This window comes from Hippoglossus hippoglossus, chromosome 20 (genome assembly GCF_009819705.1).
Source record: "Hippoglossus hippoglossus isolate fHipHip1 chromosome 20, fHipHip1.pri, whole genome shotgun sequence".
NCBI classification, from domain to species: Eukaryota; Metazoa; Chordata; class Actinopteri; order Pleuronectiformes; family Pleuronectidae; genus Hippoglossus; species Hippoglossus hippoglossus.
Genome location: NC_047170.1, coordinates 7,947,305 through 8,091,483, shown reverse-complemented (window position 1 = coordinate 8,091,483; position 144,179 = coordinate 7,947,305). Strand labels below are relative to the sequence as shown.

The 144,179-nt window shown below is 42.2% G+C and overlaps 2 protein-coding genes across 2 annotated transcripts; both read left to right on the top strand.

Annotated features, from left to right (window-relative positions):
• Positions 1-24,322: 24,322 nt before the first annotated feature.
• LOC117754157 lies at positions 24,323-42,581 on the top strand. The gene is made up of 7 exons (XM_034572895.1): positions 24,323-24,388; positions 27,773-28,015; positions 31,948-32,096; positions 32,303-32,417; positions 33,189-33,501; positions 40,384-40,478; positions 42,406-42,581. Exons 1-7 carry the CDS (start codon positions 24,338-24,340, stop codon positions 42,553-42,555), a joined length of 1,116 nt encoding a protein of 371 aa, XP_034428786.1. The 5' UTR covers positions 24,323-24,337; the 3' UTR covers positions 42,556-42,581.
• A 13,499-nt stretch (positions 42,582-56,080) lies between these two features.
• On the top strand, positions 56,081-97,433 carry ofcc1 (orofacial cleft 1 candidate 1). Its single transcript, XM_034572896.1, has 8 exons — positions 56,081-56,207; positions 58,625-58,877; positions 59,610-59,773; positions 66,218-66,377; positions 88,617-88,817; positions 94,393-94,531; positions 94,682-94,795; positions 96,869-97,433. The coding sequence occupies exons 1-7, from the start codon at positions 56,113-56,115 to the stop codon at positions 94,753-94,755; spliced, it is 1,086 nt and encodes a 361-aa protein (XP_034428787.1). The 5' UTR covers positions 56,081-56,112; the 3' UTR covers positions 94,756-94,795; positions 96,869-97,433.
• The last annotated feature ends 46,746 nt before the right edge of the window (positions 97,434-144,179 follow it).

Here is a 144,179-nt window from a genome sequence, read left to right as displayed (position 1 = left end):
GAAGGCATTTACATTTCAAACGCTCTCACAGATATTCAGACAGATGCGTGGCTTAGCTTAGTGACCTGGGAGCTCAGGGTCGACTCATTTCAGGTGAGCAGCTGCTGTTGCAGCAGGAGTTTGACAAACTAGTTCCTGGTATTTTATTCAAACAGGCTCACAACCTTATGAGCCACCAACAAAGGAACTTTTCGAGCTCACAAAGCTGTTCTATGAGGACTCAAGTTTGTTTATCCTTTATTCTACATGAGCTGAAACTTTGAATCTTGTTGAACAAACCAATAGTAGAATTTACACTGTAGCTGAGGCTCTACCCCTGCTGCAATGAACAAGCGTTTTACAGAAAAGTAAACTAAAAAAGCTTATCAATAATTGACGTGAAGATGATGTTGATGTTCTTTGCTGTTGGCAATGTCAAATGTTTTGTAGCCAGAAAACAAGTGCGGAGAGTGACATGAAGTGCAAGGGCGAGATGTATTGACACAAAGCTAATTTTTTAATGTAGGAAATCACAACGTTAGCATCTCGGTTGACAGTTTGGACTTTGAGAGGCACAAGAGGAGTGAAGTGAGTTTACCAGTGGCTGTGCACTGGCAAAAACACACCATTATTTTGGCAAGCAATAGCAGGTTAATGATTACTTAAAAATATATTCAGAAATGGTCAGATTGAAACGAGAGAGTGAAAGAATAGTTCTGGATCTATGTGGTTCTATGGCACAAGCTTGTTTGTATAGAAATGTAAAATGAGAAGTTATTAACAACTGCTAAGGTTTATGTTAAATCCATATTGAGGCTTTATTGCTTCTGTTTTATTTTGGTGGTCCAAATAAGATAACAATTATCCATAGATATCATATAAACCAGATCTGCCAATACTCAATATCCTCAACAATATCACCCAGTTCTACATATTCCTCTTCATTATCGTGATTCATTAACGTATGTCTCCCGCCAGATACATCTCAGACTGTATTTCCTGTCATATGCTTCTCTGGCACGGGCCCACCACCGCCTGTGGCCTCTTGATCTTTAAAAGAGAGCTGAGGACCTCCGCCGTGCAAATGACATCACCCCATCTTCGAACGAATGACAAAGAAAGGAAACAATTTGTCTGTAGCGCAAAAGTTTCATCCCGGCGCTCGTCTAATTCCCTCAAGTGTTTCTGTGCGTGAACTCACAGTGCGCTCATCAACGGGGAAGATTCACCGCCTGTCAAAAGTCGCATTATACATCTTTGTCAGAGCGACGTAAGTAGCATGCGAGATACCCATGTTGGTCAGCAAGATGTTTCTGAGACACTCCCCCCTTTTGCTCTCAATTTCTCTGAGATCATGCCCTAATGATGACCCTAGGCCAACTTTTAATCACTATTTGCATTGCCCTTTAAACAATTATTCCACTCCTCTGCACAATTTTAACTCCGGAAGCATGAGATGGATCCCTGCGATTGTTAACCGCCTTATAGACTCGGCCTTTCGGGGCCACGTCAGACATGAATCCGTTCAAAGGAAATGTTGAAAAATTTAGTGGTAGTGTCGCCTATGACTTTTCCCTCTATGTACTGTATTACTTATGCTGTATAATGCAAGGCGAGCTCACTTGCAAAGCATTTGTTCTCAAGTATCATTGAAGCGAAGTTGAGGCTTCACATATACGCCTTCTAAAAAAAATATTCACATGAGAGAAAAAGACAAAATATGAGCGGAATAACTCGATTTTGAGAACTAAAAAAGAATCCAAGTCTCTGTAAATGACACTCTGACCAAAATACTCCTGTTTCTGTAAACAGACGCAACACATTCAAAGTTATGGCCAATAGTTTTAATGATGTGCAAATTGCTGATTGTGATCTCGGAAAGCAGCAAAAAAAAAAAAGAGCAGACAAAGAATATTTGTGTAAATCAGATGACTTTTCATTGTAGGAGCAGTTTGACCTTTGCCCTTTTCAAATTGAAATTAAAAAACACAAAGCATGAACTCTGCGATGGGAGATTTCAGAGTTCAGATCTAAGAAAGAGCTTTCTTGTGCTGCCGCGCCACGTTCGTGTTTGAGTAATCTATATGTGAATAATAAAGCAGCCTTCAAGGTTTATGTATTTTCCCTTCACAGGCAGCGTTATTTATAGCCTCATCTTTCTTGTTGCCTTAAATACGGAATGAAATATTTTGACGTGTTGATAACGGAGGGAGGGAGGTCCAGGCCAAATAAACATTTGTTTTAATTAATCATAATTTTGAATCAAAGATAGCTTTACAGCGCACCGGCCTCTCGCTGTAGCTCTGACATCATCTCAAGTCAAAAGGTCCACTGTTGCTCCTGTAATTCACATCTGTATCTATTTAGGGAAAAATCTTTACAGAGATGAATTATTTTTGAGCAGTGAAGGATGAATATGTTTTCTGTGACCTTGTGAGCAAACTACAAAAAGGGGAGCAATTGATCGCAACCCTCTGAAGATGCAACAACACTGTTTTGGAATTAACAGCGGGGAAAAAAAAGAAAAACAGAAGTCAAGCCAGATGAACAGCTGTATTGAGATAAACCGTCACCCCATATGCTGAGGGAAAACAATCTCTGCACATTACGGAGACTGAAGACGGAAAAAAAAATACACTTAATCAACTAACATTGATATTACTTCTGGCAATTAGGAGCATGCTGGTAATGATATGAGTTTTCAGCTGTAAATAATTATGCTGCCTGCGGGCCATACTTTAATTCTCGGCTGTATCTATAAACAATAATCAAACCAACAGCAGAAGGCTAAAAGTTAGAGATTTGTGGTTTGCAGAGCAGCGGTTGAGGAGCAGCTTATTGGAGCCCTGTGGTGATGCCAGTAGTCAGGGTCACCTTCAGGTGCTCTCTCATCTGTGCACTAGTGTGCTTATGCACAGCCATATTGATCAGCCTGTGCACATCAACACACACACACACACACATGCATGCACACACACACACACACACACACACACACACACACACACACACACACACACACACACACACATGCAGGTGCAAATAAGACAGAAATGAGCTTATATCTTAAAGCTCATGCATTGACATGGGGTTACATGTATGTAGATTAAATGTAGGCCCCTACACATACAGTTTGTTGTTTACATACACTTAACATCAGACAAGGATAATGAGACGCTTTGGCCAATGCTGCATAGTAAACATGGACATCAAAGGTAATTGGTATTTCAATATATATCCAGATATTATACATTGTGTACTTATGCATTGACATTGAAATACACACATATATATATATATATATATATAGAGTTATCTGTTTTGATATTAGTTTAAAAATGTAAGCATGTAATCTGATTGTCAGCGCCTGATTTTCTAACTACTCTAGTGTACATGTAATGGTTTATGCTACTGGTTTTCGTAATTGGCAGATTGCTATTGACGGATACATTAACATAAGGTGACTTAATGCTCATTTATGCGGCTTTTATGTACGAAAACAGATACGTCTGTTTCAAACGATTTTACAATTACTGCCCACATCGCTTCCGTGCGTCCTTTACGTTGACGTGGCTGTCAAGTAATGCATCCACCAGAGGGCAGCGCAAAGATAGCTGCATTGTAAACGGTGTGGGGTCCAACTTCCCAACTTGTAAAGTCTCTATTGAAAAAGTTCCAACAGTGTTGAAATGTTTTTCTTTGTCTCCTGTGGTCGTCTTGCTTGAGCTTTTGGCAACACTGCCCCCCCACGATTCCCAGTGGTACTGATCCATTTTGCCTGTCTCGTGCCTAACCGTAAGCTTTCTGAAGACATGCACGAATACGGATAGAGTATGGACAGAAGGCTCAGTATAGTTGAGCATAAATGAGCCTTTAAGGTGCTTAACATGCATGTTTGCTTCGCTGCTGCTGGAAAACAAAGAGCTAAGAAAGGGGATAAAAAGGAGTGAGACAAGACAGCTAACTTTTACTCACTGTCAAACAGGAAGTGGCAGCCTGCTGATGTGTAGGAACTAAGATGAAGTGCATAATTAAGGATACATATGAAAGCCGGCACTGGGCCTGAGATTAATTAGGTGCGTGTCAATACCCTCATCAATATCCGATTAACTAATGACACATGGCCCAATGAGGGCTATTGATCTGCTGCAAGTCTGCTGTGTTAATAGGTTGAAGCCATCACTCAATGGGGAAGCTGACAGAACACAGAGAGAATAGTTTCACAGCAGCCACTGAACGCAAAAGGCCCTCGAATGCGGCACAATCTGAAATGTCCCCTCAGTCATAAGCAGTCAAATCACATCCGTGTAATGTGCTCTCATGGGATTCCGTTGATTGCTGTGACCACAACTGAACTTATTGGGCTTTGCTAGGATTCCCATCCTTTTAGTGATAATTAAAAATGACCCCAAGGATTCCCCTCCCCTAAAAGAAGAAAAAAAGAGGACTCAATCTAGATTAATGGTGGTGGAATGGCCAACATCATAAGTTAGCCCCTTTATGATAATGATTGTAATGATAATAATGAACGCTCGGATGAGGGATGAACAATCCCCTGTCCTGGAGTTGAATCCCTATACAGGTTAATTAGGTAAGATAACATCATTAGCCACTCTCATGCCTGCACAGAGAATTAATTGGATAAGATGGAGATTTAGGTCTAAATTTAATCGCATAAATGATCAACGACAGCTTAGACAAGAAGTAGGAGGTCCACATCGGTGGGCATCTTATTTGGATCAAATTTAACCAGCCTAATGAGCAAAAAGGATCCCAGTGGTTTCTGACGTAGGTGCGGCAGAAATCCTGTTTGCATGAGCTGCATTGATTAAAATGAGCAATAACGATGTATTATTGTGCATAGTTAACTTCTGATTGTTTGCAGTATTGTGGGATAATCATGGAGAGATTGCAACATGGATGAACAGAGGAGAGTCCACTAGCAGCCAAGATATACTTTAGATAAAACACAACATTCACCGCTCCGTATTGACAAAACAAATGAGGACTATTCATTGCGGATACATATGAGCAATCTCTCTTCCTCAGTTGAAAAGGCCACCAATGGCCTGATGGCTTCGCAGTCATAAGTAAAGCACAGTGTGACTGTTGGTTCCGAGGGAATCATTAGCTGTAGTTCATGATCTGTTCTGAGGGGGACATTAGTGCTAATATGCCTTATTCCAAACGTGAGCAAACGTGTCCGTAGGGCGCTGTGTACCTATTCTTCACAGCTGCCGTAAAAGCTCTCTGGGTTGTCTTTGGCTTAGAAACACGTTCGTCTGGAGTCCCCTCTAAATAATGCATGGGGGGAACTTTGTAGGAATTGTCATATGCTACATAATGGATGTTTACAAAGCACTATGAGCTCCTTGCTTTTTGTTTGAGGGAGTTTTATTGTTATTGGCACTGAAAAGTGACAAAGCAGCCTGTTTTACCACTTATATCTCTGTTCTAGACTGTATGCCACGCTCAATATTAATAATGAAACATCATTTAATACACAAACAGTAAGGCCATATGGTAAATAATGTCCCACAATTGAAACTTTCCCTTGACACAACTCAGTTTACACCAAAATGTGAGATTAAAATACCCCCCCGACACCCATGGGACGCTTTGGCCTTGGTATGATTCAGATGTTATGGTGTTAAATAACACACAGTTCCTACTTCAATTCATGTGTAGTTTAATGAAATTAATAATGCACAGCACATGCAACAATTAGTGTAAACTATCTCTAGTGAGAATTAATTGGATACATCCAATAGAATTTAATCCAGACTCTCTGTTGAACCTATTGTTTCAGTGAGTGAAAGTGAACATGAGTAGGTTACCTGAGAATATGTGTGTGTGTGTGTGTGTGTGTGTGTGTGTGTGTGTGTTTTCAGGGCCTGCGTCATCATCGCCTTGACGACTGCGGTGTAGCTGACCACGGAGAGGAAGAATTCGGGCTGCACAAGGTAACATACCTCTTAATCCTAAACAATAACAATACCTTTACTCCCATAATGTGGCAGTTATTTGCATTAGATTTGCTTAATAATCCAGTGAGATCAAATAACATATTTTAGTTGAAAAAGTACTAACAAAGGTATTACCTGATTGAAATTTAACCGAGACGGTGCAGTTTTTTACGAAACACATGTAGCCGAAACTCGCATGAATTCACTCAAATATACGAGACAACAATGTGCTGCTGTGGACTTCTCAATGCAGATGTATACGCTGCTGCAAGCGGAGTTCAAAGTGCAAAGAGTAGATTTAGAGTAAATGTGCATGTAAAATGTCTCCATTGCCCAGCGACGAAGAAAAACTGCCCTTTTTCTACCCCGACTGTCGGCTGTGCTAACTCTATGACTTGAGGGAGACATGGTTGTTGTCAAACACGAAAAAAAAGGCCTCTGTCCACAAGCAAATAAAATATTCTTTGGTGCACGGTGCCCAGTCCCTCGGTGACTATTGGATTACATCCCTTATCTGTGTTCAGGGGGGGAAAAAGAATGTCAAACGAAGATTTCAGGTCGCATGCCATTGAAAAGGGGAGGTGCCCCTTTCTAGTGCAACACAGGCCGCACTGTCATAGTGGATTAGGCGTTGATTGAGCTTAGGTGAGTAGATGACAGAGGAGATGGTCATTCTCAGGGCAGGAGAGGGAGTAGGGGGAAAAACAGGTTGTACTTCGGATGTAGAACCGTGTCGTAGCAGATGTCAATGTAAATACTTCCTTTAAGTATTATTGTGTGATATAAGCGGTATGGGCCAGTGAGTGGTTCATTGCTGTATGTTTGTACCTTTAGTCAATGTAGTTTAGGATAATAACACACAACCTCCTTATTCATCATTAAAATTATTCAAATATATAAAATGTATTTCAACAATCAAAAAATATTAGTAGGATTTTGGGTCTGAGAGAAGGCCATGAGAAAGATGTTATTTATTAATTATATATTAGCAGCGTTACCTCTTTGCTGTTTAACTCTGAACAGAATTTGGTAAGTCCAGACATTTTACTACAGTGGCGGATCTAGGATTTTTCTAAACCGGGGGCCACAATTTACACAGAGGGGCCAATTATAAGTCCAACATCCATGCAAAATTTCTGATTTAGCAGGGTCGCACATTTAAGTCATTCCTTTGGTTATACATTGTGTAATTCAAAAAAAGCTTAGAAATGAAAAATTCTTGAGAAGTTGTCATATTTATTGTTAGTATTGTTAGTAAGTGACTAACTTTTGTAAACACTACTGACAGAACAGGGGCACTTTAGGGGCCAGCGTCCCCCTGGCCCCACCCCTGGATTTACCCCTGTGTTGTTGTGATTTAACAAGGAAACAGTGTTGTGGCGCATGGATTTAAAACCTCTGTGTCTGGATCATTTGCTGGCAGGTGTTGGCAGTGCGTGTTCGAATGAATGTGTTGTTTAGTAAGCACATGAGATAATTTGATATAGCAGTGAAGTCAAACATAGCTTTTTGGACATTTGCTAACTCCGGCGAGTGCTTTACACTGGTAGGACTTCAGGGATTTTCATGCACATACTGTAAGATATTCACATGTGGCTTTTGACAGAGAGCTTGAACCCAAAGTGGAAAAGTGAATCAGTAATTTATGTGGTTAACAATAGGGCTGGCACTCTCATTGGTTAGGGAGCCAGTATTTGGCAGGAGGCTTGCAGTTTTAACAACTAATGGATGTATTTTTCTCACAACATCACAATTTTTACAGCCCGTATAAAACATTTACACAGACACGCACACACACACACACACACACACCCATATCAGTAATTCACACAAACAGCTCAGCAAATTAAAAACAGCAATGTTGGGGTGTCTTGAAATCAATAAAATACAAATGTAGAGGAAATGCAGCAGAGCACCTCTTTGTCTGAACATATTGTCCTTCCGTTGTGTAGTTGCTGATAAGTGCCATTGGACACAAATAGACACAGCTGGAACCATAGCCCAAGAGTTTTATTCCCCTCACTTACACAATCAAGTTGTTTTTTTTGTTTGTTTTTTCGTGGGCCACGATAAGGTGCATGGATATCCTGTGGTCTTTGCCTAGTTAATGTGCACGGACCGCACACTGGCTCTACTTTCACTGAGTTATTACACCGGGTGTAATTTGAAACAATTACAAAAACATTGGCCCACTTGTTACAACACTCATTTTCCCTCACATAGACAAACCACAGATTCAATAGCTTTACATGTTTTTCAATCACACCCAGTGGAGCAGTGTTCAGTGTGAAAAAGTATAGCATTTCATCCTAGCTCGCATGGTATGGGATAATCTTTCACATTTTGCCTGGGGTTTGTTTTGCTATTTCAGCAGAAACTTGTGCAAGCCATGTGAATTACCATAGGAAAAGATGATAAAAAACCAAACGCTATTGTATCAGATATAAATGAATAAGCTATTTGAATAATCAGGGCAAATAATTTGTCAGTGATAATAAACAGTGTTTATTGTCCTTTATTCTCCGAGATGCATTGCAGAGATAACACTTTTAAACACACAAAGCAGGGGAGAGATAATGTAACACTGCTCGGAATGAGGGAACGAAGCTAAGGACCTCTTCTGCAAATTTTAGCTTGAATAACTCAAACAAAATTTCAATTTGTAGGCATATTTAAAACAGCGCTTAAAATGTATATACACATTGTCTTCATGTGCAGTTCAGATTCTTGAAAAGGTTTTACATTGTTCTTGTTTTCACAGATTTCTCATCATATTTTCCTGCACCATGTTCTTCAGTCCTCGCCGTTGATCCGAGATCGCGGTCGCCCGGGCGATGATCTTTTGCTGTTTATGGACATGGACACCTTTGGCACCGTGAGTACAATTTCACTCCTGGCCCCTCTAAGCAGCGTATAGTCGAACACAAAGAGACCAGGCCATGCAGGCTACACCTCCATCTCGCTCTCTCTGAAGGTGCTGGTGCAGTCTGACCATTGACATTTAGCATTCCTCAGCGCTGCCTCTGGGTTCTCAATGGGGGATTGAGGGGTGCAGAGGCCAGAGCCTGGTTCTCAAGGGTAAAAACAAAAAGGCTCTTGAAAATCCCAAAGAGTTCCCATGATCCCAGGAAAGACCTTGATCCGACCTGTGTTGGATTTCCATTTCTCGCATTAGGGCACACAGAAAGTACATATTTGGCTGATTTATTTTGTCTTGTGTGCTGGATGTTTGGAGGGTGGATTGCAATGGTTTACTTGACAGGCCCAGAAATATTTGGCATGGTGGTTTGGCAATAATGACAAATTGTTAAAGTTTGGCAGTTTAGTCGAGGAAGTTTTTTTTTCTTTCTCATAATTATTCAGCATTCGTGGTCTTCACAGACATTTCTGAGTCGGTGCAGGAGCCTGTAGTGACATTTTATGGAGGAAAGTTTTCAAAGTCATTTTTCAAGGTTTTTTCCCCAGTAACATACATAATCTGTTAGCATCAAAGGAGCACACATGCATAAATAATTGAGTAATTCACTTAAAGGGGGCCAGCGTAGATTAATTAAGCTTGAATACTAATTATGTTTTCTGTCTACACCAACTGACGCCGTTGTTGTTTAATAAGAAACCGTTTGGTGGGTCAGAATTACTGTGCATATATAAGGCTGCTCCATGAATTCGCATGGTTTCACATTTTAGTTTTTTTTTTTTCATGCCTTTGAAACAAAGCGCTACCTTATCTTTCATTTTCAACATAAAGATTCTTTGTAGACGTTCATGTGACATTTTATCGAGACGGACATTCTTAATTATGTTGCAAGATAAAAAATGACACTTAAAAAACATTAAAAAAAACAAAATCTACGTTTACGTCTTTGTTGATTTGAAGACATTCAGTCCCCATCTTTATCATGTCTGACATTATATCATCACAGCCCATCAAGATACACTGTATATTTACACACACAGCATATTTATATTAAGAAATTATTTAATTCCACTATCAATACATGTACAATCGTTCACATTGCCATGATTAGGATCAAAATCACGGAGTAACAGAATAACATGATGTCGTGATTTTTTAAGTAAGACACAAGGCATATGCAGTTGTCTCTGTGTAAAGCTCTTAAGACCCTTGTCATTTCCAGAAGCACTCTTGCCCTTGAATCCTCTGCCTTTGCTTTCCGGGAAATGGGTAGCTCCAAGTAGCTCTGTGAAGACGTGGTTGTCTGCACTCCCCTGGCAAGCAGCGCGCACAGGGACAGAGGATGACAGCTCAAAGCCGGGGCCTTGTTTACAGCAGCGCGGGGAAGAAAACAGGCAGACGTAAATGAGGGTTGACGGTTTCATGAAGCACAATTGGTTGATGGCAGATTCAATGTGACTGGGCTGAACTGGGCGATGATCCGTACAGTATGCAAAATTCACTTTCTAGCTTGTCTGTGCCCACCAGCCCCTAGCAGCGAGCGGTCTTCCCCAAGCCCTTCTAGCTATGCCTGTGAATGCAGCAAGAAGTGAACAAGGGTCTGTTGTGTTCAATTCTTTTTGACAACAGTCAAAAAAAAATGTCATGGATTTTTTTTTTTTTTGTCACCAGCTATAAATGATTTTTTTTTTTTTCTTTTTCTCATGTTCGCTGCAAAGTAGGCATATTGTTTGCTACACAGTGGAATGAAGAAAGCAGTGAGGAGGTTTACACTGAGAGATGACAGGAGAATAAACAGATGCTATTGCATTGTGTTACTTTTATATGATTGTTATACTGAACCCAAATTTCTAAGCATGTGACTTTGATGCAGCACCATGTGTTTAATAGATGCATGTGCAGTGGGACAGGCAAGGCGTAAGAAATCTAATCCTGCACTGAGTCCATTTACATTTCTGCTATATCATACTTCTTAGGTATTAAATTGCAATTTCTACATCAGAAGATCCACTTTATTTCAGGAACCTCTATGATACCTTTTCCCCCCGGGATTGAATTGTTGTTTATCGTTTCAGAAATGCAACATCTGCTGTTCCATCCAGTTATGGCACATTAAACAACAGTCCTTTTATTACAAAGAGCATGCTGTCAATGTCAGTGGGGCCCAGGGAGCGAGATGAGAACCAGGCATTTTTCTTAGCTTTCTCCAGACAGAGACGCTTACATGGGACCGTGTGTGGATTAGATTTTTTGTGACAATGACCTAAAGCATTAGGCCCGGGGAGTATGTACTGTACTCCTTCTGTGTACTTTCGCTGGTGTGTTTACTAAGTGTTTTTTTTTCTTCACGGAACTTAAGGCGATAATACATTCACAGTAATCAGAGGAGTTATTGACATTTACAGGACATGGAGCTAATGCACTTTGCATAGCGCCAGAAATCGCCACTGTTAGACAAGAGAAGAACTACGGGGGAATATATACAAAAAATAAATACTTTACAATATTTCTAAGTAAAAAAAAACTCAAGTAATAGTCTTAAAATGTTATGACAGATGTTATATGATACTGTCTGTATTATGTGTGTGCATTAAAGGCAGTTGAAGAAGATGATATTCTGGATTATTCGATGCAGCAATGTGGGTGATAAACAAAATAAATTTGTTTAGCCTCAGATAAAACTTAATGGAATTTCTTCATTGGTCTTTTGAAAATGTCTTAAAGGCCCTAAAGGCAAACAGGAATAAAGGAGTGTTATTTTTCCATCATTCTAATTTGATGATTAATTACATTAGCAAACAAACTATCAACCCCGACAATAACTTTCATGGTGTCTGTTGTTAAATGACTGAAGAACAATTTTCAAGTGTCAAGTAAAAAAATAGGATTTACTGTCGAGGCACATTATTCCAAATAGGGTTTCAGAAATGACTTTAAGGATCCAATAACAATCAAAAATTCAATACCATATAATGGATGTAAATATCATGAAGCTAATTTAAATGACTGCTTTAGTTTACAACACAATTTTGTGTTAAGTGTCCTGCTACAACACAAAACTAATGGTGATTGTTTGCAATTATTTTTATTGAGCGAAATGACCTGATTAATTTTCCTGTAATTGTGTCAGGGAGATTCCCAATTTGCGCACTGTACGCGCCCAAACAATATGTAACCTGCAGAAAGGTGTGTAAAGCGTGTGACCAAAAATGAATATAGAAGAAAAAACACAGCACACAGCCACAGTCACCAGTGATGCAGCATTTGCCAGTCTCAAACGCCGCCGCATGTGAAATTCAGAAAAAAAAACTGATTGGTACCCAGTCGAAAAAGAAAATGGTTTTTAAATAAGTTACAATTAGATAAGCATTAATCTCAGTGGTATAAATGAATGTCTTGCTGTAGGGCTTGTTGAATGTAAAAACAGATTTACAAAAACTCCTCTTACCAGATTGGTCTGGAAGTAGTCCCCCTCTATTTTAATTGCTCTGTCATTTAGAGTCGAAATAAGCCCCCCCACCCTCTCTGTCCCTTGATTTTGTCTTTGAAATTAAATATTGTATACAAATACATGCTGTTCATGGGCATGAGCACAGTTCATCATTGAAATCTGCATAAAATGATGCTTAAAAAGCTCCATACGCTTTGAGCAATGGAGCCCTTTTATATGGTGCATTCTTATGTAAACATATCCATAACGAAAACAACTACTTATGTCTTTTTCCTCAGCTTTCTTATTGTTGTGCTTGTCCGCAGAAATGGGAGAAATGTGGGACTGCGGAGTTTGTTCCACATGCAGTTGATTTCAAAGAAACCCACACTTTGCTTTCATATATCATTTTTTATTTTCTTTCTGGTGTAGACCACCTACAACACTATACAGCATCATATACAGTGGTATAGTGGTATATATGTACAACTGAGCCTATTTTTCTCTCTCCTTCTCGACTTTGGTTTGAGGTCACGTGAATGAAAATAATGAGAAATGTGTCTGGATTTCCATATTTATTTACATGTACAAGTCTATGCCGACTCATGCAGCCTGTGCAATAATGCATAATTTTTCCAGGAGAGAGTGTTGGTGCCCATTCAGTTCAGAAACAAGGAGGAAGTATTTTAATGTGACCTTCATTACACATTCATGTCAACTTTTCTTATCTATTTATGATTACATTTTTTTCCACTCCTGTTGTTCAATTAGTGCTTGACCCCTTTAGCGGCGATGTAAATTAAATGACATTTCAGTGTCATCCCATATTTAAAATACTGTGTTAGTTGCGGATCATAAATGATGATCTTCACTCTGCAGCTAATTTATTCATTTAACAATTTCCCTCCAGAAGTTAAAGCAGAAGGCTCTGAAGCAACCTAAGCAGAAGAAATCCAAGTCGGCTGAATTTCTGATGGGTGAGTCCTGCTTGATGAGTTATTGCTCATAATTTGTGTAAGGATTAATTAACTAATTACAGACAAATGGCTTTGGGCTAAATTTTGCTCTTGCTTGTCAGGGCGCAATTTGTAATTATTTTAATCATTTCTTCTTCTTCTCTTTTTTCTCCTCCTCCTGCAAGATTCTGATTTAATTTTAACCTAAATGTGTTTTAGTGTAATTTTGAGTGGGATGAACTTGAACATTTTAAGACAGAAATCACCAACAGAAAAATATTGCTGCTATTAAAAATGCATTTTTGAATAAGTCACTTTGACTTAACTATTGTATTGGCCTCTTATGTCACTATTTGTATTTTTTTTAAATATGTTTCTACTTATGTGATCAGGGGAAGAGGAGAGAGACGCAGTGGTAGGCATAGAAAACCCAGCTTTTAATGGAGGAAGAAGTGCCAAGCCTTCTGTTCCTCTGGTTTGGTTGGGAAGAGAAATTCGAGGTGACAGGCCGGATAGCACCCTTGCAGCTCACCCAAAAAAAATGGAGCTGCAAGCCCCTGCCAAAGAAAGAGGTGAAGCTTCATTCTTCATTAGCCTCAAATTTGTTGACAGTAGATGTGTTCCTGATCTAACCTTTCTCTCACTCTCTCTTCTCTCTCTCTCTCTCTCTCTCTCTCTCTCTCTCTCTCTCTCTCTCTCTCTCTCTCTCTCTCTCTCTCTCTCCATTCGAGAGGCTCTTGGTCCCTGCATTCCAAAGCTAGCGTGTCCTAACAAGCAACTCTCGTATAAGTTCTTCCTTTGCCGGAGAACGCAGCAGTAGTGGGTGTTCTATCTCTATCTAGAAGTACCCTCGACACAATCAGCCTTAACTCCCACTCTCGGCTACATGCCTTGTGGTGGGCTAGAGTCATAGGAGAGTGCATTTACATATGCTACTACGCTACCACGCCGATCCACTGTCTGTGGTGTACTCAGAACGCCCCCGAAACACGGCTTAAGGCCAATCAGGCATACGAATATGCCGCCTTATAATTCAGTATGTCAGGGAGAACTCTTGAGGAATGGGATGGTAAATTAGGATGCGTTCAAGGCTGCAAGCGTGCCAGTTTTCTCAGGGATGAGTCACGTTAGATCCTTGATTTAATGTGGTATAGTTTTGTTTTTGCTGTACATGGCAAGTAATTATTAGCAATTATTTGCATTATGTTTCATGCACAAAAGGTATGATCATACTTGGTGTATTGAATCAGCGGATGAACACAAATTAAAACAATGAACTAGCATGAATGAATAATGTTGAATCTAAACAAGGGAGCATTTTTTTCACCGTTATATTATCATTTATTTTGGTGTTGAAAACAATGATAACATGGTCACTGTCCTGTACATAATGAAGGTCAGATTGCAAATATAAGAGAGAGAGGACTTCTGTTATATCTGGCTGTCTGGTTTAAGGAGTCTGAAGATGAACTTTCTTAACTATAACTGAGAATAATAGAAGAACAAAAATTGCTCATGTGGCAAAATTTGCCGTTATGATTGTTGCTTGAAGATCCACCAAGCAAAGATTAAATGGCTGGTAGGAGCTGGTGTTTAATCTGGTGAGTTGCAAACTCAAGCTAAGAGGAGATGGATCAAATGGCCCAAGCTACAATTACAGTCATTGTCAACAATGGCAGTTGAACAGTCCAGGTAGGAGGAGGGACATATCATCCATCCAGTGAACCTGCATCTTGTTAGATAGATGGTTGAAATCCATGGACATGTTTGGTCTACCAGAGAAGTTTAAAACCAGTGTGTATCAGGATTCTTCGTCCAAACCCAGGGAGGAGTGGCACGATCAGGAGCGGAAGACCATCGCTGAGGCCGTCAGCGCAGGAGTTGGATGGAGTTGTAAAGCAAGAAGGCCATCACCTGCCGGGGAGCAGTCAAAACCTGCGAAAAAGAACATCTGCAGACATCTTGACCTCAGCCAGGGATTAGCAGCTGTTGATGGGCCCCAAACAGCAGCTGAAGTTCACCAACCACATTGTAGCTACCACCCTGTGACAAGATGTTGTCATTATGTCCTGCTGGAACTTAAAGGCTCCACTGGAAAATGTAGACAACACTGATTGACAATTGTCAGCCGGCTGCAGGGGCAGTTAGGTGTCTCCCATTGGAGGTTAGATGTAGGGCATTGGCATCAGAAAGGGACATCAAGGGTGAAAGGAAAAGAAGAGCCATCTACAGTCTCACCAATGCAGCACAGAAGACAAGGTTCATTTCATTGGTTAGTACGTAACCAACCTGGGGTCACAAGCTGGGGTCTGATAATCCCCGTCACCTGGAGGCAGGTATCAAAAAGTTACTTGTCTTTAAAGCATAGAAAATGACCTTTTGGTACTTTATTAATTTTACAACCTAAACGTATGTATACAGTTCATATCTATTACTTATTTGCTCTTGACAGTGCTGTGTAATGTCCAGTTGCAGCCGCACATGTGGAATCCACTGGGCATTATTTTTCTCTCTCACTATTTGTTTTATATATTTTAACGTCATTTATTATTGGTTATTGCACCGAGTATAATAGTTGCATAAACAAACAATAAATCGAAAGTAACCAAATTCGGCGCACAAAACAATCAACTCTTTTATTGGGTCGTGCGAATGTGCACTTTAGTTCAGCGCCTTTATTGGAAGATCACAAAGATTGTTCCTCGTGTGTGACACTTCGGTTTGGCCTTTACCAAAGTCATCTCTCATCCTCCGCTAACTGTAACTCCGGCTGGCAAGAAGTGCCCAGTTATTGATATTACACATGTAGGAAGAGACAATTGATATTTTCATTAGAGAGATGAACTGGAGGACAGCCAGACTATTGAGGTAAATCACAGATATGATTCAAAAGGCGATCCAGGAAGCTCGTGCCATTATGCAAATTTGTGTTTGAAGAAAGGGTTTCATAACCTCTGAGCTATTTGCGTGGAAATTGTTCAAACTCCCTGTTAACGGTGTAGAGGGATTTAGCATGCGAATTTCAGTCAATTTATGATGCCACTGAGGAGTCATACGGCTGCTCCTTGTTTAATAAGTATTTCAGTCGGACTGTTCAACCAAGAGTAAGGACAGAGTGTAACCCCCCCCCCCACCTCATTTCATGTGAGCACAAAGAAATCTGAGTGAGCTTTCTTTGGTCTGCGGCCTAGTGGGCCAGTGGTGCTCCAACGCAAACACGCAGAGATTTTTGATGTGTCCAAGTACCAATACCCTCAGCCTTCTGTAAAAGCAATCCTTGTGTGGAATATGTAACATGATTTAATACACCATGCATATTTTTGCCCCACAACCTGAGAAATACAAGTAAAGCAATTTAGATTTCAGTGAAATATTCAAGGTCTGTAATGAGAATGATTTGGGGTTAAGAAAGCTGCTTGGTGGCCCCGCAGCCATTTGGATTCCCATAAACTCCGTGGAGCAGCTTGATACCCATAGGTCAGTGATTGCTAATAAGAAGTCAATGAGACATGGGCTCGGGTTATTTTCCTTTGGATCTGCACCTCCAAACTTCCCCAGTCCTCTAGGCCACTGACCTTGGAGTATTTAGAAGGTATTGTCTTTGAAATTCCAGGTACTTTTGAGCTTGTAGACTTTCTCATTAGTTCCTTTTGAACATGGCAAACATATGGCGGTCGTATTTAAGAGATTGCCTGCCGTGACCTTTTGCAGCATGCTAATTAGGCCCCAGAGCACCGCAGGCCATGGAGAGGTGCACGGAGAAACCCAGCAGTCTCTCTCCCAGCTCCCTCTCCCTCCCTGCCCGTGTGCTCCTGTCTTATCTGGTAGCAGCCGCTGCCCCTGCCCTTCGACAGTGTGGGTTTCAAAATTAACATTTCACTTCATGTGCTTCTAATAACCACTAACCTGAACCTGTACAACTCCCCTCTTCCCTTCATCACAACACCGATCCCCCCTCCCCACCAACTCCCCACCCCTTTTCTCTCATTCTCTCCCCTCTCACACTTTACACAGGAGATGAACATGCCCAAAATTACTTTGACCCATCGTCGGCAGCGCAGACGGACCCAAGACATTGCAGGATGGCCGGGGCCAGCGCTGAAGATGAGCTGGAATTAAGTATGCCATTCTCAGTGATAATAGTTCTCCTCGGTTCATTAAAGTGAGGTGAGAGAGATCACTGGCAGCAGACTGCCATTTGAGACGACAGGACCGTCTATGTAAATACACCAAATGATGGCATCGCTAGATTGGATACCCAACTTGGTGTCATTGGTGAAGGTCACGTATCTTTGGTCAGTTTTCATTTCAGCGTGGCGCTTTCTCCCCCCCCCCCCCCCCCCCCCCACCCTGTCAAGTGACACACGTAGAGCCATATCAATAGTTTGCAGCCCCCCTCCTAAAGTAGGCCTATTAAAAGCGAGCTCTTGGGAGCCAAGTAATATGCATGTTATAATGAAACATGGCTATTAATGGAGAAGCCATTTCACCTGTATCTTTTGGATATCATTGCCGTGTAATATCAAAGGATTCGCCAAACCAAATCTCATCACATGATGACAGGCTGGCTAACAGGCATGTTAATGCTCCTATTTCATTACTCCTCTGCATACACTTGATTTCCACCCCTCTGCAGCCACGGCTAATATCTCTAGATGTGGTCTAGATTGACTTGTATGATAAGCAGGATGTCATTTCGACACACACACACAAATACATGTCATTTTCTCGCACCATTGCGAGTGTAGTCATTTTATAATTGTTTTAACTTGCACCATTATTAAATGCAGATGAAAACAGACTGTATCAGACAATGGCCGCACTGTTGGATGAGGACGACACCTTCATAGACATACCTGGTAGGTATCCCCTTATTACTGTATTACTGTATCTTGATAAAGCAGCTGATGTGTTGGCTGTAATCAAAATAGTACATTTACTCTTTTTACATTATGTTAATTTTGAATTATTATAATGTTATTCTAACAATATATAATCTTCTTTTAATAATTTGACTATAACTGATATGTCCTGATATTTCTTTAGAGATGTGTATTAATCAGTTACAGATACATATTTGATATGAAGTAACATTTTTTGCAATTCCGGTCACAGGAATAACTTTTGTTTCTCAGGTACATTGGATTTGTAAGAGGCTTCTGTCTCCAGTCAAAGACAGATACTTTAATGTGTAAAGATATAGAAAGATATAAGCAATAAAATAAAAACAGCAAACTTGTTATAGCATAAAAACAGTAATGACATTAACATAAATAACTATATACAGAGAATAAATAAGGCATATTTACAAATCCGATGGTGGTTTTATTGATAAAAATGTTTTATCACTATCAAACCAAATGACCAAAGTTGCCAAATCCAAAACAGTTGCCACACTAGTGCCACTGAGGACTCCAGTTTTTTAGGTACATTATCTGGAAGAGAAGCTCAGACAGTGAAATCATAAACCACCCAGACAAAAACAAGATGCTACATCTTCCTCTTAACACTGGAAGCAGCGCGAACATGGAACAAAGACTAGGACTAGAAACGAACCCTCGCAGAAGTCGCTGCTTTCTAAGCACTGCCATTGTTTGGCAGTAGGCGTGTCTTTTCTCATTAGCTCAGTTTCATTTAAAATATGTTGCCAGCCAGGCAACATTGAGGTGGTTTAAGCTTTGCATTGTTCTGGGTGAAGACAGTCGCACCAGATCCTGTTGACATAACGTACATTTCCCTTGTAATTCCAGTGCACAAGTGATGGGTTTAGGCCCGCTTCAACGCAATGGAATTTAGCAGACTCGTATTATTTGCCATTGTCTCGGATTTAGCTGTACCACCGAGATTAGCAGCCCCATCCATTGTCCTGGAATGTTCATGAAATCCCACAGAAAAAGTAAAGAGGATCTTGGATTAGCGGTTCCTCCATGCAATAGGCTGAGCGACAGGGAAGGAAAGAGAGAGCTCTTACTTCTGTACTGTTGGATTCCAACTGCGGCGACTGCCAGTTAGCACTTCACCGAGCTACAACGGAACACAAGACAATCACCTTACGCCGTTGTATGGATGCCTCCCACTGGTGTAGGCTGCAAGTCTTTGCAAGTGAAGAACCAGCTCAGTGCATGTCAGTATTGATTCTGACATCTTGTGACTGCTTCTCAGGCTTTTGTCTTTGCTTTTACAGCCTGTCACAAAGCACCTTACACGTTTCGCAAGAAAAGAGCATGAATAAGACAAAGTATTAATGAAATGGACAGTGGCCAGTGCTGTAGACGTGTTCTCAGAAAGAAAATCCTGGAGAAATCCCTTGTCTGTCTGTCTAAGATCTTCAGTTCCTCCTTTTTATCTCAATAAATTCTATTGCCTTGGCTTGGAGATGAAAGACCACAGAACTGGCATTCTGTTCATTCTAGTTCTCTGTAAGGCATTAGGCGCTGATATCATCTTCGCTGTGAAAAGCATTAGGCAGTGATAACAGATTTGGCTGTTACACATTTTGGACTGCACACGATGAATACGCAGATCCTCAAAGAATAGGCTACCTAAATACTTTCTACCGACACGGCAGCACGGCGTAACTGTTGAGACACGCAGCGAGCGCGTTAGCTCCAGCAGACGATGCTTCTCTGCCTTCAGTGAATGAATTCTAGGTTACTAAAGTAGAAAGTAGTTCACACACCACGCAGAGGGAAACTTTCTTATAGGCTGGTGTGTGGAGCTGGTGTTTGTGTACAAAATCCGAGGGGGAGGCTGGTCAGTAAAAATAAAACATTTGTTCAAATACAAATTTTCTCTTATATAATTTTTTTTTTTTTTATATAACGTAAACATTGCCTAAAGCCATAACCACTTCAAAGAAAGTTATAATATAGTCTTGCAACATTAGGCTGTCAGTCAATTTTCTATAATCAGTTGAGGAGGATATCTTAATTATCTTTTTTATTTGTTTTGACTAATGTTTCTTTATATAGTAATATTAATATGATGTTTTCAGTAATTACAACTAAAGATATTTGGTGTTGGAGTTAAGTTGTACAGAAGCAAAATATTTAGGAGATATTACATCTTCCTGTGATTCCTTGCATATCAGTATTTCATCCTTAGTTGCTTGTCCTTATTTTCTACCATATATTGTATCCAATGGTGTAATGCATGTGTGGAGAGTTGGGGGCCATCAAAGGCCTCAAGTCTGTGTCTGTGTCCATTTGTGGATGTGGTAAATATACACATCCTTGTGCATGCGTCTTCCTAATGTTTATGTGTGCTGATTCGTGTGTGTGTGTGTGTGTGTGTCTCTCTCTCTCTCTCTGGTTGTGTGTTTGTGCTTGCCCACTGATGCGTATCACTCCAGGTACACTGCAAGCCTCCGGGGATGAGGAGGTGTTGGAGGTGAAGTCAGGTGATCCGGTGCTTCAGCGGCGACTGATGCTCCACAGTGGTGGTCGTGCCTTGGGCTCCGGGCCCTCCCAGCCCCACGCCACTGCCAGGACCCAGTTTGAGACTGGTGCTGGGCTGGAAGTGGAAGCTGGACCCGAAGCGGGGAGGATGGTAATGGGCAGCGAGAGCACTGTAAAAAGTAATGCTATCTTTTATTTGTTTTTTGCATTTTCTTTCCTATGCGGAGAGGCATTGTGTTAGTATAGCATTACACTATTATACGACTATACTACAGTAGAGTAAAATGTATTTTCTTTGGGCAAACATGATACATGAAACATGCATAATGTTTTTTGTCTCTGTACAGTATTTTCTTCCGATAAAGTTAATTTGTGAATTGACAAAAAAAGTACGCTTAGTGCTTGCAGTCATTGTTGTTGTGTTTTATATATAATATGTGAACATGTCCACTGCTTCTTGCAGTGAGGATAGCTGAGGAGGTGATCCCCCACTACACCCAGCAGCTGAGGGAGCGTGTGCAGCCTGACATGATCACGCTTGGCAGCCTTTCACTGCAGCAGGTCAGGGCCACAAAGAGGAATATCTGTGTCATCATCCCATACTCACCAACACATCAGCCATGTCCATTATGCTGTGTATCAGTGGCCCGGGCTAATGGACATGGAGCGTGTGCATGTGTGCACGTACATGTATCTGTTTTTTTCCGTCTGGTTGTAGAAGCCTGTGTGTAGTGTACATGCGCGTGTCACTTCATAATTTTCTTTCTCTTTTGTTCTATGTTTGTCTATTTGCTCTACTTTTCACTTTTCTTCTTTACCTTTATAGAAGTCCCGCATTTCATTTTAAATTCACATCGCAGCTGAATAAACTGAAGCTGAATGAAATTATTTATTTTTGTGGAACATATATTTCAGAGGTTATATCATCACTCATTCATTCTCGGTTTAAAATCCATGCATGGATTTCAACTTCTTAATCTACGCTGTGATCTCCTCACATAATTAATTTATTTGTGCAGACACTATTTTTTTTCTGTCTTTGAACTTTGTTTTGCATCATTATGCATATTTGTTCCTGAATTACCTTATGGTCTTTTCAGGAAAAAATAGAGCGTGACTACTTTATTTTTCCCAGCTGGGGAGGAGGGATTTTGTGAACTAGCGCTAAGATATAAAGCTTCTTTCAAATCAAGTGTTTGTATTTCAAGATACGAGAAAAATGGGGGTTTCCATTGTGCTGGCAAATCTAGATGCAATGAAACCCAAACATTAACGCATATGTAAACAGAATAAGGAACTTCTATCCACTGTATTTTTAGTTATAATCTCACTTGAAAGGAGAGTAGGAGTATCAAATTATATGAATAGAAAGTAAATGTAATTTGTGCAATAGAAAAAAAGGTTCAACAATGTCTTCCCATCAGTTGGAAGCCACAGCAACAGTTGACTCATCCTCCCATACTGGATAATCAGTGGCATGGTGCACTGTATCAGTATTGGGATCAGCGTTATCTTATTCTGCCACAATATGTGTGCGCTCTCCTACTGTTTCCACACCCACCTCCCATTGAAAACACATTATCCACCAGAGATTTCACATCTATTTTAAAATAATAGTGTTTTTCTTCGCTCTCTATTCTGCCGCACAAAGCCTCTACAGAGCGAGACGCTGTCACTTAGCAGTGTCGATGCGTCTGAATGGGCGAGAGTGAATGTGCTGACTGAATGAAAAAAAAAAAACGGCAGAAGTACTCATCAAACGCTCCATGTCTTTAGGGTCTGGCTCGGTGTAGATCGCCTGCAGATTGCAGTTGCTCCCTGCGCTTAATTCTGCCATTATGGTGCACTGCACTGTTTCGTAAAGCGGCAGCCAAAGGAAGTGTGCATGTGTGTTTACATGTATTTCCAGCAAGTGGCTCAGAAGGGACCAGTGAAGAGTAGAGAGTGGGCAACGAGAAGGAAGAAACTAATAGCCTTCCTCACTGGGAATATGAAGGTAAACATCCATAAACTACATGAAGATGTATTGTTTTTAAAGTTATCGGTATAACATTAACATTTCATGAGCAAAAGTCATTAATCCCAATTCTTAATCGCTGCATTTGTCCATAACGACAAATCTGGGATGCTTACAAACTTCGCTTGTAAATATGTATTCACAGTCAGCCGCAGAAATGAATAACCAACATTATAATTTAGAGTGATGCCATTTAAATTGAAACTGTCAATTAGCTGCTAATGTGAATCACAGTTAACGCATTAACTCTATCTGTTAATACATCCCCTTTAATATTTCAAAGGAGCCCCATTCACAAAGCGACGAAGCGGGAGGGGAAGCGCCGCAACCCGGGCTGAACACGCTGCTCCAGTGGTACGTTCCGCCCATTTCATATTTCTCTCCATATGTACAATTTATGTCACATGACTGTAATCATTACTTGTGTGAAAACCATTTGTATTCCCGCTGACACTCGGGAAGGAATGTAATTCATACAGTATATCCTCTGCATGGTTTCTCCTGTCGGCGGGAATTGCATTGTGGGTAGTCTGGCTCGGGGGCACGGAAATCTGTCCATGTCATTGGGCTTGGAGGCGCATCAATTCTTGGTCCATCCACTTTAGAGATCACACATCACATCTCGCGAGCGCAAAGCCCCGCGGGCGATTCGCTTAGCATGTTTAAGTTTTTAGTAATTACGGACTACCATGCCGGCTGACATGATAAAATCAAGAAACTACTGTACACATCAGTATCTCCTCTTGTGTTTGGTTGCTTTATGGGTGGGTGGTTGTCAGACACCAGCCCTGTCAGATGAATGTGGTTCGGAGTTTGGCGAGATGACCTCCTCTCGACAGCCTTGAACCCTGCAAATTCCTTCTGATATCAATGGTGGGTGGCTATTAGACATGGGAGACTTTCTATGCATCACCTAGGGCTACATTTGCCTGAAATTGAATGAGAAATTATTTCACTTTTTCTCTCCACAAGCCTTGCGAAAGAGAGAGAGAGAGAGAGAGAGAGAGAGAGAGAGAGAGAGAGAGAGAGAGGAAAAATAAATAAAGACGAGAGACGCGGAGCTGACTTGTAGTTTTGTAACAAATGTGTAATTCATTTGTTTCCACTGTTTCTGATTTAATGGAGGTCGAGTAATTGCATTAGGAAGCACACTGTGCCTTGTTGTGAACTGATGAAAGCACATGTAATATTTTTGATAGGCGAACACAGAGGAGGGAGAAAAGGGAAAGAAAGAGCCAGCGCCCGCCTTTGATGCCGAGCATTTATTTGCTGAATTATCCTTCCTTTTACAAGCATCTTATCCCCAGTCACAGGCAGGCCGGGGCCCCTGTGATATTGCTTTATTTTGAGGAATTAAGAGAGGTGGCGAGGAGACAGAGCGAAGCAACCGCTTATTACATTACCGCTGATAAGATTGAAAGGCCGAGAAAGAGAGAGAGAGAGGGGGGTTGGTGGTGTGAGGATGGGGGGGGCTAGGTGGGTTGTTGTGGTGTTTATTAGATTGAGTTGATACAGATTGGAACAACAGAGGGGTCCAAAATGCAGGTGGCTGTTAAAAGGGTTTCCTGTGTGTGTGTGTGTGTGTGTGTGTGTGTGTAGCGGCAGAATCACCGAAAGCCCGTCGCTCCGAGTGCTGGGGGAAGGCCAAGAGGAGGCGATGGCCAAATTTGAGCAGATGACGGAGCTCCCGGGATCCTCCTCTTCGGCGTCACGGCCCATGTGGCAGGTAAGGTGTGACTGTGGACTGGGAGACGCACAAATAGGAAGTGACACGTTCCCTAATCTCCACACGGGAGGATTCGCAGGCGGAGACGTTGGTTCTTAAGTGTTTACGAATCTCGGAAGAAGGGTTGTTTGTACAAAAACAGCCCAATGATGAAATTATGTGAAATGCTGTGATGAATGGGACATGTTAGAAAATGAGAAATTATCTTCCCCACTATCTAGGATTTCTATTCCTTCATTCCTTTCATGACAGGAGCGGGTACTGTATGTGCACGCCGACACAAAGGCACACACTGTCACGAGGAAGCACTCTTCAACAACTGAGCAGAAGGCTTGCTGATACCTATTCAATCCCATTATTTTTATACGGCATATAAAGATTTTTTTTGTGTGCGTGTTTGTAGTTTTCTGCATCTAAGTAGGAGGAAAAAAGGGAGTTTTTTGGAGAGGAAAAAGGGGAAAAACTGGGAGAGACTGAGGAGAGAAAAGAGAATCAAGTGGGAAAGAGGGAAGCTGCAGCTTTAGCGGTAGCGTCTCCAGCTGTGGGAGGAGTGTGTTGTTGTGCTGCATCTGGGGATGAGGCTGCCATGCCACCGTGCTGGCTTAAAGATGTAATGAATCTTCAGTCGGGGGCTTTCCTTCCAGGGTGACAACTGGCTTTGAGGAAGGTTGTAAATGCAGGGGAGATTGTGGTATAATTCCTCAGACTGGCATTTGTGCCCCCCAGTCACCATTCGATTATCTCCCAAATTGCTGTGTTTCACTGAGATAAAGATTTTTTATGGCTTGCTGACTTGAAACAACCGGCGCAGGCAGAATAAGGGGCAAAGGAGGGAGAGGGAACGGGAGAAAGGGAGAGAGAGAGAGAAACCAATGGCCAAACCTGCCACGCATAGTAATTTCCTTTGGTAAATGACAAAATCTTTGTTTATATGACATTTCCCTAAAATTACTGCAGCGAGATGAATCTGAAATATAAAATGTCACATTTGGCATGCAAAACTATGAAAATATATTTCTGTGCAAAATTCATGAAGGCATTTAATTTAGAATGTGTTTAATAACTAAGGCAGCCTGCATCAGTAATCCTGCCTGGAGGTCCCAAAAAGATTGTCATATTTATTCTCTCCTTTCTTCACCCCCCCTCCTTCATTCCGAAGCCAAAAAATTTTAAGGGTAAATGTTCATTGTTAATTAAGATTTACTAATTAAAATGAAAATAATTAACGAGAAAGCTTAATCTCTGAATATTAGCCCATACTTAGAAAGAAAGGAAGTTTTTGTATGTGGCATTTCCTGTCTCTATTAAGAGCACATTTTGTGTGATCAGTCAATGTGTGGAAAGCCCTGAAAAGATGTTTCAGCGAGAGGACGGCCGCTTGCCAGCAAAAACCACGGAGGATCCCTCGCTCGAGCCTTTGATCTCATCTGTAGGAGTGCTGTAATGTTATGGCACTTTAGGCACAACTCAGGCTCGGGGCAAACAAACCACCTCTGATATGGAAAATTGGCTCACTTCACCTTTTACCGTTGCCTTGACGTCTTGACTGTCTCTCACGATGCCTATGCAAGCGCGCTGGCAAGATAATAACAATACCTCTTGAAATCACACAGAGTGCAAATTGTGATGTTATTTTTTATTTCTTTGCTTCTTTCTTCTCCTGCCTCCTCCTCCTCCCCCTCCCCCTTTTTTTCCTCCAGTCTGCATGCACACATCTCTTTCCAGCGAGAGGGTTTGACGGCCTGCGTCACCTCCTTCCAAATGTGAGATGTGTGGGCTAAACTGCTTTGCCACCAGTTTCACTAATTTCACTTTTGCTTAAAATGTTGTGGTGGTTTTTGGCATGCGAGGATGCTCACAGTTGGGAGATTGAGGGCAATCCTGCAGGGCTTAGCACACACCTTCCCCCCCCTCACTGACTGCTGAAAGTATCGGGCACCGCAAGCTGCTGCTAGGCAAATGTGTGTGAGGTGTGTCTGCAACACGGGTAAGAGAACTCTAAGGTTGCAAAACTCTACTGTACAACAAACATTAGACGTGGGTTTGTTTTGGTTCAGCAGAGACTGACGTCAATACACATCAGGACACGTGTCACTGTAGCCTGAAAACCCAACTTAAATACACTATTAAACGTTATTAAACTTTTTATGGTGACTTTTGCATTTTCAGCACTTTAATCATTTGGTCTGACGCGGATAAATAAATTGGTTGGCTTGTTTGCCTGTTAGTCAGCAGGATTATGCAAAAACTACTACAGATTTCCATGAAACTTGGTGAAAGGATGGGAACATGTGCCAAGAAAGAACATAAAGTTTTGACGCAGATCTGCGCAAAGTGGCAGATTTATGAATCTTTCTCGGCTTCCTTAACATTTCACCGATTCCCTAGAGAACAATTTATGGATAGTGATGGCATTTATTTGGGGGACTGATATTTATGAGTGTGTGCAACTAGCTGCAGATCCAAATACAAATCTGGATCGAGTGAATTTAGTTGTTGTTGCATAAGGGGACAGTTAGGCCTTGGTGGTGGTACGTGCCCCACTGAGCGCCATTCTTTCTGCTGTAGTTTAGATGTATATGAATGTAGGGAGACAGGGTTGAATTTGAAGGTCAGTGAGTTGCGTGCTTGAGCCAGGCACTTAGCCCCTAAACGGCTGAATGGAGATCAGTGGATGGAAGCCTGGAGCTGCACTGGTCAAGTCTTATAAACAGTACATGACTGTGCAGCTGGACAAAGGAAACATACCTTAGGTTAAAGAAGATGACTACCAAAAAGTGAGGGATTATATCATCAGATTTTTCTGGGTAAAAATGAATTATTTAGAGGTTGTGAGATGATGGAAGAGCCAAGTTACTGCATATAAACAGTAACACAGAAAAACTGTCTACCCAACAAAACCTTACTCCCAATGTGCAATTCTTTTGTTTTTTGTTTTCATTGTATGGCCAACATACAATGTTGGAAAAGTGGGGGGAAATGATAAAGTAACTAGTGGTGTAAGTGTATGTGCGTGTGTGTGTGTGTGTGTGTGTGTGTGTGTGTGTGTGTGTGTGTGTGTGTGTGTGTGTGTGTGTGCGTGTGTGTGTGGTGGGAGTTGGGAGTTGGGAGTTGGGATTGTAGATTGTAGATTGTAGATTGTAGATTAGATAACATGACAGTTCTAAATACATCATCCTTACATTTGTTTGTCTTCGAGACAGGTGAGCTGTTTACCTTAGGTGTGTGATGCAGTAGTTGGAACGATCTACCAACAGCTTTAGCTCAATTCATCTGATTTGCACTTGCACCGTTTTTACAGTGTATTGACGTATTGGTCTTACTCTCGCTTAAAGGGTATGAAAAATAGTTAATGGGATATTACAATCAAATCTTGTGTTTCAGATGAACCAGAGCACAACTCCCCAGCCTGTGGAGGTGTGTGTGTGCTGCCTAAGAGCCGCCAGAGACAAACTACCCAGGGGCCTCTACGCTGTCAGCGTGTCCCTGTACAGTCGTCTCGGGGGTTCAGCTCTGGCTTGGCGCAGGGAGAAGGAGGAGCAACAATGGGCTGTGACCACCGAGCCGGTCGAGCATCGGGGCCGCTTCTACGACACCAACCTGCACATTAACCAGAACCTGTTCACGGTGAGGAGGGAGATCGTTGATTGGTTAACGATGTCACATCGTAGCGTTGTTGGTTCAAACCCCAGATCAGGGAGTAAGTGTGTTTTCCACAAGTTTGGTTAATTTGTGATTCTGAACTCCCCGGTGGTATAAATGTGAGTGTGAATGGTTGTTGGTGTCTATGTGTCCGTCCTGTGATAGACCAGGGATCTGGGATTGGTTCCGGCCCGCACACAACCTTAAAGCTAGGGTAGGTAATCCTAGAAAAGCTAGCAAGAGCAGGCTACACTTTGAAAAATGGCGACTGATACATCCCACCTCCTCCAATCAACCCTCTTGTCAAAGCTAGGCCCCAAAATACATGAACGTGTACTGTGACCACTGCTAGAAGCCGACTTTTCCGTGACTTGCTCACTAACTTCTGTTTATCATCTCTACTTCAGCGGGGTAAGGACTCTGGTCATAGCCTACACAGGCAGACAGTTAGTGACAGACAGGTACGCCAGCCACTCATTTCTTTTGGTCCGAATGTTGGTTGAGTTTATTACAGTACTGTGAGAGCCACCTGTGTTTTTCTTTTTTCTCTTACATGACTTAATTTGTCGATGGCTATCGGGAAGTGAAGAAGATTTCAACAAATAAGATCAAAAGTGTTTCAAGGAACAACTTAGCACCTTTAAAAGACAACAATATGTAGCTGATGTAGCCAATGGGTAGAGGTGGGACTGTAAGAATCTCAAGTATTTTTCCACAAGACATTACCAATTTTGAATTTTTATTAGATACTTAAAATTTTGAGATTGATGAAGGAGTAACAGCTTCAGTGTGACAAAGCGTGGATAATTCAAGATTATTAACATAATTTAAAAATCAAATAATTCTGAGCTCACGTCCACTATTACGATTTTTGACAGACAATATGGTTTGAGTCAACAAGGGAAGAACAGAATCAGGTTGTGATTTGTGACTGAATAAAAAAACCCTTTATATGTTGCTTGGAGAAGCTGCTTTGACTAGTGGGCTTTTTTTCTCTTTCAACCCCCCAAAAAATTTGAATAAATATAAACATGTCATCTGAAAGCAATTTTGCCATTTAGGGACGCCGAATTAAAACACACTGACTTACAATGACATGCTTGAAGCCTTTCATATGAAATTCAATGGAAAGTTTTTGAAAAATCGTAACAAAAAAATGAAAAAAACAGTCCCTTCGGATAAAAGCAAACAATAAAACATACTGTGCTGATATGACAAAACCACATTATTTCCAAACACCTCTTCCTCTTTCTGTTTCCCATGGTTTCATCAGTTGCGGCGGAGACGGAGCAGATTCTAGATTGAAAGGGGTTATGAGAAGTTATATTGCCGTAAAAGACGGCATATGAAAATATGCCACACGCAGCCTCTAGGTTTTTGTGTCTTTCTTTCTTTTTTTTTTCTCTCCAGGAATCTCCATATGAATAAAACAACAACTTTTCAAACGTGACATTTAATCCATGCATGTAAATCAAACCCGGGATCAATTATTCATTTATATAAGAAAGTAGTGTTTTATTGGAATGAAAATGAAGTACAAATGCAGTGAAAAATTTAGTGTCGCCTCTACGTGTCTTTGAGCATCTGTAACTTAGCTGAGCTGGATCGTGGCTAGGGGTATGGAGTTGGGGGTGGGGGGGGGACAAAAAGAGAATATGTTATAGAAGAATTGTATGGAAGTAAAAGTAAAGTAAAAGTCCCAACCTATTTTTCCAAGGCAAAAATAAATAAATAAACAACTTCAAGAAGCAACGTAATTGAAATATGTGCACATTTCCCCACCTCCTTCCTAAACCTCCTCGTATGAAGGAAAAACATCCTCTATAGAATCTGCGGAAAGAAAAAAAAAAAAAACCTACAAATTCTGGATGGTTGAAATTGACCAGTGGATTAGAAATCTTTGTCTGGGTTTATTCATTCATGTGTGCCGCGTGGTACAAAAGAATCCATGAAACAGAAGCCACTTAATCCACTGTCCCTCCTGATCCCATAGAGTTTTGTTCAGGCTCAGCGAGGGCTCCGCCGCTGTTCTGATGGCAACTCGAAAAAGGCCTTAGCAGGAGCATTTTAGCACATATGGACAACTGTCAATGCGCTGGTGGGCGTATTCACCGAGCCAGAGCATCCAGATAATATTGTCTCCGGCTCCCGTCAAACATAAAGGACGGGGTAAAACCCTGGCATAAACTGAATGCGGACCTGGGATCTGATTCAGGGGTAAAAAAAACAAACCAAAAAAAGGGTTTAAGTGCGGCGTGGTAAAAGCCTCATGTCACTCTTACTTTGCTCCTTCCCTCCACAGACGCTCAGGCGCACTTTACAGAACAAACCTGTTGTTGTCGTCCTCATTGACAGTAGTGGAGACGCTGATCAGATTTGTCTGAGACTATCAGGATTGGCCCGGATGCTTTCTCTCCCCCCTTGCCCACACTGTGGCGTGTGATTTCAGGAGTGCTCGCTGTGCCTTTGAGGAGGAAATGAGGAATTATTGATGGTAGGAGGAAGCCAGGAGCTTATTTTCCTTTCCTCCCTCTCTTTCACTCTCTGTCGCTCTTTTCTTTTTTTTTTTCATTCACCCTTTGTTTGTCTGGGTTTTTGGATTTAGACAGAAACAGTGCGGTTCAGTTGGAGATGTCTTGGATATGCCGGCAAAGGGGTGGGGGTGGCAACGAGGGGTGGGAGTAGACTCAAGAATAGTTGGGCTGCAGTTTTTTTTTTTTTTTTACACCAAATGCAAAGATATGATTCCAAATGGAGATGGTATAGGAGGAAGAAGAAGAAGGAGCGAGGGGGGGGGGTACAAATTACGATCCGCGAGGAAGTGCGTTTTGTGTCTTGTCTTTCCACGTTCGACAAAGCATTTCGCCATCTTTCACAATGATTGCCATATTTTTCCTCCCTCATTTTTGCCGACAAATCCACTTTTAGCGAAAAAATAGAGAACACAGCCTGTTTTGCATTAAACAGGACATTTCTAATGATTTAAGACGTTCCTCCAGCAGTGAGAAAACCCTCTGATTCCCATGATCCAGTCTAACAAACCCTGCACCATACACATGCCAACGTCTACATGCAGGCACTTCATACATATGCACCCGTACACGCACACAAATCACTATTTATGCAGGTCATATTTCTCACAGTAAATGAATAATATGAAATATCCTCAATATCCATAATCCGTGATATTATGCCATAAATTTGTGTCCTGAGTCATATGCGACTACCCATCATTTCTCAGGTGCACACCAGCAGCAGATTAGCACGGGGGCGGGAGGGACACACATGATTTATGTGTTAAAACAAATCCTCTGCTTTTTTCCATTACAACTAATAAAGGGATAAAATATTTCCACCCGGTGATGAATGGAGTGGCATCCGCCTCACTGTCAGTTCATTTTTAAGCGAAGCCTCCACTCTCTGGGTAAATAAGAGTGTTTGCCATCCAGTGCTATAACCACTAACACTTTTTGCTTCGTGCGAGATACTTTTAATATCATCAGTTTGATTTATGGCGTCCTCGCTCCATCACAAATCCAGTAAACGGTAAACCCCACAGACTGCAACGGCACTCTCAGGTTCTCCTGCGCCCTGTGTTTGCCCGACGACAGTATTTATCACTCGCAACATCTCCTTTATGGCAATTTGTTTAGTTGGACGGCTGACAATGGCGGTTGTGAAAGCTCTTAAAAAGAACATGGAAAGAAGTTGAAAGAGGATTCAAGTCTAGGATGTAATTAAGTGGCTCCCTGAGGGCTACCGTCCTGTTAGTTACCCTCCGTGTTTCTGTTTTTCATTGGCTTCTGGCATTGCGAGCAAGTCTTTGCATGTTAAAGACACTCCATGTCTGGCGTCGATGTCTCTGCGTATGCGCGCGGACGCTGAATGACTTCTCGCCTTTTTCTATGTTTGTGCAGATTTTACCTGCAGCCCGTGAGGTGGTCCCCTCCATGGTGCTGATGTTCCAACTGATCGCTCTGCCGGGAGCCAGCGACCACGTCAGCTCAGTGGTGGCGTGGGGGGCATTTCCCGTTTGCGGCCCAAGCCTCGGCCTCGTGCAGGGCAGGTGAGCTGTTGCACCTCAGGGGTATTTCAGTTCACTTAAGCACTATGATTTCAAGCAGGAAATTACACTAAATTATCATTAATTATCAGATTAAATGCTTGAAGTTTTACAAGAAAAAAAAAGCAAGCACAACTTGTTGGACTAAACGTTTTAGTCATGCATCAGGTTGTGAGGTGACAACTACTGGTTGTGTGTCATCAAACCAGGTTCAAGACGCCTCTTCTCAGGGGGGAGCCCAACGCACAACTGGACCAGTTTAAAAAAATTGAAGGCCTCCTCTCGTCTGATCTCGACCACTGGCTGTGCAACATGTACTTTCGGGTGTGTGTGTGTGTGTGTGTGTGTGTGTGTGTCTGTGTGTGTGTGTGTGTGTGTGTGTGTGTGTGTGTGTGTGTGTGTTTTTACCCCAACTCTGACCCTAACCCGTTTATTCAGGAGGCAGGGTGGTGGGTCTGGGGGGGGGTTTGGGATTTTCTATGATACAAAGCCTTCACGGAGAAATTGGAAATTGGTCCCAGAGAGCAAACGGCAAACAAAGAGCAAACAAGAACCACATCTTTTTAGCCATGCAATCCTGGATGCATTTGACCGGATGCAATGATTAGATTAGTAAACATCTTAATCAAATTAAAAGCCAGAACAAAGCTCTGTGTCTTGGGGTTTGTCTCTTTATTTGTCCCTCTGACTGTGACATGTTGTTTGTATTATCATCACTGTTGTGTACAGTTGCTTTGATTTCTGATGGATGTAAACAGCCGTACTTTTGAACATCTTTGCCGAGTGAAGGGCATGTACGACATTCGTACTCGTCACAATTAGGCTCTTAATTGAATTCTTTTATGACATTATGACACACTATGACAGCCACTAATAGTTGGCAATGGCTGCAGGTTGATCACTAACACCTGCAGTGTAATTATGCACACATGCTGTTTCCCCGCAAACGGCCGTGATGCAATGGAATATTATGAACATAACTACTGATGGCATTAACATGAAGAGGTTATATTAATCTTCACTGAACCCATATGTTGCCCTGTAACACGCAGAGACGCACAAACATACCGCCCCTTCTTGTTTGTTGTGTTCCAGGTCAAAAGGCTCCCATCTAGGGGGCCGGAGCACGGCACCACTGCACTGATCCCCCCTGCTAACCCCCCAGTGGTGCCCCAACCCGACGCCCAACGTGACCCACTCCAGAGCCAGCTTCCACTGCAGCCCCAGCCCTCGTCCCAGCCCCAGCTTTGTACCCAGTCCATTCATCCTCAGTCCCTCTTATACCCCCAGCAGCAGCCACACGCGGGCCCCAGCAGCGGAGCAGGAGAGCCCGCTGCGGCGTACTCTCACCGGGGGTCTCCTCTCCACCTGTCAGCTGATTCCGCGTGCTCCTCCTCGTCTCTGCCAGGTAGGGATCCACCGCGTGAACCCCCAACTATGACACAGTGGGGAGAAAATGTCACCCTAATGTCACCAGCGTTGGGATGAGGAGAATGGCAGGTGTCACTTAAAGAGCGGCACTGCGCCGAGGTGCTGCAGGGTAGGGTTGGTTTCGAGACAGTAGGTCAAGCTTGACAGGCGGAGGTAACATAAAACAAAGGATGTTTTCTCAGTTAGAAGATATGTAAAAATCCGACAGATACACTGTAGCATTAGTGCTGGTTCAGGCAAATATTTGAACAGCGAGCACAAACACTGATAGATGCAGCTGATGGATCTGTGACATATTCAGATGAGGCTCCTTAGTAATACCAACAACACGGCCCCGCTTCAAACGAACCTGCTGCAGTACAAAGACATGGAAAACGCATTATGGAAGCTAATAAACTGGCAAACTATTGAATTTAAATGTTCTCATTATACTGTTAACATAGTGGTGAAAATAAGGATAATGGATAATGGATACATGGCTCTGCTCCAAACAGTCATCGAACTATAAAAAAAAAAAAAAAGAATATGTAAATTGGCAGTAGGTTCTATAATTGACAGGTAATTAATTTTGTCTTGGACAAATACTAGGCCTCTTACATACACAAACAGGACAATGCAGTTCACCAAATCTACTGAATAAGCAAAATAAAGTAAAAATATTTTTGACTGCAAATTATTATTATATATCTTCATACTGTGACGGAGTGTTAGGGCCATATTGAAGAACAAAATCGTTTTTTAGGAAACAACCAGCTAAAGCTAAAGTTGAGCTGAGCAAGATGCTCCACTTTCCTCATTTTAACGCATGCGACAGGCTGATCTGACATTTTCCCTCTAAAATAGTCCTAAAACTACGAGTTTATTCAGGTAATATTATGACCATATTCACAAATCTCTGTTTATTTTTCCGGGGCCCTATTACTCACTAATATCAAGCAGATCCGTTTCAGTCTGGTTCTTCTAGTTGACTAACATCCCCTCTCTGCAGTTCAGTGAGTGATGCGCAGTAATCCATCACGTTATCATGATTACTGTCTTGAAGTTGTAATCTGTCCAATTATCCAGTAAGAACATTCAAGTTTCAAATGTAATCTGATTACCCTAAATTCTTATCCTGGAACAGATGATGAAATTATTTTTAAATAGCAAAAAAATGCCGACTGCAGCGACTACAGTGGGTTAGTTGATGGTGCTCCATCAGAAATAAAAATAGTCTGGGGCTTTCCTGAATATATATGAAGTTGAAGCTCCAGAGGCTTTGACGTGGTGAACAGAGAGATGACAACATTACACTCAGGTTGCATGCAGCATTGTAGCACTTGGAGGGAACGCTAAGCTTTTAGTTTAGTTTTAGTTTTCAGGTCATTTGCCAAACATGTTGTAATGTGTCAGTTTCTTTGGGCGGATCTGGCCTTAAACATTTCGGGGTCATCTTCACAAACTTTGAAATTATCCTGACATGTGACTTCTTTCTAGCATTGTTAAATTTTGGGCTGTCACGTAATGTTGTATAACTCTTTATTATTTCATGAGCTATTGGGATTTTAATAATTATAATAATAATAATAATCGTTATAATAATAATAACTTTATTTGTATAGCAAAATTTGTATTTCAAAACAGCCGTTACAAAGTGCTTCACAAAGAGGACAAAAAGAAGAATACAGCAAAGGCAACAAGTTAAAATTGCATCTAGAATAGAAGACAGTAAATTATAATATACAAAATCTTAAAATAATGGCAAAGGAAGATGGTATGTGGAGGAACCTTTTTGTGGTAATGCACAGAAATAAAAATGCTAAACTGATTTGGACATCACGGCAGAAGTGTACGTCTCGAAGCATTCGGCCCTAGAATGGTCTTTATGTTTTGGAGCTTGTGTGTTTCCCCTGCGTTTTTTAAACTTTTCCTCAGAGTGCTCTGGTTTCATCCGACGGCCCAAAGACGCAGAGGTCGGGTTGGTTTGAAAACTCACATTCCCAGGTGTGAATCTGATTAGGTTACAATGTGTTATAGTCTTATAGTCTTATAATCTTGTGATGGACTTTTTGCTAGGATAAGCTCCAACGTGACCGTGAACCAGTCCATCAGTTGTGCAGAGGAATGATCCTGGCGCAGTTGTCCCTCTTATCTGGTGGTCCGCAGAAGGTCACACCACAATTGTAACCACATCTGGAGGAGGCTAATGACTTCTGTTAATAGTAATTGTATCCACTTCCTTCTTTTGAAAACACACTTTTCTTGTTTCCCACCTAGTTCCAAGTCGTCCAGCATCCTGGCCAGAAATCAGATCCAGCCTCATTTGGTATTGATCTACTACAAAGACGACTGGCTAGCTTCTTTGTTATTAATACATCTCCCCCTCTTTTTCCTTTCCTTTCCTTTCTTTTTTTTCTTCCTGCATGCACAGCTCATCTTTATTTAACAGTCCTCAAAAGTTTCTGGGGTGCTCTGCTTTAAACATCACACAGGCTTTTTAATTACAAATGAGTTGTGACAGGTCTGCTGGGTAGCACCCTGGCCCATTTTAAACATGATGCCGGCTGACAGCTTGGCAGTGTTCTCCCAGCACTGAAACATGTGGAAGAAATTGGTCTTTTACATTTCACAGCTTGTCGCTTCCTCCGCCGGCTGACCTGTGACCCCCCATAGAGATCCTAACGCCCACAAGGGAAGTGTCCCCAACAAACCGGCCGCCTTTCCAGAGAGAGAGAGAGAGCGAGGGAGGGAGCCGCTCACGATGGGAGATTTATGTTCTGCCACACAAGGAAAAAAAAGGCACCTCTTTAACACACACTGCTGCAGACCCCGGCTTACACGCAGCCTCGGTCGTCATGGACACACATCATCGCTGCCAGGTGAGGAGGTTGCTTGGGAAGTGAACCCAATCCCTAAGTGAAATACTGGATCAAAAGGTGTCCCGCGCAACACCTCATCCACGCCGTTCCCCATAAGCCAACCTGACGTCTGCGTCTCATTTGCATACAGATCCGTTCGTGTTGCATTACTTCTGGAGTGAATTATGGCATTCAGATGACGAGATTCCGAGGAGGTTGAAGGGAGCGATTGGACAGACAACTTCAACCGAGCCAAAAATGGAAATCCAATTCAGCGAGGAAAAGAGGAGCAAATTATCCCCTGTTCCTCTGTCAAGTCTGAGGGTTTCAGGCATTTCCTTCCCATTTCATGCCCCTCTGTTTCTAATGTGCGCCGCGCCGCGACCGCTTTCTCCGTGCATGTGACGGCAGGATTTTTCGTCACTACCCATTTGTCTCAGAATTCGGGACAAGTACACGGAGACCTCTTGTCAGTGCAATAACGTGCACACAGCAGAGAGTTTGACAGTAACACTGGAAGTTTGCGTTCCTGAGGCCTGAAGTTAATTAATCCCCATTGAAAAATCGCAGTGAATGCTGAGGTGTCTATTACAGAGCGAAATCTGACATCCCAATCCGAGATAATAACTGGCAGCTTTTCATTTGGTTTGATGGGTGTTTTTTTTTTTTTGGTTTCACATTAACTTGCCATGGGACGGTAATAATTCAGAATTACCTGAGTTGACTCGTCCGAGCATGCTAGAGTGTATCTGGCTTCTTAACACTGAAATTAGCTAGAGGCCCACTGGGTTAAGTGACCTTTTACATTAACTGCATGATCCAGTTACATTGGGTTTGTATGAACCCAAATGACTAATTAGATTAGCGTCTCGTTTCATGATCGCCTTTAGTGGATCCCTATGAGCACGCAGAGGATTCTGCCACGCATGTATCGCTGCCTCATTTCTCTGCCTTTTTTTTTTTTTTGGTTTCTTAAAAAATACATGGTAACATCCATCCCTTTGGGCACAGATGGGCGATTTCGAGGATTCCTCATCTGACGTCTGCTTTGGAGCACTGCCCTGCACTTTCAGGATGTCATCCCCTCCAGGCTGGTCCCAGTCATCAGGGTTTTCAAACCACAACGTGACATCATAGCCTCTCAATCAGTCGCACTCTGCATCCCGCCAATTAATTCAACAATGTCCGGATTCCAAGCCAATGGACTCAACCTTTGAAGCCGGTTTGCAGAGATGCACATGTGATCCCTCACAGTGGTTTGCAGTAAACAAGGCAGAAGGACAAATACATAACATGCAGGACTAGTACATGCACAAGTGAGAGCTTCTTGCCTCCAAAATGCAAGTGAGGCCAGTTTTGGTTCACTCACAATGATGGAGACTTTTGATTTTAAAGCGCGACAGACTTTTCCAGTGAGTGAAAATACAGCTGTCAAATATACATATCAGTATGGATTGCGTGTCTGCTATTGTCATTGAAATGCAGAGGCTCATAAGAAGAAAAAAAACGCTCTTGTGTTTAGCCAAACCAAGTCCTCGCTGGGATCATAACAACCTTAACACAAGATCCAAACACCAGATATGGACTCAGGGGTAATCCGTGAGTCACTGACCTCTGATTCCTCTGTAACTTTGGACCAGTCATCAGGCAATTAGGGGCCTAGGTGAGCGAGGGAACCGCCATCGCCGGCTTGGTTGCATCTATCCAGCAACACGGTGATGGGATCTCGACAGTGTTACAGCCCTCGGGCCTCTCTCCTTCCTCGGCCTGTTCCTGTGTGTGAGGCGGGAGGAAAAAAAGAGGTGTGTTGAGCTGTTGAGTTATGCATTTGTGAGGTACACGCTACGCTCACTTTCTACCCTGGAAAATGTTTGTGCATGTATGCAATATTAATATTTTTGTTTGTATGCCTTTTCTGTGTGTGGGTGCATGTGTACGCACTGGATGAGTTTGTGTGTGCCGGTTTTAACACAGCTCAGAGCGCAAGGGGATAACAAGGAGTTTGTTGTTGGCCTTGAGTGCCCGGAGAGGCTGGAGTTGTGGCAGCTCCAGCGCTCTTAGTTCATGGACGTAGCCCTTAGCTGTCGAAGCTGTCGATGCTGCCTCCGCGCTCATTCTGGTTCCACAGCGTTCTGCCCATTAGCAAGTGGGGCCTTGTGTAATGAGTGTGTGTGTGTGTGTGTGTGTGTGTGTGTGTGTGTGTGTGTGTGTGTGTGTGTGTGTGTGTGTGTGTGTGTGTGTGTGTGTGTGTGTGTGTGCCGGTACAGTCTAAGAAAGCTTTCTAATCCATGGTGGTCCGAGTCTGTGAGTTGTTGTTGCTAATAGAAGCTGAGGTGTGTGTGTGTGTGTGTGTGTGTGTGTGTGTGTGTGTGTGTGTGTGTGTGTGTGTGTGTGTGTGTGTGTGTGTGTGTGTGTGTGTGTGTGTGTGTTGTGTGTGTGCAGCTGGCAAAGGGCTGTTTTGCTGTGGCTCTGACTGTCTGCAAAGAAACACACGTCAACTTTGTAATGTAATATTCGCTCAAGTGCACTTTAACTCGAAGAATTTAAGCCATAAACTAATAAAACAGTGCACTTCAACTTGAATGAAAAAAGTGATTTCGTATTATTTTAAAAGTTAGAAGCACCGAGTCCGATACATTTTATTTCAGGAAGAACTGAAAGGATCATGTTTTCATATTTCATAAGTAGTTTTTGTTAAGCACTTTAAAAGATTTATTAAACAGAAGCTATGTTTACACTCCACTTGATACACAATAATTATTGGAATCTTAACAATGACATAAAAATTATTTCTGCTATGCAATTATTATGAGAAAAAAAAAGAAATAATAAAAAAAATTGTATATTGTAAATAGAAAAAAACACAATACTTCAAATGTTTATGAGCAATGTGGTAGTAAATAAAAACTATATCTGTGCCAGAATAAAATCTGATTTAGTGAGCAGGCTTCTGTCATTCAAGAAGATTTCAGCTGTCAAAGAGATTTCTGCGTTGCCGATGTTGAAATTATTATTGCTAATAAATTAAATCCCAGAGCAAGGGGATAAATTATATCATCGCAGAGGTTTCCATATGTATTATATAGATGTGACTTGTTCCACAGGGGGAAACAAAGTTTCTCACAGTGAGATTTTTACATGTATCAAGCTAAGGTTTACTTAATTACAACCTCCAGGCGACACAGGAACCCTTTTTTAAATTCTGCGAATGTTAATATGCTAAATAATGCAGATCTCTGACTCGTCAAGCATGAGACACACATCTGGCCGCTTACCATTTAAATTACAGCAAAATAAGAAAGAAGTGAGACAGATAGAGGGGGGGGGGGGTGAAAGAAAAAGAGGGTGAGGATTAAACAAAAAAACACTTCAAAAGTAATTTTCCAAAGCAGAGAAGAATGGGTAAATGTATGACAACCAGATTTAATTTCTTTTTCATTTTCATCATTTCAAATTGCGTACATTAAAGGGCTGAGGCTGGGAAGGTTCACCTCTGAGATAGAGGGATGACTGTGCAGTGGGACATCCCTACGTTTACACTACTACTTCTCTCTGGACAAAATAAAACCAGATTTTTATAAACTATTTTTATTTTGCAAGTTTCCAGATTCATCCTCAATACCTGTTTCAGAATAGAAGAACAGACAAACACAACATGATTTTAAGTTCTTCTTTATTTATTCTGCTATTTTAAGCTTTGATTTTTAGTTTTATATTTTGCTAAATTAAATGTAAGTATATTATTCTAAGTAATTATGTTATGTCCATATTACAAAATGTATTTCCATCATTGTATTCATGGTTATTTATTTATTTATGGTTATTGTGTTTTTTTTCCTTTATTTTATCGACTGCACACGAGTTCAGATGTTTGAATACAAATATTACTCAGCCACTCCTGATCCTCTTCATAATTACCAGATGTGGTTTGTGAATGAAAACAAACACAAACCTCTCTGTCTTCGTGCACACTCGCTGCTCATCACTTCCTCGTTTGTTTTGTATTTTTTTGGGGGACGCAGGGAAGAATTCCTCATCCGGAGCCATTTCTGGGAACACAGGCGAGAAGGGTGATCCGTGCGGCAGGGTGAAGGCAGAGGGCGGAATCCACTACAAGGTAACACTGTGATTTAAGGGGAAGTGCTCCCGCCCTCGAAATAACGCGTTCACCCTTTTCCCCTTCCCCTCTGGAGCCCCCCCCCCCCCCCCCCCCCCCCCCCCCCCCCCCCCCCCCCGCCCTGCGCGCACACCTCCCTGGCTTATTATCTAAGATTTGTCAAAATACATTTCACACTAACAGGTACTTTTCAGGCCTTCAAAGCCCGTTTTGATGTGCTTGTCAAGCCAAAGCAGCTCAAATTCTATGAAATCCGCGATGCCAGCAGGCCCCTCTCTCTCTTAAGTCACTCTGAACACGCCTCTTCCTGTGCTACAGACGACTTAAGCTAAATTAATCAAAGCCTGCATGTTACCTGCCGTACTTTGAAGTAGTTAGAGCAAAATGACTCTGTGTGCAGATCTGACATATCGCTGCCTCCTCGCCTGCCCCTGCCATTGTCCTTCCTCTCTGGCCTTTTGTTGTGGTGTGGCTACCAGCAGCATCAAATCTTACACACACACACACACACACACACACACACAGTCGCCAGCCCGGCTCAGCCCGACTGCCCATGGATACTGCTCCATCTCTCTTCCCTCCAGTCACAGGCGCACACACACACACACACACACACACACACACACACACACACACACACACACACACACACACGCACACACACACGCACACACACTCCGTCCCTTCAAGTCTTTATTCTCACTAACCTCCTACTACTGATGTACGAGGCTCTTCAGACCGCCATTAATCAGCGATGTCCTGTTAAATAAATGAGTTTGTTGATATGAGCTTTTATTTCTCTGCAGCCCCTGTAGACCGTGGTTTTTTTCTCGCCCTATCTTTTAAACCTTGCTAAATCTGTCAAATGTCGTGGCGTGGAACCCAGTTGTCTAATGATTAAGTGGTGTGATCTCCAACCTGCCCCAGCCTGGGAGTGCTAGGGATCAGATTTCAACCCTTCAACCTGCAGTGCAGGCCTAATTAAAATGAATTTTCTCCAGGCGACCACTTTGCCCACAGGGCAGGAATCCAGCTATATACAGAATCTGTTCTTAAGGTATTGCATTAAATTTATTGTGGGGAGACACCAGAGAACTTTGCGGTTTATATATCTCGGGCATTTTTTCTCTCCTGCCTTCTTTCCCCTTTCCTTTCCACCTTTTTATTGTGATCATCACTCTGGAATCCAAGCTTGCTTTGGCAAAGATTGCCCTATGAAAACTGATGGAGCCTTTATGGAGCCCTGCCCATTTACTACTTCTGAGGCCTAGTTTATCTCCGAGAGAGGAGAGAGAGAGAGGAGGTGGAGAGGAAAAAGATGAAAAAAATAAATAAATGAGAGAATTAGAGTTAGAGTGAGACAGGGGTGGAAGAAAGAGAGAGGTTGCTTATTCCAACTGTGGATCTCATTAACATACATCAGTGAGTATTTCACAACTTCAAGCAGAAAGGCACTAAGCCCACCCAAGGGCAACACAGGCGGGACTGACAGGGCCAGGGAAAGCAAGCCGTTAACATGTTGGCGGCTTAACAAATAATATCTGCTCCCAAGTACCTTGGTGAAATATTTAAAACCCCACTTCCTAACTCCATTTGACTGTGTTTATAACGATGACAGTAAACGACTTGTGTGGGGGAAAAAACAGTGCCAGCTGCTCAAATATCACATATTTAACGCCACCGTCACTGTACACACATTTCCCAAATGAACTCAGCTTGAATGATGGCGTGCCGTATGTGATTTCGCCGTCATCCTTGTCTCGTGTCAATTGAGGCGCGGCTGAGATATAGGAGAGGCTCCAAAGTGCCACGCACACTGTCACTGTCACCGTGTGCATCCCCCAAGATAAATTCCGAGGCCCGTTTCCTGCTTTGATTACAAATGACATCCGCATGTGTTTCCCCCCCCGATTTCTGCCCTTCACAGAAGAAGCCAATCAAGAAGACAAATAGCTGCGGCCCCAGCATGAGCAGCGGCAGCGCGCCGCCTCGGCAGGCAGGCAAACAGAGGATGCGGCATTCAGTGGAGAACCTCTCCACGGAGGAGATGGAGGAGTATACATTCTCCCTACAGTAAGTCTCACCACTCATTATCCCGCCTCAGCCTCGCAACATTCGAAACATGAGGAAAAAAAACAGAAACATGGGCGACAACTGGTTACTGTGCCTCTCAGACAGTGATGTGCATGGCATCGACCAGACAGACGCTGACAACACAATGTGCCCAGAACACGTCACCAACGCATGGAGATGCACCCGTCACAATGCGCTCAGGGGAAATCCAGATTGATTCAGCTCGAGCTTTAAACTTATAGTGTTGATATGTTCGCCTAAAAAGTCACAGGCAAAGTCGGCAAAGCCTCTTGGTCTCGTCTAGACTAAAAAATGAAGTCAAACAAAGTCACAATTTGTAGGAAAGTCAATAAATTCTTTAGTCCATAATTCTTTGATAGTTAAAAAAAGTTACTCTCCAGTTTAGCCACTTGATCTGCATTTGTATTAATACGGACTTAAATGTCTATAAGACATTTTAAAAAGGGAATTTGTATTTAATTTATAGTTCTAAAAAGAAAATTATTCTATTAAATCATATTCAAACTAATTTGTTTTGTCACAATAGTGAATTTGAAGCCAAACCAAACGCATGCTGTCACCATGTGTTTCAGTTGTTTCTTTCTCTGCGCAACAAAACTCAGAAAGGAAGCGGGTTTGTTAATTTTTTTCTTTTCCCCCCTTTTCATCGTGGCTCACAGCATTTGATTTTAATGAGAAAACAGGGACGTATGAAATATAAACAGAGAATTCTATACACCTTGGCTCAAATTTGTTAAAAGCATAAAAAAAAAGCAACAATATGTGTGTCTACCCGTGTGGAGCGTTGGAATAAAATAGGCTGAGAGCAAAATTGCTTATTTCAACAAAAAAAAGAGAAGAAGAAAGTCACAGGTTTGTTTTTATTTGGAAATCAACTAAATTAAGGAGGAGGGGACTGGCCACACACACACACACACACACATACTACACGGGGGGAGGGTGTGTGTGTGTGTGTGAGGGAGAGAGAGAGAGAGAGAGAGAGAGAGAGAGAGAGAGAGAGAGAGAGAGAGAGAGCTCCCCGGAGACTTAAAAAGAACCCATGTTTCCTCATTTCTGGGAGTTGGTAATTTATAGCTGCTGGTCACATATTAAACAAGATCAGAGACTACTCCCTGACATCTTCTGAACATACTTGGGGAATTCAAATGATTACCAGCGTATCCTGCCAATAACTGACGACACAGGGACTATCTGGAGGGAAAGCGAATACGAATACAAAAAAAAAAAAGAGAATGAACACAGAACCCCATGCAGGCTGCGCACAAAAGGGACACAATTAAATGGTTTTCACGATTATTCATACTGCTGCTTTTTTTTTTTTACTTCTGGGCAGTCACCGGGTTCAGTGAGATGAGACATTTCTGTCAGTTTTAGGTTGTGAGGATTGCTCTGAGTCGGAGCCCTAATGCCCCTGCCACTGACTGCATCCGTATAAGCACACACGTTACAGCATCTCCGAGCTGAAGGCTAAACGCTTCCATGCCCTCACCTAATCGGAGAGGAATCATTAGAGAGATATGGTGCCGGGGTTTGGCTTCAACAATTAAGACCCTCACCCATCTCCCCCCACTGTTGTGTGTGTGACTTTCTTCTGGGCTCCTGTGGTATTTTTAGAGCTCTCTTTGTGTTTGTGTTGCATCTGTGCACGTGCTTGACTGTGTGTGTGTGTCTGTGGGATGACTATTCATACTGCAGTGATTGGGGGATATTACTGCCATCTATTGAGCCACCGGAGACGGAGCTCATTGGGATTTTTACGGGGCGCTCCGACACAAACGTGCAAATCAGATGCTCGTGCATTATTGAGCAAGCGCTCGGGAGCAGGGAGGTTTCGCGGGGATCGTCAGAGAATCGTGCAAAAAGGTTCATCTCTCGCACGTCACCGTCGAGGGCACTTTACTCACCCTGTCAAATAAATGCACAGGAATGTATTGGAAAGGTGTTGCAGAGGTTATGAGATGTATAAATGTCACGCTGAGTACAGAACATACTTGTAATATTTGCTTTTCAGGCGCTGGCAGCAGGTGCGATTTGACAACTTCAGTCGACTAAATATAGACGATGGTATTGTTTGAGGTAGGGCCAATAACAATATACCCCCTGCATGAGTGCATATAATGAAGATATCACTCACACAACAGTTTGCACAATGCAAAGTCATGTAACACGTGAGTACAACTTTCTGAAAGCACTACAGTGTGTTCAGGATTTTTATTTTGATTATAACTATATTTTCCATCTTTAAATTATTTTATTTAAATTATTTTGATAGGGCCAGAATCAACTTCTGTTCATGTCTGTGATTTTCTGTAATTTTTACGTTGACTTTAATTTTTTACTTTTGAACTTTTTCATCCACAACCTCAGAAGAACAAAAAAAAACATAACACATGGTATGTACGGTATCATAATAACTGCAAACCATATTACAATTTATAGCTTAACATAAATTTTACTGCAAGTATTGACAACTGCGAGTACATTTTCTGTAAATTAAAAAAGATCATGAAAACACGCCAGGAATGATTCTTCTCCTTCTTCTTTTTTTCTCTCGCTCTGTTTTTTTTCTTCTTTTTTCTCACAGAGTTCCAATGCTGCTGCCGTCTGTTTGAACACGCATGAAAGTCTCTCGCCGACCTTCCAGCTTATTTGATGTCTATGTAATCTTAACCACCTTTTATTTTTTTTTCTCACAGAGCAGCGCCGAGCTAAAATCAAAGCACCTGATTCAATACGGCTGTTGTAATTCGATAGGGCCAATTTAATGCTTTCGGAATCGCGTGGCAACTTCTAGCAAAGGTAAACACGCTCAAACTGAATTAATTTTACACTAAAGAGGGGACTTTAACTGCGCTCTGCACTAAGTTACTGTTACTAACTTGCATTTACGCATTCACCACGGAGAGAATTATTTTTTCCGAAAGAGCAGCTCGTCGCGTGCGCTGTGCCACATACTGCTTGTGATTTTCATGCATCCTCGATCCTCGTCAATCAGCCTCGGCGTCGCGTCCCATCAATGTCACCTAAGTATTTTCTCCTCGTCTGATTTTGAAGAGAGAAAACTGTTTTAATCAAAGTCATTCTCACACGGCAATTAGACCTAATTAGTGCAATTATCAAGATTCTAATTACATCGAAATATACCCCCTAAATCTCATATCAATTATACTATGTTTGACTTGTCCTGGTCGGGAGACGAGAGCGAGAGGGAGAGACAGAGTTAAGACAAAGCGTTGTAGGGGAGAAGAATAAGAAGAAGAGTGTATCCTGATCGTCCTCAGGAGGCCGAGTCGCAGCAGAACTGACTCCATCTGTCCCCGAAGCTTTTACTCCTGAAGACTGGTCGGGCCATGTGGGGATTCACGTCAGTTAACCTTCTACTCATTTGTTTCACATTCAGAACGACTTTGTTATTGATTATGATGTTACATTATGATTAGTTACATCCTAGTGATGAGGCGAGTGATGTGTCAAAACAAACAGCACGACTCCTGAGTCTGGATTGAAGCTGTAGGAGGCGACTGCAGTGGAAAGTATTATCACCTCTATTGCAATCAGGCCCGAACATGGACATGGGAAGCATTGTAGACAAACACAAACAAGCACAGACACGCACAGTATGTTGATGTAGTGGTGCAGTGTGGCAGTGGAGGTGCACCGGCAAAACACACACACACATACACACACAGACACACACACACACACAGACAGACACGCGCACAGCCTGTTCTTGCTGCGGAGTCAGTGGGAACACACTGACCTAATTTCCCCCAGTTAGCTCGCCTCGTTGGGGACCAACGTTCCTCTGCACCCATTTCCCCCAGCCAAGCCTATCAGAGCACTCACCCACTGTGTGCCTCTGTGTCTCCATCTTTCTGTGCCCTCCATCTGTTTCTGCCTGTGTACATGCTCAAGTGAGATTAGCAGGAGAATGTACAGTTGTGTCGTTCAAGGCTGCTCATCTGCACCGGTCTATATGCCGCTAATTACACAGGATCATCTGGATAATGCATTGATACCGCGCACCCCGCAGTGTCGTTCCCCTGCTAAAGAGGAACCATTAACTGTCGGGGAGAGAAAGAGAGATCGGCCCCGCAGAAAAGAAAAGACAGAGAGAGGGAGAGAGAGAGAGAGAGAGAGAAAAGCACCTGAAATAACAGCTAGTTCCAGGCTGTCAATCCCCTGCACACTGCGGCTCCGAATCACAACTCAGAGCAAGGGTCAATCAATTCTGATGTAATGCTGGTAGGAGAGGTGGGTGGAGATGGCAGCGCTGGTCACCCCGTGGTCTCCAGTGCCTTCCAGGGCTCTTTTCCTGTTCGGAGGGAGAAGGAATGTGTCTGCGTGCGTGCATGCGTCAGTGCGTGCATGTGTGAAAGAGAGGCCCCTGGCTACCGCAACCGAGTGCACATGTTAGGGTTTTGTGCGGCCAGACGCGCCCTAGGTCACTTTGGATCTCACACACACACACACACACAGACACACACACATGCACAATCAACGTGTTGCTTCCTTTATGGAAATCAGAGCTGTCAGTTCCCTGACAGGCAAACGTTGCAATATGACTGGTTAATCTGCGGTGATGTGGGTGTCAGTCAGAGCTGACTGCGGTCCCATTGGTGGTCTGGGTCAAATGAATGTCTTTCCCACCCCAATGTGTCGTTAGAGAGGGGAGGTTCAGATCGAGGAGGGGAAAAAACTAACAGGAACTAAGTGTGAGAACATATAGCAGATCCGTGCATGAGAGATTGTGTGTGTGTGTGTGTGTGTGTGTGTGTGTGTGTGTGTGTGTGTGTGTGTGTGTGTGTGTGTGTGTGTGTGTGTGTGTGCGAGAGACAGAGTGAGGCCAGAGGTGCCGCTTCCCTCTCGCTCCTCTTTTTTCATCTGTAATCACTGTGACATAAACATCTGAAAAAGACGACAAAAGTCAACAAACAACTGCCTGAGAATTCAAAAGTCGCTCTTTACATGCAGATATATATTAGCTAATGCACTGTAGTACAAACATCCACTAATGCACCGTGCCCTGTGCAAATAAATATGAACTTTTTAGGAAAACATCCCTGACAGACGGCTCTAATAATACTACCGACGAGTTGTAGATGTCGATGTAATCACGATCTGATGCGCGGTGCAATGTTTGTGTATGCATGACTTTGATGTGATCCACAGTACATTTTTATTGCTGTAGCCATGACAACGAAGGTAACCCAAAGGATGTGCTTATTTCAACAGGACAGAGTTGTAAACATATCCAAACTGTTCCTCTGTTCTCTTGTCCTGTGTTAAAGCTCTGGAGCGACTTCAGAATTATCCCTTGTCATTAGTGAGTCCTCCTCAAACAGTTCTGCAATATACTGTCACTTTTTATTGTTTGAGTGCTGGACGTTGTGTGCAGAGCTTTTTATAAACAGTCTATGGTGCAGAGTGAAGTTAGACAACTTTGCATCCTACCTGGTTTATATGCAATGAAGATTTTAAAGTCAATGTTTCTCATAAAATGAAACTGAATTTACTTCATTACTGTTGGTGTCTGTGGTTTTTATATATACGTTTGAATGATTTACTGCTGTTAAGTTTACAACTCTTCAAAATAACAGCGCTGTAATTTAGCTTGATATGAAACATTGCAGCCACAAAAGAAACATGCTGTTACTTTGAAGAGTAATTGCTAAAGAGGAAGTGATTATATGACTGTTACCATATAGACTGTGAATGTCTGTGTCCGTCCGATATGGTGAAATAACCCCCACCCTGAAATAATCAAAATGATTTGGCGGCGATTTAGACCTGCAGTTTAACAGTGAGGCACACTTAACTCTAATTATAAATGATATTAAATGATATCGAACATATCGTGGGTCCAATGTTACCATGACAACAATCATCTAGTATTCCTGCCTCTTATAATATCCAGTGTAAGTGACTTACATGGTAATTTAGGTTGTTGTGATGCAACTTCCAGGGCCTCAAACACTGTTGTTGATGAAAGTTTGAATCGGTGACGGGAGTTATAATACACTAGGAATACAGGAAAGCAATATCATGGGAGAATTTTTATCTGAGTACAACATTCAGAATATGTTATTGCGTATCGGGCAGTGGTTCTTCCTGTTTCAGGCCCATTTTATTCTGCACTTGCTGGCGGTAGAGAAAAAGAAAAAAGATTCCAGGTGTTCTCTGTGACACTGGATGATGTTTCAGGTCATGTCTCTGCACAGAAAAACTTTTTTTTTACCTGGCTCCTTTTATTTCTACGTCCATCACTCACTTAATTGCTCTCTACAGCTCGTCTCTTTGGCTCATAATTACTCCCTCTCCGCCCTCCTGTTAATTCTGTCTTATCGCACTTTCTCTGCGTTTAATTTCCTCCATCTTTCTCTTTCCATCCCCTCCTCATTCTCCCTGCGTCTCTATCTCTCTGGTGACAATGTCCTGCAGTAATGAGGCAAGGTCAGAGAAGTGAAATCCATTTAAATACTGATGCAACTCTCTGGAGGCCCATGCTCAGCCTCTGCAGCTCTCCTCCCTCTACGCCTCACCCAAATTGATGAATTGATACATTTCAAGTTACATTACAAGTTTACTTGCACTATATTGTGTGTGTGTTTTCCTTTATTCCCTGAAAAGAAAGTTTATAGAGTAGAAAAACAACCTGTTCTCTTCTGTAAAGACCTATGGTGGTTGGAGTAACGAGTGCCTGGGAAGTCCCTGTGTGTTTGCCGATCCCAGGTGCATGTGCATTTGAAATGTTTCCACCCCGGTTTATGGTGCACCAAGGGACCTGCCATTTCCATGTTTTAATCCCCTCTTGTGCTCAGTCAGGCGCTCCATAAAAAACACCACATGTTGCACGGCAGTGAAACGGCTACCTCATGTATGCAGGCAAACTATTCCAAGGTGTGCGAGGAGGCCAAAACTTGTATTTATTTATTTATTTGTATTTTATTGGAGGAGGGATTTGTTTGGCCGGTGCAACGCTGGAGTGTTGCTCATCGAATTATTGTTCTGGAATGCTGCTTTGGCCGATAGCTTCAGAGGCCTGCCAGTGAAACAAGGACATAATTGGAGAAATAGCCACATCAATATGAAAATGATCTTGTCATAGTGTAGTATTACAGTTTAGTGATAACTTTTTCTGCTTGTTAAAATAGAAAGAGGCAGGGCTTGTTGCGCCACACTTGAAATTGTTCATGTATTTATAGTGTGTTAAAGGGATAAATCAACATCGTCACTTGCTGAGGGTCTGATTAGAAAATCTATAACATCCTCACCTTGGTGCAGTAAATGTAAAGCCACAGTCAGCAGCTGATTAGTTAAACTAGGAAACAAAAAGAAAAACAAGGAATGACACATTATAGTTTTTACACAGCAGGGCGGGCTTGTATTATTTTATTGTATCAGTGTTAAAGAAATGGTAACTGATCAGTTTGATGGTCCAGCCTCCATTCATCTTATCTCATCTATCTAATAACTCCACAAACATCTGTCTGTCTGTCTGTCTGTCTGTGTGTGTGTGGCCTGCTTATCCTGAGAACCGTTCATCTTGTTAACTTCACATTTGGCACAGGTATTGTTAAGGGCCCAAAAGAAGTGCAGTTTCCAATTTGGTGCGATTTGGACACAGGATTGATTCAAATCTGAATAAACAGGCGACCAGCCATGAGGTATAGGAGTCATCAACATATAGATCCTGTGGTCTATCATGACAAGAACATGTTGACTACAAGTGATTCTGCAGCTCGTGGTTCTGCAGGCTGAGTTTATCTTCACCGCTCTTTGAATAAAGAGGTGAACAACTCTTTGTGCAGCAGCAGGTGGAGAACAGGCTGTACCATTCCTCACCTTCACGTTTCTTGCCAATCTGCACCTTCCTCTCTCCTTGAATCTTATATAGTCATTGCTTCACTTCTATCAGGTTGAGACTCCATGCACCCATTGCATCTCACGCACTGCGAGCTGATCAACAACAGAGAGCACTTGTGGCCTTTTCCGCCCTGTGCTTGCCTGTACGTGAGAACCTCTCTCGCATTGTAAAAACCAGCAGCCAACTATTAGTCAAGCATGGATTCCTAATTAAGTGGAACATAGGTTTTTTTTTCCCGCTGCCTCTGATTATGCTCTCCTCCACGTCCCTGTCAGCAAATAATTCTGATAATTTGGCCGTGCATCGTTATACTATTTTAATTACATAGTGATGGACTCTCGTTTTTGCAGCTGAGTCACACTTCCATAATTCTCTTTTAACTACACCCCAAATACCTGCCACCGTACTCCCATACTGTCAATGAAACTCAAGTTTATGTGTGTTCTTGCTTTGCCAGGGTCTCCGTAAACAACGGGGCCTATAAAGCCCTCAAATGGTGAAGTAATTGCTCTTGGAACAACTAAGATTTAGAAAAGAAATAAGGGAGAGAGTAAAAGTTAGCGCACAATGATGACATTTTGTGGACTTTTTGGAGCAAAGATTTCAGTGGGAAGAAAACTTCTTACAAGTGGGATTTAAAAACTACTACATTTTCTAAAAGCAGGCAAAAAGCACTGCTCTGTTCAACCTGTTGACCAGCGCGATGATCAATAATTATCATTTCATACTTTTGGTGGAGCAGGTTTCTTTGTGTTTCCCACTATGAGAAGTTTTCCTGCCTTATTTCTCTCCCACCTGTGCAAAGTCATTTCAGAGGTGTTTCTGCGTGAATGCAATTAATTGGCAGTTAAAGCTAAAGGTTTGTATCGTGGGAATGGAAAGCATCTGTACTTGTATATGTGGATTGGTGTGCACTCTGCAACATAGTGTTACCACTTGTAGAAAACATGTATCTTGTGTCTGTAAATGTATGGAAATGCATACACACAAGCAATCACAGCACAGGACGTTATCTAAGCACACAACTATTCACAGTAACAACTCTCCACAATGGTAATGGTAGAATGCTGGATTTGGTAATTGTGAGCAGGTCTGTAAAGGTCATTCGCTCTGTGCACGTGAACATGTGTGTGTTCATGCATCAGTGCACTGGATTCATGTGGAGCATCTTATTGCTTCATCACAAAGTGCTTCACAGGCTCAAATATAACTTGCTGTAGACTAACCCTTGAGGTAACTTGTAAAAAAAAATTCCTGATTAGTGCATATGTCATTATAATGGTGGTATTCTTCATTTTATATCGACATAAACCTCCATGGTCATTTACAATAAATCTAAACTCTCATGCAAAATCTCATCTGTGATTAAATTACTTTAATGAATGTGTGAGTCATGAATGGCATCATCCAAGGCATCCTGTAAACTACAGAAACAGAAACGCTTTGGTTTTAGAGCTAGATATTTTTCTCATGATGTTTATTATTGGGTTTGGTTTGATGGACAATTCAAGAGAGAACAACGTGACAGCTCCCTTGATGCATGGAACAGTACAGGTCATAAATCCTGCCTCCTCCATGTTAATGGATGGGGCATGGGCCAAACTAAGAACATAAACTTTGTTCTTAAGGATGGTTTCTGTCATTGTAGATATTTCCTATCACACTAAAACTTCTAAACTTTTTCTTTCTTTTTAAAAAAAAATTAGCATTACAATTCCCAAGTTGTTTTTAGATCATGAGAAATAGTTTTAAATGTTCACATGCACATTCGTTTACAAGTTACAAAGTTTCACCCAAAGTGCCTCGACTTGACCTAATAACACCTCAGACAGGAAATGGCTGCACAACCCCCAGAAGACGGATGACAAACCACAATCCCAAAAAACAAACGCATTAACAGCACTCATCCCAAAAAAATGACGTGTAAACAAAGCTGCAGTATCTTCACCTCCATCTCTCGACACCTAAGATAATCAAACTTGCATAATCACCACAACGCTTGTGCATCTGGGCCACGAAGGAAACAATCATGTTATCTGTCAATCTTTTAAGTCTATTTTCACACTGTAGGTTTTTTTTTTTTCTTTTCTCTTTTCTTTCTCTATTTCCCCAACAGCAAACCATTCTTCGACTATGCGAGGGAAACGATGTGTGGTTTTTTTGGTACATTTATAAACAATGCCGGTGGCCCAAATAAGAAAGTGACAGAAAATAATCCTCTAAATAAAAGGGATAAGTCCAATACTTAAAGTGGCCTCAGACTGGAGGGTTTAAGCCATTAGGGCTGTGTGGAGGGATTCAGAGAGTTACCTTCACTCTCCTCGGCCCCGGAGCCTTCTCACACTAAATCTGCTATTTAAAATGTAACACCCCACAGTACCCGTCTCCTCCCCCGGCCCCTGCATCTCTCATTACCCATGCCATCTTAAAGGTTTAATACTGATCTGTACTTGCTGTTCACTTGGTGCTATTTTTAACGGCGCAGCTATTTGTTTGTCATGGCGTACGACACACAGGGAAACAGTCTGGGGGAAACCAGTCCAGGATGATGGTTCTTGCTCCAATGGCTGACAGATACACGCGAGTTAAATCTGATTTATAGGCCTTGGCACACTCGGGAAAGGTTTAGAGAGGATGATGAGTCCTTTTGCGATGTGCTTTGATGACATGGGAATGAGCAACAAACATATCACAACTAGGATAATGAGGAAGCAGCTTCTGGCCTGGATTTCACAAAAATCACATAAACTCCAGTTAAAATACAGTATTATGTGCCAATGCATGCCCGTTGAAATGGTTGGTTTAATCTCCGGGCCGCTATGCCACATGCTATCAGTCGAGGCTGAGACGAGCTGTGATATTGGAATGAAATATCCTCCTTTCCTGCAAGAGAAAAAGCCCACACCTCCACCCCCTGCCTTCCCCTCTTCTTTTCTGCGCTGTACCTTTGTAATTGGAGGTGCCATAATGAAATCAAATCAGTGGCGATAACAGATTTCACATCATGTTACTTCGGAAGAGGCCACCGCATGAGGAAATCTAAAAATATTCCTCTTTCATGCATCATCAATATCTTCATTACATGAGAGATGGGCATCAGGTTGCATTTGCTGTTTTCTTTTAATGCCACTTGACAGGGCAGCATCTTGCCTGTGTCTGTGACACACTGTGAGCTTTTTGCCTACTCTGTAATTCCACTTTTGCAGACATGTGGGCAGCAGTTTTTTATCACACAATGAATCAGGTCGGGATGAAGCTTGGAACAGAGCAGACGTACCTTGGTCACAATGATAACAGAGAAGCAGAGGCACGTTTGTGCATTATCATCGCTCAAACACACTTGACGCTGGAACTATTTCCTTTTCAAAAACGCAGCAAAATGTTTTATTTGTGCAGTAACTCAAGTGCTGTATAGCAGGTTTCCCCCCAAAGTAGCGGTGCCAGACACTCAGGACACAATGACATGTTGTGATATATTCTATGGTGAGATAAATGACCCTTCTGGAACTGATGATACATATATACAGAAGTAGTAGATCCGAAGATCACGACGCCATAACCAATCCGGCTTGGGTTAACCCCGCCTACCTCATTAGCATGTGGACACAGAAAAACATAAAAGCTTAGTTGAGTTGACTTTAGTTCATTCATTTCAGTATTATCCAAAACTATTCTGCAAAACAAAATAATGCACCTGATGCATCATTACATTTTCCATTCCAAAGTAAAAATGTATAAATGAATGAATGAATGTAGAAATAGATAAATCAATGTAGGAATACAGAAATAACTTGTTAACTGAAAAACAATTTAATCATGTATTTGATTATTTATTTCTGCATTATTTGTTTATTTATTTATTTGTACTGTCAATCATATATTTATGATAATTCCATTTTTTTGTCCATAATGCTATGACTAATCAGTCATATTAACCTCAGGGCTCATGTAGGGACAAAGAAAACCACTAGGTTGATATTTATAAGATACCTTTATTAGCAGTGTTGTTGATTAACAGTGTTGTTATCACATACTGCTGTTAATAGTAGCTTTAAATAGTAGCTTTAAATATCATAAATCAGTGCCCTCAGACAATTTAACGTGAAATTAAGAATCAACAGATGCAATGTAATTCCTATGATCATCTCACTGACCTCACGCAGGATATATTGAGAACACATGCAGTGAAAAACCAGCTGCGCTATTAAAATCTCAACCACACAACTGACCAGTAACTGACTTCTCATCACAGATCTTTATCTCCCTCTGCCTGAGTGTATTTCAGCCAAGCTATGAATGTTTATCAGTCTGAATTGACTGTCTGACCTCAGGATGAATCCTCTGAGCTCTCCCACATGTTACCGCTACACCCTACAGTGCCATGTGCGCGCAATAAGAAAACTTGACAACTTCAAATAATTGAACACTTCAGAGATTGAGCCCACCTCACAGGGAGAGCAAAGATTATCTCTTTTTGTTTTGTTTTAAATGCAACTGTGGGACTGTTTGTGTTTCAGCAGCAATACAAGCAGGGCAGGAGAAAAAAAACACACAAAACGCAACGCTGCATTTTGATGTAAGTCTAGCCCTAATTATTTGTAGAGAGGAGGAGAAAGCAATACAACTGATTTTTTTTCTTTTCTCTTTCTGTCTTTAGGCAGTGTGTGATTTTCCCTAGATACACACTACAAAGTGAATTCCAACTTTGTTCTGGGACACAGTGGTAAGACACAGGGATGTCCACAGGCAAAGGCCTGAAGTCACACTCTGTGATTCGCACCATATCTCTACTGTACACACCTATTTTAGCCTTGGTCTAATTACTGTCAGCCAGAGGATAGGGGTCAGCGGTGTCAGCCTTTGTGGACATGTGTAAACTATATCATGCATCTATGCCGGGCTACGCACATTGCAAGGGTACACATTCATTTACTTCACACGTTTTACTGCCCCATACAGTCATGTGTGTAGTATGTGAATTTTTGGGATATTGTAATTTCTTTCCTTTTACTCTCCTCTCCTCCTCTGCTCCATCTGTACCCTCCATATGAAAGGGAATAGTTGAGCAGGCCTGACAAAGGGCGGCACAGAGGAGGCAGAGGTGCTGGGGGAAGCCGAGCACTGCTGGAAGGGATTCCTATCTGTGTCTGTGTGTGTGTGTGTGTGTGTAGTACATTTGTGTGCATGTGTGTCAGTTTTAATGCTACATTTCCCTACCTTTAATGTGTATCTGATGATGGTAAAAATTCATTTGAATATTTTCCGCGATGCAAAGATTTGCTCTGTAAATCCCAGCAAATTTAAGGTCGCGAGATCAAGGGTAGTAACTCAATGCAAATGTTTTTTATTCAAATAATCATTTCTGATGCTGTCGCCCATGTACAGGAGCTACTTAATCATCCTGTGTTATGGTTTGATGTGTACGGTATCCATTTGAGTTATATTGTTAATATTATAAGGAAGCAAAACATTAAGTTAAGCTTTAAGTTGTCAATCACGGTGTGTCCAAAAAACAGATCACCACTGACAGGACCTGTCTCCCGCCCCCCGCGCCTGTCCGAACGAGCCCGCCTGGCCCTGCACATGCTGTCGTCCGACCTGGGCCTGCCGTTGCCGGGGCAACAGCAGCCGCGTACGAGCTGGCGCGGCTCTGTTCGGCAGCTCAGCCTCATTATGCTGCTGATGGCTTTGATGTGGTTTGTGAGGCTCTACCTGCATTACTGCAGCCAGTGGCTCTACCTCCAGGCCATAGCAGTTCCTGTCAACAAGTGAGTTTGCTTCCTTTGATATCGCCCTGCACGCACGCACACACACACACACACACACACACACACACACACACACAAACACGTACACACACACAAATGCATGTGGGCAGGGGGAGCATATGAATACATGCACAAACATGGAGCAGAACTACCTGTGCATACAGACACCTTAGGAGCATCGACACTAACATAAATCCCTGCACGTGGAGGACACATCCATAGATTACAGAGGCCTATAGGCAAATCGCAGAGGGATACACATTGACGCACGCACAGAGACACACACACACACACACACATGCCACGTACGGTAGTGGTGAAATGGGATGTGAAGGGGGCCGGAGCGGTGGAGAGAACGAGGATGTGCAGTGTGTCTGAGTGGGCGATGGCCAACGCACACACTGGATAAATCCAAATCATCGGTTTGGAATCCCCCCATTAACAGTTTAACAAGACTCTCTCAATATTAACAGACCATTGTTGGAGGAGTTTGTTGATTTCACCACCCGGCCTTCAGCCCCAACAGGCTACACTATTTGGAAGGAATTTATTGTTATTATTTGGTACACAGCATTGATAATAAATAGCAATAAAATACCACAGATCTGTTAAATCACATTGCAGCACAGCATATGGTGCTGATTTAATTCATCACTATAAAAAGAGCTGGCTGCAAACATGCATGCGGGCAGGATTTTATTACAATAACATGTGGGGTGCAAACATCACACATTAAATCATGGAAAGTGATAGAGGAAGGCAGAGAGAGAGAGAGAGAAAAGAAACTATGTGGCCAAATGGGAGAAAAAAAAGGATGGACTGAGGGGGCGGATGGGAAGGTGGAAAAAAAATGAAAATGCGAAAACAGAGGGGGTCAACGTCGGATGACAAGTTCCACATGTCCGAAGCTGCCGCTCTCCCTCCGAGCATTTCTCTCTCCATGCAGTGGCCAGAGCTGGTGGTGCCCAGTGACAGAGGGAGAGAGAGGGAGAGAGGGAGAGAGACCTAGTGACATTAAGAGTAGCTGGTGTGTTGTCAGCCTCCCTCACCTCTTGTTCCTATTTCACCCTCTTTTTTTCTCCTCAATCTTAGCCTCTTTCTTCCCTATTATCCAACCTCTGACCCCATAGTTTGCTTCAGGAACCTGTGAGCTCTTTTTTATCTTTGAAACAAATACAAGTAATAATTGAACAGTCAAGTCTTGTGTTTTTTAATGTATTGCTTCCAATTGAGTACTCAGAAGTGACCAGGTTGATCCGTTAGTCGGACGGGCTTGGGCCAGCATTCAAGAAAATGTCGCAGGTTGCAGGTGGGTCAGGGTTATTAATAGACTATGTTATAAAAGCTGAACTTGCTAAAACATTGCGAGCAAAAGGTTTCGCATTAGGCTGAAATACACGCAATACTCGGCTGTGATTGCAAAGAGGTTGATAGGGACTGCAAACATTTGAAGGATTTTTATATACACAATATGAGGATACACAGTATTTGACTCTCTGTGCCACTGACACATTGGAGATAGGTCTTTTTTTGTTCTGTGTTGAAGTCTGAGTTGTGCTGGGAGCTGGCCACTGGTTGACGTTTACGCTACTGTGGGTAAGAGAGACATTGAGACAATGCACTCAGGAGTAAGCATTAACGCCGCGTCTCTTGGAAAATTAATCCCAAGACCTTTGCACATCAGGCCACAGGCCGTTACAGGCAACCGAGAATGTGAGGTCTGATTTTGTAAGTTACGCTACAGTCTATTCAGACATTGGCTATAAAAAAAAAGCGATTAATGCATGTAAATCGCCTCCTGTTCTTACATATAGTACCTTTAAGAGATTTGCCTGAGATAAAAAAACCAATGGACCTCTACTGTCAGATTAATGGAGAGAATCTGAGGAATGCTCGACTCTTGGAGCAAATCAGATGGAAATTAATGAGCAAAAACTGGACCTTTCCTCTCCCACCACTGGCTTTACCTCCTCGTGACTGATGGCAAGATTAAGAAATTCATGAGGCTTGCTGTGAATGGGGAGCCTAACTTACAATAGCAGGTCTGCAGAAGCAAAGGTGTTAGTACAATTACTTGTAGCGTCTGTCAGTTGGATTTTGTTCCTTTATTTATGCTTTTTACTTGAATTAATATATCTACAGATTATAAAGCCAATAAAATTAGCTTTTAATACATATTACATGTAACCATGTAATCAATAAGGCAGCAGAGACTAGTAAAACAGCCAGTTTTAATGTTAATTGTCATCAGACTAATTAAATGTGATTGAATCAAGCACAAACAATGTAACATTGTGTGGGAATTACTGGAACCAGTTGCCCTTGAGCTGCAAAGCATCACAAACGCAAATATACAACACTGGTGCACACAGTCGACACATATGCACATCACCCGCCTCCATTTCCTCTCCCGCCAGGTTCCAGTTCCACGCACACACGGTGGAGCTTGTATACCAGAGTTCCTTGCTCCACATCTGGGAGGAGATGGCGATGCTGGTGGTGGGTCCCCTGACCTTGAACGCATTAACGTTCCTGCTGGTTCTGATCAGATGGGGCTGTCAACAGATATTTGGCTCACTCCCTTCCTTCACGTCAAAGTTTATCATGGCTCAGGGAGTGTGGACAGTCCTCGACCCTCTGGCGGTCTTTGCAGTGGACGCCGTCCTTGGGGTAAGTCACTTTAAAAATAGCTTGGACACTTGTGCACTTTAAATAGGAGTTCACTTTATCTTGGCAAAGTGACTTTAAATATAAAAAAAAGGGGTGAGGGTGAGACAAAAACTATGCAAGGAGAGATGGGTCTGTTTTTTTTGTCTATGAGGAAGACATGAAGTGATTTAGCCTGCTCACAGTGGTGAATCATTTGACAATAATAACTCATTTTATACTAATTAATAAGAGATTAAATCATTTCTTATATTATTATTTTTTATAGAAGATTGAGATTGAGAGGAGCACCAGCTGAACTGTATTTCAAAAGCTGCGTTCACAAGAAACGCGAAGCAAATTATTTGCGCATTAAGATTAGATACAAAATCAAAGTAAAAATACGACACTCGCGCCGGGCGTCATGAAAGGGCGAGAATGACGGGATGTGATTGACGCAAAATTCACGTCATGCGCTTCACTAAAATAGCAGATTTGCATGATGCCGTGAAAGCCAATCAGTGTTGAGATGAAACTCAGCGGAGACAGTTCCGAGCAACGAGTGAATTTGCGTGTCGGGTGTACTCGTGTTGTTAGTGCGAGTACTGGGAGTAAACATAAATGACACAGTGCAAGTAACGTGGCATGAGATCCACTTCACGTTTGGTGTGAATGCAGCTTAAAACGCTATTATGAATGTCCAACCTCATACACATTTGTATTTTTTGTCTTTTCATTCAATGTCTGTCTCCACAGCGTCTCACCTACAGCCCAGACACACCAGTGGGGGACGCGGCAAAGCTCTACTGGCACTTTTATCGAACTGACCAATCGGGTGCAGCCGGGCTGGTTATCACTCTCTTCCTCTACGCGGTCCTGTTTCTGCTCTCCATCACCATCCTCTCCATCTACCTGCTCAGGTGAGACAAATAGGAAGATGATGGCTGACGAGCGAACAGACACTCTGTGGGTCAGTCTCTGTTGTCTCAAATTATTGTTATTTATTCTGATCCCAGGAAATAGACTGCACACATGAATATATAGTGTAGAGTCTTCTTAACCATTCCTTCCCCCACCAGCCGACTACACAAAACCGCAATGAGGCCAAGGTCATAGTCAGTCTCTTCTCTGAATAACAAATTCCAGTAAGAACGCTTCACAATAAGGATCTCTGAAGACACTGCAGACGCTCCAGCCTTCTGGGGTCAAAGGTTACACTGACCCTATGTGAGGTATTACAAAAGGTTAACAGTGATGCAGCAGTTTCACATACAGCATGTTGCAGTAAATTCCACACCACACTTCTTCCCTTTTTGATCGTAAGAAACAACAACCACAACACAACCGGATATACACCAGTGGCCTATGAATTCCATCCTGCATAATCTAACAGTGGCCATGTACAGAGGCGTATTACCGAGTAAAGATCCGTGATAGAGGTCATAGGTCAAACAGCAGGCACACTTTAGAGCAAACTTCCCAATTGCAGTGAAGAGGAATATACATGTCGCTAGTCTGCCTTCAGTGCAAGAAGGGAGAAGAAAACCCAATGTCTAAGTCACATATAACATTTAAATCAATTTATCAAAACAATGAGCATGGATAAATCAAGTATGGCTAATACGATTACTTCTAATATAGCAACATCACAATTAATTAATAGGCTGATTTCAAAACGTAATCTTAAGAAAACCACAATATTTTCAACCTTGCAGGATAAAATTTACAGTCCCTTACAGTGTCTCAGTTAATGGTGATTATTTCTTTTAGGTACAGTGATTTCTTATGGTAAATACAATCCCCTCAAACGCTTAAACTATGAGATATCACCAATATCTGGTGTCCCTACTACCCTCTTGCTGTTCTTACACCTGGGTGTTTTGTATCCAAAACATTTCCCATTGATATTAAACATATACAACTAATATAATTATTACAATTTGCTAGTTAAAAGAACCAAGTTGTTTAAATGTACAGAAGTGATTATAAGAGTCATCATACAGATAAAAATAAGGAATCTAATGATTCTAGGCCCCAAACTGAAAAACTACTTGATTTCTGGAAAGGAAATTACATCTTTTTTCAGTTCCCTTATTTTTCTTTACCCCCAAATAATTGTTGCTTTAATTTCCACCAGACCTTTGTTGTAATATCATGTTAATGTTTACTGGAACAACTAGAATGGCACTCAGTAGAGCGCATGCCTCGCCAAGGGCCAATAGTTTCTTCAAGTCCAATCAAGCTGCACCGAATTTCTCACACTCATAGATATCAGGCCCTTAAATGTGCCATATTGTTTTTTAGTATTTATTATTCCATTGGGAAAATGCTGAAAATGTTGAAAAAACATCTAGCAATGTTAAATAAAGTGGAAAGAAATTCCTGGATCTGCACCAAAATGGGTTCTTCCCTTACTTGCCTTCACAAAGTAAACCAACAAAGGATATATCAGAATATATGACTGTATACTTGTATATGCAGTTGTATGGTTTATCACTGAGGCCAAACATAGTGGTAAACATCTTGGTTCAGGTTTTTACACGTAGACTGGGTAGACTGGGTAGACTGGGATCCTTTCTTATGTACCATTGCTCTTTGACCTCTGACCTTGAGCTGTGTCGGACCTTCCTGGTGACTGAAAATCAAAACATCGCTTGGGCTGCCAATGTGTGGAATCATCATCCGGGTGATTTTGAATGGACACAGTCTGTAGGGGCAGTCTGTCAATGCAGAGGAAGACCATTTCTCAAACACTCTGGGACTCAGCAGCCAACTATTCTCGAGCACCCGCTCAGAAATATGTCCCCGCGCCCCCGCAGCCTCGTGCCCATTCCCCAGCATCCGCCACGTCGTTCCCTTATCTGTCCACAGAGAAGCACGAAACAACAGAAAAAACGAAAATGAATGTTAATCCATTTTGATTATGTAGTGGCATGGAATTACTTTTGAGGGTTAGACATCAGCCTCGCACATCTACACACAGACACACACTGAGTTATTAAACACAAAAAAGCAGAAGAGCGGAAATACACAAATGCACCACACAGTTTTTCTTTCGGCATAGCATACATAGCATTCTCTGCAACTGGTTGGGAAATTGAAAGCGTTTCGAATTCAAAAGTTATATGTGTTTTGATGTAGCGTGAACATGTAACCCCCTTACATTATCCGATTAGGCTGAATGTTTTGCATGGTTGGTGTCACTGCAGGTTTCATACATAGTGAAATGGACTGCATATACATGGTGGTGAATGCACATACTCTATCTTAATGCGCTGTGTGTTCCACTCATGTCTTGCAGATTAAGGTCAGCCATGCTGAAGCATTTTACTTGCTGGGTCTGTATTGTGATTTAACACCTCAGACAGCAGATTTCAGCAAATGTCTCTACTGAGACATCCGGAAAAAAACGGAACATTAATGTGTGAATCTCTTAATTTAAAAAGCGCTTTTCGCATACAGTTGAGTCAAACATCGCCTATTTTCTCAATTTCATAAAAGCCCAGGAGAATGACACTGCAGTGCAATGAGAGGGCAGATTTCTACAAGCACTGTGCTCTACTAATTCAGAATGTGATGCTTAAAGGTTACATATTAGTACTTTTCTGATGTTTCTGGTTTTAATATCCATTAAAATATATATTTGTTTGACTATTAAACCATCTCATTGTAGTTTTACACTTCTCTTACATTCACAGGGCGTTTTGTGTTGGTTACCCAGTCCTTACTGTTGTTTTAATGCACCATCACAGTCACGGATTATTGCCAACTATTGTTGCTTACTAAATTTACAATTTGGTAAATGCACATGGTGATAGTCAGTGAAGACTGAATTAAACCAAACGGTCAAATTCAGAGTAAAATGCTGGAATCAGTGTGGAGCTATAAACCGGAGAATTGGGTCTGGTTCTGGTGCAAACCCCGAGATCATGTGATAGTGTTGAGGTGATGTTATTACAACATCCAGGTCACATGCAGGTGGTGGAGCCCACTATACTCCTGCCTCCGCCATACTCTCCTGGGCTGCTACACCCTCTGGCGTGCCGGTACGGTGCCAGTGTGCATCGAGGGCCAACCAGGGGTCAGACATTACGTGTTGCCAGAATCCAACACCACTGGGGACATTGGGATTTGGGTAATCAAGCAGTGGTGGGGAAAGCAAAGACTGAAAAACTATATGTGAAATAGTCTCTACCTGGGAAGCAGCTACTCAGACAAAGCCATCGAGCAGCTTGTCTGTTTTTAAAGAGCTCGGAGTCCGATATCATCCTTCAACCCTGAATAATCAGGTTTCCAGTCCACACACACACAATCGGCCATAGGAATAACTGATTATGTGTAACTCAAAAAACAATACAAATGGTAAAATAGTAAACTTATGGCTGCAAGATTAAAAAATAATCCAATGGTCGGTAGAAGAATAGTAATAAGAGAAATAAAAAAGAAAGAACTAAATCTGTAGAGATCATTGTGGAGGCCAGACTAAATACATTGGTAAAAGTATTTGATTTTATATAAAAATATTTAATATAATACATCAATCGAAACAGTAATGTCAAGCTTTTTAAATAAAAGGACAGCAGGTTTTGCACATGATAGTAAAATGTTGAGGGGTCGGTGATAAATTACTGAATAATGTAACTCTGCATTCATCCAAGGTGTGTCCCCCCCACCCTCATATGAGACACAACTCCATTAAAGGCTCAAACTGTAAGAAAACCCTTATTGAATTAATCAGTTCGAGATTGGCGGCCGAGGAGAGGGTGCCATCTAATTTCCGTAAGCGGGACGCTTATCGGGCTCCAGCTAAATGGACAATATTAAAACAGCAGCTAGTAATAATGACTTCTGCCACTCAACCGCCACTCGGGTTTGTATTGAATGTAGGCCACGAGGCTGAAGCAAGGATGATAATTTTATGGGTTACAGTTTCCTATTGGCTGCAAGGAAGGGGCTCTGACACAGAGCGTGACCTATTTCTAAAAAAATGCCTCGGGCTATATGTATAGATAGAATGGACTGTTATCCTTTTTTAATTACATTTTAGGAAGTCTTTATTCATTGGCTGCAGAAATACATATCAGTGATGTGTTTTACACCTCGATCCTCTTTGAAACTTAATAAACAGCAACACTACATTGATAATGGTGCAGTTCACATCCAAACAATTACATGGTGAAAAAAAAAAAAAAAAAACTTAGGTTGCATTCACTTACTACAGTGTTTCTGTATGGAAAGATATTCAGTCTATCCTGTGTCTATACAACTAAATGGAAACAGAAAATATCTTTTATAAGAAACATAATGCTGCCTGCAACATATAATTGAATGCATTAAACATTTATTGATGACAGCACAGTCTCCACAGAGTGGATGGGGAGTCCCATTATAGGCCTGTGATAGGCAGGGAAAACCCCTTAAGGTTACAGAAAGCTTGTCGTTCAGGTTAAATGTAAATAAGAATATATATATCTTTCCCTAATCTTAACCAAGTTCTATAAGTGCCTTAATATACATAAAACTGTTAAATAATTCAGTGGTTACTGTTGTTGTGAACATTATGATATTTTCAGTAGTAGTAGACATGTAATATAATTAGTGTCCTTATTATGTTTATCATCAATACTGCTGATGCTCTGAGGGTAGTGGAGGGTCTGGAGCCAATCCCAGCTGACATTGGGCTACAGGCGGGGGTGCACCCTGGACAAACAACCATTCACACTGAGATTCACATCGATGCTCAATTTAGAGACTCCAGTTAATCTAAGCTGCCTTTGAGGTTGAAGGTTCGAACCCAGGACCTTGTTGCTGGGAGGCCACAGTACCAACCACTGCACCGCCATGCTGGCTGCAATCGCATCTCACACAAAACGTATATATGCAGTTAAGTTGTCTGGAAACATAATTATTAAGACACTGTGGTTTCAGTTATACAAGGTTGTATCTGTATAGAGGTCCATTCAGTACAATAAGCCTTTTACACAGAAGGTAATAGGTCATAGCTCAGTTACTCAGTGACCATCTCTTCTGACAGGAACATTAGAATGATAAGTTGTTGTGTAATTAATATTTGTTAGTATGGGATTGATAACTATTGCATTTAGCACATTATTTATACTCAAGTCACTTTGTTTAAAATGTTCTAATCTAATCTAATTAACAAAAATTAGCATACCAAATACCAACGGCTTAAATATTAACATTGTATGCTGAATAAATACAGAATTATTAGCATCATGTATTCAATGTAGGTTTCCAACTCACAAATAGCCCCGCATGTTTGTCTTTTGGGAAATCGTGGTCATATTCTGTTTAAATGGAATCCATAGGTTTGTACATGTCGTCATAGCGACCACCCTATACTTAAAGAGAAGCGATATATAGGTCTTATCATCCAGGTTATATCTCACATCTTTAAGCACGTCCTACACAGAGGAAATGAGCCCGCTTTGAAGCGCCCGAGATGCAACAATGTAGAATCTCTCCAAGAGAAAAGCCGCATAAATGAATGAGAAGCACAATTCAAGTGTAGGATGAAAATGAATGCAATGCTATTCCTGTGTCTGAGGTCAAGATTCTACAAACATCCCTCTCCCAGGAGCGATGGGGAATGATGCTGAGTTCAAAGCTCCGCGCCAGCGTCTTCTGTAAATCCCTGTCTCCTTGATGTTGGTTTTATTTGAGAGTTGATTACCCTCTGACAGGCTAGAATCTCTATGGAAGGGCACAAGGTCTGCAGGATTTGATGGTCAGCCAAGGCATTTGTTTACAGACATGGTGATTTCTTTTGAGGGGTTGGCTGTGTGCACCCTTGTGTGGCGAAAAGAAAAAGAAGACTTTGGTGCTGCGCGCTCATCTGGAGGTACGAATCGATACGCTTCTCTGCCATGCTGAACGTTTCCCTGTGACTCAGGGTGGTCTCTCCTGACACATCTGCATCCAGCGCGTCTGTTGCAGCTGCCATCTTTGAAGCGCGGGATTAACAGTGAAGAACATCCGAGGATCTGACTCCCACACATTAACACTTGTACGACCACGCAGCTGCAGCAGCCGTACACAGACATGTCGGCAGTCAGCATGTGTTGCCAAAGTGCTTCCCCCTCACAGGCCAATTTGTTTGATTCCTTTTTTCTCTTTGAATTGCGGCATTAGACTTTTATCATGATACCTGTTCAAAAATCACCAACCAATTGTAAAAAAAACCCATAATCTTTGACCTAAGGCAAAGATGTATGTTTTTCCTTGCTTTGGCATTTAACCCTATATGATTGTTACATGGCAGGGACAGCGAATCAATATACAACACTCCCGCTCCCACTTAATCCTCCTCGCTTCTTTTATTTTCCAACCCCTGTACCTTCCAGATTCCACAACGATGGCCACATGCTGGACATCTTTCAGCGGCTCACAGCCAAAGAGGGGATGTACTTCCTGCCGCAAGATCTGGAGCTGTCCAATCAGGAGCTGAGCTACATTGTCAGGAAGGCAGAGCAGTGGCGAGGCTTCAATGGGGAGAGGCGCAAGGTGAGCGTCTCATTGCATTGCAGCCTCTTCACCTCCAACCCTTAGTGATCAATTGAGCTCATAGCTGTTTTGGGGAAAAATACAATGTTCCAAAAGGTCACTATCAAATTGATCAGAGGTAAAAGACTCGAGGCAGAAATCATCAGGCAGGTCAGAGGTCATAGGAACTATACTTAAACTTCTGGAACGCTGAACTCTAAGTTTTCAAAACTGGCAAAAAAAAGGGAACCTCAGAGACAACAAGACACATGTGACACATTAGTGTGGATAATAAAAAGAGTAGGAGAGGATCAGGAAGTGAAATGACATAATGCAAGACAAAATGTGAGTTTCAAAATAAAACTGAAAAAAAAGAAAACACGCAGAATAAAAACAAAGCGGGATGTGACAGATTTCTTTCAGAGAATGGTGCTAAAATAGATTCTTGCTGTGGTCAGTTTAACAAACATATTAAGTTTGACAGAATGCACAGAATAGGCACATTTTATTTAGTTACATTTCAGTGAACTAGGAATTTACCTCAAAGAGCTAAACAAAAATTGCAGAGTTGGCAAATAGCACACACCAGAAGTCCCCTTATTTAAACACATTTTGGTTCACTAGATCTGGATTTTTATTTGGATGTGCACGAAATTGCTTACACCATTTTAACATCTATATATATTGATTATTCTCAGAAAAAAATAAACTAAAAAGTTGTAAAACATTCTCGCAACATTCAAGAAAGTAAAAATAAAGATCTTGGATCCACCCCCTGACCCGGATCTGTTGCAAAATGGAATGAATCTTGTATCTTGACCCATATTACATCCTTCCATTACGTTTCATGATAATCTGTCCTGTAGTTTTTACATAATCCTGCTGATTAATAGCTAGTAAAAGATAATTACCAAAACAAAAGCTAGGTTTACAGGTTGTCTGATAAATCTGTGGAAACCTATTTCCTAAACCTATTTCATTTTTTAAAAACCGATTCAATCATAGCGGGATGTACATGCACATGTTACACTGGGACTCATCTTAACGTGGACGACTTGGTGTGGCAGGATTCCACTTTGCATAAATGCATGTCCCCATGAAATTACTATTGCTTGGGAGAGGCTGTCACATGTCTGACAGCCCAGCGTAGGTCAATTGTGATGACACAGGGCAGGGCAGTGCATTAGCACAGAGCCCACGCCCGATGTAAAATCTTTGCATAGTGATTGAAAATGTGACTTGTTGAGATAAGGGATGTAGCATGCGGCGATCAAACTGCAGCTCCCTTTAATTTAATCTGGGGGATTTGTTAGTGGCACCCATCGCTCGGTGTTCACCACGTCCATTAACTCGCTCACTCTGCGCTTGCACGAGTTCATGTGGCGGCAGAGGAGTAAAAATAGAACCCGGAACCACATTAAGTTCTGTTTCTGGTGAAAGATGGTCTCGAAAGCCAGGAACTGATGTTTGTCTTACAAGGCTGTGAAAACAGATTAACCCGCACCAATACATGTTCTCTGATTGTGAGATGTTTTAATGACCAGAATGTCTTTTTAGTAAAAGGTCTACGCTCAACAGTGTCGCTAAAAGCAATCGTTACAAAGAGGATTCGATTTTTACAGAAAAAAATGTATTAGTAATGATTGACAGTGTTTCAGCCAATAGATACAGTTGTACAGTGTTAACAAATACATACAAGATCTGAATATACCATTCAATGAGGAAAAGTCATATTGTCCCCAACGAGAGCAGTTTTGTAGTAGTTGCAAGATTCCTGGTTCGATTCCCAGCTTCTCCAGAGAGCGAGACACTGTGTCATTAGTGTATGAAAGTGTGTGTGTGAATGGGTGGTGCTGTATGAACACAGTCCAGTTACCATTCACACAACTGGAAATAATGATCAGTTCAGTTGTCTTTACGAGTTTATACATGTGCCATCACATCAAATATCCATATTGTTAGAATAAAAAACATTATTTCAACTAATCATAGTATCCATAGCTGAAAACTGAGGTTGTAAATAGCACAGAAGAAGATTGACTTTACTTGCATCATTGTTCCTTGAAAAGCCAAATTTCTCTTGGTTGAAATTGTCATTCTGGTATCATATTTACCAGATATGATCATTTGTGTCATGCATAACTCACTCAGGACATAAAACAATGATTTTGTCAGCTATTTTTATTAAGTCTTCGTCCTGTTTCAGATGTCATCTTTCATTTAATTGCATTTATTCAATCTCATTTTAGTAGACGGAAACTGTAACTTTGTGAATCTAGTTTTAGTCAACGAAAACAGACATTTTAGTTATTATTAGTCATTTGATTATAGTGAATAGTTCAGTCAATCTAGTCGAGGCAATGCGTAATAGTTTTAAAATAAAGCTCCTACTGCTCATTTTAAACAATTTAACAGCCTTGACGATATCAAAGCCTCCTGTGGTTCAGTCGAGGATCTGGGGATGAGGACGACAGAGAAGCTACAGATATATTGGATCAAATGCTGTGTGAGTGTGCTCATCAAGTTCTTTGATTCTGTTATTTACTGGTAAGAAGGAGCTCCTGCAGGAGGCTTTTATATAGTCATGCCAAGCCTGTAAAACGCTCCCATCTGATCCCTTCTTATGTTTGACGCTTTATTATCATGCTGTAACATTGTTTCTGGTACTGGGAGCAATATATATTTAACTCTAAATCTTACCCTTATGTGTTCCTACCGCTTCACCATCATCGCTAAATGCCTCACCCCAGCAGAACCCTCGTCCTGAACTGAATTCTACACATGAGCCTCAATAGTCTCAATCCAAGTGTTTGAATTTGCCGTCATATCGATTTTGTGAACAGAATTAAGCTAAAACATACACTTCTAAACTTCTTATTCCAAGGGCTAATTTGCTCTACACCCGTATTGTAATCTCTAATGAACTGCAACCCCTGGCTCCGAGTGGTGACTACACTACTACATAATAAGATGGTGATGGGCCTGTTTATTGGGAGAAAATTGAATCTCCCAATGTTTGGAGACTTTGAAAGAAGTTAAAAAGCAAAGTTTGTGATTCATTTAGGTGCTGATGGTGCCTCTTTGCTGCGCTGCTGCTGCTAAATCACCCGTGCCGTACCTCATATCTGCCTCCACAGCAACAATTACAGCATCTAATTTTGTATTATTAAACTAACGGATTAACAGGCATGATGAAAATTTAGGGTTATTGCATTTTGTGATTTCTACTTTATTAAAGCGGGCCATTTTTCATCAAACTAAGATGGGTCTTGCCATTATTTCATAATCATTGTAACAATTTCTCCTGTAAAAAGGGTCACTCTCCTAACTTAGCAAAGACATATCCCGATTAGACTAATTTGCCGACATGCAAATTTTTGTCATTTTTCCCTCATTAACTATTTATCATAGACAGGGAAAAAATATATTCATGAAGGAGAGCAAAGGAGCAGCCTGACAGAGCTGAAGCTAATATTTTGCAACTCTAATGATTTTTTGCATCGTTAATTAGATAGAATAAGGTTGATATGATTAGGTCAGGATGTAGTGTTTTTCATTAAAAATACATTTCAGAAGCTGTATTCGAAATGTGCCCTTGCAATTAAATAATGAATCCGACGCATTCCTTATTACGGACCCAATTAATATCAGAGGCAAGGGCGTAATTTTAATAACAGTAGGCCACAAGGCCTTCATTAGCCGGGTGAGAGAAAGGCGGGATGAGGAGGAAGAAAACAAGGCAGTCGCAGGAACAGCAGCAGCAGTCTGATATTGAGCCAATTTTAGAAAGTTATTGAACAGTACACTCTTAAAAGGATAAAGAATGACATTTTCAACAAATCACATCTGGGGTAAACAGGAACTCCATATTCTCCCTGGTGTGTTTTAACCTAATTTGGTACCAGCTGTATGTCAGGTGCCAGACAGGGCCACTGAAAATGGAAAATCATTTGAAGAATCACAAGTGAAAGGTTAATCTAATACTTAAGGTAGGCTATAACATGCACAAGTCATTCAAGAACCCTCTCTATAGCGCACAATAGAGGTGTCTCAGCCACCGGATCACAAGGAATCTGTTGGTTCAGTGTGTTTCAGTCAGGAAACCTTCGACAGACACAAGTTAGAAATGTCTAAGCCTTTGCTTCACTAGGAATCCTTTGTTTGTTAGTACTCATTGAGACAACAAAAAGACGAGCTAATGGAACAACCAGACTGTTCAGTGTATTAACACAGAAACACTGAACAGAGTTCAATAACCTGATTACATGAGACAGCAGGTTATAAAACGTGGCATCAATGGAGGGAATGTATTTGCAGAGTGCAGAACATCAGAAATCGTGGATATTATTTTGCCTTCACTATTGTTTTTTGTTGGGGACTAAAGTTAAAGCAAGTGACACAAAATAACAGATGATCATGAGATGATCAATTAGATTACCACTAGTTTTGTGGATGTGCTGTGTTTCACCTCTGCAAAATCCCTCTGATGCTGCGTCTCCCTCCAGCAGTGAAACAATAAAAAAAAAAAAATCCACATTCAATAACCAACCTGCAAATGGCCTATGATTATCAAACTTGTAATTTTCACAAGGTGATCATAAAACAGGATCTAATTTGTACTTTCTCACCAATTAACTTTATATTAGAGATTCCTCCATGCTCCATCCTCCATTTGATTATTCCTCTCAGGTTAAGATGTCAGCAGCAGAGATTAGTGGCTACAAGCAAAGAGGGTGAAACAGTCAGAGATCAACCTGTGTGCTCTTTAACTTGATCTCAGGAAGGAAGGAAGGAAAAGGAATATGTTCCCATCATAGAACAACAGCCTCAAGGGTTGTTGATGAACAGTGGAGAAGGGGCATCAGTTCACCCATCAATTAAGGTGGTTTTCATAAATGAAATGTTTCTGAGGTTGCATCACACCTTTCGTTCCCCACTGATATGAGGCTTTGTAGCAGGTTAGCCTGTTGTTCCATTCTCTACCCCCTCAGTGCTTGTACAGAGGTTGGTTGTGATATATTTCATTTCAATATTGTTGTATCCATTTGTTTTACGGCCAAATGTGGTTCATTGGGTTGTCACTTGGCACCTATCCTAAAATACAAGCATGCCACTTCATATTCTCAATATGCTGGAGCATATCATCAAGAACCATGAATTATTCTCTGGGAAAGCAGTGAAAATGTGAAATAACGCTCCCTATCTTTCAATGTTCAACAAATTTCCCAATACCAAAAGTCAATGTATTCTTCTTTGGCCTATATCCCACCCTTCCACCAAGTTTCAAGAAAATCAGTTGAGTAGTTTTTGCCTAAAAAACTTGCAAACAGAGCAAACTGCAATAAAAAATATAAGCTGCTTTGTGACGGTAATCACTAAAGTATGTCTTTGATAGTGCATTACTTACTATGCTGGAGGTGTCTTTCTTTTAACAAAGAGAGATAGTAATGAGAACAACAGATCATTGCGGAAGTTCAAAGTCCAAAACATAAAAGAGAGAGGTTGCCTGTACATTCCTATGGATCCTCTCTGAGGGTAGGGACGAGCAACTTATACAGTTGTTTGAGTTGGAAGATTTGTTTTCTTTTATCCATGACCCAGCTGTGTTTTTCTCATGTGAAGCTAATAGCCATGGTCATTTATTTTAACCATGACTTTGCCAAAACTATGAGCACTAGGTGTGATTGATCACGCCGGCATGATCAAATCATGACTAGTTCAAGTCAAGTCTTGTGCTGAGAAGAAATATTTTTTTGAATGTGACATAGGCAAAAAAAAACGTCCAAAGTAGCCCAGTACTCCTCAGGGTTAGGGTTACTATGGCAACCTGTCATTGGTATGCTCCAGTGGTTCATATTAAAAGGGAAGGGACCAGCAAACAGTGGAGTTGTTTAAGTTTTAAGTTTTTACAGCTTTAAACATTAATCGTAAAGGCTTAACCTGCGAAAAAGCTCATCAAAAGCTGACAGCTTTTCATAGGAGACTGCAATCAACACGGCAAATTACCCAGTTCGAGGCTAACATGTGCAAAATAAAACAAATAATCAAAAACCTTCATTTTACTAGTGCTTATGGTGCTGTGATGCTCTGAGCTAGTGCTAGCATGCTCCACATCATACTAGTTCAGTAATGAGCCCCATTAATTATGTAAAGGCAGTGATGCAGATAGACCTAATTAATTGTCTCCTGTCACCCTCTTGATTACTGTACCTGGAAGGGAGGTGTTAATTTCTGTAATACTTAAGCAGGTACGCAAACTGTTTTGTCAGAGCCACCACTATGACAATGACAGAGTGCCGGCTTACCCTCTGCAAAGCTCTTTGGCTGTTAATTCAACAAATGGAAACTTTCCCAGTGGTGGTGGTGACATTGGGATAATTGAAAGAGAGAGGGAGCGATTAAAAGAAGTGGGGAAGGAAGGAGAAAGGAGCGCGGGGGTTTTGTATGGTGGCCCTGGAGATGTTTTCGCAACCTGAACATTTGCGTACCGTCGTGCCGTTTGTCTCCATATGTCTAGGTAATGGGTTACCAGCGGCGAGTTTGGGAACACCCAAGGTGCTTTGCAACAGCAGCGTGGTTGGTGGGGAGTAAACCTGTTGAGAGTCAAACAGCACAGATTGGAGAGTTAATGATAACCTGAGTCTGGGAGGCTGGCTGTTAATCATATAAAACGTGTTCTAATTTTAGTCTAAAACGACTGCGGGATGGTAATACCTGACCACACAGAGAAATCAGGGTCATCCTTTTTCAACTAATTATCTAAGGACAAAATAAAGCACAGTTTTAATCTCATTACAAAAGTTAATTTTGAAATGTTCTATATTACCCTGCTTTCCACACACACTATCGCCATGTAGATATATTTGGGAAAAGAAAATTAACTAGTGGAGACGCAACTCTTAATCCAGCTCCAACTACTGAAAATGGTGTTTCTATGCAACTACTTTGCAGAAAACGAGCACAAACACAATTTTCTTTTAGATAATGAGAATACATTGTTAATTTATGTATTTGTAACTTGCCAAATATGTTTGTGTTTATGCACAACACTTGATTAAAGTCATTAAAGTAAAACGTTAATAGTGGTTTCAGATAAAATCCTAATCCTTAAAGTCTTTGCACACAAAGTGTGTATTTCTTGTATGCAGATGTTTTGTTAATATGATTACTATCATTATTCTTTTCAGTGTGTAACCGTGATTGACACAATGTGAGGTGGAATTTATTTTAAGACGTGACAATTTCAGACAAATCATTTGGACATGGTGTGCAAAGACCTTAGCCCTGACCAAAACCTCTATCTTTCCCTAATGTTAAATAAAATACTCAAAATAAATTACTACCGTGCCACAGAAGGAAATATCCCTGAAATTCACAAAGCGACAATGCACACTGTAACATGTTGTTTCATCTGGTTCATCTATCTGCCTTTCCTATCAGTCTAGCTGTGCAAATCTTACAGTAAAGTGAGTATCAGGCCACCCGAGACGTAAATCTAATGTCAAGTGAAGGAAGACGGAGCGCTGAGAGGGAGGGAGACACAGGGAGCAGCAGGCCGTAGCGGAATACACAGGAACCGCTGTCACCTAACAATAGAGCCCTCAGCTCCGGAGCAGGAACCCATAACAGTAACACAGGAACAGCAGAAGAGGAGAGGAGGAGCTGAGTGCTCCCGTGGCACAGGAGGGGTCATCTGGAATCAGAGGGCATCTATGGGTTTATGGTGTGTGTGTGTGTGAGCGTGTGTGTGTGTGAGCGTGTGAGCGTGTGCATAAGTGTCGGGTCACCGGAGTCCTCCCAACCCCCCAGTCACCTCTACCAAAGAGCAATGTGGTCAGTGTGCGGGCATGCGTGCATGTGTATTCATGTGCCGAGCTGAATGTCTCTGAATGCAGGGCTGTTAACCTACATACAGAGTTCATTTACACAGTATGCCCGTGCATGTGTACGCGTATGTGCCATGCACATCTGTGGGTACGTGCATGCAAACCTTTGCCGCGCGCCTCCATGTGCATGTCACATTAGAGTGGCTTCTTCAATTACAGCGGATGGTTTTGTTTTTAGTGGACATCGCTGAGGGCCCCAATGGCCCCCGGGGCAACAGCAAGCTGGCAGGCAGGGACAGGGGTGACGTAAGAGCACACACAGCATCCGCAGCATGAGCATTAGGGAGCTCAATATGAGATATGATTGCAAACGCTACATGCCTGTGTTCCCTTAAAAGGACACAGACTTCGCTGGGCAGTCATGTGTGAAAGTGGTGCACAGTGGTTGAAAAGGAAAAGAAAGAAAAAAAAACAGATGAAGATCAAACAAATGTACAATCCCTCCAAATTATATTTCTTAGAATATCCCAAATACCACTATATCCTGAATAGCACTTTTGGGGTTTTGAAGCTTCCATCTTATACTTTTGTGTCAGTGTTTGGTAACGTTGGATAAATGCAGTGTATCAACTGTCTATAAGGATGGACACACCGGACTGCTCCACAAAGTTGCAGCCAAAGTGTCCAGATCGTCCCCTGGTGGCTGGGTGCAGTACAGGTGATAAATACTGCCTCCTCCATGTTAGTAGATTGGACATGGACCTAAGTACACGTCAAATTATTTGTTCTGTCATTTTAGGAAGTTCTCTGATGACAAGTGTTTATCTTTCCAGAATAGTTTGGTTTTGATTAATTATTTGATTCAATAGAAACAGGTTTAGACATTATGATTGACAGCTGAGACTGACTTGCGATTTGGTGGAGCGCGGACTCTGGTCTCTCTCCCTCCAGACTCTGGCTGGTGATTATTTAATGAATAATTAATGTTTATGCATAATGGAGAATTTCCGATTACTATTTCAATATAAAATATACATAAAATACTTGGACGTCGGTTACCTTGGCAACGGGAGACACATTTACATGCTCATGTCTTCGGCAGCTCTGTCGGTGAAAGCCCCTACAAGGGACATTTTCATTGATTTTGGCGCCTCTGTGGACAAAAGCGGAAGTGTTTCCACTGTCTCCTGTTGTAAAAAAACCTGGCCAGCCAATGCATTTGTTTTGGAAGGAGTGAAAAAAAGACACACAGCTGTTTGCAGGAGGCATAGCAGTGAGGTGATGTATAGTTTTTGTTGCTGTATGATTATTAACTATAGTATGACAACATTAGCATTTTGTTTTAATACCGTTCATACACTAATCCTAACTCTGCCATTGCTAAAGAGTAGTAGCTTGTCCTCAGAGCTGTTTGTGCAACATCTGCCAGGGATTCTCTCAAACCATGTCACAAGGGAGCGTATGGGTGCGACGACATTATGAGTTATTTTTGCATTAGTCGGACTCTCCCTCCCTTTCTTAGCAGGCTCCACTGTGATGTATGTGCCTCCTCTTTGACCTCTGTTTAGCACCTGCTGGCAGGAGCAGAGGGCCACACACAATATCCGTATCCTGTCCCACTAATCAGTTACTCAAGATACCCGGGCGTGTAGAGGCATGGACACAGAGTTCTAGTAGGTCTGCAGACTCATTTAAAAGATCACTACGATTGTGTGTTCAATCAGTGCCAGGACTAAATGTTATGTTGACTCTTCTAAGGGAGCATTTGACTCATGTACTTTGGGTGTGCACCTGTTTTGCTGCCATAGAGGTATTAAAGTGCCCATTAGAGGATAATCTATTCTCTCTTATCAATCATAGCTTTCTTCGTCCATCATTTATTAGATGGGATGATTAGATTATTAGATTAGATTATTTTATGAATTTTTAATGATTCATTTCTGGTAGGCTACTTTCAAACCACTCCATCTTTCCGCCTTGCTTTTATTGAACTCTTTTATCTGACTGTATTTGATTGAGTTCTATGAACACAGGCCAAGACCTCAAACCGCCCCCTTCTTCTTGATTTCAAGGTGATCGACTCCACTATCATATCCCTATCCCACTAATACACTATATCTAGACCAACCCTCAGTTCCAGCAGGAGATAGAGCATGAAAGGAGAAAGTGTTCCAGTAGGAACTCGTCGGTGTGAACAGTTTAATTACAGGGAGTGTCAGCCCCATTGCTTAATGTGTCCCTCACAATTAATCCAGGGAGAGGATGTCATTATCTACGAAAGCATGGGCCTGGGCAGGCTTTTCTGTCGGAGGGAAAAAGAGGGAGGGGATGAGAGAATGAAAAAAGAGATAGCAAGTCAAAACAAGGAAGTGCCTTTTGGTTCGCAGCCAATAATATGGTCAACCTCTGTGTCACATAAAAGGATCAAGCTAATACGCTTAGAAAGAAAATATTTTGTCTTTCCAATGTCTCTCATGAATCCGTCACTGAGGACGAGCGTGTTCCTTTAACTTCCCCTAAAAATATTGAGCTTCGCCCATCAGCTGTCAAAACAAGTCCAGATGGAGGAGGTTAAAATGGACGCCAGGTTTTCACCACTTTCAGACGCTTCTCCGCCCCTTTCCCTCCTCATCCTCCAAAACCAGACTGAAGAGGGAGTCGTGCCCTGTTCCCCTGCCATCCCATAATGTGACACAGACGGAAACAAATTGGACTGTTGAAGGATTTGAAAAATATATTAGCCGACGATGGAACGAATATTGAGACGGCTCAACTCGAGCCACTTATAGAGGTTTTGCAAGAAGAAAATAAAATGAAATAATTGTGTGATCCTGTATGTAACACAGACTCGGACACACGCATACAAAACCGGCATATGCAGCCTTTGACTCACAAAGGTTTTACAGCTTGAACTTGACAGATCTGATTCTTTGTGACTGTCCGCCGTTAGTCACTTCTTTCCCCGTCCCTCCCTTCCTTTCCCTTTAAAGGGTTTGACCTTGGCCGCTTCCTGTGGCCTGGAGGGGTTGAGGAAGGTCTGGTGATTGTGACAGGTGTCGTGTCTTAACAGCCCCACATGACATCCCAAGGAGAGATAGACATTTGGATTTTTTTTTTTTTTGTCATAAGGGTTTCAGTCATAACCTTAAAGAGACAGAGCAGTGTGTGTGTGTGTGTTAGAGAGAGAGAGAGAGAGAGAGAGAGAGAGAGAGAGAGAGAGAGAGTTTCCCAGCATCATTTCAGTTATTGGCTTGGATACTTATCACCTTCAGCCTCCGAGGCCTGATTAGATTTGAGCTAATCCAAAGTCAAATTTCGGGATATCAAAGGCAATGCTCAACTTTGGCATGTCTCTGCGGCATCGTAATACAAAGCTCGGTCTCCTGAAATTTTTAGATCCAAGCATGGCATCTTAAAATTTCCCATGCACCTGGAGTAAGTGCTTTTCCCAGCACAAAAGAATGACAAATGTTGGGTGTGATAATACAAAGGTTTAGGACTTGTTTATGTCAGATTTTTTTTTTTCCTGCCTCTGGTTAAATTGTAATGATTTATTCGTAAAATAACGTTAAATTCAGATATAGACAAGTGTTTTCATGGCAGTGGGTGCACGTTTGATGTTACATGTTTGCAGGTCCAGTAATGAAACTAATGTGTTCAAGGCTTTTATCACCTCATGCATATGGTGCCTTGACTTTATCACTTAACAGGCAATATTAGTATTTAAAATTAAAATATGCAAAGGACCTATTTTCCCTTGAGCTGCAGGTAAACCAAAATATACTCCAGAACAAACCTGGAAAAGTGATCTCCTTGGGGCCCGTGGGTGAGTCAGACTTTGCTTGGAAGTAAAAGATGGGCTGCTATCTATCTGAGTTGTTTACTGTAGGCTGGGAGTAGGCTTTATTTTCTGCAAAGGAGATTAGTTACAGCGAATTATGCATATCTTATTTTCTGGATTATCTTAGGCACTCAGAGATACTATCGCGCTGGATAATCTCTTTTAAAGTTGTTCGGTTTATTCTGACTGTAAATATAGTCATTGTTGCTTGTTTATCTTCCCCTTGACGTCCAATTTGGTCTGTGCTACTTTAGGATAGAGGGTATTATTGCATTTTAACTATGGTTATTCAAGTTGAAATATTTATAGACAGTGATCTTTGCTTTATGGGCACAGTAATAAGGGGAGGGTGGATGGGAGCCACCGTAGCATACAAGCCATTTTGTCACTATGCGATGCGTACACTATGTTTGTGTCCCTGCATGCAAATATGAATGGGTTGCTTGTCTTGTCCAGTGGTGCGTTAACCAGACACAGACCTTTGCTTCAGCCAAATCAGGCCCAACGCAGACAGTGTGCATCCATGCCATTTTCAAGCTGCTCCAATTATATCTGCCGACCGACCACATATTGGCCAAATTTACAATAATAGCATATCTATTTCCATTCTAATGGCTGACATTGCTTGGCTTATCCATGCATGTATGTCTGTGGTCTTTTATGCTCTGTGGTTTGGTCCTTTCCCAGCCATGTGCAATGTGCTGCAGCCCGGCTTGGCCTTGCATGTGTATGCGTTCCATCATAAAGCCAGTGTGTGGCTATGGAACTGGGTTCACACTATATGTCCATACGTCAACATCGCTGTGGATGAACATGTGCACTTATGCGGTGTGACCCATGATGTATAAAGATTTGTGCATCTTCACTACATAGACGTGCCCGTTCCTTACAAATTTGTATGTGAGTGAGTGGCCTCAGTGCATATGTTCTGGTTCATGTGTCGATGTGCCCGTGTTGTTGGCACATTTGTTTGTGTGCCGACATACAGTCTGTGATATGCGCACAGCGAACAGGCTTTGAACCCGGGCCAGCTCTGATACACGGGGTGGTGATGGTGGTGGAGTGGAGGGATTGACCTTCTATAGCTTAGAGAGCCTCTGCACAGTGCACCCCCCCCCCCCTCCTCCTCATCTCCCCACAACCCTCACCTCCCCCTTCTCCCTGCTGCCTAGCCCCAAGCGCCTGCAGGCGTTGGAGACGCATGCATGCGTTGCCTCACTGTGTGAGGCTTTGTCTGTTCGTGAGCGCGGATGTATGTGTGTGTGTGTAGCATGTAGATGAGTGTTACTGTGTGTGTGTGTGTGTGTGTGTGTGTGTGTGTGTGTGTGTGTGTGTGTGTGTGTGTGTGTGTGTGTGTGTGTGTGTGTGTGTGGATGAGGATCTGTGGACAAAAGAAGTAGCCATGTCTACCCTATTGCACAGTAATGTTTTCCTTCCTCTACCTGTGTGTGCCCGCGACATTTTAACATTGTGATTACTTTTATTTTTGAATATCCACATAAAACTATCACAGTGACAATATGGCTAACATATCTGTACAACAAAAGAAAGGATATTGTGACTGAAATCAATGTTTCTTCGTCCTTATTGTCAATAAGGAAACATACAATTTCTGTGAGGCCTAAGTGTCAGGAAGCTGATAAATTAGAGTCAAGGAATGATATTCATGTATGAAACTTCCAGGACAACATCACAAAGCAGTTCTAATTCTCCCATTATTATATTTTCTTTGTACAAAAGAATCATCCTTTCCATCTGAATCTGTTATTACTAGAGATGCTAAGTGTGAGTACCAACAATAATCTATTAGCAATAAAAACAATGTGACAGAGGTGGGTCTGGCCATTTGAGAATAGTACATGGTAATTTGGCATTTTGATATCATTTTGGAGCATTATCATTACAATATTTGTAAAATCACAACAGAGGTTCTTGTTTTTCAAATAATGAATTAATTAAAACAAACTAGCAAGGAGAAAAGCGAAAAGAATATGCCCACTGATGAATTGAGTGGTATTTCATGAACCTCGCACTGCGCAGCATACAAAATAAATTTGGTAAAACAAGACTCACAGTGAAGATTTGAACTGAAATGTTCTCATCCTCCCACAGCTGACATACAACAGCGTTTGGCGGATTACCAAAATCTTTGTTTGGTTGGACCTCTGTGGACCGCTCCCTTTCCCAGTGGCCACTAGTCAGCTGATTTAGTTTAGGTCGAGTCGGGTTAGCGAGTCGAGTCCTCTCTCACTATAATTCTCCTCGTATAATCATTTTCTCTGACATTTTAAATTTTGTAGACGTTTGCAGAGACGGGCTCATCTGGGACGGACGTAATTCTTGGCTGTTTGACAGACTTTCTCCCGGTTGATAGTCGGACTCGCCATCTGGACTGCCGTGACAATGTGGCAAGCCAAGTGGGTTGCCGCATCGGCGAACCGGTGGACCATGAAAAATTCTGTGAAGCCCTGCGAGTCACTTTACTGGCCCTCTCTGTCTGTCTGTCATTCAGGCGGTGCAGGAGAGTGCCAGACACTCACAACCAGGTTTCACTTGGCATAAATTGATGTAGTCTGAAACATCGGCTTTCAGAAAGTCGTGCAGGTTAAAGTGGACAAAGGGAACACTGAGATGGACTCAAAAACATCCAATAGCCTGGCAATATAATTAGAGCGCAAATAACCCATAAAGCAACACTCTGCAAAGGACCATAGTTACAATGGTACTTGGGCCATTAAAAAGAACATCTGTTGTAATGAATGAAAACATAAATGTCTATTCCTGAAATACATCCACCTTTAAAAACAAAGTTTCTGAGACAAAAAAAGACATCATATGTTCGGGCCACGGTTTCCTAGCTCTTCAGTAGATAATTCATACAGTTTTTTTTCATTTATGTTTATAGACTCTGTGCAAAAAATGCTTAGACACTATGCCTAAGTCATATACAAGTAGAGAAAAGTGGGTTTGAGCAGCAGAACGCCTCTCACTAGTGACTAAGAGTGCAGTTTTCGTCTCAGCTATGATTCACAGTACGTTACTTCCTCATTAGCGGCTTATTAAAAGACCATGAAAGCCACCAAAACACTCATAATATGATAACTCTGCCATAAATAATGCCTTGCTGGGCTATCAACCTTATGTGCCGAGCGTGTAAAGGTCAGTTTAGTTCCGAGATTGAACGAAACGGCTTGGACCACTAACACACACAGAACACACGACTGAACTTGGAGACGCCGGGGCTGCATGAGCGGTGACGCATTCATTTACATTATCGTGCATCCTGAAGTGCCTTTGAACTGTCATATACGTTCACCTACTCAAGGGCAAGTTAATCCAGTCATAGGCCTCTGGGCTCGACTAAGCCTGTCAACCGGCAGCCACATACAACCACTGCGCGTAGTGATACTGCTAAGCCTCACCACATCCAATGTACTGTATATGCATTCACTTCATTTGTACTTCGTTACATCTTTCGAATAACACAAACACCTCTCGACAACAGTATGTCACGTGGCATCGCGGATATATAGGAGACATGTCAACATCTCCATTTTGACAAGTCCCTGTAGTGTGTGGATCCTTCGGTCCCCTCATTGTCATCTTTGGTGGTCTCTCCAGTTTGCTCATGTAGCTGCCTCTCTGTGTCTTGTTGGACAGGGAGGGACTAGAGATAGCCTGCTTGTTTAAGTTGATTAGAATTCAGTGTCCAGGCCGGGTTGTGCCAGTATGCCATCCTCTTTATAGTGCCACTCTCTTCAGGCATCATACCAACATTGGCCTCACCAATGCAGACTTGGTAGGTTTTGCCACAGGACCTGTGTATGTGCAGTTTCATGTTTTAGAACATCTTGCAAAATCCTTTTATTAGACTGGTCTTGCTTTCTTTTTCATTTCAAGCCTTTGACTAATGAGAACCATTCTCATTGTTGTAAATTCCAACATGGTCATTTTTGCATTAAAAGCGGCGCCAGAACATTCAGACGCCATTTGTAATCCCAGGCCCTGAACTTTGCTTGAATTACCAAAGTAAATTGTGATTTCAATCTTTCCTCGTTCATGAAAAGCATCATGGACACAATTAGGCCCAATCCATTGCCATAACTATACCTGGCTTTAACACGTTTATGCAAGACAACCAGTTCACATTTCGGAACACAGGTTTAATTAGATTACAAAATGAAACCTGGTATTAAACTTTTTTGTGAGGTGTTGACCAATGTCTCCATTTAACTTTTTTTACAATACTTTAAATTTTCAAACACATAGAGCATTGATAACTTTAAACTCTTATATCATACAACCCTGCCAGGCTGCCTTGGTCCTGATGTGGTATCCCACAAACAACAGTGACAACTACACAAGTAATTATGATTCATCCATTGAATATCATCAGAACGTAACTTAATTAGAAAAGAGTTGATAACCAGGTGACTTGGCATCTTATCAGACACTTCAGATGATCTGGGAGATTAAAATAATCCTTTAACAATAGAAGTTCTTCTTGATATTATAACATGCTGGTACCAGCCCATACATAGTTACATACTCAAGCACCATCCACATCCAAAGTCCCACACCCAGCTATATCTCACTCCCCTGATCTGAAAAAACAGGTTTCAGTGTGAGTTCTCTTCCCCATCCTTGGCAAAAAATCTGTCCTCAACCACAACACAAGATCCACATGATCCTCCATTCCCACTCTGGCCTTGAACACCAGGTCCAGAACCAGAATCATCCACAGTTTTCTCCAAAATCAAAACTCTTATTCCCGACTCTAGGTATCGCTCCACTCTCTTTCCTATAGTCTCAGTCCCAACTACAGTCCCAGCCACAGCCGGGGCTTCCATGTGCGACTGACACATAAATAACCAAGCCTGTCCGCCACCCAGGCAAATTCAAATGCACCTGTCAAAGTGATGAAGCACCCGCCCGCAGGGAAGCATTGTTTACATTTTCACTCCACTCTTTGCAAAAGTGAGATTCTAATTATTTTCCCACTGTAAATTAAAGCCAAGTGGGACAGAATCACAAACCAAAAGGATCACGGCAGCGGCAGGAGAAAACCCCCGGCCCATGGACTGTGTGAAGGGTGGGAAAGAGAGTGCATGGGTGGTAGACAGAGGGAAGGTCAGCTGCTTTTGTCTCTGAGACTGGAGAGAGTGGGAGACAGAGAGGGGAGAGAAAAGGTGGTATAACATGCAGAGGCTGTGTAATGAGCCTACTTGTGTTGTGCTCATTACAGACAGGGTCTAGAGAACTTCAACCAACTGGAATACATTATGCCCCCACATTTCATACATAATAATGTGCCAAAAAATGTGATGCATTATTTTTCATACCAATGGCCGCGGAGAGAGAGAGAGAAGGAGAGAGAGAGGGAGAGAAAGACAGGGAGAGCGAGGTAGAGAGACAAGGAGAGAGAGAAGAGAAAGATTTAATTAGTCCGTGGGAACATGCAAATGGAAGGTAAAATTAGACAGAGGAAAGGATACCTGGGGAAGAGAGGGTGCATAATTTGTAATGATGGCTATCTAGTTTGGATCAATCATTTAAGGATCAGGGGGACTGACAGGCCTGTACGTGCCCACGCCTAAGGCTCCTGTCCCGGACAGTCGCCAGCCCGGCTCAGCCCGACTGCCCATGGATACTGCTCCATCTCTCTTCCCTCCAGTCACAGGCGCACACACACACACACACACACACACAACACATATAAACACACCATATATCACACTAATGCAAACAAATGCTTTCAAATACAAACCTATGTGGACACACGTGCATAACAGCCGTTTCGTAATAAAAGCTTAATATTAAATACCGGTGGATAACTCACTCTGGGGCCTTGTTAGTTTGTGTGTATTAACCAGTGATGCATCCCCCCTTATGGCAGTGTTTTTAAAAAGGTGGATTTAGGGACACGTTATTTGGCTGTGGGTGAGATCTAATTTGTCTAGACCCTGCGATTAGTTTTCACTTTGCATTTGGCTTCGGTATCGTTTGCTGCAAGGTCATAGGGGTGAAGTGAGCAAACTGTTTTGGTCGTCAGCAGAGACGTGGCTGATGGGGTCACGATGGTTTGAGGTTAATTTTAGACGCTGTGTTTATATCCGACATGGGACAAAATGCAGGGAAACATCAGGCACTGATATTTGTGACAGTCAAGGACATGGGAGACGAAAATATAAAAATGCAATGCACCTCTTCCAGACAAAAGCTATTACCAGACCAGTCTATCACCCAGTGGAAAATTACTATTTAATTCCCAGATACTGTCTGCCCTCTTTTTAGCTGTTAGTTGGAAGTTTAGATCTTAATTTAGGTATGAATATGGGTCAGTTCTTAAATATAACACAAAAGAATATCCTAGTGCATTTATCCTTCTTTCTGAGGCAGTGATGCCTTTTTTCCTTTAGCCTCAAACTAGGATTTCAGCGACAGGAATTCCAAAATTCATCACAGGATATATTTGCACACGAGGGATTCAGCAATTCAACGCTGATGGCAGATATCCTTCCAATACAGACTGAAAGAGCTGGATCAGGTATCTCTAACAAAAGGGGCCTATCTATTCAATTCAATTCTGTGTTGTTCTGGGTTTAAATCTATGTGTGCATGGTACTATGTCATTCAGAAAAGGACATACATCCAAACTTGATAAACATGAGGTGCTGGACTTGACAAAAAACTGAAAACGAGAAATGTCTGCACATCACAAAACCACCAATATATCTCAGAGGTCAACTAAAGAAAAGGTTTGTGGAATCAACTGGTGTGTGGACATTTCTCATACGTCATGCAACAGCAGTGTGCTGGTAGACATTTTGCTAAAGCTAATACACAGGTAGTAAAAATCCAAGGCTCAGCAGTTTAGAAGTATTTCACACTTGCAACACAAACAGTTCTATGGTGTTTTACACAGTGAAGTGTACATTTGATAAATTACACTGATGTTAGATTAGTAATACGTATTGGTTGATAGCAAAAGCCCTCCCTGGAAAAGTCTGATTGGTCCATCCCTCTTGCACAGACTTGAATTCAAATGATTGACAGGTCAGTCAAATTTTATTACTAGTCGTGGTGGATTTTAAAAGACAAAACCCTTCCACAGGCTCCTGTATTTAAGAACCGATCGCTTTTCTTCTGCATTCATATGTGGTATGGTGTGATTCTGCAGGTGTGAAATCAAATCTTCTCCCAGAGAGACAGACAGACTCTATTTGTGAACCATGGAGCCATGTCTGCAGCTGTGCCATCCCCACTTCCTGTGTCCCCGGCCCTCCCTCCCATTTGCCATGTGCATTTGCAGTAATGTCTACAAATCCTGAAATTTATGTCCCTGCTGGAAAACATGGTTTGCCATTTATAGTCATCCGCTAAAAGAAATAAGGCCTGTCTCTCCTGATGAAAGTCAAGGGACTGATGCAGACTCTATCAGATTTCTAAATACAGACCCCGACAATAAATCCCAGCTTGATTGGGTTTGAATTGGGTTAGCTCACTTGAATGCTATCTGCTTAACCCACAGCTGGCCTGTCTGCTCCGTGCAGGCATTGAACCTAAATCAGTCACTTAGTGCTATCACATGGAACAATGGTGGAGTGGAGAGAGCACTCAGGCTAAGACTAGAAGCCAGGCGACTACCATAACGCAACACAACAGACCAGAACAGAGTAGTGCAGAGCAGACGGGCCCTCTAATGCTCTTTGCTTTTTGTGTCTCAGCGGTGATGCATCCTGAGAGCCATGGTGCGTTACACGAAATGGCGTCACCCAAAACCGAACGCACAAACACCTTTTCAGGCTTTTGTCTGGTGTTGTCAACCAGATTTCACGTGCTAATTAGCGTAGGACGCTGGCATGGTTAACATGAAAAACAATCTATTTTCATGCAAGCCAAAATACATACACATGCACATCACAAAGGGGACAGGTGTACATGATGTTTCTATCACCACTGTACGGTTGGGGGTCGGATCATAAGCTGTTTTCAGACATGAACTCCGGAGAATGTCCACACAATGGGGTCTTGACTTAACCGTTCTTCACATATGAAGAACGCAGCAGGAGATTCTCCGGTCACACGCGTTCACAACAACACAAATATCTGTGAAGTATTCATGCCAAGGGTTGGCGTGAAGGAGGGAGAACATAACGTATAAATTCCACTGCGGCGATCACGTGTTTATTTGTATACAACAGATTGAAAGCGCAGTCGGCCCTTAGCACCAAAATCTCTCAAATCCCATGTGCTTCCAAATTGACATCTTCGTCAGTGTCTCCTTTGCTCTTGCTTTTTATCCTGAGATATTTGTATTCTTTGTTTTTTTTCTGCTTTGTATCCATCACGTTAGAAACGTCGTCAACATGCCCACTCTCTCGCGGTCAACCCTCCGGATAATCTCCTGCTGTATTCTCATGTGGGTTCGGTTCAGATATTATCCAGAGTTTTTACTTGGGGTCTGGCAGGAGAAACTTCGGAGAATGTGTGCAGCAACTGACTTGGACATTGACTGACCTAATAACTAACAACCAATAACTTCAGGAGATTATCCGGAGATCAGTGCAGGTCTGAAAGCAGCTCTATGAGCACACTTCCTGTGGCCAGTAGAGCAGGAAAGTGTGTTTTCTCACTCTTTCCCGACTTCAAAATATTTGTGTTTTTCTTTACCATATCATAAGCGAGCTTGAGAACCACAATATAGGAAGAGATCCCAGATTTTGTGTACACTCCCGCTTGAGCAAATTAAAATACACACACTATCCAAACAGACTGATTGCCGACTTGCCAACGTGCTGATTACTGACGGAATTCAGGTAATCACTTTCCCCCAGTGTGGACCAAGGCCAAGCTAGAGGCAAGACGCAGTTGAGGCGATTTCACTAATGAGCGGCGGAATTAGCATTGAAGAGATGCACCCCCCCTCACACTCTCTTACACACATGAACACACATACACACACTGTCACACACAGTCACACACACACACACACACACACACACACACACACACACACACACACACACACTCTTTAGATGTTCATAGCTAGTCTCCTTTTTCCTCTATGCACTCGTGACTTTTTGACATTTTGACAATGAGGCCTTTCCTACTCATGGGGGCTGTCTCGTTTGCAGTTCATGCAATGCCTCTAATTACAAGTGTGATAATGGCTCCCACTGTTTTCACAGCGAAGTGCCTAGAGTTGTGTTTGGCTAAGTGTTTATAAGCGCGGGGTGACATCCATACGCCACTAAATTAAACTTCTCCTTCAGCTTGACCCTGCCACTCACGGCCCCGCTGAATGAGTCTGCCGTTTTTCCTTTTCCTGTATTTTTAGACGAATCATAATTACTCAGCCAATTAGAGGGTCACCTTGAGTTTTTACAAACTACTTGAAAAACTCCTCTTTGTGACTCTAACTATATGTGTGTGTGTGTGTATGTGTGTAGTGTGAGAGTTTGTAATAGAGTTTGCAGTAGGGCCTATCTGTCTCACATACACACACACACACATGATAGCACACACACTGTTTCCATGATATCGCTTGTGTGTGCACATCAGTAGGGCTATGGAGGATGTTCCCATGTGGGCAGAGTGTGTGTGTGTGTGTGTGTGTGTGTGTGTGTGTGTGTGTGTGTGTGTGTGTGTGTGTGTGTGTGTGTGTGTGTGTGTGCGTGTGTGTGGTTTCATCATTGCGTCTGAAATTTAAAATGAAAGTTCAAATGAAAAAGATTATAGATGTGCATTATGCCTGTGTAGATGAGGTCTAGCGACTAATTATCACGTCCTAAAACAAGACATGTGGACCTACATTCCGCCCGACAGTCTGGAATATGAATTTGGGATTAATTTAGGACAAACCACTTTTAGTCATTTTATAATTATATTTACTCAGTATGGAGATTTGCTGCTTTATCTCCGTGATGCACGTGGACAAATAGACGTTGGAGCCTTTACCAGCTGACACTATCGGAGAGGGAGAGAGCTTCCATGATCTTCACACATGGATGACTTCGAGTTACATGACCTATATAACACGTTATACGGTCCGCTTGCTACCTGTGTCTCATCCTAATGGAGAAGGGCAGCACATTACAGGTGTGTGCGGCCCCAACGAACACACACACACACACACACACACACACACACACAAAGGGTCACAAACAAGCCTGCCACCAGGATTACACACACGTATGCATGATTACAAAAAAACAACCTGTCTCTTTATCTGCCACAGATCAGGCCCCATAGGACTCATGCACTAGTAGGAATTAGCGTGCTGATGTACTGCACACCAGTGGCGCTTGTCTGGTGGCTGCGGTTAGATGTAATTAAAATGAACAGCAAGGCTAAGTTTTTGATTTTGGAGACATGGTCTCAATCGAATAAAGTTACTGACACTTTTTTTTTTTCTGCTGTGTTTTCTCCACACATACCTGTTTTATATCCTTACTCACAAAAGTGTTTTTGGTTTGACATATATCTTTTTTTCTTTAAAATCAAATACCATCTTGAAAACCTATATCTGTGAGTGTCTGTGTGTTTTGATGATTGATTTAAAAACGAAAAATGTGTGTGTTTGCTTTTCAGGTGGCAGTTAATGACTATATCTGGACAGCAGAAGACCCCCTCCCTGAATCTGCAGCATCCAGCAGTGACGCTCTGAGGGAGGGCGCCCCCCACCCTGAGGGCGAGACCAGCACACATGTGGTCGTCTACACCCTGTACCTGAGTGGGCAGAAACAAAGATACAGACACTTCCTCCGACAATCTAACGGGGCCATCGTTGAGGTATGATATCAACAGAGTGCATTTATTTTTAAAAGGAAATATATCCACTTAATATTATTATATTATAATATTTTTTTCCCCTTTCGTCCACACTTGGATCTGCATTGAAATACACTCATTTCTAGAAATCACCCATGAAATTCCGGGGTGTCTGAGAAGTCTGAATTGTACAAAATGTACAAAACTACAACAAAGATTTTGGGAGGGGTCAAAATCATATTTGAAATTATTATTTCTTTCAACAATACAACAAATCAAGACTTACTTCATGCGTATGTAACTAGTAAAAGTTCCTCCCCAGCTGGTAGTAACCTGTCTAAAGTTGTGACACGTTATATAAACCCCAGCACCTAATCCTGTTTAACACTGTGTTGTGACTTAGGATGAATGTAATTCAGTACTGGGGGAAAAAAACTGGAAAAATAGCTGCTTCCCTTTCTTCGATCATTTTGTCAGTCCCCCAAGAGCGACCTGGATCATCCCGAGAAAATTAATATTTTGAAGTTTGAATGTCAGAGGAGTAACAAACAATTAGCTCTGAGGCACTGTCGTGTACTAATGGTTCTCCATCATCATTTGAGTGATGGTGAGCCCATGTGAGTGAACGTATAGCGTGGCACATTTATTACTGTCACTGTGTCACCGTGTGTGTGTGTGTGTGTGTGTGTGTGTGTGTGTGTGTGTGTGTGTGTGTGTGTGTGTGTGTGTGTGTGTGTGTCTGTGTGTGTGTGTGTGCGTAGCCTCCAGACCTGTGCATAGCAGATAAGACATCTGGGGAAAGTTTAATGTAGCCAAACAGAGCATGCACACATTGACACAAGCACACACAGCTCTTCACCTCCTACAAAAAGAAAAAAAACAAGAGCACTTACACACACATACACATGCAAATCCCGAAATACTGTATATATATACTACACTTAATAACCTAGAAACACACACACACACCCTCAGTCTACTAGAGAAACACAGTTAAATCCTCATATTTCTGCCGTGAGAAATCATTTCTACCCTCACACACTATTCGTTAAGCTGTGAAGGGAGTTTCATAGAGGCCACCTTAAGTGAAAGATAGGTGTTACTGTCCTTGGAAAACACACACTCACACACACACACACACATGCTCCCTCTTTCTATGGCTCTCTGTTGCTCTCTTTTCTCACACCCACTGTGTCCCCTGGGTGCTGCTGTCTGTCCCTCGCAACATAACAGGCAGGGGCCTCCAGTAGCAGAAGATGCCGATGGCGTCCTCTTTCACTCGCTGGTAGTGGGGAGCGATAACACCCGTGCTCTGTGCCGCCGCCGAGAGAGCACTATACGCCAATCCCCCTTCGCCTCACAGCGCAGACCCCCACTTTACATATTCAAAACTAATCCTCCCCTGAATATGTAGACTGGTTTTATGTATAGAGCAAGATCCAGGGATCACCAAAGGGCATCCCCAGCACTCGGAAGAACACTTGAGCTGATTTTATTAGCGCTTTATATAATTCTGGCAGCGATACACACACACTGCGACGGCGTGCTGTGTACAAACTGCCTTCAGATGTAAGGTGACAGCTCCTCAGAGAGAAATAACATCCAGGCAGGCCACTTATACAAAAATTAAATAGCTACAAAAAAACTGCCGTAGAGTGCTCTGCTATAGGACGCAGTGATCACACTAAAGAAGAAGTTCATCTCTGTTCCCCTCAGTTGTTATGACATTCTAAAGCAATTTTTTTTCCCCGTAAAGGCTTGTCACTTATACACATAATAGCAGGTTTTATGGTGATGTGATTTCACTGCTGTGTTACAGGACAAAGTATGATATATGTAAATATGTCTGGGCAATAAAAAACAATATAGTTTGTTTTTCTTTAATCCAGATATGCTGAGGCACTGTATGTTCACTAAGGCCTATTTGATACATGTTAACATTTGAGCTACGCACCATACATTATACATTATACGTATTTTGTTGTTATTATAAGTAGTCTAGAGAATGTTCTCTGTTATTCCATCTTGAAATCTTGATCATCAGTGACGATGGTTCTCAAAGCTGCAGGATGACTGTGACAAAATATATTTAACTTAATTTGACTGTGTAATAATGTAACCTAATTCTCCATCCCCAGTTAGTTAAAAGGCTAATCCTGCTACTCTTAGAAGTCTGGTTCCATTTACTGAGGAAATATTGACGGATGACTTATTTCCTTAAAAGAGCCCTGTTTTCTCAGGCGGTGTCCTGGACGCCCATGCCCCCGAGGACTTGCTCCTCCCTTAGACTAACATGACCACAGCCCCGGGGTCCGGCGGCTTTGCATAATACCCACAAATTTACACCCGAAATTTGTCTAAACGAACACCTTTTAAAAAGCAAGTCCTGGAAGAAGTGCCCTGAGCTATAGACACTGTTAGACACTGTTTGGAAGGAGCAGAACAGCGAGGTGTGTCCTGTTTGATTTGCCGGAGTGTGAGAGGCTGAGCAAGAGTCATGAGAAACTTAATATTTCTGCTGTTTATTCAGCCATTATTGACTAGCTATGTTGACTGAAAGTTTTTTGGTTTTTTTCTGTGTTGCGTCGTTAGCAAGGGGCAAAAAATTGGGAATTGGAAGGAGTGAATTTTAAGATGTGGGTCTGCAGTAAAAAATATAACAATAATGAAGCCTTTATTGACTCGCATATTGAATTCTGTTTAAAGAAAGTTAATATTAATGATCCATCATATGCTCTCGTTCAGTCTGGCGCCCGAGGCAAGCATCTGTAATATTGACCACATTGAAGGAATCTTCTGGCTGAATCACAACCATACAAAAAAAAAAAAGAAAAAAGTAAAAAGCTGCGTTCCCATCAGTGTGCTCCAATAAAAGACATTACAGGTAAAGCGAGGTGTAGCTTTTGGAAACACTCATTACCTATAAACAGATGTTCCCCAGCTGCCGACTCACAAACTGCACTGCTGACAACAACTGTTAAGGCCGAAATTATGCGGGGGAAATGCATCTATATAACCTAGGACCTTCAGAGAGGGCCTCGTAACCACTCCGTCTGAAGAAACAAGATGGCTGATGAAGAAATTAATGCAGGCAAAGTCATTATCTTGCCTCCTAAAACCACAGTGGGTTTATGTCCCCCTGTGTCGCTTTTTCTCCGGGGCTAGCATTTAAGTGTAGATGGACTTATGAAAAGATAGGACAAGCCAACTGTGCTCCTTTTGTCTCCTTCCCTCCATATGGGAGGCAGCAGCATATGCAAGAACTGGCTCGGCTTCTGTAAAACTTCCATTAAAGATGCACAACTAAGGCTCTGCCAGCTTGAATATTACCTCTCTCCACAAATTATTTATGGCTCGGAAAAAACGCTGATGATGAGCATCTCCAGCGACTTCTATAAATAAAAACACTTTTCTCTGCAATTTCGGCTGTGCTGCTTTTTCGCCGCTTTTCCTTTTTTTGGGGTGGATGTGCTTAACCGTTCGTAGAAACAAAAGGTATGCAGTTTATTCACAGAGCGAGTTTTCAGCTAGCACTTAATTTGGTTATTTAAATATCAGCAGGAAATGGCTGTGTTGTATTATGCATGGTTTGTATAATTATGAGTGGATATTCCTCTTGTAGTTTGTAGATTTGTTTAACGTCAAACTGTAAAATCGAATGATGATGGGGAGAAAGGGGGATGGAAATGGAAAGTTGGAGGCGGCGCAGAGACTCGCTCTTTGACATCGGGGACACCTCATCATCATGATATGCTCTCAAATCTCCCGTTTAACAAGGACTCTTTGTCTCGGCTCCCCGTGACTCAGCCCGCCGTCCACGCCGACGCACAAGACGGCGGCGGCGACTCTTCGCCGGACCAATATTGACCTAATTTGGCATGCAGAGAATATGAAGAAGTTAACCTTTCGAAAAAACACCTTGCAGCAACATTAATTGACAAACCACATCAATTCTCCCTCCTACCCCTCTTTTGTAATTACTCCGCCGCACGTTTGATTGCCGCTGCGGAGCTGAGGACCCACGCTTCATTTGCCGTGAGGTCATCGGCAGCCCTCAGAAATATGAATATGATTTATACAGGAAGTGAGTTTGCTCTGTCTGCTGCGTGCATGTGTGTGTGTGTGTGTGTGTGTGTGTGTGTGTGTGTGTGTGTGTGTGTGTGCGCTGTCTTCACTGCATGTGGTGTGTGTGGCTATGAGACACACACAGAAGGAGAGAGAGAGAGAGAGAGAGAGAGAGAGAGGGGAATGTCCTTGGCTACGCACTGTATGTTGCATGAGCAGATTAATGCCTCCCTGGCAGCCATATCTGCTTAGGAGGAGGACTTCTCCAAAGTACACCGCATGTAATTATCTGGCCTGTTTATACTAGTTTCAGACAAAGAAACACTCTGTGGCATATTTTGTGTGCGTTTTTTTTTTTTAAAGTTCGCTCACTTGCTGCTCTATCTGTGTAATTTGCAGCTTAAGAAATGTCAGCCTACATTTGTTTTGGACTTGATGCCTGTCAGAAGTCATTTTGACGAAAACTCTCGTTTGGTTATTATTTTTGTTGCATATTTTATCCATCCACCGCTCATGCTTTTGAGGGTCACAGGGGGAGCTGGAGCCAATTCCGGCTGACAGTGGGGCGAGAGGGGGGGGGGTACACGCCAGCATAGTGCAGAGACAAACAACCATTCACTCTCATACATACACCGATGGTCAATTTAGAGGCTCTGCATGTATTTGGACTGTGGGAGGCAAACCCACACAACCATGTGGAGAATATGCAAACTCCACAGAGAAAGAGCCCAGACCACCCGGGATCTGAACTGGGAAGTAATGTATTTTAATTAAATTTGTTTTAATTGCAGTAGACACATTTTGTTTGTGGCCAAATTTGTTGCCCCTTTTTATTGGTCAAAAAACCCCACTAATACTCACTAATATTTAGCTTTTGTCTGCCATGGGAATGGTTACAATCAGCTTTCACTCCCGGCTCTGAAGTAGGTTTTTATTGGCTCCTGCTCCTATCGTCAGTGATGGAAACGAGACACCAGGGTGACTATGCTACTTTGGCAAAACAGTGATGTGAGAGAGCTCCTCAGTTTTTGGTGCGTTCGTGACGTCAAACATGATGCACCGGGAAAAAAGCGGAGAAAGGCAAACTCTACCGACAATGGGAGGTTCACCCGCGTTTGAATAACCAGTGTATACCCGCGAGATTAAAGTCAGAAACTTCGGATCCCTGCACAGAAGTAGGCCCATTCAGAGTCGTAAGAGCCGGTTTCCCCTCTGGGACCAGAGGTAGAGTTTCATATAGTCTCCATTTCTGCTTCTCCTCCAAGTTGACTCTACACACCAGGACAGAGGTAGAGACTATTGCATGACAACACCACTCGTGAGCCTCGAGGAAAATAGTTTTCCTGCTGCCAATCTCAGTCACCGTCATCCAAGTTCAACCTGCGCTCACTGATACATGTTTGAGGCACGTTTGGCCCCAGAGTCGCCGCCTTTAAAAGTTGATTTTAAAAACAGTATCACCAGTTCTTTTATTGTTAAGCTTCTATTCATGCTTGGCTGAGCATCGCTAACATGCACGTTTCTTCTGAAGGTGATAGGTGACACCGAGGGGGTGCACGGTGATCCCAGGATGGCTCCCTGTCCAGGTCAGGGCTCCACCAATCAGAGGGCAGACAAGGAAGGCAGGAGTGCCCCCCAGCAGCTACGCCAACGGAAGAAACTCTTTTGCCGTGAGTGTCAACGTTATTGTCTCAATCACTTTATTGGTGAACTTCCCATCACCTTATCTCAACCCCCCCTCTTCGCTTGTACAAAGTGTTCCTACCTTCTGTTTGCTGAGCAGATTAACATCTTTTTTATCTTGTGTTTGGTTCCCTCAGGGTCCCATCGTGTTGAGCCAGTAGGAGGAAGCGGGTGTGGCTCTAGCTTTGCACTGCAGGACCTCAACCAATGACATCAGAGCAAAGACAGAGATAGTTGGAGCCTGAACTGATGTAAGTTCGCTTATCAACCGTCTGTTTGACTTGAAGACGCTGCAGGATTCTGTAAAGTAGCATTTACATTTATTTAATACTCGAATATTCTCTTTATGTTGTACTTTACGATACTTTTACCGTTTAATGACTGAAAACAAATGTCGAAAGCCGCTTTTCCACTGGTCAAAAAACCACCCTCTAATATCTGGCTTGTGTCAGCTATGGGAATGGATTCAATCGACATTCTCTCCCGGGTCAAATGACTCAGGCTCTGATTGTCACTGATGGAAACAAGACACCCCGGTGAATGTGCTAATTTGGCAGAAGACAGTGAGGAGAGAGAGTGCCTCAGTTGCCAGTGCCTTGGTACGTTCGTTGACATCGGACAAAGGGTCAAAAACCGAAAGGCAATAAAGAAGTCAATCACCTCTTCGTTTACCCACGTTTATAAAACCTGCGTTTACCCACTCATCAGAATAACAGCAAACCAAATACGATACACTAGATCCTTGTCTTAAAGGCTCTTTGTGATTTAATAAACAATGTCCAGTAACACTTCTAATGAAGGCCCGGTGTCGAGTGCAGCCGCGAGACAGTGAAACATGAAGATTCTAAAAGTCACTAATCAGAAGACGAGTGATAAAATATCAATATTGGCCTCACATTAAGCAGGATAATATTCCGGCCAGCTTGATTTGTATTGAATATGTGTCTGCTGGCTGGTGCTCAGTGTAATGAAGTGGCTCACAAATCAGGCAGTAATGACCACCAACTTACACATATTGCTTAATTAAAGGTTGTGAGCTTATTAGCATGTGTCTCTGGCACACGGCGCGGCGAGATGGGGATCGGGGCTGATGTCGTCCAGGGCCAGGCTGTAAAGGTTTTATAGATAGCTAACCTATCATACTAAAGCCATAGCCCCCCCCCCCATTAAAATTGGATCTTAATAACCTGTCATTTTCATTGATGATGATTCTCCTTTATGGGCAGCCATTACGGATCAAGTCCTGGGCCTTGTTGGATGGCGATAGCGGTCATTTGTGCTCGTCATTATCATGAGCACACCTTACTTTGGCCTTGAAGTTGCTCCTTACCTCCATGTCTAAACCGTCGCGGTCGTAGCCCCCGGGGGTGTGGCGCACAGTGCATATGGACACACACACACTCGCACATAACACATTCTCCCCTCACGCACACGTATCCAACACTTAAGTTTCTGAGGGTCTGATAGAGCCATGGGCCTTGTCCTCATAAAAAATGGGCGTAAAGGTAAAAGAAGTTAGTTGACATTTCTAGTCCATCTACGATGTAGGATGGGGGAATAAGTACACATTGTCGTAATTCTACCCGGGATGCATTAATGTTTAATTTCAGTGTACGCAAATGTTTATTAGATGATGACATTTGCTTTATTTTGGTGTATTTTTAGCATAGCCAGGATGTCTTGTTGCAACCTTCCCCTCTGTCTGCCTTTGACACTAGCCAGATCCTATAGAGCTAATGCGCCCCAATTAGAGATCATTCCATTAACAGTGACAGTGCTACACCCCCCAATTCAATCAGGCCCCTAATGAACATTAAGCAGAGACGCTGTCTCTCAGAGATGACAGGAACCTCTTCTCTCCCTCCATTTCCCCTACCTTCCTCTGCTGCACCATTTAAACCAACTCCGGTTTGCTTTTCGCTTACTCTGCCTTCTTTCTTTAATTATCTAGATGCAACATGATGTATATCCTACCCGTCTCTTATTTGTTTTGATATTTTTTTGATTTATAAAATCTACAAATAATGATAAATGGCTTTTGTGATCTTTTCCACCACCGTTTTTGTTTTATTCATCATCATCAAAACGATGCCCCGTGCGGTGAGGTTCCAAACGGGGGGCAGAGGGTGCAGATGCAGAAGAGGGCGAAAGGTATTTCAACGGTTCAAATATTTGATTGTTAATGACAAACACCATTTCACTGCGATTTAAATTTCAAATTGATCCCTGCGAGCAAGTTTTTCTGGGGGAGAGGAACATACCCCAAGGTCTGCACTCCACAATTTGCTGATTTAAGTTGAAAGAAAACCTTTTTTTTTTTGCAGAACTATCATAAGGGAACTGCAGCGCCTGCATCTGCTTAGAGCCAGCCCGACCTGGGGATGTTGCTGGAGAGTGAGAAAAAGAAAAGAGGGGGGAAAAAAAGAAAACATAAAAAGAAAAAAATAACACTTTTGTCTAATTCTATATTTATATAGCCCTCAGCTTGAGGTGTTCACATAAAACAGTTTGTATTGAGAAGTGCTGCGGTGATCGTTATGCTGCGCGTCGAGATCGGCGACTCTTCGGGCGCGGTTGGCGGGAGCAGCTCAGCCTGATTCATTTGAATTAAAGTTACCCAACTAAATAAAATGGATTCAAATCCCCACTTTTGCTGCTTTCATTCTTTTCAACCCTTTTCTGGCTGTTATTTTTTTCTTTCTATAAAGGAACCACGAGCATTTCTTTTGATGAAGAAGTTTGTACATTTACTGTCTTTGCATACATGTCTGTATTTCCTATTTTGCCCAACTTCATGTGTGGCACCTTCTTCTGTTTGATGTTGAAATGTAATTATGTCTCGTGGAGGGTGGGAGAGCTTCTGATGCTTTTTTGATGTGTCTACCTGGAGCCTTTTCACAAGACAAATAAAATCTTTAATATTAAAATCTCAATGCTGCTGCCTTTTTATTCCAGCGTGTGTTGTGGAATACACTTAATAAAATGTCAAAACTTCTTTTCATATTTTGTGTTTTTGAATGTAAATAAGTGTATTTAAGGTTTTGAGTTTTTTTGCTATGATTTTGATGTTTTGTGAAGAAAGCTCTCCTCCGATTGATCCTCTCCTCCGTGACATGAATCATAGTCGGCCCCGACTGTGCGTAACCTGCAAAACCAGCGTTGTGGTGGCGTCCATGTCACTGTGGCAGAACAACAATATGCAAAGCAGATATACATTCCGGACCTCTGTCGCTTTTTCCGCCCGAGCTGTATTCTTCTCCGTTGACCCCGAACGTGATTTCCTGGTGCTTAAGCCGCGGAAAACACACACGGTCTTGGGTGCGCGCGGTGATGTCAACATCGTGCCATATTTCTGTGGCATCTGGACGGATCATGTGCCTCCCTGCACACATATTTATTTATTTTCCCTCTTCCAGAGCGATGTCAGGGAGGCAGATGTCCTGCTCACAGGGAAAAAAAATAATTTGCGGTGAAAAGAGGGGAGGGGAGGGAGGGGGGGGGGGGGGGGGGGGGGGGGGGTCTGGTGGTGGTAGCAGAGAGAGGGGGGGGGGGGAAATATATGAATATGCAAATTTTTGTCACAGTGTGGAACCTTGTAATGAGCGGGGAAACGTTGTCGCCATCTTTCATTATGCAGAGGTCATTGTTTAATGCCAGTCATCTGGGCCCAGCTTCTTCTCTCTGCTGCAACGTGCCCCCCCCACCCCCCCAACCTCCCCTGTCATCTCACAGCAACTTGAACCAAACTACAGCCTGGCATGAGGCAGCGCCGAGGTCACGGACACACACACGTGCACAAACAGACACACACACACACACACACACACACACACACACACACACTGCCTTTTAGATTTAGCTCGGGTGATTCTTTTTGTCACTGCACTTAAAGGATTACGATGATTCTTGAAACTCTTCATCTTTTAAGACCCAATTACAGGATACATAGCAAATGCATGGTGTGTCTACTTTGCGGTAATGACACTATACAATATGCAGTATCATATGCAATATATCTTCCATATTACTTACTCCTTCATTGTCATTACTACTTTCTATTGCCACTTCAGTTCAGTATGACTTTACTGTTCTATTGTTATTTCTATTACTGGTTCTTTAACTCTGTATGCGCTTTATATTTTTATTTTCACAAATATTTTTTACACTTGTTATTCTGTTGTACTCTATTGTTTATTGTACTGTGCTGGAGCAAGCTGGCACAAGAATTTCCCTTAACTTAATTAAGTCTATCTTATCCTATAAAAACATGCCACTACTCACGGAATACTTATGTTCGTAGCTGCATTTTTGAACCCTCCTTTGTGCAGAACTTTGAACACTGGTGCTCTGAAAACCTAAGTGTAGAGTATGATTATTATTATTATAATACGCGAGTATTTGACCCACATCAATCCAGCACCTGACAGAACTTGTACGGGTGGTTGGTGGTTGTTAAAGTCTTTGGTTCTCTCTCTCTCTCCGGAGTTTAAAGTTCAGAAGTAGGCACGGCTCGTAGCTCGTTGTTGTTTCTCGCTTCCCCCTTTTGATCAAGCCCTTCCGTGTTTTTCGTAGATTGCTGAGACAGCTTGCTGCCGCCGCTCTGACTCCTCTCTCAACAGCTTTTCCTGAAATTTCCGCTGGCGTCTGCCTGACATTGAGCTATGGGGCTAATCATTAGGTAAACCAGTCTCCCTCTCCCGCACGCACTCTTCAAATAATCCCGGGTTTGAATGCTAAAAATGTAATGAACTTCACGGTTCATTGTGTCTGACATTGCTTAATTAATGGGTGCATTTAAAGTACATAGGGCCCCAGTAATTGATTTATATGCATGATTTGCACATACAGCTGTTGGTTCCTGTAGGAGACTCATCACTCAAACAGTGGCTGTGCTGATGAGAGGCTGGCTAGGTAATGTCAGGTTGTTCTGTGCGACAAACCACTTTACATAAGATTATTAACAACTTCTTAAAAAATTTGAAAGGCATTTTAAAGATAATATTTTCTAAAAAAAAAATGTATTAGCCTTGCAACATTTTTGGTTTGCAAACCTTGGGCCTCCTGCAACACATCCTGATAAAACGACAAAATATACTTCAAGAATTTGTTTTCGTTAGTGCTGAGCCCGGTGATGAGTGTTGGAACAGGTTAGTTTCATGCCACACAGAGGAATTAAATCTTCTCACGCCAGCACACTGCTTCAGCTTGGCTCTCTCCCTCTCTCTCTCTCTCTCTGTGTCTATGTGCCTGGTCGCTCTCCAAACAGACCGTTTACATTACTGCACCTGCCACACACGGAGCTGGACACAGGCTTGATAAGGGTTTTAATATGGATATGTTTTAATGGAGAAAAGTCAGATGCGTTGTCAACTGAATGAGTGCTTTTTATTTGGTTTATTCACAAAAGAGAAACACTGTGTGCAACTGGTGCACTGGGCTCAGCGTTGGAGAGGCTAACTAGTGACCCTGTGCTACTGTAACCATGCAAACATGCATCTGACCGACCGCATGTTTATGGTTTAGGTCACAAAAAAAACAATTAAATTTGGGTGCGGGTCCAGATCAGGATTATATTTTATCACTTTATGTAACTTTATTGACACACAGCATTTTTCAGCATTTTTTATTGATTTCTCAAAGATTACATGTTTAGGGGTCGGATATTTAGACGTGTGTGGAATTTGGTGTAGATGTTTTAAAACCTGGGCTAATATACCCAGAACTATCAACATGAAATATTATTATTTTTGGGGTTATTCTGACAAAATAGGAGATGCTTTAAAACACATCTTGAACCTTTCATTGTAGAACTAAATATTGTGAAAGGCTCCAGTTGTACAACCATTGCATTGTTAGCATTTCACCTTCATTGACCACGGCCTTTATGCTTAGTCCTCACATACAACAGTGTGGTTATAATTATTGTTTTCTGAGGAGGGATCTGGAGGTCGCTGGCCCCTAACCATTATTTGGTTTTGGACAGATCCTCTACGGAGCTCAGATCAATCTCTCACCTAGAGAACATTCTAGCATATTTCTACCACCAGCATATTGATTTTTCCATGAGCAGGCCCCTGTTGTGCGTGTGAGGTGTTTTCATGCACGGCACATAGGGGATGCAGCCTGCAGTGCACACACACACACACACACACACACACACACACACTCCCATGCACTGTACAAGGTCTGTTACAAACAAAAAGACACATACACAGGTGCACGCACTTGAACACACACACACACACACACACACATACATCATTTATTCATTTCTGTAGACACCCATAGGCATTTCTGTGTGTAAAATGCACGCATCGGCATATTTAGTGGCTTTAGATCTCACACACACACACACACACACACACACACACACACACACACACACACACACACACACACACACACACAGCATACTCCTTGTTAAAGCAGACACCAAGTGAGCCATGTCTTCTCTGGGGCCAAGTGTATTCCTCTCTTTATTACACACTCACTATTCAATACAGACTGGCCCGATGTTGAGGCCCGCCACCTGCCCATCTTTTCTTTTACTGTGCCATCATCCGTTTTTACCCTTCGCCGCCATCCTTCCTTCCTTTCCTCCCCTGTCTATCTATACCTGTATTCCATCTATCCATCAGTCCGTGCATCCTTCGTCCCCTGTACCTTCTGCCAACTGCTCCAACTATCACTCCATCCCTACTGTATGTTCGTTCAAGGCCTTCGCATCCTTATAAAAATAGGAATAAAAAAGAGCGAGCACACAGGAATGAGGAGAAGGATTACTATCCACATACACAATTAGATAGTAACTTAATGGTAAGCATGTGTGTGTGTGAAGGTAAAACACACACACGTGAATATTGTATGGAGCGTATAAAATTCCATTTCTTTCACATGCAAATTCAGTTGCCAGTAAAACAATTTGATGCAGACTTATCGCTTTTGTTTTCCTGCGATTTTTGCAGCTATAAAGAAAAGTCTTTTACAGTCCAAGTGTGTTACGAACACAAAGTCAGGCTGCAGAGTTGAACTGGAGTTGATGGCTATGGCACCGGTGCTCTGAGACAAAAGAGGGCGCTGGGCGGCGTGGAGGAGGAGGAGGAGGGGGGGTGGGGGGGGGGGGGGCGTTTGAAGATTGTGCTGGAATTTGTCAAAAGCCAATAATCATTCTGGTGCGGGGAAGGAGTACTAAATCAGAGCGCCGAATCAATATCACATTACTTTGAGTATGGGAGTATATACAAGACTCATCAAATTGATTATTTTTGATGCTACAATGGCAGTTTCATTTGCCGAGGCCCTCACCAACAACTACTGTTCAATTACCTGGGCTGTGTGTGAATTTGAAAAAAAGAGGAACAAAAAAAAAAGAAAATAAATACAACAAGACAAATGGATATTTATTTGACTAAAATAAAAGCCTGGCCTGGAATAGTAATAAATGGTATGTCACAGTCAAGCTCTGGTTAAAAGATGGCTTGTTTCATCGGACATTGAAATTTCATGAATATATTTTCCAAGGGGGCCCAGGAAAAACAGAATTCATCATGACTTTCGTACAGGCCATAATGTCACAGCGCAGATTAGTCAATTCCTTGTAATGTATTGTGCATGTAACGGTGGCATTGTTTAAACATGTGCCTCCAACCTGACTGGGTTACAGAGTGTGACGGCTGCAGACAGATTTAAAATAACTTAGTTTGTTTTACAAAGTCTTTGAGCCTTTTTTACGCCATTTAGAAATTAGAGCCATAATCAAGTGCACAATTAACAATGTTACAGCAATATGTTTACTGGTTTGTATTGATAATGATGTATTTAATCTAGAAAAATTGTTTTTTGTTTTATGTCTACATTGTATGTATTGTTTTCTTATTTGTTATAATTCCCTTGGTTTACATTTTATACATATATTAGTTCTATCTATTATCTGCTGTCATCTTTGCTGCTGTAACACCTCAAATTCCCCCATAGTTGGACTAATTCAAGATTATCTTATCCTAACTTGTCTTATCTTAACATTTAAACAAAAAAGAGAATTAATAATACTTATAATTACAGGCCCGCATCACTGTTTCACCCCCAGTTCAAACCCTTCCGATATATTTTGGACTAAAAAGTTGCTAAGAATGGCCTCAACCGTACGAACTCCCTCCCCTAATGGCTCAAAGTCTTCAATATGGGGCTATCAGGAGAGACAAGGCGCAGCGGCTCCTTGGATGATTAAAAAGTCATTTCCTTAACTGTCCTCCCAGGATTTGCGAGCCTTTTTTTTTTTTCTTTTTTTTTTTTTAGTAAGAAAACATTAAATTGCTCCAATCAAGCATAAACGTATCCTGCTTGTGGTGTAATTTGTACTGCTGTTCGCATGGTGGGCGCTTATTTGTCATCCTTTTCCTTTGGCGCTTTTCCCAACCGCCTTGATCAACAATTAATGGTTGAAATTGCTTCTGTGTTACTTATGGCTGTGGAGACAGATGCAGCAATGCAAAAAAAAAAAAAAAAAAAGGGAAGAGGGTTTAATTGAACAACAGAAATGAGTTACGATTGGTTCGACTTTATTCATACGGCACTGGAATTATTTAGTCCTCTTAGTTTTTTTTCTAATAGTTTTGTGGAGATACATTGTGTTATTACAGAAATACAGTAGCACAGCAGCAGTGGTCCGCTCTTTCTCCCCTGTCCACTCCATCCTGTTCCTCTCTCCCGCTCGGCTCTGCTGTCTCTCCCCCTCTCTCTTCTTTCGCACAATGACCTTTAGTGCTCTTTTCTTCATTGCGGGGACAGGCTGGGGCCTGGCATCTGATAGAATCAATATTCTATTATGATAGTGTGTGGAGCGTGTGGGGTTTTACAACTCCACTGTAATAGTCTCTCTATTTCATCCCATGGCAGCCATGGCCTGAGGGATCATCCAGGCTTCTCCAGGCTCTATGCTCCCAGCATTGCCCCATTTCCATTAACGTCGCAGGCCTCTGCCTACCGGGGGACAATCTGTGTGACCGATGGATGGGGTTGAGAAAGAGTCCAGCCCAGGTGCAATATGTGTCAATAGACTGTGTAATAGCCAGAGCTGGGTGAAATGTTAGTTAAATAGCTTTCCAGTTTTAAAAGAAACAAGAGGGATACTCGCGCTATTTCTCTTATTTTATCCCGGTGCTTTTTGCACTATTAAATCTGCCCAGAGGTGAAATCACATTAAATCAAGCGATATTTCAGAACAACGCATGACGGTGAGGTGGGAAATATCTGGTCCTCGTGATGATGTTACCTTAGTGAAAATTTGGAGTAAAATTGCCATTCATCATTTGTTTCGCCAAAACATTTTTTTTTTACTATGACAGGCAGATCCCTGCAGCGTGGTCGGGATTTAAAGTCGAAACGTGACGTGCCGCCCGATGCACCGTAGTCCAGCATGTGAAACAGTTGTTGATGAGAAGAGTCCTGGTTTGCACTATAGAACGGAAGAAGTGCTAAAGTGAAATGTTAAGCTATTAGAGATCATGGCACCAGGCAGGCCCCCATAAAAGATTCATGCCATTACATCTGCCTTTTTTTCTCGAATAATTAACTAATGTGAGTATTTAACTCAGCCAAACGCAGTTACGGTTTAAAAATCCTTGCATTTAAATGTCATTGGGGCGTTGAGTTTTGATGTGAATTTTTAATCCCGGGCAATAAACACCGCGAGGGTTAACGGGGCACGGGCGCGGGGACGAGGAACTCCGCTCCCGTCCTGAAAAGGCTTCCCATCAAACCTGCACGAGAATCCATTCGCCTCTGAAATGTCAGCATTGGTTGTAAAATTCAATCCGATTTTCTCTGCGGGAAGTTGTTGAAATGCATAATATTTGTTAAAGTCGCAGGAGTCAAGGATAGGACGTTTAAAGCTTATGGTGAGTGCAGGAGTTAGCCCTTTGGAGCCCTTTTGGACAATACCTGCAATTTTTATCCTCGCGCTCCTTCGGCCCCACCAGACGTAGATCAGGGGGGGGGGCCGATGTGCTCCATGTGCATCTTTCTCTCCTGCAGAAGACTTGTCCCTGACAGCTTCCACATCCCTCAATCCCCCTAAACTCCAACCCCCCCCCCGTCCCTCCATTTGATTGAGAGTTGGGGCGACTGGAGGTGCATGATGAGGCCCCGCTCGTCTCATATTCATCATGATGTAACCGTGAGCAACCCGGATCTAAATTACCTTCGTCTGGCATCATTCCAGCACACGCTATAAATGAGGTAATCGTCCTTGACTATAAAATTTGCATTTTCAAGACTTAATTGCTATCATTACATTTTTTGTGTAATTCTATTAATTTAACAGAATGGGTGATCAGAGTCTTTTTTATGGTTATAATTTGCAGTAAAACAATGCATCTGCAAAGTAGAGGAGAGAAAGAAAAAAAAAAAAAGTCCTGAGTAGAAAAAGGGTGAGTGCAGCATCAGGACCACTCCAGCCTCTCATCGTGAATTTCCATTATCCCTCTCCATTTAAAGAAAAGGAGGGGGAAAAAATAGCCAACAAAATAGTTACAAACAAAATTGCACTAAGATGCAGTGAGAAACAAAGACGTGCGTTCGTGTGCGCCCGCATGAAAGGCTCTCTTGGGTTCCAGGGACGGGAAATGCATCAATTATATCCCATCATCACATTGTGTGGGCTAACTGAAGCTTGTGCTCAGCCGGGCTCTTTTATTTTATGCCTCGCTTTCTTTTTTTTTCCCTTTCTTTTTTTTTTTTACATCGCCTGCCTCCTTGATCGTACATGATGTCAGCTGCACTCACCAGCGCCGTCTCCGCAGAGTGGTGGAGAGCACGGCCGATGACGCGGAACAACAGAGCCATCAACTTCCATTTACGCTTCCCGCGGTGACCTTGCCACAAACATCTTGCGAGGTCCAGAAGCGCGCCGAGCGAAGTGCCAGCGAAATTCTGCAACCCGCTGCACTTCTCCCTCGCCCTGTTGACCTTTCGATTTGGGGGAAGGAGGGAAACTCACACTGGATTTTCTGCTCTTCCTCTCTCACTTTTCTTTTGTCTACCTCCACCAAGGAGGTTATGTTTTTTCTCTGAATTGGTTGGTTTGTCTGCCTGTTAGTTAGCAGGATGTCGCAAAAACTACAGGACAGATACCATGAGAGTTGCTGGAACGAGGCAGCGTGGGTCAAGGAAGAACCAATATAACTTAGGTGTGGATCTAGTTCAAGGGGAGTTTTCAGGGATTATCTTTTTCACTTGCTTTAACATTGCAAAATAAGGCAATTTTCTATATTTTGATTTGATTTTTCAGAAAATAACTAATGGCTCTTGATGAAAAAACAGGCAGGTTAAGGGGACTGATATTTATGAGTGTGTGCAATTTGGTGTGTATCCAAATAAACATTTATTTTTCTGCACCAGTGTGGAAAATAACAGAAAGGCAAACCTTCCTGGCGATGGGCAAGGAGTTAACCGCTCTAAGCTCTTTAAGCATTTAAGCTAAAACACATACTATATAATGTTTCACTTACTTAAAAAAACCACCACATTTTCACTTTTTATATATCCAACTGTAATTTCAATCAAGTTAAAGTTTAGATTTAAGTCAATAGTCACATTATGATACATCCCCCTCCTATCTATCTAATATTACTATTAATATTATTCCTCAAGCTTGACCAAAATGCAAACATATGGCACAACTTTAGTGATCAATAAACAGTGGGCTGACACGAATACTACATTTTAAGTATGGAACTTCTTAAAATGCACCAAAATCCCCCGAAGCCCTTGTGTACTCTCTCTCTCGCCACAATGTGCAACTGTACAACACTACAAGAACAAGACGTGGACTCAGGGGATGAATGGATCTCTGCAGAGCTGTACCTCTCGTGTGCACATGTGCTGTCCTCCTACTACTATGCTAAGTAATCAGACAATTTAAGCATTTATTCAACAATTTAGAGTTAAATAATGTCTTAAAAAAAGTGTAAAGGTCAGAGTATCGCATGTTTCTGCTCCGGTACAGTCTCCATGAGCGATACAGGCGGAGTAAAGGAGGACACGGTGTTGCTTTCGTCCACATCTTCCTCCCCCGTCTCTGTTTCTTCTCCTCGGCGCTCGTACTGACGTCTGCTGACACTGACCAGGTGGCGTCGTCACTATGGGTTTCCACGGGGCCTTCAAACGGGAAGCAGGTAAGGCCTGGTGCACCAGCCTTGATGCTTAACGTGGCGGCGAGCGAGGAAACGCCGAGCTCTGTTTTGACGGTGTCAGGCGGCATCAGCTCAAGCCCGGGCGCGAGGCGCGGAAGTTTCCTTCTCCGGGTCTCCGTTTCAGCGTGTGGGGTGTGGGTGCGTGTTGTTGTCGTCGTCTCCGCAGACGTGCAGAAGCTGTCAGGTAGGTACGTGTTGGAGGTCGTCAGAGCACTAATGACAGGGGCACTTTAGTGTGTGTTTCTGTGTGTGGGCACGTGAAAGGGAGGAGGGTTGACTCACCTCGAGACAATGCCTCATGGCTGAGCTACAGACAAAAGGCCCAGAGAGCAAAATATACTCGGATATGAATATATAATTATTTAATCTACTATTTAAATGATCAGATAACATCAGAATATTAATTTGCGTAGATTTGCAGGCAGATAATGCTACACCTGAAACTACATAAGGTAAATTTACAGAGCACTATTCTTCCTGACAACAGTTTTGCAATTCACCCATTCACACACATTCATACAGTTCATCTATGCACCGCACTTCCTCTATCGTTCTGTATCTTGCAGTACTCCAGCACGCAGAACGGGAGATTCAGGGATCGAACCGCCTACCCTCTGGTTGGTGGACGACCCCCTCTACCTCCTGAGCCACACAGGCATTGATGAATATCACTTTGAATTTGAATATGAGTTTCTCCATTATGTGTTGAGAGGTGCAAGTCTTCCTGATCCCTTCCTGATCTCAATCCATCAACACACTAAGTCGGCTGTTTTTTTTAAAGAGTTACAGCTTCATTGATTTGTGTATTTAGTTCCCTGACACTTCTCGTGTGATACATGCTCAACAACCACATGAGTCACTTCTAGTCTGTGGCCAGTTTGTGCTGTTTTGCTTGAGATCTACCGAATAACATGAGGTAGTACAGTAGAAATAGAACAAGTTTGAGTTGTGGCTCAACTGTTGAACTCCACCTGCAGCCCCCAGGTTAGAATTTGTGTACCTCTTCAAATCCTATTTAAATGTGAAGCTATCGCGGAGCTGAAAAAGAACGAGCTTCTCAAAGCTTAAAACAATGTTTGCCTCGCCCGAGGAGGTCGTGTTTGAGTTTTGTACGTCTCTCCGTTAGTTAGCAGGATTACACCAAAACTACTGGAATGATTAACATGGAACTCGGTGGAAGGATATAGGTCAGGGAAGAATCCATTAGAGTACTTTTCACTTTCTTTAAGTTGCGAGGGCATTTTGCAACATTTTTGTTCATTTCTCAGAGAGTAAGTCATGGATCTGTGTGCAGTTTGGTGCTGATGCAAATACAAATGTAGATCTAGTGAATTGAAGTGTGGTTTCACAAGGGGTATGTTGGGTGGAGGTATGCACCCTCTGAGGGACCTTCTACTGGTTATATGTGTTTTATAAGGCTTGTCAATGCCAAAAACTTAAGTCTTTGCAAACAAAACAGGTTCATTTTTGTTGACATAGCACTCGTCTCAACGTTCCTCTATTGTGCAAATCAACATTTAATAGCCAAACATATCTGAATGTTTTCTTTCGTGACACATTGAGATACAGAGCATTGACTACGTACACAAGCTGAGGAGGCAGAGAGACGAGTTCCAGCCAAGAGCACATTTGCCCAAAACAGGCAACAATAAATATTTTTGCGATGATCATATTCATGTTTTTTTTTCTCGTTGTCCTCCTGTAAACAAATCTCTCCTCACTTGTTCATCATCCTGCGTGGCAGAAACATGCCCCTGAGTAAGAACCTTGTACAACAGCCTAGTAAAAAGACCAGTTGCAGGATGATTAAGGCAGAAGATGGTTGTGCATTCGTAACATTTATGAATTAAAGATGTGCCTGTTGAGCTATTGTTGCACAGCTGACTAACAGAGACTGCCAGCACGTGTCTCTTACTGTTTAAAACAAAAAATGATCAATAAAAGGTCAAATGATTCAAAGCTGTGACATCTCATATATTCTATTATCGTAAGGTTAAAGTGTGGGGTATTTAATCTTATTCATAATTAATAGCACATAGGTTGTGTGGACTACATTAAATATCCAGTTCTCGATATGCCGCCTTAAAAGTAAGAACACGTGTGACTGCTACAACAAAAGTCTGGTTAACCCTGATCACTGGGACAAATTTGTAGACTCCTGAGATTTCTAATTAAGGCTAATTGGATGAACAGGGTTTTAGAATAATAAATACCAGCACACCACAGTGTTCTTGGCCTGAGTTGTGTCTAAATACTAAATACTACTAAAGTACTGAATACTGAACAGTACTGAAGTGTGAAAGGTGTCTCTGACCATGGTCCTGACCCAGGGACCAACATTTAGCCTGGACAGAAGAGGTGACCTCTGTACGGATCAAACTCAACCATGGCGTTTATTGTTTGCTGTGTGGACATATCTTTTTCAATACTACAGATTTTCAGACAAATTGCGATGGCATTAAACAATAGAAGGACATCATTTTGCTGTTAGTAAACCCATAATGATTTTATATTGGTAACAAAATTGACAAAGTGAACCGGTTCATTAATTTTCTATGCACTTTATTAGAAAAAGTTAGCGAATACAACCCCCCAACCTTAGATATACGCCCAGATTTATAAAAGATTTGCAAATGAAGGGTGCAGTGACTTTTGCTGAAACTGAATGTTTAGTTTAGACATTTCATTATTGTTAAATTGGTCAAACATTTAAGTTTTTCATGTTAGTTTACTTCATTCTTCTTGGGTTTTGGCAAAAAAATGTAAACTATTTAAAATGGTCCGGATTTGTAATAACGTATTAATATACAGAGTGCACTCTGTTCAGCCAAATATTTATGCATATTGAATCACACATGCAAACATGAGACTCATAACTATTAACAACCCTAACACGTGCTCACACACTGACATACACACTTTCTGTGCAGGGAGTTGTACAGTAACTGGCAACCTCCACTGGCTGAGCCTCCCCTGTGCTTCAGCTCAGCACCGTGACACCATCTGTCCACTGGGCGCTGTTTGTCTCCTGCAGCCTGACTTCAGCGTGAAAGGCGTCCACCCTGCCGCTCCACAGGTGGTGCAACAGCGTGTTTTAGAGGGAAGCAAGCTGAAGGTGACAATAAGTCAAGGTGATGTCATCAAGAGTTTCAGTTTTAGAGGGAAGAGAGGGGGCCCTGAGCGTTGTTTCTCCAGAGAGATATCTTCTGCTCCCTCAGGTGTGACAACCATGTCAAGTCGGTATTTAGCACCTGGAGGTCAGGTGAAGTTAGAACCAGAAAAGCCGTCCTTCAGGTCAGGATCAGGTGCTCACCTTGGGGATGAGCGATGTGATAGCAGCCCCCCCCGACCCTGTATTAAGTGGTGTGTTTGTTTGCGTGAGAGTGCAGGCACCAGAGAGGGGGCATCTCCCCCTGATTGAGACTGATGTGTGCTGATTGGTTGCCAGGCCGTACGCAGCAGCCGCTCAGCACTGTCAGGTGAAATTAGCAGCCATCAATGAAAGACCCTCGGACCTGGCGGATTCATTAAGGGACGCCATCCGCCATCTCGGCGCACTGACAGTCCTTCACTCTCACACCCCTGACACGCACACATGCAAACAAACACACAGCAGACGCACGCCACTCCTGTCTGAACGCACAGCTCCGAAACAATGACTCGCAGCTAAAAGTCTCACCAAGTCCAAAGAAGTGTATATTCATGTGAATGAATGTGTTTGTTTATCAGTGCATGTGTGTGTCGGCTACTGTGCAGATGTGTGATGCTCCGGGGCCACTTTAGCAAACACCAGGCGGACCACAAAACATCAGTCACCACTATCGTCTCCCACAGTCCAACAAGCTCCGCTGTCTCTTCCAGTAAAACGTCAGGGCAGCATCTTTTCTGAAGGTGATCGTGAGCTACACACCCTGAGAACTTTACAAAGGAACACCTGCTCGCCTGCTTATTGGAGCAATTATCCAATCAGCCAATCACATGGCAGCAGCACGATGCACACAACTATCTAGATACAGGTCACTTTTAAACATGTACACGATTTTTTGTTCTGTGGACAGACACACCTATTTAAAATGCTTATTCATGCACAATGGTAGATATGCGTGTGGAAAAGGAAGGAGCCTTCAGTCCGTACTCTTCACTCATTTAATTGGTATATGTCCAGGTCTTCTGAAACCTACAGACACGGATGAAACAGGCTGTGGGAGAAGCTGTGACTCCACAAACAGCTGTGGCTGTGCAGCGCAAAGCGAGGCCCTAACAACTGATCGCATAATGTTCCTAATAAAGTTCTTTGCAGACTGTGTATGACTTTTACTACTACTACTACTGTGCTTCCCATTTATTGGACATTGTAATGGTCAGTCAACCCTATTTACATGAAACCATAGTTTTTATTTTGTATCTAGCAAATGGTTGCCCAAGTTTGGAGATGACTTCACCGATACGACAGAGTAAACAACTTTGATGCAGAATACCTGCGATGATTATCATTATTATTTTTATTTCTGTTATTAGGTGATTTTACATGATTGTTTGAAGGTATTCCTTTTCATTTCACATTCATTGTTACTTTCTTGCTTCGTGCAAATTGAGGAGATCAAGATCTGCACATAAATACATAGCTCGAAGCAGAAAGTAACCACTTTGCTTAAAGCAAATATTGGAAGTAGTTGGTTAAAACAAAAACTGTTGGCAAATAGACTATCATTGGTTGGCTGTGTCTGCTTAGTCTGACACGTGCACGTAAACAAAACAAACAGATTTAAAACAAGTCGAGATGGAAAAACACACAACACAACCAATTATATAAGCAAACGCAAAAACAACTTTCAGCCAACACAACCAAAAACAAACACTGTCGTGGAGTACTGCATATTCACGCAGACAATTCAGGTTTTTCAATGGACCTCGCCAAATGGAACCCTGGGTAATCAGGCCCAGTTTTCCACTCACTACGATGCCCTCTATATATTGCCAATTCCAATCCTTTGTGCTGACTCAACACAACTGAGAAGCTTTTGAGTCTTTATATATGTATTGTACAAACTGGCTAATGTGTACAACTTTAAGCAGGGTTGTGTTTTTACTTTGCCGTCCCTACAGGCAAGATACCCTGCAGGTATATTGTCACCCTGCTGGAAACAGGTTGCGAACACAAACGTAGGCCCATTCAGTGAAGATAGTCTAATGAAGAATAAACAGGCTTACAGGTAGATGAGTGGACAAGCTGGCGGGCAGGTATACAGGCAGGTAAACATCCAGGCAGTTACAAAACACAGCTAATAGACACAAAGGGTTCATAAGCCAACAAACCGACGAGGAGCTGCTGACAAAGGCAGCTGTAAATACTGGTTTGGGGGACGAGGGAGGTGGGATCAGGTGCGTGAGCGAGGACGGAAGCTGCGGAACAAGTGAGCCAGTGGAATTTTGGAAAGAAAAATGACAAATGAAGGAAAAGTGCGGGGACATCAGGTGGAGACATGGAGAAGGGCAGGTCTGGGGAGAGGACGGAGAACACATGGCCAGGGAGAAGTGGGGCTGGAGACGGGAGGGGGGGGCGAGGGGAAGTGCCATCAGACTTTGACATGGAGTCAGTCGTGGCATGTTTCATTACATAGTCAGGCCCAGTAATATGCTCACGTATGGCGTCTTCACATATTTGTATTGCGAGGGAGTCTGCTGTCTCCAGCTGGACAGAACGTGGCATTTTCCCAGATTCGCTCTGGCCAGTGAGAAACTGGCGAGGTCGACCACCTCCTTTTCTCCTTCTTTGAAAATAAATGTCTATTTCCCTTTCCATTCATTAGCCTCACATGCATCCTTTCCTTCCTTCCTTCCTCCTTTTCTTTTAAAATGTCTCCTTTTCCAATAAGTACAACATCCTCACTTGTTTTGCTGCATGTCTCCCTGTCTTCTCCTTTTTCTTTCATTAAACCTTTCCAAACACTTGTGAATCAGTGGAGGACACAACCTGAAGATGACTCACTTTGTGTTTACTGCCAAATCTCTTTGGGAGAACACATGAATAAATGTCACCCTTATTGGAAATGTGTCATATACTCAAATGAGCTTAAAAATGCTGATGAAAAATGTCGAGTTCATCGTCATTATTTTTGGTCGGATGAAAGTAAGCGTGTACGTTCAGCCACACATATAAAGTCGCATCAGTGGAATCATTCGACACAAGCTCTTCTGCCAGTGCGCGCATCTCCGTGCCTGATCAAAGCCAGTGACTTTGAACTTGGGTCCATTTGCCCTCACGAGAACTCTCTTAATCCAGTGCTTCCCAGTTTAGGAGCGCACCGCTGCAACACAGAAGCCCCGCTCATTAGAATTAGAGACATTAGTTACGACCAAAGGAACGCTATTTCACGCACATCTCCCCGACTGACTAAATGAAGCTTTGCAAAACCTCCGCAGCTTTTAATAGCTGCCACTAATATCGCAGGTCACAAGCGATTGCACCCTCCGACTCAGATTTGGCTGATGAAACACAGGCTGAGATTATCAGTGTTATTTACGCTTGTGTATCACTCTGGCGTAAAGACGCACTTATGGAAATGCAGCCCCTCTGCAGTAATTCACTTTATAATGATTTATGTTCCAAGAGTTTGTGGGGAAATGTGGTGACACAAGCGGCGACAACCCACAATTCACTGGTGTTCTTTTAACCAGCGGTTTTTTTTCCTCTGTTGTGTTTGCGACACAGACGGAGAAATAATGCATATCAATATACATCAAGTCACAAAGGCTCAGTGTGTTATAGGAACACAAGAGTGGCCTGCACTACAGTACGATGGTTCCACCTTCACAAATCGATTATAAAGTCTGGAGTAAATAATAGGATGCATGTCTAATTACCCAACAATCCAGAAGCTTTTGGGGGCCCTGCCAGTGGAGCTAACACACGCATTACCACTCAAACACACGTGTACACAAATCCGAACATGCGTACACATCATGCACCTATAAACACACAACTTGAATTAACGTATAGTCACAGGTACTCCATCCATCGACCAATTAAAATAGCAGATTACTATGTTGACTGCATGTGTGTGAATGCGCGTGTGTGTGTGGGCACTGTTGCCACGCACACAGGGAGGCAGGCAGGCAGGCAGACCTCACATTGCCCAGAGCTACTCGGTAAGGATTCCCGATAAGGAGAATTAGTCAAAACTTGGGAGCTGCCAGTCAGTGCCAATTAAACTTTAATCTTGGGCTGAAACAGGCACAAATAAATTAAACCCTTGTGAGCGGCAATGTGCGCGCTCCTGATAATAGGGGATTGAAGTCGTCTCGGAGCGAGGCTGCATGTTCCCCCAGCTCCGCCGTGGCAGGCGGCGGTGCTGGGGGAAAACAGGGGTGAGGCTGGTGACGGAGTGAACTGGAAGGAACTCTGAAAGTTGACGGAATCATAAGCAGGAGCACGTTTGTTACCAGGATCACTGATGCTGGAGAGCAGAAATTATGGCACAAGTTTGTAAAAAAAAAAAAAAAAAGGTTTGGGCTGTTTACATGCCTGATAATTGTTTTAATTACCCAATTATAATTCGAGAGCAGTTGAAAAAGTGTAAGTAAAATTTAAAATTGGGCTTTTTAAATTCATACTGTAAACACAACACACTTTTTTCTTCCATGTACAGTGCACAAACATTTTCCTTACACACTGTCGATGTATGCAAATATCAATTCTGACACCTCTCCATGGCCCATGCCTAAATACATTATGCTTATTAGAAATGCCACCGAGGCATGCAATTGACCTCCATAGGTCCAGCTCCTTTTTTTTTTTGGTCTCCTCATAGAAAACTCTGCAGAAGCCCGGTGTATATATTTCTTTTTAAATGTCTTTGGACAATATTGGGGTGGAATCATATTGGACCTTGCAGTGAGTGTGTTGGAATTTGATAACCAAACCATGCATGAAACTCCCAGTGCCAAATGGAAATGATATTTTCAATCATGCTCAGGCATGGAAAACAGAGCGCGAGTATCAACCAATATAATATGAATAATAGAGAGAGATCTACCCTTTAAATCAGCCAGAAGAAATATTCTTTTTTTATGTTGCAATATTCAAAAGTATGGTTGTCTCCATGAACACTGTATAGAGGGGGATATTTCATTAATATTTTTTAATGAATTAGCACGCTTATCTCTATTTCCTGTGCCCGACCTGTGCTAGCCCTGTGTTTAATTTCAAAGTAATTTTCTTGGTATATGAGCGTGGAGCTTAGGTATTAATGTCATGGGCTTCGTCAGCCAATGCCATGATTTATTCCAGAGTAGCGGTCACATACATCCTAATATCTTAAAAATAAGCCCCAGAGAAATGCTGTAATGAGAAAACAATAACATTAACAATATTAGCAACAATAATGGAAATAATTGCCGGTGAAGCAACACTGGTAATCACACATAGAGAAATACCTCTGTTGTTTTTTTTTTTTGACCGAATCGTACACAATTATCTTGCATGTGTATATAATATAATTAATTCTATGTCTGAGCCTGTTAGCCCGGGGCGATCAGCATAGAATCAGTTTTGTATGTATAATAGATCAGAGCGCAGTTCATGAATAAAACAAACGTGGGGAGTATGCAGCAGTGACTGTGAATGTTTGTCTTTGGACAGCGGAATCAAAGTGAACATGTAATATTGTGATAATCCATACTTGATGAATTCAAGGGGCTGACTTGCCTTAGCTAAGTTCAGCTAATTTCCAGACATGGCTTGCCTCCATAATTGAGTTTCCAATAACATTATGATTATTCCAGCCCACATGATAATTGAATTCAAGGTATTTTTTTTTTTTCTTAACACTGCAATATTGTAGATGTGTGATTATTACGCATTTGCATGTAGATTTCAGTGCCTTCCTGAAACTCATCACTTTTCTCCTAACTGGATTTCCTATATTGTAGCATACATTTGGCTCATAACAAATGACGGGATCCCCTCTCGTTATGAGCACCGAGTCAATTATTCCAAAAAGTTCATTTTTATATCAATTTTACCGCGCAAAATGATATTGCAATGAAGAACCCCCCCCTCCCCCTCCCCCCTTCCGAAAAAACTCCAAAAATCAACCCTGCACCGGGCGGGTTTGCCGTTCTCATTATACGTGGAAAGTGAATATTTTTACTGTTGAACTCATCAAATTCACATCACTGCCAATACTCCTCCTGTGCTTCCAGTTTGATCCTGCTTAAGAAATGCTATCAAACTTAGACACCCTGGCCCCCAATGCTCATCTGTTGCATAATGTAGGCTTTATAGGCAGGAGTGGCGCGGGCGTGAATGTAATTTTCATTAGGCTGATAGAGCCCCCAACAGATTCAGCCTGTGAGTAGGGGGTACAGTAGGGGCACAAAGCGGAGCAGGGAGCCGGCTGCTGAATACGTGAGTGCCGCGGCGTTCTTTTCAGAGGCACAATGCGCCAAATCCCCTTTCCTCAGAGCTCTAGGTGAACTAGTTGGCATCTTCAGTACCCCTGCATGAAATGAATTTTTGACAACGCAAGACTGAGAGGTTGATGCATTCATACATCGCTGCATCAACTAAACAGAACCCCCCCCCCCCCCCCACCCCCCTCACAAGCCCCATCCATGGTGTGAATCCTTTCTCTACCATCTACCCTGCATCTGCCTCACACTCACCCTGCGGAGGCAAAAGCGCTTTTTTAAAATTTGATCGGCACGGGCTCCGCGAGTTTATGGGTGAAGTAGATAGTGTTTCAGCGTCAGTGTAACACATAGCTGCTTGCTCAGAGTTGTGCTAACTGTCACATCGGGGGATGACTGGGCAACTAGTCAATGCTTTGAGCTACTGGGCACACATGGGTGGCTGTGAATGGGAGCTCTATCCGTTCTCATCACTCGCAGTTTGCCATGGGGCTCGGCGGTGCAGAATGGCACCAGCCAAGACATTATGCCACAGTTTAGCTGTTGTTTTGCATAAATGTTGAATCATGCCAGTGTCCTTTTGGTGTGTAACCACAGCCTGCATTGTTATTGATTTAATGCTCACTAATATTTAAACTGCCCTGAGGGATCGATGTTGTTGAACATGATTTAATATGGCCGACCATCGCGGATACAAATGCGGCCACATTACACGGAAAACACAGTTGTTTGGTGTGTGTGATTTAACTTCTTTTGAATGTTAGTAAAGCAAACGCCAGATCACACGGGTTTTATTTCAAACTGAGATATCCATGAATTAAAAAAAAAATATGCTGGTGCAAAATAAATAACAGCATTATTTATTGATGAATGAGTCGTGTTTCAGGGATAATCACTGACTGAAAAATTGGCAGTGCAGTGTATCCTTTGTGCTTTTAGTGATATAAATGATCGGTGTCGAGCAAAATGTATATATTTCCCTGCTCCTTCTTGGTATTTTGATATATATTATTTTGGAAATGAGCTGAATTCCCTGTGATGAGGAAGACATTGGGGGTTGGAAAGGAAAAGCCAGAAATAAGTAGGAAAGAAAGGTTGCAACAACTTTTAACAAAACATGACATGCGAATGAGGGCTGAGTCCTCATTTACATATGTTGACATTTCGCAGAGAATATTTCAACGTTAGGCTGAGCTGTAATGAACTCCTGCCAGGGAGCAGTCAAGGAATAATGTTTCCATAAAGGTAACCTGTCCACATCTCCTCCAGGAGAAAGATGTGGAGGAGGAAAAGAGACATTTTTTCTCTCCCGCTCGCTCTCTCTCTCTCTCTCCTTCTCTCTTCCTCCGTGTCGGCTGTTTGGTAACAAAGGGGTATTTTTCTTTCGGCGCACTCCATCCATCTTGGCCGATACTGATTTAGTGTATTTTTCCACCCTTTTTACAGGCTAATTGCGCACAGCAACGGGGAATTTGTTAGTGGTGACACCTTGCCTACCCATTGGGAATGCATCTCATTACCAGGCGCAATGTCCAGGAACATCAGATATTATTAGCTGTCATTAATCTGCCATATATGGTGAAGGGGGAGAACGGGGGGACAGAAGGGCAACAAAGGACACAAAGAGACAAATATGACGGGCTGGCAAGGGCTGTGTGGTAAGGTCAAAGTTCACAGAGGTTAGCAGGAACCCAGCTGGACAAATTGAGAGGGAGATTATGAAAGATGATGTCTGGATAGAGTCTTAAACGGGGGAAAGAATGTTGCAACCTTTAAAGACTCGACATACAAATAACAGCAAATTTTACTGACATATGCTCAGTGCTTTATTCTGGACAATTTGAACAAAGATTGAATGGAAGGTCGGCTAAAATCGTTTAAGTCTCACACACAGTCATCAAGTCTGTTTAATAAAATGTCGCTCATAGCTATCTTGACACCAGCAACTACAGGCAAATAGCACTGCCCCCACACATCCTGGGTCCTGGATTCCCTCCATTCATTGGTCCTTTTTGGAGTCTGATGGATAATTCTTACTACTTGGACAGGCCAGGGGGCGCATCGAAAATCACGTTCTTCCATTTCTTTAGCACCTTTATCCCGTCTTCCTGAAGGACGATGACTGGTGTCATCTGGTGTCGTGGTGGACTACCTCACCAAGAGAAGTTCTCCAATGGCTCTAAGTGCATCATGAGTGATGGCGTTTACTTGTGTGGTGGTGAACGTCCGGAGATCCAGGACTCCTGCTACTCAACCTCCAACAGGGCAGACATGTTACAAATACCTGGGTGTCCACTTAGAAATCAAACTGGACTGGACCAGGATCTCTGCGGTTCTCTACAGGAAGTTCCAGAGTGCTCCGTTCCTTCAACGTCTTTGGCACCATGCTGCAGATGTTTTTTCTGAGGGCAGAGGCCTGAGAGTAGCCGACACCAACAGAGTGAATCAGAGGTCTGGCTCAGTCGTGGGGGTGGAGCTGGACCCACTGGATGTAGTAGGGAGTGGAGGATGTTGTCAAACCTCCTCTCCGTCATGGACAATGTCTCCCACCCTCCACACAGTGTTGTGGTTAGTCAGAGGAGCAGGTTCAGCCAGAGACTCAGAGAATGACTAAGTGCTCCACTGAACGCTACAGGAGGTCATTCCTTCCTGTGACCATCCAGAAATACAATTCATCCTCTTTCTGCTCATCTCCATCAGTACTCTGCTGTTAAACTACTGTTAATTTACTCTTGACCCACATTAGCCTTTTCATCCTGTTTATCTTTGCACATTACGATTAATTTACTGTTAAATTGCAGCTAATCTATTTTTCCCTGTTAAGTTGTTGCACTGTTGTCCCCACTGTGATCCTGCTTTGCACATTACTTGTTTACCTATTGCCTATTACAGTTTATTTATTGTTTCTATAATTTTACTATATTTTTTACATTTTCCATTTATTGACTTCTTCTTTAAGTGAGTGGTGAGCAATTACAATAAAGCAAATTCCCTGCAAGGGATTCTGTTCCTCATTTATTATCTTTTTATAGGAAAGTAAGAAGAAACCAATTTTTTTTTTAAATGGGTAATTATTAAATATGGACAACAAACAAAGTACACAATAGAGAAAGCTGCAAAAACATAGAAATGTATGACATAAAGAGAATTTTCCGTTAATTTCATAATTATTATTGCATTTCTTGCTCACATCAATAATATTGGCAGCCTTGATTCCACTGGTAAAAATGTATGATGTTTTATAATATTAGGAATTAATGGGGGCAAATGGGTCACTGTTAAATGTTTAGAATCCTTCAATAATTAAATAATCACACTGTGTAATTTTATTTTGGGATTGGTCATAAATATATTTGACTCAAACTCCAATAACGTTCCTATCACAAATTGATCATTTATTTATTTTTATGACATAGATTTAAATAATGCTAAACGAATGCATATAATATATGTATTTAAAATGAAACATTTCATCATATTTCATTTGAGCAGTTGTGGGTTGCTTTGATGAAAGTACAGTACGCCGGGTGAATCATGTTTTTGTAAACAGATCAACTATTGGGTCTGTTTTTGTCATGTTTCAAACTGCGTTTTGTTCTCAAATCCCATTTGACTCAAATGAAAATGACAACCTTAGACTAGATTTTCAGAATAAATTCATTCTCTTTCAATGCGGCCTGATTGTTGCCCAAGAGAGTGCGCTTTCTTCCACACATATGTTTAATTTGATACAGCATCTTTGGCTGTTTTTCCAGCACAGCCCTGCCTGAAGACTGCTACATGCATACTAGATAGGATTACACCTTCTAAGCAGATTTTGTTGTGGAAGGGTTAACACAGATCCCCCTGCTCTGCTGAACAAACAGGACACCATCTGAAGACACAGGAACTTACTGGGCTCTCATTAACAGACATTTTACTTCTCTGTTGTGTGTGTGTGTGTGTGTGTGTGTGTGTTGGGGGGGGTGGGGTCCTGCTTTTTTGTACAAAAAGCACGTTGTGGCCTCCTGCCGCGTTGCCTGGCTCTTTGAGCGAGATGGAGTATATGGCCTAATGACTAAAAGTTCCTCTATAAAAAGTATACAGCGCAGTTCCCTGCAAATTGAGTTTCCTCTTTGTGCCAATTGAGGGTGGTTTATGTAGGCTGCGGGGAGTTGCTTTGAACTCTAATTCCCCAAAAACTCCAGATTCCTGGGTCAACCCCCCCCCCCAACCCAAACCCCCAACTCCTTTACTTCTCCTCTCCCACCAGTGATTGAGATGGAGGCAGAGGAGGCTGCTGTCTCAGGACCCCCAAATCCACGCCACATTGCTAATGGTTTCTCCAAACAGAGCGAGAGAGAGAAAAGAAAACACGCCGCAAAATGACATTCAGGTGGCGTGAAGCAGGTGATTCTCCTTTATTGGTAATAAATGAGTTTGTAAATTGGTCTTTATTGGATTAAACGTTCAAATGGTGTTTACATAAGGCCAAGGCGGAAAGACCTTAGCTGTGGTTGCACTTCATTTAAAGTGGGAACTTTAAAAAGAGGAAATCCGGATGTTGTCGTTTCTTTAGGAGAGAATTCAAACTAAAATATTTGTGGCTTACACAGGTCAAAAACTGTAAAGGTTCAGACTTAATGGATGTGAAAGGGAACACAAACAAATCTGGACAATGTAGGAACATTTTTTTTTTATTTTAAGTTTTATGTCAACAAACAGAAACCAATTTAACTTTAATTAAGTGCATGATAACCTCCACACCTGACTTGTTTTTAATCGTCCAATGTGTAGGCTAGTTTATGATGTACAATTCCTTTCTTCACTAATGAAACTATGTGTTATAATTTCACACACACTATACCCCCTTGTTAAACTTATTTTTAAGGTGAAAGTCAACTATAACCTCAGAAGGCCTGCTTGCAAATAAGAATTTGCCAAGAGGTACTTGCTGCCTGTCTTTTGTCCTCAGCTATCTTTATTGCCAAAAGCAAATGTTGGCGGCTTCCCATGTGGAAGCAATGGGGGCCTGGATGCCCAGGACTCAGCCAAGTGGCAGCGATTGTTTTTCATGTCTGGGGCATGAAAGCCGAGCTCGTTCTACACTAATCAAAAAACCCCAATAAGGTCTCAGTATAAATCCTGAGACTTCTTCTTCCTTCGTCTTCCTCTTCTTCTTCCTCCTCTTTACCCCCCTCCCCTCCCCACCCCAGCATCTTCACAATTATGCACACACATTGCCATAAATCTAATGCGCTTTCATGATCTGTGGGAGCGGAGTACATAAAACGTGTTTGCCGGATTTGCATACAAACATACTTATTCTAAATCCCCCTCAGAAGTTGTAAATGATTGTCTTTTCCTGAAATACATCTCAGCAAATTGTATTTGGGCATGTTTATGAATCCTATTATGGCATGGGTTTTATCATATTTCGTGGACAGTGATGGCTTCTCAGCGAAGCTGTTAAGAAGAGGGAGAGAGGGGCCTTGGGCAATAGACTTTGTCATTTGTTTCAGATGGGTTCTGGATTCCCCTTCATTGCTCCATGACAGGTTCACAGTACCAAGATGGAGCTGTGCTAAGTCCTTGCAAGAGTAATTCAGTAACTGCTGTCTGCCGAGCGAACGAAGCGCCACTCTGTGTTCATTTTGGTCTTTGATGCAACGCTGTTGAATGCATTACTTAGCTCTTAACATGATGCAGTAACAGCAGCACGATCTGACTTTGATTGCGGCCTTTTCAATTCTTCATTTCTTTTGTGTTTTGCACCCTGTAAATAAATAGTGACATAACTGAGTAGAATGTTGCATAATAAGCCCACAATGGAGCAGAGTTTATAAAGAGCTGGAGAGAAACTGGGCAGGGAGGAGAAGCAGGAGTTTGTTAGCACTGCCTGCAGAGGTCTGCGTCGCCGAAGAGATTATAATATGTCTATGTGCTGCTGTGCTTCCCTGTAGCATCTGAGCAGCCAAGGTAAAGTACTGTGGTGGATCCTGGTGGCAGCTGATCGTGGAAAAATGATTAAAACTAGATTGCTTCAATATACAATCTGCCTACTCACATATATTACCATTATTGGGAATACTTCTAGCATTACAATTGTCCCTGAGGGTCCCTTCACCTCCGTCAGACTTTTCCTTTTGTATAAATACTTTACATTTATACACCGCTCCATTTATGTTAGACACTGTCTTTTCTCAGGAATGTTGTAAATACTGTGATTATGTTGACGTGCTCCGTTACATGTGACATCTATTGCACTTCTGTCCGTCCTGGGAGAGAAATCCTTCACTTGCATCTCTCTCTGAGGTTTCTACCTTTTTTTTCCCTCTGGTTTTTTTCGGGGTTGTTTTCCTTTACTCTTGTCGAGGGTTAAGAACAGAGGATGTTGCACCTTGTTAAGCCCTATGAGACAAATTGTGATTTGTACATATTCGCTATATAAATAAAATTTGATTGATTTATTGATGGCATATACATTACATGTGGGAGTAAATAACAGTCCCACCTTCAGTCTTTTCAAGAATAAATTAACTGCATTTCAACAACGTCAAGTATCTGAAATGTTTACTCTACTTTATTCCCCCCCCCCCCCCGTCTGAAACAGCAGCCAGGCTCTTTCGACTCCCGTCAGAATTAGCCATTAATTGGTGGGACAAGCTGCTGAGTGGGGAGGTCATAAACATTTCAAGAGTTATAAAACTTTCATTAAGTTCTCACGATATCACACCAGCGAGTGACCCTCCTGCTCCCTGCCTCCCTTTTTTTGTCCGGGTGGTGTTGAAGAGGGGAATGATTGCGAACAAGAGGCCTCTTTGTGGCGGAGGGAGCCTTTTTCAAACTGTCTTGGCCTTTTGACTCGTCCTAAGCCAGAGATCAGAGCTTGGAAAGTGGCAAAACAAAGGGCCGATTTAATGAGATTGTAAAACAGGCTGAGGAAAAGGAGGGGGTTACCGAATAGCCAGACTGCCAGCTCTGGTCCGTTTCAAAAGGTCTTTTCAGGATCTCCTCTAAGCCGTCTCAATATGAGCTAGAGGAAAAAAAAAAAAATCAAAGGACTCGGAATGCTTCGACAGATTCTGACATGAGGAAGATGTGGATGTTTGTCTGCTGTTTTCCACACAAACGGGTTGCATGCCTGAAAAAAAAAAACGCTGATCCACATTTGACGAATCGAAAAAAGTATTTTGTTATCCCTTTGAAAGTTTTTTTTTTTATCCAAATCATCAAATAAAAAATGTCAGTTACATTTGATTACCGCAATTTTACTCTTATTAATAAACACTCAGTAAATACTAAATATTTTTAAACAATGGTGTCTATAAGGAGAACAAACGCATGAGTAATTTGGGTGATCTTCAAAAAGTAGATAAATAATCAGACCAAAAATGATAGTCGTACGACAGAACTTCCTGCTCACACACACACACACACACACACACACACACACAGTAAGTGGTTCTGGCACACACCACAAAGGAGGAAACAACATTCCCATTCATGTCCCTGGGTCTGAGTTGCTCTTTCTAAGCAAAGCCAGCGCCGAGTTTATCACGATACATCTGTCACGTATCTTCTCCATCGAAATATCTCTGTGGCTGAACCCCTCCTCAGTTGTCATTAGAAGGATGGAGGGATTGAAGGAAGGGGGGAGGGGGGGGGGGGGGGGGGGGGGAGGAATGAAAACAAGCCAGAGTCGAGGAGATAACCATCAGGGTCCTAAACCCATTATCTGGCCCCTGTCCACCGTTGAGTGTCAGGAGTCACACCCAGGTCCAACTTAGCCTGGAGCTGTTGACCTGATGGTCTCCGCTGACATTTCCATTCAGATGAATGGCTCCTCGCTGCATGCTAGGAAGTGTCCAGTTTGACCCTTACCTGCCCCAAGATTCTCTCCCTTATTAACTGGTCTGTGGCACCGTGTCTAACCTGTATCCTATTGCCCGCCGCCCTCCTCCCCACCTCTGCGGCTCTGACGGCGAGGCTGTCTCCAGTAATAATGGAGGACAAATGAAGCCAGCCAGGCCCTGATGGTGGCGGTTTTAATGACACCGGGCTTTTGTGCTTTTTCATTTAGACAAGGGGCAGGAGACGAGGCGAGGATGAGGAGGGGAAACCTCTGCAGCGCTGCGACAGTAAAACCCACGGTGAGTGGCGCACCCTCATTTTGAGGTTATAGGACACAGTTAAGTTCCTTCCGTGGTTCAGGCAAACGTGTCGGTAATGGGCTCGTCGGGGCGCCGTGCCATACACAGCTGTTTTTTTTATGTTCTTTAATTTGCTTGAAGGAGATGGGGGGGGGGGGGGGGAAGCGTGCGAGTGTGTCTTTAAGGAGGCCCGTGGACTTAAGAGACCAAATACCAAAAGGACCTTCATAGGTGCACTGTAGTTAACCAATGTAATTAGCAAGAACACAAGTAATCAGTCCAGGGAAGTGTGTCATTAAATGGCATCCCCCCATGATTAATTTGCCACTCGTAACAGCGAAATGAACCTTCTCTGTGTCCTTAATGACCCTGGTTAATCTTTTAAAGTAGCAGGGAGGAGAGAAGACAGCAAGAGGGGGAGAGATAGGGAGAGAGAAGACAGGAAGCCAGAGAGGAAGTAGATAGCAGCCGCTCACAAGTGTTTCCAGTCATGTAAAGTCCCTTTTCCGCTGGTGAAAAACCCCGATAACACCAACAGGAGATGCTCCACGATTTAATAAGGTGAGACTGAAAAACTCCTTTGTGCACCAGTCAATCCTAAAATAAAATATGGAAATTAATCCCAGGTCAAATGTACGTTAACAGGCCATGAGCGTCATCTTCTTTGTTTCATACTGTTACATGTGTGTAGTGATGTCTTTTGTGTAACCTTTTTGTGACTTTTGTTAAATATATGTATTTTTGCTTCCTGTCCCCATTTTTTGTTACCCTAACCCTAACCCTGTTAAATATTTGCTGACACTAAAAATAACATCATCATCATCATCATCATCATCATCATCATCATCATCATCATCATCATCACTAACATCTGTTGGTGTCTGCAATGCAAATGAATGCAATTGTCATTCAGTAAACACAGAGATGGAAACGTGACACCCAGGTGAACGCACTAACTTGAAAAGACGGCGAGGATACAGAGAGCCTCAGTTCTCAGTTGTCCGTGCGTTGGTGACATCAAACATGGCGCACCGGGGGAAAAAAAATAAAAAAGGAAATTCCTCTTCTGCCACAATTGCCTTTTTAGTGGATTTACCCTCATTTACAAAACTTGCGCATATCCGCGAATAATTTTGGTGTAAAAAAAAAGGTAGGTTACAGTTTGCACTGGACTTCTGAAATGCCACTCGAGAGGCTTCTGGGAGTGATTAAGAAGCAACAGACACTTAAACAGATACAGGACACAACAATCTGTTCTGTGGGACAAATCCCCTTTTAGAGATATTAAAGAACAGAGGCAGCACATGGCGCCCAGCATCTGACACCGCGCTCTCTGAAGTGGAGGTGGTGAAGGAGATTAGCGCGAGGAAAAGAGCCCCTATTATACGCCCTGTTGCATTATTAAACACGTCTCTGTGTAATTCATTCTTCGGTGGAGTACATATTTGTCTTGGTAATTTTTCTTAAGCCACGATAAAGCAGAATTAACCATTTGAATTAATCATGGGAATTAATTCTTTGATACTGGGTTCGGGGGCCGTTGCGTCCGGCCAGCTGCACATGGCCGGGGCCGGCCTGCTTAACACCAGAAGTGCCAAGCATATGCTAGTTGGGAGGAGGAGGACGGATAGGGAGGCCTGGGTGGGCAGGGAGGAGGTCCCTGTGGAGCCCTTCACAATGAAACACAATATCCTCCTCCTCAGACGCGTGCAGTGACTTAAACACTCCATTGTATCAAATATGAATGAGGTTCCCCATTGTCTGGGTGCGGGCGAGCGGGGAGACAGTGTTGTCGATTAGCCACATGATTAAGCAGACGACACGGTAGGGGCCACAGAGGTAAATAAAGGCCGCCCTCTGTCATTTCCTCGTCCCCAAGGGGACCCTGCTGATGGCTCCTCACAAAACTTAGCACGGTTAAAGCCAATTGACGGAAAAAGTGATAATGTATGAGTGTGAAACAGCTGAGTGATAGAAGGGAGGTGGACGGGGGGGGATTACGAAGCAAGGAAGTGGATGTGAAGGAAGTAGAGAGGAGGAAAAGGAAGGAGGAAGAAAGAAAAGTGGGGCACGGAGAGATATATAAATAAAAATGGACGGAATAAGAGAAGAGATATGACGAAAGAGGAGAAGGTGAATAATAGAGGAGGGCAACAAAGGATTGGGAGCGGCAATAAGCGGCGCCATTGATTAAACACGCAGGGTAATTCAGTCATGCTCCATGTCAGGTGTTTATTATCACATTGTAGAATTTGCATGTGAAAAAGACACTCGCGTTCGCTTCGCCCGGCCCTCTCTGATTGGCTGACAGCGCATCTGCGCTACAGTGCTGTAAAGGCCCCCTGTTAGGAGTGCATGAACCCAGTCACGGTTATTCACAGTGGGCCCAGAGTGTCAAACGGTTATTATTGGCAGCGTTAGCCGAGAAAACAAATAGAGGCAGAAAGGCCCATAATGAAAGGGAATAAATTGTCTTAATCGATTCTGCTCATTAATCAATTTGGAGCAATACGTCAAAGACACAAGCCCAGCTGAAGAAACTAATGAGTCACAAACAATATCGGTCTGTAAGGATTATAGCAGTTTTAGTCATTTTCTCAATTTCTACTTACGTATTCACGGGGTCAGGGTTAGTTTAGTTATTAGTTAGATTATTTGGTGATTTACTTACTACTATTTTTGGTATTTAGTGCACACTGGAGATATAATACATATATATACACATAAATATTACATTTATTTATTTTATAATATCACCAAAAAGGAAAATAGAAACTGCCATAATTTAGATTTCCCCTCAGATTTCTGTTTCATCATGTCTTCATTCTCTTGATTCCCTTGAATCCCTGTATTGTTAAAAACCTTGTCTTCTGTGGGGCTCTATCAAATTGCTGTAACTGTTATCTCTTTATTGATATCCAGCAGCTGACCTTAGTCGACACCCCCCCATCCACACATGCACACACACACACACACATACGCGCGCCCCCCTCCACCAGCCCCCCCCCTATCCCGTTGCGGGACATTCAGGTAACTAATCTGCCTTTAAGTATGTCTCAAAGGAAGCGCGGCTAATTAGTATCGAAATTTACTGCCTTCACTTTTATTGACTTGTCCTACTTCTCCGATAATTAACTAATGAGTAAAGTAATGAGCTATGTCGTTCAGTCATGCTGTTCAATTACAGTGCGGAATCAATTATTGAAAATAGTTTCTGATGCCACTGCCTGAGAGTGCAGGCAGAGAGGGGACAACACTGCTTCGACCGAAAGGCAGAAACTTTAACATTTCGTTTCAGGCGATGAGAAAAACCTGCGGTGGTGAATTCAGGGTTTAACCTCGTTGCAGACAGGAGGCGAGCGCAGAGGACAATCATTTTATCAAGCTCTTCTGAAATCATAATATCCGGCGACACGATGTCAGACGTCTAAATGTTATTACTAATTTGTACTTTAACCACTGCTGATGGAACATGCGCGTGCACCAGATTACTGTAATTCATTACCCAACACAAGCTTCCCTGTCAAACCCAGTGGAGCTGGGATGAGGTCTCGCAGTCAGCAATGTGTCACTGAGGTATTTGGGATCTTAACAAAAACATTGGGTTCATTATAGAAAATTAATTAGAGTAACACACTCCCAAGTGTTTCGGGCTGATAATGAACTCTCTATCTTTTCAGGCCAATTTAGTCTGACGCTCGTTGATAATTATGTTTACATCAAAATCAATGCCCCTTGTGATGAAGTATGTAAGTTTGTCATGTGGGATAAATCCTGTATGGATGGAATACAGGGAAGTTGTACGCTTCATAATAGCCTTGTTTTCAAAGTTTGGGTTGGATATTTACTGCAGCCAAATTGTATGTGAGGGCCAAGAAAACCTATTTTCCTCTTATGAGCTATGGGTTCCTATCACACATTTTCTTTTGTTAAAGTTAGACTTTTTTTGTTATTTCAAGACATATATTCTATGTAACTATTTTTCAGAAACTTAGGATCAATAATACATTGAGCTAGTTCACAAATCATTTTGCTGCTTGTGTCACCTTTTTTACATCCATGTAAAAAATGCACACACATGAATGTGTCAATTTGTAAATTTGTGCTCTTGTGAATTTGTGAATGTGTCATAAAGATCTGCAGCAATGGAAATATTGTGGGAGTTTTTTGCATAGAGATATACAAGAAATTTGTCAAGTTTGTAGCACGGTTTGGGATCATGGCTAAACCAGGAAAGGAAAGGATTATCCAATCAGAGGCAGGATAGGCGGAGGGTCTTACTCTGTTCAGATTGGGTAGTTGTATCAGATTTTTGTATCTGATTGGATGTAAAGTTGGCAACATGCTGATTGGCTGCTCAGCTCAAACGTAAATATAGTGTAAAAATGTGTGTTTGTGATTCGCAGCGTGTCACTTAGAACATCAGAATTAAACATTGTTAAATCTCACAGTTAAAAGATATTCCTGCACAAATTTTACACAAAAATGACACAAAATATTTCTACAGCTACAACTGCAAGCTCTGTGATTTATGTAGGATTTTAAGCAGTCTGACTTGCCATATTTTTTACATTGCATTGTACATACCCAAACCCCATATTCAAAATGTGATCACATTAGTTAATTTGGTTGAATATGTTTATACTTCAGGAACTGTATCTTCAAAAATTACATATAAAAGTGACATTTCAGTTCTCAACAAATTAACTGTGTATTGCTTCATTGCCACATCATATGGTATCATAAAAAAACTACAATTTGCAATCAGGTTGTTGGATGCAAACAGAGCCTGGGAAAGAAGAGCAGCATCAGTTAAGTAATATTACGAGAGGATTTAAAGCACTTGTGGGGTCATGCCAGAACTTGCTGGTGTAAGAGCAAAGGCAGAAACATGAATAAAGAGAGTTGGACGAGCTCCCAGTTTCCTCATGGCTGAGTCATTATTTTTAAGAAATGTCCACAAGAAGGTACATGCATAATGTGGCTTATACCTATGAGTGTGTGTGTGTGTGTGTGTGTGTGTGTGTGTGTGTGTGTGTGTGTGTGTGTGTGTGTGTGTGTGTGTGTGTGTGTGTGTGTGTGTGTGTGTGTGTGTGTGTGTGTGTGTGTGTGTGTGTGGGTAAATAGCCTGAAATAGCCAGATCCTGACAGTCTATCCTCTCAGTGTTCTCCCACAGACAATGGAAACCTCTCCGGATTATTGCAAAACACATTAAACACACATGTATTTTTATTTTTGCTTAAGTAATAATTAATTAAATGAAAAGGAGAGGTAGTAAAATCCTAATTAATTGGTTTTGCATAATATTATAAGACAGAAAAAGCTGAAAAAAGAGACACGGGAAGGAAACAGGGTGTTTTTTGTCTTACAAAGAGACATGGGGGGTGGACATGAGAATTCTACCACAGTATTTTGGTGGTATCAATATTCTATTAATATTAACAATGCCAGAGGTCCCGGCTGGTGTGCCAGTCAGGGCTGAGCCGATGTGACAGGCTCTCAGAAAGACGCTAAAGCCAAGGACATTAAATTCCCCCTGACAGCAACCTTGGAGACTGTCCCAGGCACGCGTCACTTTGACTGCGGTAAATCAGAGAAATAAACTCAAAAGAACATAATGGAGTCGGCTCCCGTCATTATTACGACAAGCAGGTTTATTTAGTGTACAGTTGGCTCCCCTTCTGCTCCTGAGTGTGAATGTGCGTGTGTTTGCGCTTGGCTTGCTGAGCCCTAACAAGACAAGACTGTCAACCGTCAAGAATTCCTGTAAGCCAAAGCTGCCGTTGGACTGTACAAGGTGTAAATCCAGAAGATTAGAACAAAATCCACTCTAACTCTCGGAGAAACCACACTCACAAGCAGCAGATGCACTCGCCGATCCCTTTATTGGGAACACCATGCTCCTGCTGGATAGGGCCTTCATTTCCTTTGGCTCTGAAAACAACCTCAACTCTAGAAAGACAATTTGTCCTTTGTGACATGGTGCACATCGTGCTGGAAGTAGCTGTTTGGACATGGGCAGATCATGGCGATAAAGGGATGCACAGCATTAGCAGCTACCGTTGGCACTCAAACGATGATTGATTGGTGTTAAAGAGCTTAGAGTGTGCTAAGAAAACATTCTCTACACCATTACACAGTTTCTCCCCCACCAGTCCCATACACTGTTTGCACAGGGATTGCTCAATTGTTTCCGACACATGTAAACAGTTGTATCGATGTAAAATGCAGAATTTAACGGCACAACAGCTGTTAGCAAAGACAACAGGGTCAGCAACGCTTGTAATTGACTATCCATGTTGCGTTCTTCACTGGTAGCCGAGGCTAATGCCGGTTGTTTTCTTCTGGAAAGGGGGTCATATGATAGGAGCCTGGCGAATCAGCGAAGGCTACGTCATGATTGAAATGACCCACTAGTGTCTGCGTCATCATTTCCAAACATCTCTGTTTGTGCCCATCCAGACTAAAACACAACCCTGGAGTTTTCAGGAGTTTTCAAACTCTTTCCAAGAACAAACGTAGTCGTATGGATGTAGCCTGACACAATACTGCCATTTTTATAGTTTTTATGTGCATTTCTAACAATTCTTAACGGTGCAATACCTTCTACACACCCTCAAGTGTAAGAATTCATGATGTCTGCATCTTTTCATTGATAGGAATAGTTATATATTTGTATTATGTGTATCTAGCTCTATCTACACTACCACTTAGTGTACTTCTTTCTTGCAAATATACAGCAGTTTTATTTCGTATTAACACAGTTGGACAACAATAAATTAAACATGTATGCAAACACTGATTGTGATGTTATGTTATGTCACAGAAAACAATCTATTAAACAAATAGTGTACTGACTGAACAGCTAGCACTGCTAACACACAGGTTCAATCCCCATGTTCCCGTGTACGGATACAAGATGACACATTTGCTATAAGTCATTGTGTGGGATACAGTAACGTAGATTGCGTGCTGCATGTTTTCAGAGACGGGGGGGGGGGGTAACCCTCAGACCTCCCTGCCAACTACGAGCTGCATTTGCTCTTCTGATTCCCTCCACAAAATGACAAATAAAACAACAGCTTATGGTGCAGCAGACGGCCTGAAGCCAGCTATCTGGGGGCCCTCTATCATCCTCGTCTTCCACCCTCGCCGCGTCCCCCCACCCCCCACCCCCCCTTCACAGATGCCTTGGCCAAACCTTATCATCATTGCTCCCATTTGAATAGTATTATAGACACGCCGGCCAAGGGAGATGTCATAAAAAATTTTATTGATTTTTTTTTTTTTTTCCTCTTCGCTACTTGTCGTCATACATTAATATCACCAAATAACTGCACGGCTCCTGTTTTTTAAGCGTGGCTTTTGTGGAACGTGTCACAACCACCCCACCCCCCCCCAATGTGTCTTAACAGATTCTAGTGACGTTATCTTTCTAGTACAGCATGACTGATCCTTCTGCATCTTGTCAGGCTCCTCAGAGAAAGGCCTTTTTGACATGCATAGACACGATGCAGCAGGATTTGACGTGGCATGATGAAGAGTAGACTTTTACTGTGGGTGACCTGCGAGTCCGAACCGAGGACTGTAGTGTAGCGAGTGGGCTGGAGTGCGTGCACGTATAAATGCCTGCATTTGTGCATGTTTTCCCAAGTAAGGTCTCTTGTTTCCCTATGTGTGCATGCAAATATCATGCCAGTGTATGTCCTGTTGCGACTGTGTGTGTGTGTGTGTGTGTGTGTGTGTGTGTGTGTGTGTGTGTGTGTGTGTGTGTGTGTGCGTGTGTGTGTGTGCGTGCGAGCTGTGATGCTCCATAATGACACATTCACACCTTCACAAGACAGCACCAATGTCCACACGGTCAGGCTGTTGTCCCCACTCCCCCGTCTCCCGTCTCCCGTCTCCCTCCCTATCCCAGCCTCTCCCCTTCAGCTCGCCTGCTGTGAGCAGGTGACAGGCTCTCCGGAGGTGTGAGTGTGTGTGTGTTTACCTTTAACTCGGCTCACACGTCCTGTCAGGTGTCACTCACATGGACCGCGGAGAGATTGACCTGTGAGTGAAAACAAATACAGTGTGTTGTGTGTGAAACACTGTTAGCTTTAACACACAGTGATCTGCTTTGAAACGGATCTTAATGTTGTGGCTTGATTCATGCTCTCAAAAAGTGGGTAGTACGTACGCAAGAGTTTTCAGTTTACTCACTTCACTTTACTTTTCAGATGCCTTGGCTCTGTCACAGATACCAAACAATCCTGCTGCACAGACACAAAGAAACACACAGCAACAAATCTACTCATTAGTCTTAACCAATTCCATTAAAATTCAGAGAGGTCAAGATTAACATTTCCTCAACATAATGTCTAACTAGCATCAAGATTAAGTCAAATGAATGTTAAAATATTAGATTTATCAACATCTGTGTGTAGTCAACAACTGGCTGCCAAGTATGGTAATAAAAGTACAATATAATACTATTTTAACAATATTTATTGTCAGTTTTCACATTGAACTGAAGGAATTATAAATAGGTATTCAAATAAAATAAATGATCTATTGTCATATGAGAAAATAAAATACAGAACAAAATTATTCTTTTTCTCTGCTTTACTTCTTCCTGTCTATTCTTCCTTCTCTCGTCTCTCCCACACTCACCAACTCCCGTCAGAATGTTTATCGGAATTCACAGATTTGATTTGTTGAGTTGCATCATGTGAAATTATTAAAAAATGTGAGTTTTCTGGGCCACTGGTGCTGGAAGGCTAGAAAAGCTACGCCGGCTATAAAGGTCCAGGTCGGGTAAGGATGGTGTCTGGGTCTGGATCCCGACTGTGAACTGCCTAGAAGTGACCCCTGCTCTAAACAAAGGACAAACAAAGGAACATTCTCTCATATCTTACACACCAACCATCCTCCTCTCTTTGCATCCCGTAAACAAAACTAGGCACAAAGTCATGACACAAAGAGGCACCAACAAGAAAGTCAGCACTAAAAAAATGGAAGGGGTCAGCATATGTCCAGTCAGCGCACAACACCTCATAAGACAACTGTCCCAACCAAGCAAATTGGGTCTCTCCTACAGCTTCAGCACAGTGTGGCATGCAGCTGAGTGTGTGTGCATGTGGTGCACTGTACTGTACAGTGTGTGTGCGCTCTCCTCCACGTCATGTACGATACCACACAAGTGAAGATGGGGCAGAATAGCAGGAGAGCTGCATGAGCAGATTTGGGTGTTGCCCCCAGGGCGTGTGCTGTAGCCTCCATAAGCAGTGACATGTCAGGCCTTTGGACCTGTGTTTTTCTGGGGGGTGGGGGGGGGGGGCTTCATTATACTGCAGGTCCAGGTAATGAGGCTGGAGGGGTCGCCGCTGCCTCAATCTGTAAGGCTTTAAGAGAGACAAAGAAAGAAGTGTGAGCAACGGTAGCACAATGAACGCAGGCTGGATTCTGTATGAGAAAACATGCTGCAAATTCCAACAGTTTTCTGTGACATACTTATGAATCTTACAGTGAGAGCAGAGGGAATTTGCATTGTGTTGTGCATTATAAGTGCTGTTAATCTAATCTATACTGTGAGCCCCAAAACACTGTGTGCACAAGCACTACATGGTAATTAATGCAAGGGGTAAGCCTAACATGAAAAAATAAGAATAATACAATTCTTAATTTCCAACCTGACAAGTATTGCTCCCTTTTATACAATATTTTTGTACACAATTTCCATGTATGTAGTGTTTTACTGAATGATTACAAAATCGTGCAAATTTTGGAAATACAGAAAAAGACGAAAGTGGTTTCCTAAATTATTATCATCATTATTATTATAGTAGTAGTATTCATAATCCTAATACTGTTTCATTGTGTTGTTATCACTGCTGCTGCTGTTCTTATTAATAACATCATCATCATAGCATCATCATGTGGCTTTAAAAAGCTATTTAACTGACACAACAATCTTCTCCATTGTTAAGTGCTTCATTTATTTGGAGCTGCTACTCCAATACAAATACCAGGACCAAGTGAAAGCAGGTAAATGCAGTAAGAAATGTATTCGTAGAAAAAGAAGGATCCATACTGGGTATCTTGTCGGGCCGACTTTTACAAAGCACCGTCTTTGTCTTGCTAATAAAATCGGAGTCATTATTTTTGTCAGCGGCTCAGTGAAAACATAATAACAGCGACTGCCGTCATGGATGTGGCTGTTTGTTGTTTGTGTTCTGCCTTCCACCACAGCCACTGATCCATCCAAAGTTAATCACTCCGAGCGGCATTACAGTTTAGTGCAGTTTGGAGTCAAACATCCATCTCCCGGTCTATCTATCACTTGTTTTTTTTTTCCCCTATGTGGTAATATTCCCCAATTAGAGCATTACTGTAGCCTACTTCATCAAGGGCTAAAGTAATCAAGATTAATCTCAGTGAGCTGACACGGGCTGTTTGCTAAGGAACACACAGAACAATTGCTCTGGGCGAGCATCATTAGGAAATGCAATAAAATTAGGTAAACTGATTATATTTCAGAACTGGGGAGCAAAATAAAAACACAATTTGGGGAGGGCTTCAATTATGACGGCTGCGCTCGCTTGTTTGAACATCAGCCATTAAACTACTTTGCAGTTGTAATGCTCCGGCACAAGTTTTTTTGTGCGTGTTCGTGTACAGTCTGTTTTTTTGTTTTTTTTTATATATCTCTGGATTCCCGTGGATGATATGATGTGTTTTTTTTTTTTATTCATGTGTTCAGATTTCACTGATGGTGGGAGGAAGGGTGGTGTTATGCTGTTAGTGGTGGAGGTAGCCTGTAGCCACATACGCAGGCTCCCAGCCAGCAATTGACACCAACTCGGTCTTAGCCAATGGCTGCAGCAACCATCTCAGCCTTGGTAGTCAATTGGTGTCTAATAGGGGTTAAGTGTTTTGAATTCTGTCTTTTGAGAGAGAAGAAAAAAAAAAAGCCACTGGAAGGCAAGATTTCATTTAATTATAGCTCAGATGGTAGATGGATTATACTGTACGCGTTATATACTTTGTTGGGTGTGCATTTTTCTATTTATGTGTGTGTGGCTGCCACACTGCGTTTGCATGTGTGCACGCGAGAGAGCATCTATAGGCAAATCGTGTGTGCTTTGTTTATTTATTTAGCCCTGCCTTCAATAGCTTCCTGGTGAGGTATACCAGGGCAATCTATTTATGTCATTCATGGCCACTCAGTAGTGAACAATACTCTGAAACACACACTGTGATTTGCCGGTTAGCAGTAAAACCGTTTTAAATGCTTATTAATCTTGCCTGGGGCCAAATTCTTCCTCCTCCTCCTTCCCCAAAATGGGAAAAAGAATGAAAACACATGGAAATATGAAAAATACCTTATCTTATCACCATGTGGAGGTAATATTTTGTGATCCTCGCTGAAATAGCTCTGAACATTCCATGAATATATTTTGAATATTCCCTTCGCCTGCGTTTGAATTGATGTACAGCAGGGCATATATGTATTCATGTCATCTATCCCGTGTCACGCATCAGCCATATTACAACGTCTTCCCAAACAATTTTGACAAGGAGGGCCGCGCTTCTCTTTCATTTAGACTAGATGAAGGTATACGGAGCTATATGATGAAATAACCTTATTGTCCCCCCCCCCGGTAGAAATGTCCTGGCCTCCCTCCCGTACCTCAGATTACTGTTTGTGGGGAGAGATAGAAGCTAAGCTGAGCTGACTGACATAAGTGATAGCAGCTTCCTTCAGGTGTGGTCCCTATCACACCTGCTGTGTTATGGACGTGTGAGGGAGAGCGTAACCAGTAGATGGAGGTTTACACATCTGATGATTCTATGTCCTTTGATTAAAAGGAATAAATGGAAACAAAAAATCAAGAAAGAATGATGGTGGGGGCATTAACACATCAGTATCTCATGTAAGTACAAAAATTGACCTCACCAGTTTGTATTCAATCTTTAAGTGTTTTTTTTTTAAATTTATCTGTGCTGCTGAATTTTCAAATATGAATGCTTTCTTAACCTCGTGTAGTCCCATCGGTGAGATTCTGACCCGCTGAATGGCTTTCTTGCTCATTGTAATAGCCCATTGATTGGGGTCAATTTTTATTTGCAGGCCACATGCGGATGAGATCTCGCAGAATCAATACCAAAACACACACATATGCCTATGTGATATTCGTTGTAGTGAAAACATAATCAATACACTCATAAAAAAATCAGCACAACCTTTTGGCGCCCCGTGACCGGCTAGCTTCTGATTAACCCTCCGCACATTGCACCAGTGGCCTGTGCCTATGGACCTCATGAATTAAAAATGCACTTCATTATCCCGGTCCAGTCTTTAAAGGATATCTTGTCCTGCATGGCAGCGTTTTCGTTTCGTTAACTTCCACTATTTTCGACCTTGTCGTTTTTTTCCAGGATTATCATGATCGATTTCATCCCGTCTTCCTCTTTTTCTCTCTCCCTCCTCTGTCTTCTTCCTTTTTTGCATACTGCCAGATTTCTGAGGATGGGGCGATAGGAGGAGAAAAAAAAGGAGGAGGGATAGGAGAGGAATAGTTAACAAACTCTGCAAATGATTGATGGGCTAATTTCAAGCCCTGAATAAAACAGTTTCCTAAGTCTGTTGATTCTCCATTTATTAGGTAATAGAAACATTTATCAAAAAAGTCACATTTTTTTCTTAAGCAATAATTGCATTTTTAAGCCCTCATTAGGCCTTCCATGCATGCATAATCCAATTGAATAAATACAGTGCCGGGGTGAGGAATTAATAGTCCTCCTATGGTAAACTGAAAGTTGGAGAATCTGCACCTTGACTCCTGTTAGCATGGAATAGTGGAGTGAACAAGGCTCGGAGGTGTACAGAGGCAATAAGAAGAAGAAGAAGAAGAAGAAGAAGAAGAAGAAGAAGAAGAAGAAGAAGAAGAAGAAGTTATTACCCTTGCAGCATTAGTCACAGTATACATACACACGCAACTATTCTGACTAAATAAAGGGAGGAAAAAAAACTTAAAACGTAAGTATCATAAAATATGGTTCCAATAATGAACCAACACAATCAGTTTTAACAAATAGCACACAAATCATTTTATTGTTCTTGTCCATTTTAAACATGTCACAGAAAATGTATGATCGATTGCTGGTTTGCATAAACCTGAAATGGGCTCAAAGTAACTTCTTAGAAATGTAGATATTGATCTGTCCACAGTCGAGACAACTTGTCTCGACATGTGGACAAATTAGCATTGTGGCTCTCCCTTGTTTTTGAAATGACTCCAAAAGCACAAAGCACATGTGTCTAGTATGGTAAAAGAGAACAGGTGAAGGCTGAAAGAAATTATTGGAGCTATTTGAGACAAATAATTAAACAGGCATGAGGACACATGGCAGGGCGGGACAACAAAGACGAAACCACTGTTATAATGTTAAATAACTTTGCCAAAACCACCCTAACACACCACAATGCTATTAATCAAATCTTGAGAGGACTGATTCATTGTGCAAGAAGAACCTCCTGTTCTCCCAAAGGGCTTAAAAAGAACAACGCATTCCAACATGAAGACATCATGCCAATGGTTAAGTTCGAAGGAGGGTGTCCTTATCTTACAGGATAATGTCAGGGTCTCTTTCCACAAGCGAGTGATAGAGCAGGACAATAAACATCAGAATACATCTATTACAGAATAACATCCAATCTATGTTTCAATCAAAGCAAATCCACCTTTACTAGTGGGCCAGTTGCAACTTGAGTTTGGACCATTAAAGATTCTGTGGAACACCAAGCCGCTGAGATGACACAGTTCTGCAGCTGCCATATTAGTCTGGGATCATCTCTGCTACAGGAGGTTAAGTAAGGTCAGTAATTAAATCAAAGGGTTCTCTAATTATTTTAATTTTTTTTGGCAACGTGAGTTTTTATTGGGTGTGTTCAGCAAAGACACAAAAGAAGATAAGTATTTGCATGTTGTTACCTTAAGCACATTGCGTTTGTCTATACTTGTGACTTAGATAAAGATCAAATCACATCTGATCCAAAGGGTTCATTATTTATTTTTCTTGCCACTGCAGTGATTCAATAATAATAACCCTGATTATTTTAATACAGATAAGATAATGCGTACATTTTATAACTCAGCAAACATTGTCTACCAGGTTAGATGTTGACAAAGATCTTTACAGCACAGTTTTGCCATCAGGGGAAATTTGGGGTTTCAGTATCTCGCCTAAGGCAACTTCGCTGGGATCGAACCTGGTTAGTGGATGACCCGCTCTACCTCCTGAGCCACAACTGCCTCTGTGGACAAAGATACATTTGTGATCTTTACCCGAACACTGTTAATGAAACTTGTAATGAAAGCTGAGTATTTGTCCATCTACATTTGAACATAAATCACAAAGTCGTAGCAATACATCGTAGCATTTTCTGACGGGTAGGTTTTGTTTCTATTCTACGTCTAACAGTGACGACAGAGTAGAGCTTCAGCGCTCCTCCACCTCTGTACGTCACGAGAAATAAGGTTTAAGCTCTTTATTGCCTGGCCAGGGACGGAGGTTTCCCACTTTATCTCCTACTGTACACTGTAGCTTTTTTGCGTATGTAGCCACATCAAAACAGCAGTCATGTCTTGTTACCTGGCAACGGTCCCACTAGTCGACCAAGGCTCCTGTTCCAGCGGAGAAAGCCAGTTTTAATCACCTAGCAAATTTCCAGCACTGGAAACAGACAGGGCCTCAGCTTAATCTTGTTAGCACGATGAGGCCGTTTTCCGATATCATTGCTAATCAAATCATCCCAAAGGCCCCGGGTAGGGGAAGTGGTGGTAGTAGTAGTGGCGGAGGCGGCAGATTGCGTGCGTACGTGGAGGGGGGAGGAGATACAGCAGGTGTCTGTGTGTGTTTGTGTGAATGCATATATGTAGGTTATGTAGGATTCACACGGTAGAGGGCTACTTAGTGATTTGCAGGATGCAACGGAGGGGGGTGGAGACACTGTGACATTCTAATAATGATGCTCCTTTGTATTAAACACATCAACACACACACACTCATGAATACCCATGCATACCCTCGTGCTCATCATCATAACCAACACCCTGCTCCCCGCCTTCATCTCCAAACTCCCGTCTTTGGTCGTGAGCTCTCACTCCAATTTGAAAGACTCCTCCACTTCTCCCAGTAGATAACCAGCATTTCTTTTAATAGCCCAGAGCCACTCGCCAGCACCCAGAGAGACTCCCCAGCCCGGCACCCAGGAGAGCCCGCACAACAGAGAGAAAAGGAGAACAAAGCCAACCTGCAAAGTCTTAAAAAGTTAAAACGTGTACTTTGATAGCCCCGGCCTACCTATTGTGGCGGCGCTGATCCGACCCCAGGGAGACTGACAGCACCGCGGAGAAAGAGGGAATACAGAGCAGGAGGAGAAGGAGAAGAAGAAGAAGAAGAAGAAGAAGAAGAAGAAGAAGAAGAAGAAGAAGTGGGCCACGGCAAAACCCGAAAAACTCTTCTCGTCTCCTGTTTTCCATATCTGCACGCACACGCTCACTTACACAAGAGTTAATGCCAAGCTGATGGTTTTTGCTGCTGTATTCCAGCACAGCAAGTGCACCGGTATAATACCCATACAGTCTACTTTCCGCATTAGCATATCTGTCTTTTGAACTGTACAGTGAGTGAGAGACGAGAGCTGCGAGATTCTGTACACGGAGCAAAAACACCAACATTTAAACGCAGCGCCTGCACCGAGGGATTTCCACTTGCTGTCACGAGTTGAATTTCCTTTTGCAAATCTCCCAGAGCACATTGATATTATGCAGTGACATAGACATGCCTCATGCATTCCCACCCTTGTATTTCTTAGATATGTGCATGTAAGTTGCAGATGAATATTGTGCGGAGCCTCCTGGATTAAGATCAGTGACGATACGAGAACACTGTTCCACATGTTTTGGTTTTGGTTAAACTTTAAATTAGCTGTTGTAGTGGCTGATTTAGAGTCGGTTTCCGAAGCCTCCTCTCCTGGGTAAAACTTTTGATGAACAATTCAGATGTCATTTTAAGTTACACCCCCTGATTTTGTTATGAGCCAAAAAGCACTTTTTTTATTTAAAAAAATTGACCAAAGACAAAATGTTGGGGGCATATTTAGCAGTTCAACAAATGTTTAACCAACACATGATGTGTTAATGGTCACACCAACATACCCAGGAGTCCATAATCTGGTTCCTAATGCATTGTAGAAAACAAAAGTATTGACAACAGATTTCCTCTCATCTCAGCTGCAGCTAAAGCCCCAGTTTGTGCCTCATGTTTATTTACATTCTAATCACAGAATTAAGCATTTGTTTTCCTGCTAAATAAATACCAGGTGAATGTTTTCCAGTGTTCTGATGGTGGCCAGAGATGGCATAAGACCTAGGTTTTCATACAAATGAATGCATATATATTTTCTTCTTGAGTCATGCTGCTCAATCTTGCAGCTTCAGTTCAGCCTCTAAATCAAAACATTAACAAAAGACCTAGTTTAATGACGTGGTGCAGCAGCGTGGGATCATGGGAGTTGTTGTCTTCCCCACCATCGCCGATGAAAATCTACATGAAGTAACTAAGGCGCAAATCATGTTCAAGTTATAGCAGAGAAGGACGAAGCCACGACCAGAATGAAACGTCCTGTCCTTTGAATAAAAGTGGGGATTTCTTCGCATTTTAACATTGTTGTAAATATTTTGGATTATGTGAGAACACAATCAAAAAATACATAGTATAGGTCTAGTCCTTTTTAGACGTTTTAATGGAGAATTGTTACATGTTGTATCTTTAATATTTTTTAATGTGGTTGAAGGATCCTTTGAATATTCTGGAAATTACCTTCAGAAAAGCATCCATGGATCTGGAAGTGTTTATTTTTCAAAAATATAAACTAATCATTAAATTTGCAACAGAAATGTCATGTCATAACACACAAATAATACATGAGGTCGCTGGAGTCAATTATACCGTTCTGCAATATGTTGACATGCAACTGATACTAGCTCCTTTCAAACATCAGACTTGAACTTTTAAGTGTTTGACCATTATTAAAAACCCTATTATAATATAACATAATAAAAAAGTGCAAGAGTACTGACCCATAAAAATCACTGGTGAATTTTAGACCATTTTACACTTTAAATGTAAAATACAGTCAGTTTTTGTTTTTTTCAGCTTTCCAATATGATCAAACTTCCATGTGGAGATGCACCATTTTTGGTTTGTCACGAGTCACCAGTTAAAGAAGGTACCACAGTAAGATTTCATAATTGCTATAAGAGATGACTTGCAAAGGGACGTGGCTATTTACTGGCCTCACTAAACCTGCGGTTGGGCCTTAAATCAGTGACCTTATGTGACAGAAAACCCTGTTTGACGAGTGTCAGCGGTGACAATAAGCTCGGAGCGGTCCTTCTTCACAGTAGCAGGGGGTGGAGAGCACACACAAACACACACCCCGTACACACACTCACTAACCTCCTCCTCCATGTTATTAAATTTGCCTGTTAATTTTCTCTAAGGGTTCGGTGTAATTAATGGACCAGTTTAGAAACGGCCATGCAGTGAGATTCAAGGCGCCGTCACTATCCCCCGTCCCTACAGTCAGTCATGAAGGGGCCACTCTCGAGGCCCACTGGGTTCCTCTCAGGCGCCGCGCCCTGTCAGTCTCACGCCCACCCTGGGACCGGGGCCTGTCCATCAGGAGCACAGTGATGGAGAGACAGGAGGCAGGGTGGGACAGAACATGGCTGGCTGTGGCAATGATTCCCCCTCAAGTGGCTGCGATTGTGCTCATTACTGCCCATTTACATTTCATCAGCGGGCTAGCTAGCCCTGCACTGCTAGCACCGCCGACTCATTAGCACTAAGGGAGGAGGAGGGAGGAGGGGGGGGTCGCATCGGCCTCAGGCATCCAGGATCTGAAATGCACCAGAGGGAGGTTTCAGGGAAAAAAGAGCAGAGAGGCCACATAGAAGCACATATGGAGAGAGGGAGAGAGAGAGAGCGAGAAAGAAAGAGGTTGGTCGTTGTGCCTGCGTCTGATCAGATAAAACACAGAGGAGAGGAGGAGGGATTTAAACTAATATGTAATAATGCCCAGTGCTGTCTCTGCCCTACCTTTTCCTGGATGAGTCTCTGTTGAGCATTGATTGGCTGCATTTACAAACAAACAAACAAACAAACAATGTGTTATTTCTTTGCAGTGCTCATCACATCTCCCCATGAATGTCTGTAGAAGGATTATGTCACTCATATGTCCCCAAATTTGGTGAATTAAAATTGTCTGGATAAATTAAATGATTCAGTTCCTTAAAGATTTAGGAAATACTTTGACCTCTTAAAGTGCACAGACAAACTACTACATCATCAGAAAAATTCAATGTTCATAACCTGCTCACAATTCAATGTTAAGATACAAAGGAAGACATTTAGATACAAATTAAAATAGAATTTAATCTAATGTTAAGTTAGAGTTTTTTTTTCTCACATTATCTAACATTAAATGCTGTGTCTCAATTCAGGGGCTGCATCCTTCAGAGGCTGGGTGTCCTCAAATGTTCTAGACTCTTTTAACAGAACCAAGAAACCCTGGACGACCTTGGCCCTTCTTTTTGTCTGGTTGGTCCAAATACCACTTATATCACATTATATCGTACAACAGTTCATCATTACACCCTGTTCCTTCATAGTGCAGAGATGGTATACAGCTGTCTCCCTGTTTGCATTATATTATAAACTGCACATTCATTACATTTGCAGTTCATAACACGGCTTGTGGTTAACTGCCAATAATTGCTAGGCAAATATGGCTAAATAGTTTTTTAAAAATTGTGATAAACAATAAATACAGGAAAATTTATGGTTGAAAATATTAAGCAATGTATTCAAAAAGAAATATAGACAAAAATGATAAGCCGTGAGTACATGATTCAAAAGATTCGAGAACTTTTATCTGGCATTTCTGATGTCTAGCATAATTAATGCACCGGTACAAATTGTACAATGTGGTTTTAACTACATTTGGCAATTCAATGTCAATATCAATATTACTTATATACATTTGTATTAATATGAAAACAATACCACAAAGAAATCTCAATGTGTATTTGTGCTCACTTTCATTTCTCCCTGTTGACACCAGAGACCTGATGAGGAGGGGAGACTGAGGGTGAGGGTCAGAAATTCCTCTTGATTATCAAAGTACAGAGACCAGAAGAAGAAGAAGAAGAAGAGAGAGAGAGAGAAAGAGAGAGAGAGAGAGAGAGAGAGAGAGAGAGAGAGAGCATCAGTAGAAGAGGCGTGAGGGTGGAGGGGGTCAGAGACAGGGATGGATGGAGAGAGAGAGAGAGAGAGAGAGAGAGAGAGAGAGAGAGAAAATATATAACGGCATATGAGATTAAATACAGTATGTCTGCCCTCTTCTGGTCACCACCACAATCATCCACGCTGACAGTCCCCACTGGGGGGAGGGGAAGAGCGGCGTCCGAAGGGTGGTGTGGTGGGGGGGGCGTGAAAGAGACAGAGTGGATACTAGTGCAGAGGAGATGATGAAAAGCAAGAAACAGGCGATGAGGAGAGAGGTGGACGCGAGAACAAGTCAGACCTTGAAAAACAAATTATACATTTGTCTAAAAATAGCACCAAAATAGGACGAGGCAATTTCCATTAGTGTTTGTTATCGTGTGAAACCCTCGTCACAACAATTAAAACTGTTTTGTTTGTGCACTGGTTATTATCCTATTCCCCTGTCATATCCAGCAGGAAATTCTAATTTCATATTACGTACCTCATTTACTGTTAATATTAATCCAATATCATATGAAATGACATTTTGGAGTGACTAAAAACTCCATGATATTCAAAATGT

Excerpts from the sequence above, each read along its gene's own strand:
- ofcc1 (XM_034572896.1), top strand. The coding sequence starts at position 56,113 with ATGCTGCTGATGGCTTTGATGTGGTTTGTGAGGCTCTACCTGCATTAC. Across the intron at positions 58,878-59,609 it reads CAGTGGACGCCGTCCTTGGG|CGTCTCACCTACAGCCCAGA; the intron begins GTAAGTCACTTT and ends CTGTCTCCACAG. Across the intron at positions 66,378-88,616 it reads TCAATGGGGAGAGGCGCAAG|GTGGCAGTTAATGACTATAT; the intron begins GTGAGCGTCTCA and ends TTTGCTTTTCAG.
- LOC117754157 (XM_034572895.1), top strand. The coding sequence starts at position 24,338 with ATGACGGAGCTCCCGGGATCCTCCTCTTCGGCGTCACGGCCCATGTGG. Across the intron at positions 32,097-32,302 it reads CTCGGCCTCGTGCAGGGCAG|GTTCAAGACGCCTCTTCTCA; the intron begins GTGAGCTGTTGC and ends TCATCAAACCAG. Across the intron at positions 33,502-40,383 it reads CTCCTCCTCGTCTCTGCCAG|GGAAGAATTCCTCATCCGGA; the intron begins GTAGGGATCCAC and ends TGGGGGACGCAG.